This window comes from Scomber scombrus, chromosome 17, assembly GCF_963691925.1.
Source record: "Scomber scombrus chromosome 17, fScoSco1.1, whole genome shotgun sequence".
NCBI lineage: Eukaryota > Metazoa > Chordata > Actinopteri > Scombriformes > Scombridae > Scomber > Scomber scombrus.
The window spans coordinates 3,829,657-3,973,835 of record NC_084986.1 but is presented as its reverse complement, the minus strand read 5'-3'; the positions used below and the strand labels follow the sequence as shown (position 1 = coordinate 3,973,835).

Sequence of the window (144,179 nt, the reverse complement as noted above, 5' to 3'; positions counted from 1 at the left end):
CGCCAGCAGGAAAATGAGCCCTGAGTTAAGTGCTGTTTTGGATGAAGCAGTTAAGATGATTAATTTCATTCAGTCTTGGCCAATGAATCACAGGCTGCTTCAAAATCTCCGTCATGACAGCGGGTCAGAGCTCGAGCAGCTACAGCTTCGTACTGATGTCGGCCGGCTGTCTGGTGGACAAAACGTTGCTGAGACTGTTTGAACTTCACACTGAGGTGTTTGTGTTCCTGAAAAGGAAGAGCACTTGCACCCTCTTGCAGCAGTGTGTGAGGACGCAGAGTGGGTCGCATGTCTGGCATTTCGTGTTGATGTGTTCACCAAACTGAATGACCTAAACCTCAATCACTTCAAGGCAAAGACTCACAGATCCTGAACATGTGTGACGAAGTGAATGGATTCATAAAGAGGGTCAAACTGTGGGAGAGGAGATGTGAAGATGGAGCTGTTTCCTGCTGCTTGATGCCCATCTAACCACCACTGATGTTGACAGAAGCCTTGTGGTGAAAATGGTGGACGCTGATTTCAACCAGTACTTCCATGATATTGAAGCAAAGTCAGAAAACACTGAACTGGGTGAGGAAAACATTCAGAGATGAAAGCAGCAGCAGCCTTTCTGCAAGACTGCAGGAAAATGTGACGGATTTGTCCTCTGACCGTGAGCTAAAGATGACACACGCTGAAAAGTCATTGACAGAGATACGGTGTGATGTTGAAAAGGAATATCTTGAGCCGGGAAAACGTGCGCCGAATTGAACTTTTACCTTTTGGATCTACTTATATGTGTGAGGTGACCTTCTCAGCTTTGACTCTCATCACCATCAAAACCAAGCAGAGGCTGAATGTGGAGAACAGCGGCCGTCACCACGACTATCAAAGCTTATGAAAGACAAACAAGCTCAAAGGTCTCATTAAAGCTCAGGTGAAACTGCTACTGGGTGAGTCTGAGCGTTATCATTTCACTCACAGTAAGTGTAAATGTCTTTGTAGAAGAGGAGTCATTCAAATGATTTACATTTAATAATCAACTGTGTTAGATACTAAAGTTGGGAACTACTGCATTAAACAGATAGATTACATTTTTTGAGGTGGAGTTATATGAGGTAGCTACTTATTTATAGTCAGTGTATTAACCGCAGTAGATTGGAGAAGCATGGAGGAGTATCGACAACAGTGGAACATCATACCTGCAAAGCATCATGTTAGCATGTTGAAGGTAGCACAAGAGGCCTGTAACCTACTTTTTGAAAAATATGGATATTTGGACAGACTGAGCTTAAAATACACACACACTTATACTGATAGGAAATAACAGAGTTGAGGGATCCCGGACGAGCCCCCATGAACTGGCTCAGAGGAGCTGTACTGAGGAGAGCACACATGTTTGTAATTTAGTAATTTATTAAAGTAACTCATTTACATAACTAAACCAAAACACGGCACATGTTGAATCAGTAGAATCAGCAGTGTATGGAAATGCACGGATGAGGGAAGTGGAGATGTGGAGTGGTTAAAATGAACCCCCCCAAAAAATGAAACAAACAAAGAAAGGATGTCACTGAAGAAGGAGAAAGAGAGACAGACTGAGCAGCCCACAGCTCAAGTGAACTGCTTCTGGCTGAAAGGAAGACGGTAACTGACTTTTTGGAAAAATGTATGTCATTTTATAACAACAGTTTTCAGAATTGGAAATAATCAAAAAGACGATTGGGCATAAAGACTGAGCTTAAAATACACACATGCTACAAATCAACTGGTATTTAAGAGAGTACTACTATTATTACTATTACTATTGTTTTAAACTAAGAATAATGTGCCAGTGGAGGGAATCAGTTTGGGACTTTTAAAGACTTTTCTAAATTTGGGAAATTCCACAGAGAGCAAAATGTTTTTCCAAAGATTTAAATCTTCCTAAAATTTTCCTCAAGTTTCCTCATAATTGTCCACTTTAACACTTTACTCAAAATCACTTTACAATACCATATAATCTCTGCTTTTGGGGTCTACAGGCCCCCAAACAACCAACCACTACAAGTGAGTGCGAAAACCCAGCCAAGTCATTGTTATTTATCAGTTAGCATCATTTCACTTATCAAATTTGCTGGGAAATCCACCATCCCTACTTTATTGGGCGATCGCAGCACACTTGACAGAGGTTTTTAATTTTGTATTCTTTTGTATATTTATGTATGTAATTTTTACATTATTCAGCTTATTTCTGTTATGTGTTGCAGGGCTAGCATTTGTGTACTGCTTTCAGCCACAGTGTCCTTTATGATTCTACCACCAGGAGTCGCCATACTCTGAATTTTCAAATCCTAAACATAGGAGCTTTAAAACTGTGAGAAACTGGAAATGTCACATTTCTGCAGAAAAATAAAAAAAAGTAACATACATCAAAGTTTAAAAAAATATGTTTCGGTTTATATCTAAAACGTCTTGTTTTAATATTTAATTATATATTATCATCTTCAACCTTCGCTGATTGCTCCTGGACATATCTGACAGAGCTGAAATCGATTCCAGACTCAAATCCTGAGGAAAAAAAAACTACCGAAAGAAGCCGAGATAGAGAGACAGAGACAGACGGAAAGAGAGAGACCTGTGTGTTTCTTCTCTCCGTCTCTATGTTTTATTGAAGGGAGAGTCTAACTAGGTCAGTCTGTTCATACCAAGCTCACTCTGCCGCTCTCTCTCTCTTTCTCTTTCTGTCTCTGTGTCCTTAGTTCACTCTGGTCTGCTGTCAGAGCTGAGAGATGACGGAGGGAGGAAGAGATTGAAGAGCAGTGGAGGAGGGCAGGGAATGGAGGGGTGGGGAGAAAGAGGAAGAAAGATGAATGGATGGAGGAGTGGAAAGTGGGAAGGATGGGGAGGGGGTTCAAGAAGGATGAGGGGAGGAGGAAGCAGTCAATGGAAGAGGGGATGGTAAGGGTGAAGGGAAGGATGGGAGAGTGAAAGAAGGGGAAAAGGATGGAAAATTGAGAAATGGAGGGAAATAAAGAGGAGAAAGATTAAGGGAAGGAGGAATGAAAGGAGTTAAATGAGGGAAAGATGGATGGAGGTTGGAAAGGAATGAAAGATTATGTTGAAAAGGATCTCTAAAGAAAACAAGACAATTAAATACGTCTTCCTCCCACCAGGTGTGAGAGTATTCAAATAATCCAAAACGCTTCTTTCTGAAGAGAAAACTCAACAACACTGAAAATAAAGAAAACAACCCAAAAAACACAAATAGTCTTTGCAGCACTCTTTTCTAAATTATGTTGTCAAATTGATGAAAAGGTGTTTTTCTTCATTTTGTTTGTGTTTTGCTTTTTCTTTGCATTTATTTTCTCAAACAATTACAAAAAGCTGCCTTCAGGATGCTGAAACACTCTGCTCTGTCTAATCGGGGGCCTAAAGTGGACCCCAGGAAGAGTAGCTGTTGCCTGGGTAACAGCTAATGGGGGTCCAAATAAACTAAACTAAAGTAAACTAAAGTGCCGTCTACAGCCACTATAGCTGCTGGCTCCAACTGAATAAAAAAAAGCCTCAACTTCTCTTTAGAAATACAAAGTCAATCCTGTTTTTCATTGAGTTATTAGGGTCCCAATCCCTAAAATTCAGGCCCTGTAATAAGTGAGCTGGTGGTCATTTTGGAAATTATCGCTCTGTTAATAAGATTTGGAGACTTATAGAAAAAAAGCGTCAAGTTTTTTAATTAAGGAGCCTGGTGGCCAGTTTATGCAAGATTGAAGGAGAAGCTTTAGGCTACAATATAAAGTCATGTTGTTGAGGATGTTGGGGCGATATCAGACTTAGCAGATAAGGCTGGAGATTTTCTAAATTCTTCTTATTGTCAAGAAATCTCACATTTGTGTCCAAACCAACAATGAACTGATCTACTAATAAGTATTGTGAGTGTATCCAAAGTCTGTTAAAACCTCTGTTATTGTCGGAAAAACTATTAAAAACACATCAGTGAGTCACACCGCTGCACTGGGTGACATGTTCCTTCATCATGAATAGTTTGGCCACATTAGTTTGTCTAGAAACGGCTCCAAAGACTAATAGTTCAGTGTCAGGAAGAGGCCACTGAGCATGTGCAGGAATGTTGACTCAGCTCTGCTTTTTATGCTCATAAAGTTTTGACTTTGTATTAAACAACTTTAACAAACTTACAATGTGTTTCTGAGAGTCCGATCAAAAAGATGAGATTATTTACTGTAAAGATATCTGTGTCCTCATGCATGACGTTGCTGTTATTAGTCTTTTGAGCCATTTCTAAACAAACTAACAGCAACATCATGCATGAGGACACAGATATCTTTACAGTAAATTATCGCCAATTTTTTCATACTTGTCTTTGAAGACTTATAGCATAATATTGTAAGGTCATTTTAGGTAGAGTATTAAAAACTGTGAGGTGCTAGGAGGCCTCGGTAGGCTGGATATCGGCCTCTGTGGAGCCAGAAGAGAAAGATTGACCTTTGCATGCAAAAGCCTGACAATGTCAACAATTACGACAATAGTAGCTTTGATGTCTGCTGTGTGGGTGTTGATTGACAGCTGTGATTGACAGTTGGCTCACCTGCTGCTTTCTCACTGAGTCGAACTATTGTCGCAATATTTCGCTTAGTTTAATTTTAGTTGTTTGCAATACCTGGCCTGCTAAAGTCGGTAATGTTAGTCCAAGTCTGCAGTGCTCAGTGTTCCAAGGAAACTAGCATTAGGAGGTCTTGGCTCCAAATGGAAAAGATGGCATCGACTATAAGCTGCAACTCTGAGCTACAAACTGGCTCCAATGCAAACCAACAGTTCACGTCACATCTCGCTACGTCCATCTTTATTTACAGTCTACAGTTAAACCATTCATAAAAACTTGCCAGCTTGCAAATTGCTTGCTTTTACTTTTTCTTTATTGCTGCTTTTTGTTCTCCACCTGTAACCACCCAACAAGTCCTCCATAATAAAGGAAAAATATGTTTGTTCATGAACTCCACAACAACATCATCACATGCAAGTGTTTTATAATCTGGCGCCTCTATCAGCAGCAATCAGCATCCTTAACATAATTGCTCTGTGCTTTCCAAAACCGTTACACATCACTGTTCAAAAATAAATAGCCTACATTATAATACAACACTAAGGTTAAGGTCTGGTTAGTTTTAGGCACATAAAACGATTTGTTATGTTGAAGGGGAACATTGTGGTTTAGGTTCAAATTATCATTTTGTTGTAGAGGATGATTGCAGCAGTGGTTTTTAAAACACATTTTTGGCTCACAGTGCAATGTGATCTCCTGTGACAAAGCCGAGTGTTTTCTAGACGCATTCATCCATCCCAATGTCATCTGATTTCCTCCCTCGCTCCCATAATAATTAGGCTGCTAACTTACAGCTGCTGGAGATCGTCTGTCACGTGAAGGAATGTAAATATGAACATTTGCATAAATTGCATAAACAACTGCCGTTTCCTGTCAGACAGTCTGTAACCAACTGGAACAGTACACCTTTATTTAAACCTCAAGTTATTCTAATTAATGTCTTATTACTGATCTATAAAGCAAATGAAACGTGTGTAATACAAGGCTGCAATTACTGATAAAGATAATAAAGTTGTTGAGTCAAACTTCTTTGTTCACACAGAGCTCAACAAAGGGAATTACACATTGATGCATTTCAGTGCCTATAGAGACTCCTGTGTGTGTGCGTGTGCATGTTTGTGTGTGTGTGTCTTAGTGCGTGTGTTTGTGTGTGTGTGTGATTTGGTCTGCGGGGTGGAAAATCAAAACAACACCCAGAGACTGACTGCAGGGCCGCCACACACACACACACACACACACACACACACACACACACACACACACACACACACACACACACACACACACACACACACACACGCACACACACACACACACACACACACACACGCAGGCACATACGCACGCACGCACCACAGCACGCACACAGTCTACACGCTTGGAATTAATTCAGAGGAATGAGGGGATGCATTGCCATCCTTGGAGCCTGCATGCGCGCCCCCGCTGCCTCTCCATCGGGCGCGTCGCAGGATTTGCGTAAGGAATAAAGAGGAAGAGGAGGAAGAAAAGAGAGAGAGAGAGAACAGAGAGAGAGAGAGAGAGAGAGAGAGAGATAGATAAACCCGCCGAATTCTTCTTCTGCTACTGCTGCTGCAGTGTCTGATTCTCCCTCTACCACCTTCATCATCATCATCATCATCATCATCATCCTCTGCTCCCTCCTGTCTGTCTGTCTGGGCCCCCACCAACCCCTCCTCCTCCTCTTCTTCCCTCCTCCCTCATCCCTCCTCCCTCCTCCCTCCATCTCTCGCTCCGCCAGTGAAGGCATGGCCAGCGACAAAAGAGAGCGAGAAGGGTAGAGAGACCTTGATAGAGCTCGGCAGAGAGTGAAGAGTGAAGGAGGCTGCAGACTTTTCCAACCAGAGAGGAGGAAGAGGAGAGGAGGAGGAGGAAGAAGAAGAGACACACAGAGATAGAGGAGTCTTCCATCTTCGCCATTTCAGTATGTTTCTCTTTCTGTTTTTTCCTTATAATATTTCTATAATATCCGGAGGGCCTCTTTATGCGCCTCCGCAGCTCCGACACATCCATTATATCCCTTTTAATATTCATCCAGTGTGTCAGTCATGCTTGTGTTGTTTCAGGGCTTAGTTTCGCTGACAGTCTTCTATTATATTCCTTTAATAATAATAATAATAATAATCTGCAGCTCTGACAGTGTTTCAGCGCTGCTCTGTATGCGCTTTTAATGGGGGACAATGTACGCTGTGGTGCTTCTGTATGTTCATGTATATATATATCTCCTATAGTGTTTGTCATGCTTCTGTTGTTTCAAGGAGGAGTTTTTTGGTGACAATTTACCATCATATTTTTTTATGCAATATGTGTCATCATGCAGCGTTTAACATGCAGTTGTTGTATTTTCATAATTTCCGTCAACAACCTTTTTTTTTTTGCAGCCTGCGACTCATATAGTTTAAATACCTCTGCAGGTTCGCTTGTGTATTCCTGTAATATTCCCCTGGTAGTCCTTTACCAAGCTGTGGTGTGTTCGTGCTGCTCCGTAGCGAGCCTCTTGTGACCTTATGCAACCTTTTGATTATGTTTATTCTCGTGTTTCATTATGCTAGTTATATATAATGTCAGTATTATTACTCTGATACCCAGCGCTCTATAATATCCCATTTCCATAATGTTGCTACAGGGTGCTATGTGGCTCTTATTGTTCTCCAGCCTATAATGAGTGCGTGTGTATAGGATCTGTTAATCCAGCTGGGATCTCTGTGTGTGATGTTTGACATTCCTACAGGAGTGTGGCAGTGCTCCTATAATATTCACGTGAGACCTTGTGGCACCTTTTTATTAAGTGTATCCCCTCTGATTTCACCAGAACATGAATTACATACATACACAGCATCTCTATGAGTATCTTAGTGTCATGATATCCTTGTACTATTTCCATAATGGTAAATATTTGTCATTCCTCCTGTTCATAAGGAGCATTAGAAGATCCCTTCATAATGCACTTGCAATGAAAGTGATGGAGGACTAAATCCACAGTCCTGCTTCTGTTTAAAAATTGATTTAAAAGTTGATCTGAAGCTAATATGAAGCTTCAGTCGTCCAAATGAGTGAAATCTTCATCTTCTATGTTTCAATGTTACTGTGTTTTTAGTGCCAAAGTCTTTTTGTTACTATACTTCCACCACAGCTCAACAGGGAAACACTAAGAGGGAATCTGATGTTAAAAATGACTATAAATGTGACAGATATCCACTTTATATGACTAACTCAGACTGCTGAAGCCTCATAAAAGCTTCACATCTACTTTTAAATGACTGTTGTTTTAAGACACATTTGGAAAATTGTGAACCTGCCCTTTAAGCACGATGTTAGGAGAGTAAAATCATCAGTAAAGTATCAGTAAGTTAAACTAGAATAACAACAAAGTATGTTTTCTATTACTTTCCTTTCATTTCATATTTCGTACGAATCCCTTATTATCTGCATGTTTAGAGAGTGTTTGTCTACTTTTGCATGTTTCATATATATATTTCTATCCTCTCACTCATCAGGTGTCAGTTTCTGCTCTTCATACTGCTGCTGATTTTTATCCTACAGTATGTAAAGCCTGTTTATTGGTGTGTGGGTTTCTCTGTGGGACGACTTTACCGAGACTATATTATTAACTAGATGTAGGATTGAAGGAGAAGCTTTAGGCTACAATATAAAGTCATGTTGTTGAGGATGTTGGGGCGATATCAGACTTAGCAGATAAGGCTGGAGATTTTCTAAATTCTTCTTATTGTCAACAAATCGCACATTTGTGTCCAAACCAACAATGAACTGATCTACTAATAAGTATTGTGAATGTATCCAAAGTCTGATATATCTTATTCCTCTGTGCCGTAAACCTCTGTTGTTGTCGGAAAAACTATTAAAAACACATCAGTGAGTCACATCGCTGCACTGGGTGACATGTTCCTTCATTATGAAGAGTTTGGCCACATTAGTTAGTTTAGAAACGGCTCCAAAGACTAATAGTTATTATGTTTTCAGTCTCCAGAGAGTAGTTCAGTGTCAGGAAGAGGCCACTGAGCATGTGCAGGAATGTTGACTCAGCTCTGCTTTTTATGGTCAGAAAGTTTTGACTTTGTAACGATCACCTAAGCAATACATCACTACTTTCACTACTGTCATCTCTACAGTTTCATCAGTTTGGTTAAAGGATATTTTAGTCTATATTTTTAATAATGTTCCCTTTAATTACGTACGTTTAGCATCCGTTTTTTTCTCTTTATATAGACTAAAAAAGACGCAAAGTTTCCCACAGTCCACACCCTCAATCAACCAATCCACCAATCAGACATAACCGCCAAGCCTGAAACCAAAGACCCGGAAGTTTATATAGGGAGAAAGTGACACAAGTTATATTGTATTAAACTTCTTTGACAAATTAACAATGTTTTTCTCAGAGTCTGATCAATAAGATGAGTGTGAAAAGAATGTTGATTATTTACTATAAAGATATCTGCGTCCTCATGCATGATGTTTATTAGTCTTTTGAGCCATTTCGAAACAAACTAACGTATATAACAGAAACATGATGCATGAGGATGCAAACCTCTATCCAGTAAATTATCACAATTTTTTCATACTTATCTTATTGATCCGACTCTGACAAAAACATTGTTAGTTTCTGAAAGAAGTTTAATATGAAGTCAAAACTTTGTGAGCATAAAAATCTGAGCTGAGTCAACATTCCTGCACATGCTCAGTGGCCTCTTCCTGACACTGAACTACTCTCTGGAGACTGAAAACATAATAACTATTAGTCTTTGGAGCCATTTCTAAACAAAAGTATCATAACCAAACTCTTCATAATGGAGGAACCTGTCACCCAGTGCAGCGATGTGACTCATAATAGTTAGCAGAGGTCTATGACACAGAGGAATAAGATATATCAGGCTCGAGACACACACACAATACTTGTTAGTAGAGCAGTTCTGCAGATTTGTCAACAGCCTTATCCACTCAGTTCTTGACTTGTATTCAAATATTCAGTAATACACCTTCAATTAACTCTCAACCTAAGAGGGGCGGAGATCCAATCTGGTTTTGATGGTTTATTAACATCCACATCCCATCAAGTATTCAATTTACATCAATTTACAAGAATCTCACTGAGCTTCTCTCAAAAGGGACCATTAAAAAAAACAAAAAACATCCAGCCTCGTTCTCTTTATGATCTGCGTTACACGTCGTTATATATATATTCTTAATACTCGAGTTTTAACTAGTGTCATTCTGCCAGTGCTTTGGGTTATTCACACTAAACTGCACACGCTCAGTAACTCAATATACACATATTTTAAAGCAATAACCCATTATCTGTGCATCAGATAAGCCATCACAGGAACAATAAACAGAAGTATCGTCATAATTCAATTCTCTGGCATATGTAATAAAACACACATAATAAAAAGCTCATCTCTGATATTTACAGTCAAATTAGCCTCAGTCATCTTTAAGCTCTGAAGAAGTCAAACTGCTCCTCCTTTTTCTTGTAAGTTTTGGTACTTATTTGCTTCCTTTAGCGATAGAAAAAAGCTCATGTATCAGTTTCCTAAAGAGTCCTGTGGATTTTTACAGTATGCTTTTTCTTGTGTGAGTTATAGATTGTATGATTATTATTCAGGCTGGGATCAGTATGTGTTTAATAATGAGGTGAGACATTTTCAGCGTCACAGTGGATTATTATTATTCTAAGAAAATATATTTTTTAAACAGCATTTGACTTGTAAAATCCTCCCTGATGATGATATTTTGTGTCGACTTTTCAAAACATCACAACGGCGAGTTACTGGAGGGTAATTACATAGTTTGGGTTTAACTTTAACACCAATGACCGGAGGCTTCCTCTTGAATTTGAGCCCCTCAGATTTAAGACTTGATCCCCAAAAAACCCCAAAGAGGAAGACGGCTGCATACTCAGAGTCAGAGTTCACACTGTCCCGCTTGTGCTGACGAGTTTTACAGCAGGATTTGTTTTAAACTGTCTGAAGTCCATCTGCAGATAGACAGCGATGGAGGGAAAAAAGAGGGAGGCTTACTGTAGATTAGAGCTTGTTTTGATACCTTTTGTAGAATATTTTGTCTTCTTTCATGGGGAACAAACTCCTGCTTCCTGTCTTTTTATTGATCAGTGGTACTTTGTTTTATTTTGAGGCCAGACGTGACTTCCTGTGAACAAGAGGTTTTGCTTTTTGACCAAAAACCTTTGATGAACCTATAGAGTGACTCTGCAGCTTCTCTTGGCTTTACGGAGCTTTATAGTGAGTTTCAGCTCATTGTTTAGCTGTTCTTTAATGTTCTGGTTCACTCTCAGCGCTCTCATAGCGTCGTTTTCAGGAGAAAAAGCTGTAAAAAGCCACTGTACACTAACTGCTCAGCACCAAACACCAAACAGACACAGTTATCTGTAAACTAGCTGGTGAACATAGTGGAGCATTTAGCAGCTTAAAGAGCCAGATATTTCCCTTTAGGGTTTGGTAGAGAGTAAAAACAGAGCTAAAAGAGTAAATATTGGACTTACATTCAGCAGGTGGACAGAAACACGACTCCTAATGAATGATAATGTTGATCAATAACTGCTGGATGTGGAAATAAACAACTGTTTGCTAACAAGTTCAACATATCAACTTTAAATCTCATATGTCAGTGTTGTGTTCGCCGCTTGTTTAATCTGCCCCCTAGTGGCCAAAAGCAGTTACTGTAGGTTTAAATTGTGAAGAAGGCCAAATTTCTTGTGACGTGAGAGTGAAAATAGATTTTAAAAAGGTTAAAATTTTCCTCAATATATATTTAAAAGCAAAAATAAGCTAAATATTTTTATAGATATCAAATAGCTGTTTTTATGATTCTGTGTGTTTTTCATCATTCAACACTAACAGGAATATTGAGTAATGTCTGAACCTACTGACCTGCTCGCTGTTGGTTTATCGTACAGATACTAATGGAGGAAGTGGATCAAACTCTTAGTGGTTCCCAACCGCTGGACTCTACATCCAACTCTGCCTTTTTAGAAATGATGTTCATATACTAAATGGTTTTCCCCAATTACAATGTGCTGGCAGTTGTTCACAGACAGTGTTTTCCTTTTTCCGAATGAATGAAGCGCTATATTTATACACAGCTCCAAGGTTGCACAGAGGAGGTCGGGGTGGATGTTGGGAGACCGAGGTTTGCATCATAAGTCTGCTGTGTGTGTGTGTGTGTGTGTGTGTGTGTGTGTGTGTGTGTCTGTGTGTGTGTGTGTGTGTGTGTGTGTGTGTGTGTGTGTGTGTGTGTGTGTGTGTGTGTGTGTGTGTGTGTGTGTAGAGGTTTAGGCAACAAAAGCACTTTGGTTAAGGTCAGGGAAAGAAGGTGGTTGCTGTTAAATTTTAATAAACAAGTCTCATGCTTGAAGTCACTGCAGACTTGTTTCTATATCAAACTAAGACCGTCATCTTTCTCTAACCTTTTTGTGGGTTTCTTTTATTTATACAGTGTTATGATGTTGGATGTTAAACATGGTTCAAAACTTAGGGGGTTAATCAACGTAGAAATGTCCTGTTTTTAAAGAGACAGGAGCTAAGCCTGTTTCATCCAGAGGTTGAACTGAGAGGCTCCATAAAGGGCCGGTATAAGATAAATAAAGAGTTTTTAACCCAAAATCATGCAAAGATACTCCAGTAGAGCCCCAGAATATAAATAAAGAGACCTGGAAATGTGCAGAATACATCATCTTTAACCAGGAGCTGCCACTGTTTAAACATAACCATTAAAAAAAAGTTAAATAATGGCATCGTTACTGCCTACAAAATATGTTGTCACTGAACATTTCCCCCATACATTCACTCATTCATTACCTCGCCTGCTGCTTTTTTGCTGTTGTAATTTAGTCGTATATTAATGTAGTTTCTGGGAAACGGGGTCGGTGGAGCGGAAACATAATATTTGAGCCTAATAATGTCAGGAAACACTGTTCTAGTTTATTCTCAGTCTGGTCTGTCTGGTTTGGAGGAGAGCTTCAATGATTAGTTGATTAATTGATTAGTTTATAATTTAATTGATGAACAATTAATTGGTTTTAGTCTGTGTTCCAGATTCTCTAATGTGAATATTTTCTGGTTTTATTTAGTTTTCTTTGTTAGTAAACTGAATATATTTGGGTTGTTGGTTGTTTGAAGAGGAGTTGGGGAAATGGAGATCAACATTTTTCCACTATTTTTGAGATTTTATGGACCAAATAGCTGAAAGATTAATCAAGAAAATCATCAGTTGTGGGAAAAAAACACAGTTATCTGAAGGCTTAGCTTGGAGCAAACAATCCCCGATGTGTTGAGATGGAGTCAGAATAAAACATGAGTATTTCTGTTAGAGCAGGATCTGGTTTTTGTGCTTGAACCTCTGCAGATTCTCTCCTGGCTGTTTTTTAATGTGTAAACCTTGAGACCAGGTGAACTCAGCTTTAAGAGTAATGCTCCCTCCCTCCCTCTCTCTGTGCTCTCTGCAGAGACAGATGCAGAGCTGCTGATCGTTCACGGCTGCAGAAGAAAATAAACCTTCACCTTGGCTCTGTCGTCCGACGCTGCCTGTGCGTGACAGAGGATGTTAAACACAGGTTTAACTCACAGTCGACCATTTACAACCGACTGATGGTTAGAAATAAGTTCTGGGGCGTCTCTGTTTGCACCTGCAGGTCTGCCGCAGAGTTATACCAGACTGAGCTGTTTCAGTAGTCAGTGAAGAACATTAAGTTTTTAGGTCTCAACACAAGTCCTCTAAATTAAATGACCAAATACACAGTTGGATCATTTTACCCCAAAACGATACATAGGAGCATTTTATAATTTGGAGCCCCTATTGTGAGAAATCAGCATGATTATCATTGATGATCATTTATCTTTTCTTCCCAAAAAATATAATTAAAGCTTATTTAGCAAAGTTTTAAAAGCTTGAATCTTCCTAAATATCAAGAAGACAACATATTTAGTTGTTTGCTTAGCTTGGACCTAAATTTATTCTCTGAATAGCTGCTGGACATTTAAGTAATGCTTATGCAAACATGAGCATATGTGTAGATTTGAGTCCAAACCAATGTTAAGATGTTTTCTGAACTAGTCCTTTAAATCTTAAATGATCTTGCCATTTTAACTACATATAATGCTGCCGGTTATATCTCTGCAGAGATGTCAGACTTGTGTGTTTTGTGCAACAACTGGGTTATTATGATGAAGAGCAACAGAGTGGGATATGGGGGATATTCAGCTTGATCTGGCGACCCCCAACTTCAAGGTGTACTGGTGTTGTTGTTTAGCTGCACAGCACAGAGTCATAGATGAACAGCGGTGGATCTGAAGCATTTAGTATTTATATGTAATATCATTACTGGACAAAACTAACATCAGGCAGCTGAAAAGTTGTTTTAGCTACTTCGTGATCTTTGCTCCGACATGGACTCATTTTATCAAACAACTTCATTACTGTAGCTGGAAATTCCTCCCAAAAGTAGAGTTTTGTCCTGTAAGTGCTGATCTAATGAGGATCTTCTGTAATAATTAAAATATTTGCTTAGTTGCAAGAAACATTTTGGTTGCAGGTAAAAAAAAAACTGAGAGAAACAAACAGAGCTGCAGAATCTCAGGTGAGTTACAGCAGAGTGATAAACAGAAAAAGCACAATAACTACAATACAGGTCGTTATACAATAATAACCACGACTTTTACTGTAATACTGCATACTACATCACTCATAATACCGCAGTACTTTTACTGTAATACTGCATACTACATCGCTCATAATACTGCAGTACTTTTACTGTAATACTGCATACTACATCGCTCATAATACTGCAGTACTTTTACTGTAATACTGCATACTACATCACTCATAATACTGCAGTACTTTTATTGTATTACTGCATACTACATCACTCATAATACTGCAGTACTTTTACTGTAATACTGCATACTACATCGCTCATAATACTGCAGTACTTTTACTGTAATACTGCATACTACATCACTCATAATACTGTAGTACTTTTACTGTAATACTGCATACTACACCACTCATAATACTGCAGTACTTTTACTGTAATACTGCATACTACATCACTCATAATACTGCAGTACTTTTACTGTATTACTGCATACTACATCACTCATAATACTGCAGTACTTTTACTGTAATACTGCATACTACATCGCTCATAATACTGCAGTACTTTTACTGTAATACTGCATACTACATCGCTCATAATACTGCAGTACTTTTACTGTAGTAGGGTTAGGGTTAGGATGCATTACTTATACTTGTAATGGAGTATTTTACATCGCTGTAATTGTACTTTTTCTTAAGTAAAGGATCTTAACGTCACAGTTACACAATTAGGTGCTTGTCTGAAAGATGTTTAACAGACAGTGTTCCTCGACTGAGACCTCGTCTGAAGGGCCGGTCTGTCTCTGTCTCGTTAAATCTGAGCTGCTGCCAAGACAGCCATCAATCTGATTATCTAATTCTGATCAATGGAAGTCGGCACACACACACACACACACACACACACACACATACACACACACACACACACACACACACACACACACACACACACACACACACACACACACACACACACACACACGCTTCTCCTCTCAGACAGATTCATGTCATTCATTAGCTGTGCATGAAAAAACTTTTGCTCCATCTGCTGAAACCTCTGACCTTTGACCTCCTGATAGTCTTCCATCTCCGAACTGAAGGTTTTTTGTTTTTTTTCTACTGTCGATGTGACTGAGTGAAAAGAAGAAGGAAGGCGTACAGTACATGTGATTTCAGGTTTCTGTTCATAAAATGGGCGAAATTATCCGCCTGATCACCTCTGATTCAGTTGGAGGTTTTTTGTTCACATGTTGGCTGCACACACACACACACACACACACACACACACACACACACACACACACACACACACACACACACACACACACACACACACACACACACACACACACACACACACACACACACACACACACACACACACACACACAGTCTCCACACACTCCTGCTGTTAATTCGAGCAGGAATAACGATTTGTGGATCTCTGTTGCCACTGACGACCTGCCTCGGCTGCTTGTTTCAGATCATTAAAGCTTCACTCTGACCGCATCCACCCCTCAACCTGTCCGTCACAGAGACCCCCGCTTCTCCCTGACAGAGGTGAATCATGGGAAGAGGCCGGTCCTCAATGAGCAACAATGTCAACTTGTTTGAAACGACGCTCGTAAAACCTGCAGGTTAAATAAACCAGTTATTTGCATCATTAACACTAATTAACCGACTTATTCTACTTTCTACTGTTTCTGTTTCTCTGGAAAGTTGACGTCAGAGATGCGCTACAGTCTTATTCAACTCACATCAGCACAATTAGATCAGAGTGGAGAGATAATTGATCACATTCTCACTCATCTAAGAGAAGAGTTACCTAATATAAACAACAGGATTGATGCAGTTTTAAAGGTTGTTTTTAGGAGCAGGTGAAAGGAAACAACCGCTAATGAATCACAGATGTGCATCAATTAAGCTGATTATGTCACAGATTGAACATCAGCTTATATCAACACCCAATGACCTCAACATTACAGGACATTTACTTAATTACTGCACCAAAGTAAACATTTCCATGTGATGCTACTTTCTACATCTCAGAGGGAAATATTGTTCTTTCTACTTCTTCTCTGTTATTTACAGCTTTAGTTACTTTTCAGATGAAGATTTGACACAATGGATAAAATATAACAAGCTTTTAAAATACAACACATTGTTAAAGATGAACCCAAAAAGCAGTGTGTAGTCAGGCTCACATTTCTGATGTCTATGATTTGTTAACAGCTCCACCAAATAGTGATTTTTCCCTCTAAACTTCTCACATGGTTTCATTTCAATAAATGTTCAAATGATCCAATATTTCAGCAACAATCAAAGATTAGAGAAAAAGTCAAAAAACTGAAAACACATTTGTGTATCAGAGCTTAGTTTTTTCTTCTTTCCTCTCCCATTAATCATCTCACCACCCCTCACATTTATCTGCTGACCCTTTGGAGGGGCCCCACCCCTAGGTTGGGAACCACTGGACTAAACTATCTAACTGTATATAAAGTAGTGTAAACTAGCTCCACCTCCAGCAGCTACAACAGTAACATGCTGCTCTAACACTGATGCTTCACTATTAATAATCTAATGATGTCATAATAATAATATATCAGTCAGAGGGACCAAACCACTACTTTTACTGTAATACTGCATACTACATCACTCATTATACTGCAGTACTTTTACTGTAATACTGCATACTACATCACTCATAATACTGCAGTACTTTTACTGTAATACTGCATACTACATCACTCATAATACTGCAGTACTTTTACTGTAATACTGCATACTACATCACTCATAGTACTGCATACTACATCACTCATAATACTGCAGTACTTTTACTGTAATACTGCATACTACATCACTCATAATACTGCAGTACTTTTACTGTAATACTGCATACTACATCACTCATAATACTGCACTACTTTTACTGTAATACTGCATACTACATCGCTCATAATACTGCAGTACTTTTACTGTAATACTGCATAATACATCGCTCATAATACTGCAGTACTTTTACTGTAATACTGCATAATACATCGCTCATAATACTGCAGTACTTTTACTGTAATACTGCATACTACATCGCTCATAATACTGCAGTACTTTTACTGTAATACTGCATACTACATCGCTCATAATACTGCAGTACTTTAACTGTAATACTGCATACTACATCGCTCATAATACTGCATACTACATCGCTCATAATACTGCAGTACTTTTACTGTAATACTGCATACTACATCGCTCATAATACTGCAGTACTTTAACTGTAATACTGCATACTACATCACTCATAATACTGCAGTACTTTTACTGTAATACTGCATACTACATCGCTCATAATACTGCAGTACTTTAACTGTAATACTGCATACTACATCGCTCATAATACTGCAGTACTTTTACTGTAATACTGCATACTACATCACTCATAATACTGCAGTACTTTTACTATAGTAGGATTTTTAATGCAGGACTTTTACTTACATGGAATATTTTTATGTTGCTTTATTTGTACTTTTACTTTCTTCCAGCACTGAATTCAGAAAAAAAAACAAAAATAGTCTCAGTCTGTAAACTGCGACTGTGTGCAGATACTCTCTGTAGATGACTTCCTGTTATTGAGGGTGAATATCTTCTGACAGAAGTTAGTCCGAGGGCTGAAGAGGACTTTATCTGTTCTGAAGTGCTGACACGACACGGCTGACCTGGTCATTGAGCCGGGGGTAGAGGCTGGCCGGCGGTGCGTTTGTGTCCCGGCGTGGAAATCTGCTGCGTGGCCCCTTCACATTCTCACATTTACAGAGTTTAGAGGGCGAACATGAAGTGTGCCAGAGTTCATTATCAGCAGTTAACCCTGCATGCAGGACAGTTTTAGGCTTTTTTATACTAATAAAAAATAAAAAATATAGGAATACAGAAATGTCAAACACACTAAGGATAATACCGACTTATTCTGTTAAATAAGGAAGTTATTTATTGCTTTTTGTTTTCTTATTTATAAGGATGCTGATTCCAAGATGATAAACGGAAAACACAACACAAAAAATATGTTTTTACTTTTTAATTTCGGCCTCAAAACTTCTTCAAACATGAAATCTTATATGTTTTCCATTATATAGAGTATATATAGAGTCAATGGGCAGTGAATACATGATGATGATAGTGCTTTAAAAACAAAGTATAAAGGAAAATACTTCATGGAGTATTTGTAATTAAGACAAAAGAAGTGCAGGAATGTAATCACTCACTTTAAAGTAGAAGTCCTACATGCCTCCATCATTAATTAGCATGTCGGTGTGTTAACGACCTCCTCCGTGACGTCAGCGACTCTTCTTCACTGTCGGTGTTTCATTGATTTTTTTTTTTTGTTGCATCTCGGCGTTTCAGACGTCTGAATTCAGCTGTGAAGATCACAGTCAGCTGCTGCCGCTCAGGCTCCCTCTGTGATTGGTCAGGGGTTAATTGACGTGGCTAATCACCCGATCGGTCCAGTCTCCATGGAAACCAGGAGTCGGGGCTGATGTACTGTACAGGAGGGAGTTCACGGCAGACTCGGCGAACGTTACTGCAGTACAGTTTGTACATTAGTGTGACAGTGACTCACCTTTAAAATTCATTCTGTGGTGTTTTCCAGCAGCTGATAAAGAAAACATGAGGTGTGATGATCAGTATTTGTGTGCATTTAAAGTAGTTTTCAGTAATATAGTGTAAAAATACTTCCTTATAAGGCAAAGTCATGTGTTAATCCATCATGTGTTCATGTTATTTTTCACAGTTTGAGGTTTGACTGCTGCTCTTTTAATGACTTCTTCTCCGCGTGCCGCATTTCTTCTAAAAATGGTGCAATGGATCCAACTGTTTATCTTAAACAAACCAACTCTAAATATTCACATATAACGACAGTAGTTGGAAACCTGCATTAATTTAAAACATCTTTAGCTGATAATCTGGAAATTTGGTTAAAAATTTCAGTCTAATTTTGCTAATGACAATCTAAAAATGCTAATATCTGTCATATAATGTTCGCCATGTTTCACCAGCTTAGCAGGTTTTAGCAGGTTAGCATTGTAGTATTTGCAAATTAGGTAATGTTGTTAATATTTTTGGGCATTTGGTCAAAAAACCTGCTTAGTCTGGGAGGCACCATCAAGAAAAAAAAGATTGTGCTCTCAATTTAACGTAATTCGGGATTCAGAATGTAATGCAGCTTTATTTTGATGTTGGACTTATGGAGATATGTTGAAATACTTTAATCACAATAGTTTGATATCACTGAGATCTTTTATAATTTAAATATCTGCTATCTGATAAAAGTTTTTTTTAGGTTTTTTTTGCCGTACACACTTTCATGCTCCTGTAGATCTTGTCCAGTTTATCAAACCTCTTCAGGCTTCAGGGTTGTGGACATGGATGTATTATATTATTTACTGTACAGCAGGAATGACCAAACTATTCCATAAAGGGCCATGTGCCTGCAGGTTTTTATTCCAATCAGTTGATTAAATGAGTCAAGCTTGCCTCTCATTGTTGCTTTTGTGCATTGACATGTTAGATGCATGATAATAGTCTCTTATATATTTCTTCATGTAAAAATGAACTGACTTCTGGTTCATCTGGAGCCAGTTGCAGCAGCTTTTTGTGACTTTAAACCTCGCCAAGTTTTAACAGAAGAGTTTACTAAGTGTAAATTAGCTCATCAGTAAATTAAAACCACATTATGGTCCTTTATGGAATAGTTTAGACATGCCTGACATAAAGAACATACAGTATATTATGTCTTTTATTCTCTTTATACATCCATGGTTGTGGATTGAGTTGGGATCAGTAACTGATTAGAGGGGAATCATCTTAGTCCTAGTCAAAAAATGACTAAATCGAGAGCCTGAATTACTAAAGTAGTTATTTTTCTTCCTCTGTGGCTCGTTCCTGGACTCTTGTCTAAACCTGATGATTATGCAGTTTATGTCCAAAACAACAAAGATCCTCCTTCAATGTGCAGACAGATAGACAGACGGATCTGAAGCAGCGCTGCACCTCTCTCTTTCTCTCTCTCTCTCCGTCTCTCTCTGTTTCGGTCGTGTTGTTTGGTTTGTGCGCTGCAGCGTCACATCACACACCAGGTGTTTCTGTTTGTTGGGTTTGATAAAAGTTCTCTGCTGTAATAAAACACCGAGCTGCTGTCTGGCTCCGCCGCAAACACACAAACACCCACAGACACACACACACACCACACCTGGCTGCTGTGTGTGTGTGTGTGTGTGTGTGTGAGTGTGTGTGTGTGTTTGGGCTCACAAACATTTGTCTGGGACTGTTTGTATTTGTGTGTGTGTGTGTGTGTGTGTGTGTGTGTGTGTGTGTGTGTGTGTGTGTGTGTGTGTGTGTGTGTGTGTGTGTGTGTGTGTGTGTGTGTGTGTGTGTGTGTGTGTGTGTGTGTGCCTCTCCAGCTCTGAAATTGGAGCCTTTTTTAAGAACACATGATTCATTTTCAGAGGAGAGTGAACGGTGACCAAACACTGCTGTAGATGATGTGAAGTGAAAATCCTACATTCATTCTCTCTTAATTGATCTGGAGCTGCTTCACACTGAGCTTTAAAGAAAGAAAGAAATAATACTCTGTCTCTGATTGTTCAAACGTTAGTCAACTCAAAACAGTTTAATTGCTATTCTAAATCGATACTCACCTACAGGTAACCACGGCAACAGTACTGATGCTTTAAGCTCCACTAGCAGTTAACTGAGCGGCGGAACTCACCTGAACATGAGTTTAACTGACTATAAACCACCTTTTAAACATAAAGGAGTCTCTCTTTGTTGCTGTTGTGTGTGGAAATGTTAGATGCATGGTAACACTATCTTTTATATGTCTTTGTGTAAAAATGAACTGACTTCTGGTTCATCTGGAGACGGTTGCAGCAGACTTTTCGGGAATTTAAATCTAGCCGAGTTATAATATAAGTATTTACTAAGTGCAAAATAGTTCCTTGTTAACCTTTGTGTCGTCCTCCCGGGTCAAATTGACCCCGTCTGTTTTGACTGTTCCTTATTTCCTCCTTTCCTTCCGTCTGTCCTTCTTCCCTCCCTCCTTCTCTTTCTTTCCTTCCTCTCTCTTTCCTCCCTTCCTTCTGTCCTTCCTTCCTCCCTCCCTCCTTCTTTCCTTCTTTCCTTCCTTCCTTTCCTTCCTCTCTTCCTTCTTTCCTCCCCCAGCTTCCTTCCTTCCTTCCTCTTTTCCTTTCTCCCTCCCTCCTTCTCTCTTTCTTTCCTCCCTCCTTTCTTCCTTCCTTCCTTCCTCTCTCCTTTCCTTCCTTCTTCCTTCCTCCTTTCCTTCCTTCCTCCCTCCCTCCTTTCCTCCCTTTCCTCATTTCTTCCTCGCTCTTTTCCTTCCTTCTTCATCTCTTCCTTCCTTCCTCCGTCCTTTCCTTCCTTCCTTCCTCCCTCTTTCCCTTCCTTCCTTGACTCTAGGACAACAGGATATGCAGATAGAAATAAAACAAAACATTGGCAGCTTAAACTGTTTTATCTGGAAGCTATAATGATCACGGATGAATTTTTTTGCTATTTAAAAAAAAGAATTGTGGCATTTTTACCTTTATTTGAGAGTCATTGTAGAGAGAAAGGAAACAAGGGAAGAGAGAAGGGTGTGACATGCAGCAAAGGTCCTTTGGCTGGGAATCAAACCATCAACTTTGCATCTGTACAATTATAATAATAATGGTAATAAACTTTAATTATAGAGCAATTTTAAAAATCAAAGTTACAAAGTGCTTCATGAGGCACAAAAAAACCCACTAATTATAAAATAATTGCAGCATAAAAGAGAAGAAATAAAAACAATTTGGTGAATAAAAACAATTTCAATGTAGAAAAAAGCAAGAATAGACAAACCTTATACCATATATGCATCTATATGGTATATGTTATCGGCTTTAACCACTGGACCATTACGGCGCCCTTTTTGTTGCATTTTTTTCTTTTATTGGACAGCTGACAGTGAGCTGGCAGACAGGAAACAGTGGGAGAGGGAGAGAGATGGGTATGTGGTTCAATGGTTCCTGACTGGAATCGAACCAGAGGTGCTGTGGTTACGTGGCGTGCACAGCGACCCTTCAGCTGCCAAGACTCTCCACAGCTAATGGATAATTTATAGAAACTGGATACTGGACTCTGAGATGCAGAGGTACCATAGACAAAAGTGACACAGGTGCATTGTGTACATTGCTATACTTATACTAATTCAAAGTAGGAAAACATGTACTTCCCTGTTAGTGTACAGGCCTGTGTGTGTGTGTGTGTGTGTGTGTGTGTGTGTGTGTGTGTGTGTGTGTGTGTGTGTGTGTGTGTGTGTGTGTGTGTGTGTGTGTGTGTGTGTGTGTGTGTGTGTGTGTGTGTATGTGTGTGTGTGATTCAGTATAGGAGCTCTGCATCATATCGTACCAGACAGGCAGAGTGTTGGGCTGAATACTAAACAGCAGGAAGCTCCTCTTCACACAGCGCAAGTTCAGCCATATAGGACACTGTCACACACACACACACACACACACACACACACACACACACACACACACACACACCAAAATGAACACTCAAGCTTTTACATTTATTTTTTTCTCGCTTCATTAATTCATGTTAGTTTTTCACAACAACAAAATAAAAAAGAATATTTCTGAAAATTAACATGCAGCTCATAACATCAATACATTATTCTAATTAATATTATTGTATGTAATATTATTAGACCTTTAAAACCTTTACACCCACACACATATGTTTGTACCGGTACCATTGTTAATTTAATACAACACTGAGCTCCTAATAATTACCTGAATCTTATTATAATCGTAAATATATATAACCGAGTCTGAACCCTAAAACAGGATGGGACACACTTCCCAAAACACTTCCTGAACATTTTTGCAGGTGCTGGTTAACAAGAATGTGCCAAAGGACAAAGGAGTACCTGCACATTGCTCAATTGTTCCCAAATCTTCTTAAATTCCACATTTATATGACAACATTTCAATTTTATTCCTTTCAAAGATGATTATTGAAAAATGTCCTCACTTTCCAAAAGTTTCCTGACTTTTCTAAACTGTCAGTCATCCAGGTCCAAATAGTTCCTTACATTGCAAAACTGTTCCTAATATCCAAAAATGTTCCCTTATTCCCTTATTAAAAATCTCCTCACTTCGGGGAATTTCTTTCATTAAAAATGGTCTTCTCCCAAATGTCCTGACTTTCCTAAACTGTCCATACTTTCTATAAATGTCATCCATGTCCAAAAAGGCCTCATTTTAAGGGTTTAAAACACAGGTTGGTCCTCACAGAGGTAGAAGCACACACACACACACACACACACACACACACACACACACACACACACACACACACACACACACACAGACACACACACACACAGACACACACACACACACACACACATACACAAACACGCATGGACACACACACACACACACACACACACACACACACACACACACACACACACACACACACACACACACACACCATGCAGAGACAGAACGGGGACACAGCCTGTGTTCACACACATTGATGCATACACACACACTTACATACATGCACACACACACACACATGAAGGCAGACACACACATACACATACTGACATAGATGCACACACACACACATTTATGCACACACACACACACACAAACACACACACACACACACACACACACACCCACACACACACACACACACATTCATGCAGACACACATACCCTGGTGAGGTTAGTACATGGGAACACACACACACACACACACACACACACACACACACACACACACACACACACACACACACACACACACACACACACACACACACACACACACACAGCACACTCAGCTGTAAAGTTTCCAGAGCCACTGAGGGTTTTTTTCTTTTTCGGCGGAGCTCTTGACAGCCGAGCGCGCTCAGTAGAGTGGCGGCCTCACATGCACCCGGCCTCGGTGTGCTGTGGAAACATAATGGGACTCGGCTGAGAGTTCAGGCGAGGCTGTCCAGAATTTACATTTATATTAACGCTGCATCAACAGCCCCCCCCCCCTAGCCCCCCCTCCCCAGTCCGCCACCTCTCCCCCGCTGAGCAGAGAGAAGCTCACAAAGCTGCTGCCTTCATGTGATCATCATCATCATCAAACTGTTGTCTCAGTGTTGTCTCTCGAGCTCCTGGTGCTGCTTCACTGTTATGTTGCTGTTTGCATTGAAATCCTCCCAGCAGGGTCCCTCTGAGTTTCACTGAGATTACTTCAGAATAAAGTGAGTTCTTGTTATGTGGAAGTTTTCTGGTGCAAAAGTAAACACTCATTTTTTGGCACATTTGCCTTTAGTTAACAGATGATGATATACAGTATATATATATTTAGGTATAGTGAGAGACAACAAAGATCCCTGTTGTTGTATGAAGTCATTCACAAAAATGTTTGCATTTATTTAACCAGGTGAAACCATACCGAGGTTAGCAACATCATTTTAAAGGGAGATGTTGCCATGGCAGCATTACAGGTTTCAGACAAGACAATATTAGTCATAAAAATAATATAATACTCATATTTTTGTATTACTTCATTTTATTTATAGTGTTGTATGATCTCTGTGTTTGTTTTTGTATTTCATCATGTGTTAATTCTTTCTTTTTTTCCCTGTTAAGCACTTTGTAACTTTGTCAAGAAAAGTGCTTTATAAATAAAGTTTACTATTATATAATATCATATATTAAAACAATTATTAAAGCAGTATGATGTGGCATGATGTATGAAGGCTAAAAGAACCAATAAAGTTATAAAACAATTGTCAGTATTAAGAAAGCCAAAAACAGAGACAGTGAAGGAACCATTTACCGTAGAGTTTACAGTAGTTTTGTTTGGATGTTATCTTTTATTAGCATTGCAGCATGGTTGGATCTACCATACATGCAATCTGGGTCTTAACCCACCCTCTTGATGTTGATAATTATGATCACTGTCAGAAACCTAATATGTCCAAAACAAACTATGGAGTTACAAGGTTTCCACCTGACAGGAGAACTTATGCAGCTTTGCATTGCAGTGACATTAGGGCTGAATTAGTGTTTTTTTAGTGTTGCATCACATTTGACAGAAGCACCTATTATTTTTTCCTCTGTAAATATAGATTTGAAAGTACTAATAATGCAACGGGTAAAGTTTCATGTCCATCCAAGACTTGAGAAGCTTCATCTGGCACATTAACGTTCTCTATGCATAAAATGAGTCCTGGAAGGTCTAATAACTCGGTGTTTCTTTGTGTCCATGTTACGTCTTGTTGTTCATATTGGAAATGACATCAGCTGCTGGCGTATTCACTGCTTTAAAAACCATAAAATGAAATTCTGAGGGGAAAACGTTGAGATGAAAAAGCATATTAACAGTAATAATGTGCTGTGCTCACTGTGTCTGAACAGTTGGTTTCTGCTTAATCAGAAAGAGAAAAACCCCCACAGTTCTGCTAATTGATGATTGTAGTTCACTCTGCTCTCAAGTTCATATCTAGTGCAGTATGAAAATGTCTTTTAAGAAACTATATCCTTCTAGTGTTAGAATAAATATAATAAATTCTGCAAAAGGCTTCTTTCATCTACGGCGTGTGTATCGGTGTAATTATGGGTCATTTGCAGGCTTTACTGTGGGGTGACTGAAAGGTGAAGCTGTCAAATCTCTCTCTCTGGAGAACCACCGAACTGACTGACTGAAATGTCACATTTGTAAATATCATTAGAAATGTGTAGCTGGTATTTGGCAAGTGTCAGAATGTCATTAGAAAAAATTATACATTTAAATGGAGACAAAAAAAAAAATGAAGTCGTAACAGCTGTGCAGGTTCCGAGGCCAGAAAAAAGTCTGCACACTGTAGCTTTCTATGCAGGTATAATGTAAAAGGAGATTATAAGTGATGTTTCGAGCCTTCTGCTTTTCTTCAGACTAAAGACAGCATGTGTAATCACCATCTTAAATATAATACTTTTTTAGAATATAGATATTTTTAGAATATAGAAACACCTCTTTTTTTAACCTCCCCAAGCTTTTGTTTGGTGTGCATTATTAATGTCTCCTAGATGTTTGGGACCTGATAAGTACAAAAACTAAGGGTAGTTTTTAAATAAACAATGTCCTTATTTGGGGCACAATGAGTTTATTTTACTGTGTAACACAATTAATTCACCAGTGTATATAACTATTTATTTCCTTACATTTACACCAATGATAATAAAGTCTCAATGTCCTCAAATGTCTTGATTAGTAGTGTCGTAGCTTGTTGTTTTTGGCTGCCATCTAATTTTTACACAGATTTTTACACTGTATTGTACTTTACTGACCACTAGGTGGCACAAAAACGTGTGTACAAATGAGGACAACAGGTCAAACTTAAGCAGAATGAAGTATAAGGTCCAGCAAACCCAAAATGTAATGTCCCCATATGAGGACGCAGGGTTGCAGGAGGTTAAAATGTGGCCCGATGTTTTGCTATCGTGCTCTCGTGGTCCCATCTATATGTCTATGGATCTTTGGACACGTATATACATTTAATTACACTTATCTGTACACCTGTAAATATAGAGTGGGATTCATACATCATGTGACTGTCAAGTGACCTGGGTCTTTGTGTATTTAAGATATGATATCCTATTTAAATTAAATTATACCTGCATTGGGAGCTACAGTGTGTGGCTGCTGTTACAGATTTAATTATTTGGTCCAACACCTGCTTTTTTAGTCCAGATGTGCACAACTACTATAAAACTCTTTCAGTGCCCTGTTAAAGGAAACTTCAGCTGCTTTTAAGTCTCAGAGCAACCCGGTTAACTGCATATCTGTTTTATTATAAGCAGAGAGATTTTATGGGATTTGCTGTCTTTGCCTTGTGACATTGAAACTGTCTGTGAATCTGAAGTCAGTCGTGTTTTTCTGCAGGTTTGATATATAAAAACAGAAAGCTTGCTTTAATATCCAGCAGAACTGAAACTTTTTCTGTGTTTGTTTTTTTGCAGATCATGAGTCTGGAAGAAAACTTCTGAAAGTGTTCTCGCAATAAAGACTCTTCAGCTACGAGGCCTGCAGCAGCTCGAGGTGGTGCCACACCGAGCTCCGACCAGGTACAACGTCACCATCAACTACTGGAGCTTTTTTAATATAATTTGCATCACTTCCAAAAACTGTTGTGCCAGAAGAAAACTAACACCAATGATCAAAAAGTAGAAACCTAGGAGAAGTTTGAAAAGGAACATACATATTAGCTGCCACTTAGCCTGTTTACATGGTTGCTATGAGGGCTTCGGTAGGTGGTTGCTAAGCAGCAGATAGTTCCTAAGGTGTTACTCTGTGGTTTTTATGGGGTTCAGGGTGGTTGCTAGGCGGTTGATAAGGGTTTCGGGACATTTGCAAGGTTTATAAAATTATGAACAAAGATTATAATTTCAGCTGTTTATAGTTTCATTGTGTTGATTTGTGTTGTATTTCCTCTCCAGATGGAGGTGAATGCGGTTGAAAAACGCCATCGAACACGATCCAAAGGAGTCCGAGGTATGACGGCAGCCGCTCTTACAACTGCTCAGAGTTGTAACAGCAATGGGAAATGTTAAAGTATTATACCACAGGCTTAAAACTATCATATTTTAAAGTAAATTATTGTATACAAGTGATAACCAAGAGAATAAAGTGGCGAATTGTGTCATTTAAAAAACCAACAAGTATTTATTGAGACAAACTTTTTGACACAGCCTACAAATCTAGCCACATTGTTTAAAAAAGATAAGTGGGTGGTAAGAGGTAAAATTTTGGGTTTCAGTCGAATAAAAATATCCCAACATTGAAAACAAAAGAACAGCTGTTCAATAAATGAAGGAAGAAAAACTTTGTTGGTGATTTTTGGCTGTTTCTTCTTAATCTTCTATAATATTATTTTCTTAATCAGCAAACTGTCTTTGGGCAAACGACGTACATCTGTATCTATTATTAATGCTGATTCCTTCACTTGTGCTTTAATAGCTTAGTGTTGATAATAAAACCAGAGCAATCCGATACTAGTCTTCCCCCATTGGATATTAACACTATATAATAAAATATTTGATAGATATATCACAGTATGAGAATTGTAATCTAAATCACATATAAAATATTTAAACTCATGCATACTGCAAAGCATCTTAAACACTTTAGTAAATCATTTAACTGTTTTTTATTTTTTGACTTTGACAATGAATTAATCTTAATTTAAAGCCCACATACAATAGATTTGTTAATTATTGTTGATAAACTGCAGACTGTTTAAGTTATAACATTATTTCTTTTTGTTCTGTCTTTTTCTGAAGCCGCCGCGGAAGCTGTAACACAGGAGTTATTCAGGTAGGTAAACCTCTGCCCATCGTTATATTGCACTATTATTATTTATTATGGCTACACCTTCAATTCATTAAAGAAATTAATATTGGGAGACATTTTATTAACCCCCCTGTTGTCCTCGAGTCAAGGAAGGAAGGGAGGAAGAAGGGAGAATGGAAGGGAGGAAGAAGAAAGGAAAGGAGGTAGGAAGGAAGGGAGGAAGAAGGGAGAATGGAAGGGAGGAAGAAGAAAGGAAAGGAGGGAGGAAGGAAGGAAGGGAGGAAGGGAGGAAGGAAGGAAAGGAGGGAGGGAGGGAGGAAGGAAGGGAGGAAAGGAAAGAAGGGAGGAATGAAAGAAGGGCGGAGGAAAGAAGGAAGGACCTTCCTTCCTTCTTTTCTCCCGAGGGAGAAAGGAAAAGAGGAAGGGAGGAAGGAAGGAAAGAAGAATAGAGGAAGGGAGGAAGGAAGGACAGAGGAAAGAAGGAAGGGAGGAAGGTAGGGGAGAGGAAAGAAAGAGAGAAGGATGAAGGGAAGAAAGAAAGGAAGGAAGGAAGCAAGGAAAAAAGGGGGATGGAGGAAGGAAAGAAGGAAGGGAGGAAAGACAGAAGAAGTAAAGAAAGAGAAAAAGAGGGAGGGAGGAAGGACAGACGGAAGGAGGGAAGGGAGGAAAGAAGGAACAGTCAAAACAGACGCGGTCAAGTTGACCCGGGAGGACGACACGATTGCATGTTGTACCACTGTGTTGTAACATTACCATTCAGAGTAAATTAATGTGGATTTGATTTCTAATCCCTTAATCTACATGTTACTAAAACAATACATTACTGTAACTTTATGGGTTATTGCCCAACTGTGCTTGAGTGTCGGGCTTTACCTCATTTAATCCCTGTTGCTTTGTTTGTCTTTTATGTCTTGGACAGCTGACGATTGTCCCGTTTAAAAGTTGAAGTGTTTTGCAGATGAAGTAGTTCTGTTTGACAAAGTCCTCCAGTGCACATTTGGGTGTTTTTAAAGTTTGAGGCAATAATATTCTTCTCTAAACCGTGCATTGCCTTGTGAGTGAGTGTAAAATGGAGGGAGAGATTAATAAATGGATTTACATAACAGATTTTTTGAAATGAAGAGAGAGCTGAGTTTAAAGAAAAAGCACAAAAACAGATGTAATTATGAGAAATCTGTGACGTTATTACATCAATATCATGCTAATATAAGATAAGATAAAGATTGTGTCATTGCACAATCATACCAAGTACAATAGTACAACGAAATTGGACTACTGTCCCCTCCGGTGCAAACAAGCAAGTTCAATGAATCACATATAAATTAAAATAAATATAAAAGTACAATAGAGATGAGTCATGTCAGATGATTACATTTAGTATTGTTATTGCCCCGTTAAAAAAACTGTCTCTCAGTCTGTTTGTGTGTGATTTTAAAGCCCTGAATCTCCTGCTAGAGGGCAGCAGCTCAAACACATGGTGTCCTGGGTGTCTGCTATATTTCAAGATGCTGCGTGCCAGGGGAAGGAGAGGGTGGCCGATGATTTTTTTGGGCAGTTTTGATGACCCTTTTAAGTGTTGAGTATCACATGAACATTTAACAGTTTGACTCATAAATTATTACATTTTGATGCCTTTCTATAAAAAATGTTTTAGATTACTGGAGACAGAAAGCAGTAAACGTTGAATATCACCGCTACCTGTGTGTGTGAGAGAAAAGGTGATATTTCTGCTTCACTTAATCTCATTTAGTAAAACTGACAAATATTGGTGTGTGCAGCAGATTATGGTTGAACCCGGTTTGATCCAGGTCAGCGCTTTACTGTAAACAACATGTCCTGTTGGAGCTGTGTGAGCTCCGGAGCAGAGCAGCAGAAAAAAAATCCTGAATGATTCACCCTGAATTTGAATCTGATGGATCTGCTGGTGAAACAGGGCCAGACACGGATGGAGACGCTTTGAAGTAGAAATGACTGCAAATACTTATAAATACTGTAAGCGTGTCTCGAGCAATTTCATATTTTCATCACAGTTGTGGACTAATCTGACTAATCTGCAGGGATAAACACATAAATTAATTTCTCATTGTGTTGTGATGTGGTGGGAAAAAGGGAGAAAAAAAAAAAGCATGTGGCGTGATATTAAAACTCATCATCTGTTCCGGCTCAGCGGGAATCAGAGCTGCATTTTCTGCTGCACCACAGCTTTGAATTTTAACTTTTAACTTCAGGGATTGGGGCTAGTCCTGGTCCAAAATCCCAGAGGTGGTGCTGGTTGGTTGGTGTGTCTGGTTGCAGCCTGAAGCTGACAGAGCTGAGGCACCTTGATAATGTAGCAGCCAAGTCGACAGAAGGGGAGAAAAGGAGTCGCTCCTTCTCCTCCTTCCCTCTCAAAGTGGTGCAGTCCCACCTGGTTTAAACCTTTTAGAAAACAGGTCACAAATATGTAGAGTTAGTCAAAAAAAAAAAGCTGAGTAATTATCCTTAACAGCTGCACAAACAGGAGGAAATGGTGCATTTATTAGGGACTATTTTAAGCAGCGGATGAATATACAATGGGTGTCTAAACTAAAGTGTGTGTTCATGGAAATAAAGGAACATGTCACCCAGTACAGAGGTTTGACTGGTTTGGTGTTTTTAATAGTTTTTGGACAACAAAGGAGGTTTACGGCACAGAAGAATAAGATAGATCAGACTTTAGATAGATATATATAATATATAATAGATTAATTCATTGGTAGTTTTGGTCTTTCAATGGTTTTTGTTGACAATAAGAAAAATATAACGAGTATCACAAGACTTAGAAAAAGTAGTGTAAAGTTTCTAATAAGCAAATAAACTGTCATGATGAGTTTTTTTCATTAGTTGACTTTCAGTTGCACATCATTGTTATTTTGGAGCTGCATCAAATACAGACTTCTGTTGTTTAGCGGTTTGTTATTTGTTTGCAATAAACAGAGCCAGACAGAAGACAAACAGAACTAATGAATATTATAATCCATTTCTGCAAGGTTTCTGTCTGGTCACTAAATTCTGCACACTGCACCTTTAAACTTTCAGCGTTGTACTCGTTCCCATCACAAACAAACTGATCCAGAATTTGATTATTACTGGACAGAGACGACTTCCTGTAAAGCCAAACATACAAACCACTGAATAACAAAGTATGATTTTTTCTGAAATTCTCTGAAGAAACCCCAATGACAACATATTGTGGTTATATTTAAAACATTCATATATTAAACATCAATCGGCAGCTTCTGTGCAAAATAATCTGAATAAGACTGAGACATAATATTATTGAGATTTCATTCGTTTTTCTTCAGACATCTCAGGCTGTTCAACTGTTTTGTAAATAGATGGTTTATTATTGTAAAGTATATTAAATATTATAAATATTTTTGGTATTATTTATAGGTTGTTATGAAATGGTTTTACTTTTGTTGCCCACTTGAAATCAAATTGGGCTGTATGCGGCCCTTGAACTAAAATTAGTTTGACACCCCTGCTCTTAAGGGTCTGTGTGCAGTTCTTTTGGTCCAAGTACGAATCAGGGTTATTATAGTTTTGAAATGTTCATAATTTTTTATTTTCATTTAGTTTTTCAGTTTGCTTTTTTATTTCGGTTTAGTTTTAGTGAGTTTAACAAGTGATTGTGTTCCCATCACTCTTCATCAAGTCTAAATATTCCCATTTTTGGCTTTGATGATTTCTGTGTGGAACGTCATGCAGGATAAATTGCACGTTAAGCTTCTTCTTCTTATTGTGCGTTACGCGGCAGCCGACGTCCGCTCTGCTGCCACCTACTGGAAGCAGCCTGTTATCTCAAGAAGTCAAACTGAACAAAATACAGTGAAAAATGAAGCTGATTTTATCTGCGGTCGAGTTTAGTGTTAGTTAGTTTTGTTTTATTTTTATTTCAGTTAACTTATTCATTTTTTCACTGCTAGTTCTAGTTTTAGTTTTAGTCTTATTTGACGTTTTAACTATAATAACTCTGGTACGATGTGTTCAGATCTTCCCGATTAAATTGCACCAAGACAGAAAACCAACCTATTTAACCAGACCCAACAACAAAGGTTTAAAAAAAATCCTCTTTTTGTGTTGATGTGTTGAGATAACTGAGCTCCTCTCTGCTTTTCTTTCTCTTGTGTGAGTCAGGATGTTGACATCAGTAAGTGATACGGATCCCTGCGCTGAAATTAAGAAAATAAAACCCCCCCGAAACATCATGAAAGAAACACAATGATTCGGTTGCTTTGGAAACAAATGAAAGTGTCTCACCACGGAGGAAAAAGTAGATTAAAGTTTTAGGAAAAGTCAAATAATTGTGTAAAAGTACACACACACACACACACACACACACACAAACACACACACACACACACACACACACACACACACACACACACACACACACACACACACACACACACACACACACACAGACCTGAGATCAGTAAGGCAACACTATCAGTCTCTGCTGAGCCGCCTCACCTTGAACAAACCTCCTCTTCATCCTGTCGCCTCCTCCTCTTTTTCTTCCCCCACTTCAATCCTGATTCCTCCTCCTCTCTAATTTCTCTTTCTTTACATTTCTTAGTCTTTCACCACCTTTTCCACCGCTTCCTTCTCCTTCCCTTCCACCTCTTTTACAGCTCCTTCTTCTTCCATGTCCTCTTCTTCTTCTTACCTCTTTTTCTTCCCCCACTTCATCCCTGATTCCTCCTCCTTTCCCCGCATCTCTTACTACTTTTCTTGTAGTCTTCCACCACCTTTTCCCCACCTGTTCCTCCTCTTCTTCTTTCTCCTCCACTTCTACTTTCCCTCTCGCTCCCACATCCTCCTCTTCTTCCTCCATCCCTTCATATTCCTACTCTTTTTCTTCCCCCACTTCCATCCCTGCTTCTTCCTCCTCATCCCTTTCTTACCCATCGTCCTCCACCTCCTCCTCTCCCTCTTTCTATTTTTCTTACAGCCTTTCACCACCTTTTCCCTTCCTATTCCTTCTTTTCTTCCTTCTCCTTCTTCCACTTTTCCTGTACTTCTTTTCCCTCTCCCTCTTCTTCCACATCACCCTCTTCTTCCTCCACCCCTTCATACTCCTCTTCTTCCACCACTTCATGCCTGCATCTTCCTCCTTAGCCTGCTCTTACCCACCTTCCTCCATTTCCTCCTCCTCTCCCTCTTTCTACTTTTCTTACATTGTTCAAACCACCTTTCCCCCTCTTATTCTCCTCTTCTTCCTTCTCCTCTCTCTCTTTCCCTCTACTTCTTTACAGTTCCCTTTTCACCCACATGATCTTTTTCTTCCTCCTCTCTTTCTACTTTTCTTCCAGTGTTCCACCACCCTTTCCCTTCCTATTCCTCCTCTCTTTTTCCTTCTCCTCTCTTCCCTCCCCTCTCCTTCGACATCATCCTCTTCTTCCTCCACCACTTCATACTTTTCTTCCACCACTTCATCCCTCCTTAGCCTGCTCTTACCCACCTTCCTCCATTTCCTCCTCCTTTCTACTTATTTTCCGTGTTTCATACCACCTTTCCCCTCTTATTCTCCTCTTCTTCTTTCCCCTCTTCTTCCTTCTCCTCTCTCTTTCCCTCTACTTCTTTACAGCTCCCTTTACATCCACATGCTTTTTCTTCCTCCTCTCTCCTCTCTCTTTCTACTTTTCTTCCAGTCTCCCACCACCTTTTCCCTTTCTATTCCTCCTCTTTGCTTCCTTCTCCTCTCTCTTTCCCTCTCCCTCTTCTTCCTCATCCTCCTCTTCTCCCTCCACCCCTTCAGCTCTCCTCCTCTTGCTGCCTGCACTCGTGATGTTACAGCCTCTCTGTCTTTTGTGTTTCGGCCTGCAGTGAAGGAGTATATAGATCAGGTGGATGAGGTGATGATGGGTGGAGGGTGGGTGGAGCTCTGCGCTGTGGGGGTCAGAGGTCGCGGGCGTGGATTCCCTGGAGCCAGGCGGTGTGCGTTGGCCGGCGGTCTGTGCGTCTTCAGGGCAGAGCAGCTTGAAAGCTGCAGCAGAATGACTCAGAGCTCGGGAGAGTTGAGCTGCCGACTGCAGCCACGAAAAACACATCAAGACAAAAATACTTCAAGCTGCTGCTGCGTGAGACGTGTTTATCTTCTCTAAATTAAGGCCAAACACATTTAGAAGTAATGTTGAAAGTTCATCCTCTATCCTCAGCATTTTCAGGTCGTTTTATTATAAGTTTGCCACTACACCAACAACAATAGAACAAGACTGAAGGCGATGTTTACTGAGCAACTGTCAGGGGCACGAACTTCTCACTAAATCAGTATCCAGCTAATAAGTCTTTAACATTAAATAACAAAACACCTCGTTGGCAGGAAGACATCATTTGTCTGTGAAATCTCTTCAAATCACTTTTGAAATCTTACGTTTTATGATGTGACAACACTATGGTTAAGGTTGTTTTGGTTAGGTTTAAGGAAATATTGTGGTTACTACTCTGTTAATTGATAATGTTGGTGATTTTCTATATTTTTCTTTTTGTCAACAAATCTGAAAATGTGCAACAATCAACTGATCTACTAACAAGTATTTGTGTGTATCTGATGATGATTGATGTGCAACTGGAAGTCAACTAATGAAAAAAACTAATCATGACAGTTTCATTAGCTTATTAGAAATTTCACACTACTTTTTCTAAGTCTGGTTATACTTTTTATTTTTCTTATTGTCAACAAATACCATTGAAAGACCAAAACTACCAATGAATTAATCTATTATAAGTATATAAGTATTGTGTGTGTTTTCAAAGTCTGACATATCTTATTCCTCTGTGCTGTAGAGCTCCGTTAGTGTCCAAAAACTATTAAAAACATGTCAATAAGCCACATTGTTACACTCTTGTACAGAGCAGAAATATACAATGTAGTATAATTCAAGATGTTGTATTATGTAGCACAATAAGCTAACGAAACTCTGCTAACAGAGCAGTTTTCCTGCACATGTTCAGTAGCTTTTGCCTTACACAGAACTACTCTCTGGAGAATGAAAACACCCCATGTTATTAGTCTTTTGAGCCGTTCCTAAACAATATAACGTGATTAAACTCTTCATAATGAAGCAACGTGTCACCCAGTGCAGCAGTTTCTAATCGTTTTTGGATAGTCTTGTGATATCAGACAATCAGAAATCTCCACTTACTGAAGTCTGGGGATTTCTTAATGCATGGTAGTAGTTGCTTGAACTGTGGCGATAATAGCTGCTAAAAAACCTACAACCCTCACTTGAGCTCTCCCCTGATTCTTCACCATTCCCACCAGTACAAAGGGCCGCCCTAAAGACTTTGGATTAGTGCTGAGCTGAGTACAGTCTAGAAATGTACAATGTATTGCAAAGTCAAGAAGTTGTGATATATAGCTCATTAAACAGGGAAGTGTTTCTGCACATGCTCAGTAGCTTCTGCCTCACACAGAACTACTCTCCAGAGACTCAAAACATGATCGCTGTTATTAGTCTTTTGAGCTGTTTTCTAAATAATCTAACATGACTAAACTCTTCACAATGAAGCAAGATGTCACCCAGTGCAGCGATGTGACTCATTGATGCGTTTCTATTAGTTTTTGGATCTTGTGATACCAGACAATCAGAAATCTCCACCTACTGAAGTCTGGGGATTAATGCATGGTAGTTGCCTGAATGGTGGCGATAATAGCTGCTAGAAAAGAAACCTACATCCCTCACTTGAGCTCTACCCTGATTCTTCACCCTAAAGACTTTGGATTAGTTTTGAAATGCAGGGTCATTGTTTTTTGTTTTTTTCATTGTCTAGTTGTTTCTACTCAGTTTTAACAATGAAACTTGGGAGATTGTCCTCAGCTTCAATGAGCAAAGTGTTTAGAGACCGATGTTTGAGTCTAGTTTCAGGACAATAACGGAGGTCTACAGCATATCAGGCTTCGATACACACACATTACTTGTAGGTAAAGGAACTGTGATCTCTTGTGATGATCCATCCATCCACCTCGGTCTCCTTCCTACACATAATTTGTCACTCAATTATAACGTCACCTAATTTCTTCCTTCACTCCTGTCATAGTTACTACAGTCAGTAACAAACAGTATGGTCATTTATCTTGAGAGAACAGTCTTTGAAGTCGTGTTTTAAAGAAACAATGAGTGAAAAACACACATCCAGACTTTAACGATGGGTTCAGGTTCATCTGTTGCATCGTGCACTACTGTTAATGTTACTGTTAGTTAAGCTCTGCTCTGTGTGTTTCATCCTCAGCTGTCCAACCCCAGGCTGTGATGGCAGCGGTCACGTCAGCGGGAAGTACGCCAGACACCGCAGGTATGAACCAACCGCTCCACATGTTTTATACATTATTAACTAAAGTAATGTCCAAGTGTCTCTGTAGGTATTTCTCTAAGTGGGTGATTATTTTTTTTTGGATTTTAGTAAATAAGTGGAGGTGCAGCTGTGTCATTTCATACAGAAGATGTTAATTCTGGTGCTGTTTGGTTTCTTTTCCTCTAATGATGCTTTGTCTCTTTTTGATGCTGCTTTACTTGTGTGCAAAGTCTTTAACCCTCCTGTTGTCCTCGAGTCAAGGAAGGAAGGGAGGAAGAAGGAAGGAAAGGAGGGAGAAAGGAAGGAAGGGAGGAAGAAGGAAAGAAAGGAGGGAGGAAGAAGGAAGGAAGGAAAGAAAGGAAGGGAGGAAGAAGGAAGGAAGAAGGAAGGAAAATAGGGAGGAAGAAGGAAAGAAAGCGAAGGAAGGAAAGGGGAGAAGAAGGAAGGAAGGGAGGGAGAAAGGAAGGATGGAACGGAGGAAGAAGGAAAGAAAGGAGGGAGGGAGGAGGGGAGAAGGAAGGAAGGAAAAGAGGGAGGGAGGGAGGGAGGGAGAAGGGAAGGACAGAAGGAAGGAAGGAAGGAAGGAAAGAGAGAAAGGAAAGAACGATAGTAGGAGGGAGGGAGGAAGGAAGGGAGGAAAGAAGGAACAGTCAAAACAGACGGGGTCAATTTGACCCGGGAGGACGACAGGATGGTTAAGTCTTATAATTATGTGATTCTTGTAAGTCTTAGAGGAGCATTGCTGAAGTCTGCTGATATATTGTTTAGTCAAGTTTGCATCACCTACTCAGTCCTGCTGACATTTACAGTCGGGGGGTGAGTCAGAGTCTCTGTAGGTCGCTCATGTTGGCACAGAAAAAAATGGATGTTTGTGAAGCTAAAAGCAGCATCAGGAGAAAGACTATCTAAGGCTTTAGAATTCTTTGGTGTTCATTGTCACAAGTTTAACCTTCGTGTCGTCCTCCCGGGTCAAATTGACCCCGTCTGTTTTGACTGTTCCTTCCTCCCTCCCTTCTTCTCTCTTTCTTTCTTTCCTCTCTCTTTCCTCCCTTCCTTCTTCCATCCCTCTTTCTTCCTTGCTTCTGTCCTTCCTTTTTCCTTCCTCCCTCCCTCCTTTCTTTCCTTCCCTCCTTTCCTTCCTTCCCTCCTTCCTTCCTCCCTTCCTTCTTCCTCTATTCCTTCCTCCTTCCTCCCTCCGTCCTTTCCTTCCTTCCTCCCTTCCACCCTACTTCCTTTCATTCCTTCTTCCTCCCTTCCTTCCTTCTTCCTCCTTTCCTTCCTCCCTTCCTTCCTTGACTCGAGGATAACAGGAGGGTTAAAGTGTGTGTTTTTCTAATTGTTGAACAGTCCGCTACCTTTCCAGCCAAGAACATCAGATTTTGAGATTTCTGGTTTCTTAAAAAAGGATTCTTGGGAATATTTTCCATTAAAATCTACTTAAATTAATTCAATTTCAAAGTTGCGTCTCGCTGCATTTTAATCAGCTTGTTAAGTTTCCCGGTTGCAGTTTCTCTGGCATTTCAAATAACTCCGCTCCATTCAGTGGGATTTAATAAGAGACGATAAATTCAATACAGAGCTCAGAAATGTCTCACTGACATTTGATCTTCCAAAGCCCGGATTTATCTTTCTTACAGAGTTTTATGTGACAGGGACAGCTGACCTTGCAGGCGGAGTTGTATCTGAAACTGAGGACGAAAAGATCATGTCTTATTTCATTTGATTTCGTACTTTTTCTTTGATTTCGGAAGTTTGAACAACCTGACAAAGAGTTTAGATATGACAGTGACACACAGATTATTTTAAGGCTTATTCTGATATTTTTTGACACAATAAATGTGATATTTTTAGATGCAAAGGTAATACATATATGACTTACAATCACTTCTTTTTCTGAAGCAGTATTTACAGTAGATAATCATGTAGTGAGACATTTAACCCTCCTGTTGTTTTCTAGTCGATGGTGCAACTCTGGTTTTATTACTATGATTATTATGATGCTGATTATTATTATTAACCTTTATTTTATCTACAAAGACAATTACCATGAATACAGGTATACAGATAAGATTACAATGAAGTTTAAAACATTTGCAACCGGTTAAAACAAGGTCTGAAATAAGGCTTTTGAACAGCTGTAGTGTTGGTAAAGAATCTAATTTTAAGGCGGGTTTGACTGTTTTTAAGCATAAAGTATAAATTATCACCAATTCTTTGTTAGACCTTTTTTTAGCTAACCTCATCCCAACTTATTACAGCTGGTTTTACACATATTCTTGTAAATTATGGTCAATGGCCTCATTTAAATTGAATTGAATGAGAGGACAAACAGAGGGATAACTAAACATTTAGATTAACTAATTGAAATATAAAACGTCTAATAAACTTCTCAGTCTTTTTATTTCTGAAATCAAAGCATATGGTCCTTCAAACGTCTCACTCAGCGGCTCAGAAACCGAATTGTACCAACAATAAATAAGTAAAACGTCACGGTTTCAGAGCTCCTTCGATCGGTAGGTCACAGCCTCCAGCTCAGTAGCTCCACCGCTCTGTCACAGGGCCGCAGATAGAAAACCAATCAGGCTGAAGTCCCCGAGTCACACCGACCGATGGCTCTCTGTCTGTCCGTCCTGCAGTCCAACCCCCCCCGCCGACGGACTGATGGGTTCTGCTTCAGATCTCGGTCACTTTCCCAAATGGTGAATTACCAACAAACGTAGGGGGTCGCTGCAGGGAAAACTGTCTCTCTCCAGAAGTCATTTCAGCTCCTGTCCAATGGTGAAATCTTAGTTTTTCTGGGGTAAAACTGCAAGAAGAGTGAGATTATTCTGTTTCAGCTACATGCCAATCAAGGGAATTTATTCTCTTTTGAAGATGTGATGTTTTCATTCGCTTCTGAATCTTTTTTTTTATTTCTTGCTGAACATTCGGCACAAATTGAAAACTCTCTCTTAAACTCTAAATTTTGCAAAAAACTGTTGGACTATGCATCAAAGCGAGTGCTGCATGGAGGTATAAAAGTGGACCACAAAGGTTTTCACTCGGAGAAAGAAAAAAATATATCATTTGAAGCCTGTGAATATGAGGCAATGGAGGATAGAAATCAAAGCATTCTCCATTATTTAGCTAAAACAGAAAAATCTGATTTAGACACCCATTATGAAATCAAAGCACTGGTTGAGATGTTTCGAGGTTATTTTGGAGCAGCATCTCCACGGTATTGCTTTCAGTGTGTGTGTGTGTGTGTGTGTGTGTGTGTGTGTGTGTGTGTGTGTGTGTGTGTGTGTGTGTGTGTGTGTGTGGGAGGGTTGGCGTATACTGTAGAGGTTGCACAGCTCAGGACAGCGGTGGTTTGACGCCTGAGGTAACAGAAGAGATAATGAGAAGGGCAGGATGGCAAATCGCTGGCAGAGCAGACTGATGGTGCCGCAAAGGGCAAAGAAACCCTCTGCAGAAGTAAACCTAGTCCAACTCTAAAATAAAAAGCTCAAATATTCACTACAAAAATGATAAAAATAAAGAAATCACACCGTTATAGAGATGATAATAGAGAGCTAATGTCCATTTTTTAAAGGATTATATACAAAGTTAATGGGATGACAAGAAAAGAAAACAATCTTTTACTTCCCTCCTCTATAATGATGATATATTTTTTATTATATATTATCTTGTTGTAGTGACCTGTGACCCCCACTGTTGGTATTAAAGATGTTTTTTTGGTTTTGATCATATGTGAGATTGTTTTGGAAGAGTCTGCAGAGTCTGACAGTGAACCGCTGCTTCACGTCGACTCTACTTGGGAGAACCAAAAAACCCCCCCCCGAAAAAACAAAGATCTGAAAAGCTAAATCCCCAAAAGCCAAACAAACAGAAAGAAAACACAAAAACACAGACCTTCAAAATCTACAGTACAACCCCCTCCCCCCCAAAACCAAACATAAAAACATTTGTTATCCCAAAATCCAAAAGCTAAAATTCACCCACACAAAGCAGAAAACCCCCCAAATATAAATAAATATAAACTAAAGAAAAACAAAGTCCAAAGTCTAAATCCACAAAACAAAAAATCTAAAACCTGAACAACAAAACATGCAAATCCTTCCAAAACCCGAAAATCTAGCAACCTCAGAAATTACATTTACTGTAAAAACCGGTGTATAAGATGCACCTTTAACACAATATTTTTTCATTTAAAACTGAGGTGCTTCTTATACACCGGTGTGTCCTAATCAAAATATGTGAGAGGTTGGATCTGGATATGATTATAAGATGTAAAAGGCCGTCCGCACTAAGAACAATAACTACAACTGTAAAGATAACGATATGAGCGTCCACACTTATGAACGATAACGTCCTATAAACAGCGATGTCAAGCACACGCTGCATGAAAATAGACCCTTTATTGCTCTATGTTGTATGGAGGAATGATTGTGTGTTGATCAGAAGTATTTCAGACACTAGTTGCTGTGATGTTTCAGTACTAAACCGATGTTGAAGCACGACTCGGGTGCAGTAGTCTATTTGCTATTAAGGGAGTTTTTTCTTGCCATTGTCGCTAAGTGCTTGCTGATGTGGGAATGTTGGGTCTCTTTAAAATTAAAACCTGAAGAGTACGGTTTAGAACCTGCTCTATGTGTAAAGTGCCTTGAGATGACTTTGTTGTGATTTGGCGCTATACAAATAAAGATTGATTGATTGATTGATTGAGCACAGCGACAGCTCTGATGAAGAGTTATCGGGACTCGAGTAAGCACACAGTTAAACACTGTATTAAATATGAGTTACTGTGTTCTTTTAAAAGGTTTAATTGAAACTCAGCCTAACCTGAACCTGGTCTGAGTTAATATACCGGTCCAGTTCAGTTTAATCATTACCGGACCATTAACCATTAACCTGACTCACTGTTTAAGGTGTAATATGTGTGTTTTGATTGTGTTTCAAATAAAAGTAAATTGAGTAAGTTTAAGAATATGAACATATGTGTTTATAAATGAATAACTACTGGTGCATTCAAATAAACCAGCCTTTAATAGATATACACTGTTTTTTATGGTATATTCTGCCTTTCACTGCTTTTTATTGATATTTATGAGTCGTTATCATATAATTTATGTTTTCACAACAAGTTTTTCATGTTGTCGGGCTTTAAATGCAGTTTGAGCCTCGTTAGTTTCCCAAAAATGTAACTTATCAACAGTTTTTCCTTTGAAAAAACAATCTTATCACATTTACACATTAAGTAGCTGCTGTTGAGCTTTTGATCACGTCACATGATCTTCATCAGCTGCCCAATTATCACGAAATCAACAATCGTCAAATTCCCTCTGAGCACTTTAAGGACTTCTCTTTGTTAGTTTTGTTCTTGAATCTTTTGGAAACAGCAGCTGAGAAAAACAATCTCACCACAGGATTTTTCTTTTTTCTTTTTTTTAATCGTCTCTGATAATAAACACTGACGAATTACTGAAGTGAGAAATGTGACGGAGACGATAAAGACGGAGGTAGAGACTCACAGAGAGAGAGAGAGAAGTTGGCTGTGTGATGGTTCCTCTCTGGGGAACCGACGGCTGAATCATTTAATCAGTTAATCATCAGCTGATCACAGGAGTGTACAGTACACAAACGTCTGATTTAACAACAAAACCAGAGAGAGACAACAGAGACGGAGAATCTGCAAAATATCATTCAGCTGCTAATAACACTTTACAAGTTGGGAGGATTCATTCTTCAGACTCTAAAACATTCATTAACCGTGTGTGAGAAGCTTTCCTGAGAACTTTTTTTTGACATGTTTTTGCATCTTTCTCAGAGCTGATCAATCGGTTTCATCTCTCATGTCGTGCAGCTCGTGCAGCTTTAGCACGAAGGCTGGAAGCTGTTAGCGTAGCTCCATCAAAAGAGAACAAATACTTCTTCCAAACGACTCCAAAGATGTTTGATTTGCGTCATTTGTTTGTGGGGAAACGGTGAATTTTAACCCTCATATTCTGATTCATAATGAGTCTCTTCACCAAGTCACATTCATAAATTCCCCGTCAGTCATTAATAAATGTTTGATTCATCCTTATTGAAACTGTCAGAGAGCAAACAGGTTGAACTAGACATTTATAATCACTATTTTATGGTCCAGGAGAACATTTTAATAGAATATGAAAGATACAACAACATGTTTGAATGGTCATTTTTGAATTTTGTATTAAACACAGGTCAAATTTGGACATTTGCATCCAATGAAAAAGGGTATCAGCTGCATATAAATTTAAAAAAAGATCAATTTTATTTCCATTTTTGTATATTCTGGGTCACATTAGGAAAAGTCCACCTAGAAGAAATATGTATAGGGTGATTTTATAGCTCTCAAATATGTTTTAATGAACAGTATGTATGGGTTAAAGGCAGCTGACAACAGCAATAATCAATGTAACACACGTTTTAAACGTATAATCTTTTAAGTCCGTCTGACTTTAAATCAGTAAAACTTTGCAGAAACAGAAGTGAAGGGATATTTTAATGGAGGAAGGATTACAGCAAGAAAAACAGGTTTCAGTGGTAATTTGGGCTCTTGACTGTTTTAAGACATGAAACATTGTGAACTCGTCCTTTAAAGTATCGTCAGCTTCTTTCTTTAACCTCAACATGACGATTTGTCTCATTTGTGAAACTCAACCTTCTGCTTTGAGCGTCCAATCACAACATTTCTGCACATCAACCTCATGGGATTCATAACTTCTTGAGGCAGTGACACAGTTAGTGCTGCCTGTGGTACTGAGTGAGTTGGGGGGGGGGGGGGGGGGGCCTTCAAAGTCTCTCTCCCCCCCCTTCCTGTTTCCTTCTCCTTCCCCTACCTTTCTTTGTCTCTCTCTTTCACTTTCCCTCTCTCTCTCTCTCTCTCTCTCTCTCTCTCTCCCTCTCCCTCTCCCTCTCTCTCTCTCTGGAGGATGTCACCATGGCGACAGCACCGTGCGGATGCTGCAGTATGAAGACCAGGAGGGATGCAGCCTGTCTCCCATGGCAACCGCTAGTATAGGATGTGAACATTGTGTCGCCCACATTAAGCCCCCCCTTCCCCTCCCCCCACCCTTGCCTCAATGCCACCACCCAGTCTCTTATACATTCCCCCTCCCCACACACCACCACCAATGTTGGCGCTAAAGCGTTGCCACGGTGATGAGTGTCTGTGCGTGGCGTTGCCGGGGGCAATGATCCCACCTAACCACACATACCTAGATGTAATTATCATACTGCAGCTGGTATTCCTGTCGCCTGTATCACTCTCTTCTTTGACACACAATATTCACTGTTTCTTTTTTTTAATGTGATTTTATTTAAGTACGTTTTTAATGTAAATAATTCTTCACAAATTAAATCCAGCAGTAATTCAGCCTGTATCCATTAATAATAATAAAAAAACTCTTTAATAGAAATTGAGAAACAAAACTTTTAGATTTATGACTCATTTAGTGGTCGACTGTGCACCGCAGTCACTGAATAGACCTTTTTCTCTGATAACAGCTGACAGGTGTTGGTGTCAAACTAAGTTTGGGGTCTAGATAAATTAAACTGCGGGTAACCATAGCAACAGTGCTGATGCGTCGCGGGCTTTGACAGCAGTTAAGTGAGTGGTGAAACTGACCTAATCATGGGTCAAACTGACAACAGACACACTTTAAAAACACAAAGGAGGATTTAAACACTGCCTCTCTTTGTTCATTCAGTATATGATCACGGTATAAGAGACAATAACGGACTCCAGGTGTCCATACAGAGGAAGTAAGGCACTCCCACAGGTCTATGAACATAATGGACTGCAGGTTCCAGATGTATAAATTAAGCCTACGCACACAAAAAAACTTCATTTGTATTCAGATTTTGAAAATCACATTTAAAAACATGTTTTCTTTCATCTCATCTATAATTGTGATGCACTTTTTGCACGTCTGTCAGTAAATGAACTAAAAACTAAATCACTGATTATGTTTCAGACGTTTAATAACAGTGATGATTGACATATCACTGCAGATGATGGTTTACAGGTTTCAGTATATGCTGAATATGTGCTCAGTTTCACAATGATTGACAGATTTAAAGAGAAATGCGACAGTTTTCACACATCAGAGTTTATTTCCAGGTGTTATGGAGATCTACTGCATATGTGAGATGAGCTAAATAAAGCTTATTGAGGCTCTGAAGGAAACTGTGTTAAATCTGATAACTGATAATTGACTCAAGTGATGTCACTTGACTCAGCGTCATTTGGGGCTTAAACTACAAGTTTGAAAATGGAAACAAATGAGGTTAGCCGACCTCTGCAGCTCGCTCCTCATCTCTGCTGGAGGCTAGCAGCTCCAGGCTACATCAGCCACTACCAGCATGACACACTTGTCTCTGTATAATTGAGTGAATCAAGTTGAGCTGCAGCATGGGTAATGTAGGCACCAGGTTTTTGCAATAACGAAGAATGTATGGAACAGACATTATCTCTGGTTCATGCTGCACCGGTTTTGATGCTTCTAAGAAAAAAACGATCTATTTATCTGACAGTATTATAGGTATTAAATACTGAATTAATCACTTATTAAATCATTAGTTTCCTGCATCTGGCCCCAGGCGTCCCCATCATGGAGCTTTTAAGATGGATTCGGCTCTGCCACACAGTCGTACTGCTAATTTTTCCTGGTGGCCACATGTGGTACTGCAACTAGCATAACACACTTGTATCTGTATAGTTGAGTGAATCAAGTTGAGTTGCATTATGGGTAATGTAGGCACTAGGTTTTTGGTATAAAGAAGAATGAATGGAAAACACAACAAAAAAACACAATATCTTTGGTTCCTCTTCACTGATTTTGATGCTTTAAAAATTAAAACTGTCTATTGCGAGTCTGACCGTTTTATAGGAATGAAATGCTGAATTAATGGATCACTTTTTAAATGCATCTGGCCCGAAGTATCCACATTTAGTTTAGTTTAATTTAGTTTATCTTGCACAAGTTAAAATTTAAAAAAATAATATGATCATCATGGATGTATTAAGGTAGCTGGATTTGGCGCCACCACACAGCCGTGCTGCTAATTTGTCCCAGTGGCCAACTGCGGTACTGCAACACAAATATACAAAATAAATATACAAATAAACAAGTACTAAAAGTTTAAATATATTAAAAAAAGATGCTTGTAAAATGCTTAGCAAGCAAGTTTAATTCATATAAATGGTTTAAATCTTTCTTTAAAACAACAACCATAGAGACATTAAAGGACTCAGAGGAGGAAAAGTTACAATGTGAAGCAGACCTTGTATATCAGCACGCTTCAGAGTGTATTATTGCTTACATAATGAATAATTATGTTTAATCTGAACCTCATTAGAATAAGTTAAGGTCAAAGTCTACACACAGACCACCGATAGACGATCAATCATAAATTCAACCGGTAATCGATCACGCTACATCAGACTGCAGCAGATCAGCTCAGTAAGAGGATAAAATGTGATGAGAGATCAACCCATTCAGAAACGCTTCACCCACCCCCATCAACACACACACACACACACAAACACACACACACACACACACACCCGCCCCCACCTCCCTCGTCTCTCTCTCTCTCTCTTCCTCCAACATAATTACCATGCCTAGTCTCTCGCCCTTGTCTGCAGCATTCCCTCGTTTCTGATATGCTTTAATTACCACCAGAATTTTAATTGACGGGAGACATCAAGGTGTCCGAGGTCACACACATGCACGCACACACACACACACACACACACACACACACACACACACACACACACACACACACACACACACACAATTACACATACACACAATTACACACACACACCCACACATATATACAGGCAAGCTGGCAGCCTGACAGCCAATAAGGTAAAAGATGGAAGGATCATTTAAGGGGACATATGTGTGTGTGTAGGTGTGTGTGTGATTGCATGTGTGTGCGTGTGTGTGTGTGTGTTTGTGTGTGTTATCTGGGAGGAATACACACTGCAGTGTTAAGTGGTGAATGAAAAGGACTGAACAGTTTATTTTCTCTCTCTCTCTCCCCCCCCCCCTCTCTCTCTCTCTCTCTCTCTCTCTCTCTCTCTCTCTCTCTCTCTCTCTCTCTCTCCTCTCTCTCTCTCTCTCTCTCTCTCCCCCTCTCTCTCTCTCTCTCTCTCTCTCTCTCTCTCTCTCTCTCTCTCTCTCTCTCTCTCTCTCTCCCCCTCTCTCTCTCTCTCTCTCTCTCTCCCCCCTCTCTCTCTCTCTCTCTCCCCCCCTCTCTCTCTCTCTCTCTCTCTCTCTCTCTCTCTCTCTCTCTCTCTCACTCTCTCTCTCTCTGTGTTTCTTTGTTCAAATTCTGATTTATAAATAGCTTCTCTGGCGTTTCCTACACGCGTTGCCAAACCGTGAACATGTAATTATATTTTAATTAGATTACAGGAATTTTTTTTTTTTTTTTTACCAAGAAGCAGAAACAGTAGTATTTACATGCGTACAAATAAATACAGTGAGTTAATAAGAATAGACGTATTTATGATTATATTTGTTTCCTGAACCATTTGAACTGAATTTTTAAATAATGTAATAAAAATACAAATTTAGAGGAACATTATTTACTGGGTGTTACATGTTTTTAATGTTGGATGGTGGATCCATTACGACTCTATTTCAATCAGGAGAGACAAGTGAATGAAGCAAAAAGAGTTGATTATATTAATTATTAGATATTGTTAAAAGTCTTTGGTGCTTGGACTTGTGTTGGATGAGTTTGATGAAGTGATGCACTGGTGATCAGTGAAGAAAGTGCTCAAGAGTCCAGGAAGTCTTATGATGAAAGTGATTATTGAAGCTCGGCCGAGGAGAATCAAAGTATTATAATAGATAGACCGTTTTGATTCTGAGGAAACTGTCCTCCGTAGATCGTCTTTAAGCCTTCACTGAAAGTACCACGAATACTCTACACCCATGAATGGTCATATTCAATGCATCTACAGCAGGGGTGTCAAACATGTGGCACGTGGGCCAGAACCGGACCATCAAGGGGTCCGAACCGGCCCACTGGATAAGTTTGAAAAGTACTGAAAATTACAGAAAAGTAATTCCAATATACTTGCTGCTTCAGACGTTTTGTTTTCCACCCTGACCAGAATACAATCCTCTGAGAAAACAATAAATACATATTTATTATTATTAATATATATGTTAATACATATTGTGGTTCTATTTCAACCATTCATATATTGGACATTGTGCAAAATGTTGTCAATCAGCAGCTTCTGTGCAAAATTATCTGAAAAACTGAGACATAATGTTGTTGAAACTGCTCTAAACATCTCAGGCTGCTCATCTGTTTTGTAAATAGATGGTTTATTATAGTAAAGTTATAATATACATATTATATATTTTTTGTAGGTTTTACTGGTCTGGCCCACTTGGACTGTATGTGGTCCATAGAACTAAAATGAGTTTGATACCCCCTGATCGACAGTAAAGGAATTTTCCTATTGGTTCGTTATTCTACAAACAAGGAAACACATTTACCCATCTGTAGGTTTAAGGAGTCAGACATTCATATTCTCTGATTTAGTGTGCCACAGCAATGCTGCTTCACTACTATCAAAGTGACTCCCAGCTTCCCAAAAACACCAGAGGACAGTTGCCTTCACTGTCTCAAGGAGAGAGAAACAGTATGTCTCTCTGCTAAGATGATTGTTCTGCCTTTACTGTGACCTCAAGGATCATGCTTGACCGTAACCTTTGTGTCGTCCTTCCGTGTCAATTGACCCCGTCTGTTTGACTGTTCCTTCTTTCCTCCCTCCTTTTTTTCCTTCCTTCCTTCCTTCCTTCCTTCCTTCCTTCCTTCCTTCTTTCCTTCTTCCTTCCTTCCTTCCTTCCTTCCTTCCTTCCTTCTTCCTCCTTCCTCCCTCCTTTCCTTCCTTCTTCCTCCCTTCCATCCTTCCTTCTTCCTCCCTTCCCCTCCTTCCTCCTCCCTCCCATCCTTCCTTCTTCCTCCCTTCCTTCCTTCCTTCCTTCTTCCTTCCTTCCTCCCTTCCATCCTTCCTTCTTTCCTTCCCTCCTTCCTTCCTCCCTCCCTCCCTTCTTTCCTTCTTCCTCTCTTCCTTCCTTGACTCGAGAACAACAGGAGGGTTAAATATGGAAACACCAATAAAGCACTAAAGCAGAAAGGGAGAGCTGCAATATGATAGGCTGACAATGAAGGTGTGTCACCGTGCTATTGGTTAGATGTGATCAGGTGGTTTATACATGCAGAAAAGATAGTTTTCCTGACTGAACTTTCACTAAAACTTTAAATTTAATTGCAGATTAACTGAATCTACTTAATCTTTTTGTATTGTGGTGTGGAACAGGAGCCTCAGCAGATTAAACAGCCTTCAGTTAGTTGAATGTGGCCGGTTCATCGCTCTGATATCTATAATAAGAAGGTTCAAGAGTTTAATGTACTTCCATCTGCTTGTCGTTGTATCTCAGTGGTTTTAGACCAGTTTAAAATCTTGCTGTATTTTCTCTTAACTGGACTCTTGTAATGTTTTAGATGTGGTTGTTATATAATCCGGCTGATTTGAGAGGAGATTTTTTCCCTCCTGAAGGAAGAAATAAATTATTTATCAGATGTGTGTTTTCCTGTTTTGTGTGTTTGACTATTTTATTAACCTTCGAGTCAAATTGACCCCGTCTGTTTTGACTGTTCTTTCTTTCCTCCCTTCCTTCCTTTCCGTCTGTCCTTCCTCCCTCCCTCCCTCTCTCTTACTTTCCTTCCTCCCTCTTTCCTCCCTTCCTTCTTTCCTCCCTCCCTCCCTCCTTATTTCCTTCCTTCCTCCCTCCCTCCTTCTCTCTTTCTTTCCTCCCCCCTACCTTCCCCCTTCATTCTTTACTCTGTCTTTCTTTCATTCCTTCCTCTTTTCCTTTCTCCTTCCCTCCCTCCTTCTTTCCTCCCTCCTTCCTACCTTCCTTCTTTCCTCTTTCCTTCCTTCCTTTCCTTTCTTCCTTCCTTCATTCCCTCCTTCCTCCCTCCCTCCTTTCCATCCTTCTTCCTCCCTTCCTTCCTCCTTTCCTTCCTTCCTTCCTCCCTTCCTTCTTTCCTTTCCTCCCTTCCTCACTCCTTTCCTCCCTCCCTCCTTTCCTTCCTTCCTTCCTTCTTTCCTCATTTCCTTCCTTCTTCCTTCCTCCCTTCCTCTTTCCTTCCTTCTTCCTCCCTTACTCCCTCCCTCCCTCCTTTCCATCCTTCTTCCTCCCTTCTTCCCTCCTTTCCTTCCTTCTTCCTCCCTTACTCCCTCCCTCCCTCCTTTCCATCCTTCTTCCTCCCTTCCTCCCTCCTTTCCTTCCTTCTTCCTCCCTTCCTTCCTTGACTCGAGGACAACAGGAGGGTTAAAAGGGTTTTATTTTCAGGTTCAGACAAACACAATCTGGATTCACTCATAAAAAAACAAAAACACAACGTCACCTCCTCTCATTTGCCCTCCAAACACAAAATACACTCTTTCATATGGAAATGGACTAATTGATTTCCTAAAATCCACATTAAAGCCGTGAATAATTGTGCTCGCTGTTTTGGAGCAATTAAAGCAGAATTTTCCCAACAGTTAATGACTATTATGGGATTTGCGTAATTGAGGCCCTGGTTGAATAAGCTTTGGAGGTTTTTTTTTTTAGAGGCTGATTCTCCTCTTCAGCGAGAGAGAAAAGAGGGAATCCACCGCAGTGTCTGAACACATGAACCACAGCAGTTTGACCTTTAACCTTTCCACACAGAAGCTTTTATTCTCATGATGCTCGTGGTGCTAACAGGCTCCGGTTTTTATAACAGTTCTGTGAATAGAGGCTTATATCTGAGAGCTAGAAAACATCTCGACATCAGAATTATAAAACATTCACTTGTTTTAGTGTGAGATTTGTTAATATAGAACATTTAAAACAGCCAGAGTTGATTAATGTGCTGAACAGACTTAAAAACACCAAAGAACAAAAGACAATAATGATAAAATAATTATTACATTAACCTTTGTGTTGTCCTAATTGACCCCGTCTGTTTTGACTGTTCCTTCTTTCCTCCCTTCCTTCCTTCCATCTGTCCTTCCTCCCTCCCTCCTTCTCTATTTCTTTCCTTCTTCCTTCCTTCTGTCCTTCCTTCCTCCCTCCCTCCTTCTGTCCTTCCCTCCTTCCTTCCTTTCCTTCCTTCCTTCCTCCCTCCTTCTCTCTTTCTTTCCTCCCCCCTACCTTCCTCCCTTCCTTCTTTCCTCTGTCCTTCTTTCCTTACTTCCTCCACCCCCCTTTCTTCCATCTTTCTGTCCTTCCTTCCTCCCTCCCTCCTTCTCTCTTTCTTTCTTCCCCCCTACCTTCCTTCTTTCCTCTGTCCTTCTTTTCTTCCTTCCTCTCTTCCTCTTTTCCTTTCTCCCTCCCTCCTTCCTTATTTCCTCCCTCCCTCCTTCTCTCTTTCTTTCCTCCCCCCCTACCTTCCTCCCTTTCTTCTTTCCTCTGTCCTTCTTTCCTCCCTCCCTCCTTCCTTCTTTCCTCCCTCCCTCGTACCTCCATTCCTTACTTCTTTCCTCCCTTCTTTCCTTCCTTCCTCCCTCCTTTCCTTCCTTCTCCCTCCTCCCTTCCTTCCTCCTTCCTTTCCTTCCTTCTTCCTCCCTTCCTTCCTCCCTTTCTCCTTTCCTTCCTTCTTCCTCCCTCCCATCCTTCCTTCCTTGACTCAAGGACAACAGGAGGGTTAAACATGTGCATACATTTATTTATACATGCTCCTCCGTGCTGTTTTTTTTTACCGTTAGAAAGTTTGCAGACACATCAAAGACGACCAATATGCATTGCTATCATTATCTTATTTTGAATCATTATTTCAATCTTAACTTAGCTTTCTTTTTGAAAACCAAACAATGACCTCAACAGAACAAGCTTCGTATTCTGGTGAAATAAGTATGTGTCATATTTATATTTGAATCACAAATAATTCACAGAATAAGTATGTTTATATAATAAAATGGTACCAATTTTAATAATTCTGAAGGTATTTTTTACACTGAACACTGTTTTTTATTTAATTTGCTTAATGGTCAATTTACCCTTGCTTTCACTTTGCAACAAACAAGCGACATCACACACGATGGAAGATAGAAACATTTTTTAATGCATCCATTTTGTAGCAGCAGAGGGTTTCTGGCTCAACTTCTACTTCTTCTTCCAAGATGCACGGAGAAAGCAAAAAGTTCAGCAACACTTTTTGTATATAGAACAACAACAAGCTGAAAGGTGTTGGGTCTAATAATAAAGTTGTTCTATAGACTTAAAGTGTTGCTGGAGAGTTTTGACCTTTAATGCATCATTTTGGCAGCAGATTCTCTTCATGGTAACACTCACAGCATCCTCTCTGCCAAAGACTGGCTTAGCTAATATTTAACATTAAATAGAGTTAAATAGTTTACTGTAGCTGCAGCTGAACATGAGGCGCCTGCATGATCCTGAAGTTGTTCATGATCCTGTGAATTGTTGCGGCCTAGATCCCGTCCACACCCGACAGCTTCAGCACTTTCATCAGGCCCAAATACTGCATGAAATGATGGGAGCTCCTGTTTCCTAAATCTGGGCCGCAAGCAAGCAAAACCAATACTGTATGTCAACCAAGAAAAAACAGTATTGTTCCACATCCAGAATACACCTGACAGCACCTCATCTTTCCCAAAAAATGAATATTTGAGCCATTTCAGACTCATATCCATTTTGTCTGGGCTAAAAGAAGGCCACATCATTGCCATAAAAGTGGTCTACTTCTTCTTCTTTATGCCACCTGGGTTGTGCATAAACTGCCAAAATAGTGCATTAGCATCATCAGTTTGGTGCATAATGTATGCAGATCAGAATAGATCAATAATTACAACATCGAGCATAGTCAATGCCATATGCCACATACCTGAGAGCACCGTATCTTTACCTAAAAAAGGATATTTGGGCCATTTTTACTAATTTACACTTGGGACATTTTAAGGATCACATTCATTTTGGGTCATTGTGGGCCAGAAGAAAGTTGCATCACTACCTAAAGAGATCTACTTCCACTTCTTTATGTTGCGCAGAAACTCCCAAAAAAGTTCAATTTCAACTTTAGAAGAATAGATCAGAATCAATAATAACAACATCAGTCCCATTTGGCTGACATGTTCCTTGTTAGGGTAAAAAATGAAACATAAAATTTGACTTCAACCGAGCCGAGGTGGAGCTCATGTTTATCCATACGCTGTGATCTTTCGTCAATATCGACCACTCTCTAGCTCCGAGAGGCCAGCCAAGTTGAGCTGATTACGGCTGCGTGTTGGCACGCTGAGCCGCGTTCTGGCTCGCTGGGATCAAATGTGAGCAATTTGGCTCCGTTTTCAGGGTGTGAACTGGGTTTTGGGAGGAGTCAGCTCCAGTTAGGGGGCACAAGGGTGCGGGTTAGGGCCAAAATCTGCACCTGGAATCTGGAGAATATTTATAAAGTTTAAGATAAAAATGCACAAATGATCAAAGTAACAAAATAAAGATGGCCGCTGATCTTTATGTTGTGCTTTCTGTCTCACCTCAGTGTCTACGGCTGCCCGCTGGCCAAGAAGAGGAAGGCTCTGGAAAAACAGCCGCTGGAGCCGGCTCCCAAGAGGAGGCCCTTCCTAACCTCCTGCCCGGGTGAGGATGAGGAGGAGGATGAGGAAGAGGGCGCAGACTCCTACAACAACTACGATAACGAAGCCATGGAGGCGGGGGTAGAGGGGAAGGAGCAAGGGGAGGTAATAGAGGAAGACGAGGAGGAAGAGGAAGGGGAGAGAGGAGACGAGGAAGAGGACGGAGATGTCGACGACGAGTTCTCGGAAGACAACGAGGAGCAGGGAGAGGAGGAGGAAGAGGAGGAGGAGGAAGAGGAAGAAGAGGAGGAGGTAGAGGTGGGAAGAGCGGGTGCGGTGATGGGAGGAGAGCGGGCCGAGATGGAGGTCGGGATGGATGAGGAGGAGGAGGAAGTGGAAGATGGCGATGGCGACGGCGACGATGAGGATGATGAGGCAGACGAAGACGAGCAAGAGGAGGACGACGAGGAAGAGGAGGAGCAGCATCGTCAGCAGAGTGAGTTTGCTGTTTCTTGCTGGTTGTTCTGTTGTTTTCTGTCACTTCAGATGTTTTTATGTTTCATTTAGCAGATAATAAAATGATTCAGTCGCCTCCATAAAGCCTTTAACCTTCGTATCGTCCTCCCGGGTCAAATTTACCCCGTCTGTTGCGACTGTTCCTTCTTTCCTCCCTTCCTTCCGTCTGTCCTTCCTCCTTCCTTCCTTTCTTCCTTCTTTCCTTCCTTCCTTCTTTCCTTCCCTCCTTCCTTCCTTTCCTTCTTCCCTTCCTACCTTCCTCCCTCACTCCTTTTCTTCCTTCCTTCCTTCCTTCCTTTCATCCTTCCATCTTTCCTTCCTTCTTTCCTTTCCTCCCTCCTTTTCTTCCTTCCTTCCTTCCCTCCTTCCTTCCATCTTTCCTTCCTTCCATCTTTCCTTCCTTCCTTTCCTTCCTTCCATCTTTCCTTCCTTCCTTCTTTCCTTCCTTCCATCCTTCCATCTTTCCTTCCTTCCTTTCCTTCCTTCCTTCCTTCCTTCCTTCCTTCCTTTCATCATTCCTTCCATCTTTCCTTCCTTCCTTGACTCGAGGACAACAGGAGGGTTAAGAGACCTAAAACCACTGTGGTCAATATTAAAGCAGTAGAAGCTCAGATATCCTGACCTCTAGTCCCCCAAAACACTGAATCCTACATTTCCCACAATGCAACTCAACAGCATCATTCATCAGACCCTTTCTGCCTAGTAAGCACTGACGTCATTAGTTTTTTTTCATGCAGCTTTTCTATAAAAAATTAAGCCTCAAGCCCATCTGAGCCTGATGACAGAGTTGAGAAAGCTCCTCCAGAGCCACAGAGGACATTATGCAGCTGTTCTCACAGACTCAGCTTGACTCTTCATGACGAGTCACTTACTATTTATATAAATTGGTGGAATTTCCCTTTTAAAGACCATTAAAAACAAGTTATTTTGTGCCTAAAGCGAGCATTTTCTGGTCTATCTCTGTGGTTGATGTCTGGTTGAATTGAGGCAAACTAAACTCTTGCCGACAGAAACAGATTGTTGTCATACTTCCTCCTCTGCGTTTCCTCTGCAGGTGCCAAAAACAAAATAATCAGACAAAGATTGATTATATTTTGGCATCCAGAACTGAGTTTGAGTAGATTTAATGAATTAATGCCAAAAGTCTACATCTTAAGGGTCATAAACCGAGGTTGACTTTTAACCATCAGAGTCTGAAGATACAAAATTACAACACTGTCTTTCTACTTTTCGTAGTGTCAAACCGCTCAAACTGTGTAAAGCTACACCCTCTAACACCCCGACCAGGTGACGCCCATGTTCACTTAGCTGATTACAAAAAGTCCCAACGGGCCAACGTGCTGATTACATTACACACATACATGAAAGCAATTAGGTCACAGACACATTCATGATAGAAAAGGTTGAATTTCCAAACACTGCCAGCACTGATTTAGTAGAGTTTCAATATTACTGGAGTTTAATATGCTCGATGTGTCAAAGACATGTGTGCAGAAAATCTACATTAACCTTCATGTCGTCCTCCCGGGTCAAACGGTTCCTTCCTTCTGTCCTTCCTCCTTTCCTCCTTCTCTCTTTCTTTCTTTCCTCTCTCTTTCCTCCCTTCTTTCTTTCCTTCCTCCCTTCCTTCTTCCCTTCCTCTATCCCTTTCTTTCATTCCCTCTTTCCTTCCTTTCCTCCCTCCCTCCCTCCTTCCTTCCTTCTTTCCTTCCTTCCTCCCTCCTACCTTCCTTCCTTCCTTCTGTCCTCCCTTCCATCCTTCCTCCCTCCGTTCCTTCCTCCCTCCTTCCTTCCTTCCTTCCTTCCTTCCTCCCTCCCTCCTACCTTCCTTCTTTCCTTCCTTCCTTCTTTCCTCCCTTCCATCCTCATCCCCCTTTCTTCCTTCCTTCCTTCTTTCCTTCCTCCCTCCCTCCTTCCTACCTTCCTTCTTTCCTCCCTTCCACCCTTCCTCCCTCCTTTCCTTCCTTCCTTTCCCCTTCCTTTCCTTCCTTCCTCCTCCCTTCCTTCCTTGACTCGAGGACAACAGGAGGGTTAAACAACACTTACTTTGTACCATAAACAATACCAAACAAAACATTTTGAGGCATGAGCAATACACATCGAAATTAAGATGTTATATAAGATATTTTGAGTGTTGACATGTTCGCAGAGATGTGATGTATAATTTATAGCAGATGCAGGATCAGGATTATTCACATAGTTATCAAACAGTTAATAATCAGGATGGTTCAAAATCAGCAGAAGAGAATATTACAGGACTTTGGATTTATATTAACAATGGCTAAAACTGACCTCATGTGGCCGCGTGAACAATGACTATAATTAGTGCTGCAGCTAATGATGGTTTTCATTATTGATCTGCTCATTATTTTCTGTATTAATCGATGAATCACTTGGTCTGCAACATATCAGAAAACTGTGGAAAAGTGCTCAGAGTTTCCTACAGTCTATAGTGATCTTATCAAGTGTCTAATTTGATCTGATAAAACTTTATTACGATGTTGAAACAAGAAAAATGTTTGGCATTTATGCTTGAACACTGACTGATTATCATAATTGCTTCTATTTATTTTTCTCTCCATGGACTAATTGATTAATTGTTTAACCTTTGCAGCTATTTCACACAACCATGAGTGGCCACTCTTTAAAGAAGTTATATTATGCTTCTTCTCCAGTTTAATATTTTAATTTTTCTGGTCTATTTACAAACATTTGCATTATGGTAAAAAAGCACTTTGTTACAGCTGTACAAGATTCAGCCCATCTGTTTCACTCATAGACTGTATATAAGGAATGGACGTAACATCTGTGACGTCACCCATTGGTTTGTGGACTGCTGCTCGGAAGCCAATAGTATCGGATCTGAGCAGCGCCATCTTGAAAATTTCAGGTGCATGCTGGGAAAAATAAAAACACGGATTCTACTTATATGGGCATCAGGAGGAGCATGAGGCGCCCTCCTGAACCTGTAAACCAATCAACCTGTCAATCACGACGTAGCCACGCCCTAATGCATACCCTGCTTTATCGTCACATATAAAATCAGGGAGGCCAAAATGTCCCAAATGAACATCATACTGCATTGAAGAAGGCTTTAAACTAGCGATTGAGACCATAAACACATTTTGAAAACGTTTACTGAGATTATAAATCAAGTGAGAAGTTGGTGAATTCTCCATTGACTTGTATAGAGACGGAAGTCCTTTTGACACCAAAACGGTCGCCCCCTGGTGGCCTTTTGATAGAATGCAGTTTTAAGTTACTTCCGCGTTGGCATCATTTCAGAGGACCGGAGCTCCCCACCTGGTTTCACTCATCCTAAAACAGGCTGTTTTTGTGTCCCTCTCTTCTGATTGGCTGACTATTTTCTGAGTGACACATGCCTCGGCCAATCACAGGTCACAGACTGTAGCACACAGAGCACAGAGGAGAGGAGAGAAACTAGCGTGACCATAAATGACGGCAGTCACTAGTATCACGGCTAAAATGATACTAGTGCCTTAAATTAGGTAAATAACATAAATAAACATATTTAGTATTTTTTTAAAGCGGGATGAGGGGGGTCCAAGTGGAAACACTGAGAGTTTAGTTCTGACATCACAACCTTACAGACGTCCAAGCACCAAGTTTACAGTCATAGTTTCTTAATACAAGCTGTGTACATTTCTACCTTAACATTATTTACACAGCACCTATATCTGCTTTTTAATGAAAAAAGAAACAATAAGAACAATATGTCCTCTTAAAATGTAAACATGGTCATTTTAGGTGTTTGAGCAAACTCCTGATGATGTTTTTTATGAGGACGATCTGCAGTTTGATCTGTAAGTCCCATCATGTTTGAACAGAGTCGACATGAATCTTTTTCTATAAAAGGAAACAGAACAGATGAATCCAGCATTGTTACTGATTGCATTTCTGAACGGGGCTCGTATTCAGGTCCTGTTCTGGGTCAATCTGGTGTCTAGTCTCAGTCTGCATGCTGTTTCAGGTCTGCAGTGGGAGAGAGAGAGGAAGTGATGAGAGCTGCTGAGGCGAATCTCTGATAGACCAGACGCTCTGCGCTCTCTCTCCCCCTCCCCTCCCCTCCCCTCACACCCCTCACACCCCTCGTGTCCTCAATCGCTTCTGACAGCGCTTCACGAATAATCGGGAGAGGAGCTCTGCTGAGTTATTAACTACCACCCCCCTCCTCCTCTTCCTCCTCCTCCTCCCCTCCTCCCCGTTCGCCTCCTCGTCTCGGCGGACGTGTCACATGCGCCGTGCCTCGGCTTCTCCTCCTGAGGATATTTATGGCTCCCGAATCGGAGCACCTCACACGCCTCCCTTTTTCAATTTCTCTGCTCTCATTCGCCGTCTCTGTCCCCAAAATCAACAGCGAAGGCTTAGCGGGGAGAGCGGGCGCTTCGCTTGCACAGCTCTGGGTTGTATGTTTTTTGTGAGTAAACAGTGGATCATAATTGGGAGGGCTGCCGCTAATGTATTCAGGAATATATGAGAAGAAACTGGGTTCATCAATATTGCTGAGGTTATTAGAGACTTCATTTCCTTTTCATCTACTGGATTTTGACTCTATAAAGGAGCAGATAGTTATATTATCTACTAAATGAATCCCTTTCCTCTTTTGTTTTTGACCAATTACCTCCTGTTTATGTTGTTTATAGTGCAAAATACTGAAGCCCTCCTGATTGGTGAAAAGATTGCCTGTGATGTGTTTCGATGCCCAAACACTGTGAAGTTTGAGAGTTTTTGTTTTTGTGTTTCCTGCCAGTAGAGAACCACTACAAACCGAGTGGACAATCAAAGCTCATTCCAATACAAAAGGACGACAACAACAACAGCTGCGCCATCACCGCTGGCAACGTCAACGCAGAGGATTACGAGAACTACGACGAGCTGGTCGCCAAGTCGCTGCTCAACCTGGGCAAGATCGCCGAAGACGCCGCATACCAGGCCATGACCGAGTCCGAGATGAACAGCAACTCCTCCAACAGTGCCGGGGAAGACGACGACGACGAGGATGAAGATGGTAGTGAGCAAGGGGACAGAAAAGGCGAGCTGAGCGTCGACCTGGACAGCGACGTCGTCCGGGAGACGGTGGACTCCCTGAAGCTTCTCGCACAGGGCCACGGCGTCATGCTACCTGAGGATGGTTACCCAGAAGGCGTCATGATGGAAGACGGTTGCCACGCCAACGGCAGACACGTTGGGATCAGAGTTCAAGGCGACGAGAGCGAGGAGGAGGTGTGTCTCAGCAGTCTGGAGTGTCTAAGGAATCAGTGCTTCGATTTGGCTCGGAAACTGAGCGAGACGCAGCCCTGTGATCGCCCCGCCCTTCACGCCCTCCATCACCAACTCCAAAGCCAAGCGGACCCGCAGATGATGCATCAGCTGACCAGGTACAAGAGCTCAGTCCTCACACTCTAGGGCTGTCACTTAATCAAGTTTGACCAAAATCGATATGACCCCGCAATTTGTTCGAATTAATTCAAACGAGGTCGTACAGTTGGCGCTGCTCCAGTTGTCTGTGTTGCCCCGGACCTCCAATGGCTCAGTGTGGAGGTCAGATAGCAGGCGAAGCAGTAGATTTGTTTTCTTTGAAGACAGTTGCCTTTTACAAAGTCAATAAACAACCTAATCTTTAATCGTTACTTTGCCGTAACTCAAAATACTTCCACATGCGGCTTCTCAGATGTTTTGGTATCTTGATTGTTCACTCTGGATGACTCCGCTTTCTATTGTCCTTTAACAAACCAATATTAAACTACATTAACATTAGCTTAGTTTACGGACAGGTCAACAGGTCAAGCTAGTGAAGTTTTAAAGCGCCCTCTGCTGGTTCACAATGGAAACTACTTAAAATGATCTGATGCAGACTGCAGCATACATTTCAAACAGCTCATTACGGCTCAAATATGAACTTATTACCCCACGTTTGAACAAAAATGCTCAAATTTCAACTAAGAAGTGACAGCCATCACACACACTCACATTTCTATCCACATTTTTGTCACATTAAAGGTTTAAGTAACATGATATGCATTTGAAGGGAGATGTGCAGGTTGAGTTATGTCATGAAGCAGTTAGAGAGCAACGTTGCTCCAAGTTAAAGCTCGATTTATTTATCAGTACTGGTTCTTTGGTTCTCTGGTTCATTTTTTCCAAATGGCCACAATCATCTTCACTCAGAGTGAAAGGCCGACTATCATAGAGAGGGGACAGGGGGCAGATGAGATGTGATATCGTTTAAATAACGCTGCATACTTTCAGACAGTCTCTCCTGGAAGATATCGTGGTGTTGCACTCAGTTGCTCACATTAAAAGTGACAGAAATAATGAATGAAGAAAAAAAAGGAGAGCCGAAGTGAGAAGTTCAAATGCCGTCTCATCGCTCACCTCTGCACAGCTGGCCAAACACAACGTGAGCTGAGTTTGAATGTCGGCTTGAAAGTTGCAGGACTGAACCTGCACAGTCCTCACTAATTAGCCGTCAGGAAGGTGTATGGGAAGCTTCTGAAGGTATTTTACCACCTGACAGACATGTCTGAAAGCCACTTAGAGATTATCAGCTTCAGTGTAGCGTAAATTGTCATTGACAGTGTTTTCAGACAGCACACGAAATGGTGGAACAGCTGCTATTACAACCTGCAAAACTGCACCCAACTTCACTCTGTTAGTGTCGAGTAGAAAAAATCCTCAAAATGATCTTCTAACTCAGAGTTTTCAAGTGTTTTGTCAGTTATGGGTGGTCAATTCTTATCCTACTTACCTCTCAGTTACACCAGCTGCCTGCAGGGAATGTCGGATGATCCCAGATGCCTGGAGCGCAGCTACTCCGACATGGCGAACTTGATGAAGCTAGAGGAGCAGCTGAGTCCGGCGTCCAGAGGTTACCCGACCAGCTGCAGCCAAGAAGGCGACGAAGACACGACATCGGTGGCCTCCGACCGCTCCGACGAGACCTTCGACATGGCCAAAGGAAACCTGTCACTGCTGGAGAAGGCCATCGCCCTGGAATCAGAGAGGGCCAAAGTCATGAGGGACCGGATGGCCTCAGAGCACGCGATGCCCCGGCGGGATCACAATCATCATCGTGGCCACGGCGAACATAACCCGAGGCTGAGCACCACCGCCGAGGAGCGCAAGTCCAGAATGCATCACGACGGGATGAAGAGGGCGTACTACCCTAAAGGTAGGCAACATAAATCCACTATTCAAACTGTCAAATGAACCCTCCTGTTGTCCTCGAGTCAAGGAATGAAGGGAGGAAGAAGGAAAGAAGGAAGGAAGGAAAGGAGGGAGGGAGGAAGGAAAGGAAGGAGGGAAGGAAGGAGAAAGGAAAAGAAGAAGTAAGGAAAGAAGGACAAAGGAAAGAAGGAAGGGAGGAAGGTAGGGGGAGGAAAGAAAGAGAGAAGGAGGGAGGAAAGAAGGAAGGAAAGGAGGGAGGGAGGGAGGAAGAAAGGAAGGAAAGAAGGAAGGACGGAGGAAAGAAGGAAGGAAGGAAGGTAGGAGGGAGGGAGGAAAGAAGGAACGAGGGAGGGAGGAAGGAAAGGAAGGAGGGAGGGAGGAAGGAAAGGAAGGAGGGAGGGAGGAAGGAAGGAAAGGAAGGAGGGAAGGAAAGAAGGAGGGAGGGAGGGAGGAAGTACAGACGAAAGGAAGTAAGGGAGGAAAGAAGGAACAGTCAAAACAGAATGGACTCTGGAGAATCCTGTCTAACATCAACTTTAAGTCTTTCCTGCGTCATCTCTGATAAAAGTTTACATTTCTCAGCTTCCTGTCGCTGCTGTTTTTAAGATGCACACGTGTCAAGTTATGAAATAATCTCATCTGTAATCTGTTTATTCACCCACGTGGGCCGTTGCTCAGATATTTTTTCACATCTATAAAAGAAGAAGAAGAACTGTTGTCTGAACTGCTGTTTTCATGCCAGGACTATTTTTAACACGACGGCTGGTCTTCCAGAGGCAAATTTACTTCAGTCAGTCAGTCAGTCAGTCAGTCAGTCAGTCAGTCAGTCCCTCTGTAGTTCTACACATCAAACTACAGTAATGTTCACAACACCTGAATAATAATAATAATAATAATAATAATAATAATAATACATTTTATTTAAAGTGCCTTTCAGGGCACTCAAGGTCGCCTTACACAACATATCAACAACGATTTAAAAGAGCAAAAGGACACATGTAAGTGCAATAAAAAACAAATAAAATCAGAAAACTGCAGGGTGGATGACGAATTAAAGTGAGTATGAAAGTTTGAAGAGGAGGGTTTTTAGCATAGACTGTATATAAAATGGACGTAACATCCGTGACGTCACCCATTGGTTTGTGGACTGCTTCTCGGAAGCCAATAGTATCGGATCTGAGCAGCCACATCTTGAAAATTTCCGTTGCATGCTGGGTAAAAAAACACGGATTCTACTTATATGGGCATCAGGAGGAGCAAGAGGCGCCCTCCTGAACCTGTGAACCAATCAACCTGTCAATCACGACGTAGCCACGCCCCTAATGCATACCCTGCTTTATCGTCAAATGAACATCATACTGCATTGAAGAAGGCTTTAAACTAGCGATTGAGACCATAAACACATTTTGAAAACGTTTACTGAGGTTATAAATCAAGTGAGAAGTTGGTGAATTCTCCATTGACTTGTATAGAGACGGAAGTCCTTTTGAAACCAAAACGGTCGCCCCCTGGTGGCCTTTTGATAGAATGCAGTTTTAAGTTACTTCCGCGTTTGCATCATTTCACCAGACCAGGACCAGAACTCCCCGCCTGGTTTTTAGACGAGATTTGAAGATGGATAGAGAGTTAATGTTCCTGATGTCGGGGGGGGGGGGGGCAGAGCGGCTGAAGGCTCTGGACCCCATGGTGGACAGACGGGCAGAGGGAACAGTGAGGCATAGTGAATGAAACATATACATCTTGGTAATATGACTAAGCTATAAAACTGTTCTGAATCTTCACAGGACAGCTCACAGAGTAGACGATAAAAACATGTTAAACAAATATTCCCTGAAAACTGTTTGAACTCTACTAAAAAAAACGATGTTTCCTCTCCAAATTAAACCAAACTCACATCACCTCTCCGCATCATATTTGACCTGAATCAGCTTTTACTTCAATAATCTGACACCTGGTCAGCAGGGGGGAAGTTTATCTTGTCTGCCTGACTTATTATAACCCTCAATACTGAAGAGAACGCCGGAGGCTATCAGTGCTTGTATAGCAGGGTTAAAAAAAGAAACCCCAACACATTACTGTAACTTAAATGTCTGTTTTTGTCTTCCTTTGCTTTCACATCTCAGTGCACAGTGCTGGGTTGAATGAGAGGCTTTTAAAACCTGTTAAAACCCCCTCTGTGTTATTTCAGAGATGCTGTACATGGCTACTGATGAGATAATGGGCTCTTATTTTCTGTGTTCACGACCAACAGAGGGTTTTTTTTTTGTTTTTTTGTGCAGATGCATGGTTTTCCACTGACAGCAGCTTATGTTGTTAAAATAGGCCGGTGTGGGAACATCAGACGGCTCGCTTGTCAGGCATGAGTAATGGCAATCTGCACGGCCCGTTAGGAGAGCAAATCTCATCTGTGGGACGCTATCTGCGGCCTATTTCTCTAAATCCCAGTCAAATACAACCTCGCCACTGCTGGGAGGGAGGGGGGGAGGGAGGGAGGGAGAGTCGGCTCTGTGCAGTTATCAGCCTCCCAAACACAATCGGATGAGCTTCAGACTGCTACATTAGCGCAGAGGACGCCTTTGATAGCCCACAGGAAGTTTTTTTATTAGTCTACTGGAAAGCTTTCGTAATGTTGTGTCTGAATCTGAGCAAGGACAATATACTCGGGCCAATTTAAGGTGTCAGCTGACTCTTTTATTATTATTTTTTTTGCCAAAAAACCTCTCCACCTTTCGTCAAATCATAGCATAGCAACCGTAACTAGGCACGGCTGTCAGGTTCTTTGGGTTTATCAACATGCTGAAGTGATGTGAATGAGGCTGTAGGAAGAGTAAGAGGCAACTTTATTAACACCTAAAGCTGCAATCAGTAGTGGATTCATCTATAAGTTGCAGGATATTAAATTAATCGCCAACTATTTTGAAAATGTCCAAATTCTCTAATTCTTCATGTTGTGAATCTGCCACTATTATAAGAATTAAAAGCTTCACAGACATAGACAGTTGCTGCTAATTGGAGCTGATTCACAACCCAAATTGACCCAAGTCCACACCCCAAAAATCAGGCTGAATCTGGCAGCCGTGGAGCCGGAGCTGGCCCATATTTCATCCTCTGGTGCCAAAAAAAACATCCGATTGTGTCGACACTCTGCTGCTGTTATAACCTGTTGATTCACCATCATCATCATCACCATCATCATCATCATCACCTCTCCTCTCACTTCCTCCTCTGCTGTCCTCTCCAGACTCCTCCAGGGGCGAGAAGAAGGAGAGCAAGTGTCCGACGCCAGGCTGCGACGGCACCGGTCACGTGACGGGTCTGTACCCGCATCACCGCAGCCTGTCCGGGTGTCCTCACAAAGACCGAGTCCCGCCTGAGAGTAGGTTGCTCTGCCTGGATGTTTTGCTGCACTGTAAAAAACAAAAAAAAAGAAAAGCTTTTAAAAAACTCAAAAATTAACAATCTGACAAGTCATTGTGACAGTCTGATGTTTGTAGAGTTTATTATTGGAACATTTCTAAAGAGCGGAGGCAGAAATAATCTTATTGTTTGAGTTTAATCTCAGAGTTAAGTTTCTTTCCTCCCTTCCTTCTTTCCTTCCTCCATCCCCCTTTCTTCCTTCTCTCTGTCCTTCCTTCCTCCCTCCCTCCCTCCCTCCCTACTTCTTTCCCTCCTTCCTTTCCTTCCTTCCTCCCTTCCCTCTTTCCTTCCTCCATCCCCCTTTCTTCCTTCTCTCTGTCCTTCCTTCCTCCCTCCCTCCCTCCTTCTTTCCCTCCTTCATTTCCTTCCTTCCTCCGCCTTCTCTCTTTCTTTCCTCCCCACTACCTTCCTCCCTTCCTTCTTTCCTCTGTCCTTTTTTCCTTCCTTCCTCCCTTCTTTCCTCTGTCCTTCCTTCCTCCCTTCCTTCTTTCCTTTCCTTTCCTCCCTTCCTCCCTCCTTCTCTCTTTCTTTCCTCCCCACTGCCTTCCTCCCTTCCTTCTTTCCTCTGTCCTTCTTTCCTTCCTTCCTTCCTTCTTCTTTTCCTTCCTCCCTCCCTCCCTCCCTCCTTCCTTCTTTCCTCCCTCCCTCCCTCCCTCCCTCCAACCTTCCTTCCTTCTTTCTTTCGCCCGTCCTTCCTTCCTTCCTCCCTTCCTTCTTTCCTCTGTCCTTTTTTCCTTCCTTCCTCCCTTCTTTCCTCTGTCCTTCCTTCCTCCCTTCCTTCTTTCCTTTCCTTTCCTCCCTTCCTCCCTCCTTCTCTCTTTCTTTCCTCCCCACTGCCTTCCTCCCTTCCTTCTTTCCTCTGTCCTTCTTTCCTTCCTTCCTTCCTTCTTCTTTTCCTTCCTCCCTCCCTCCCTCCCTCCTTCCTTCTTTCCTCCCTCCCTCCCTCCCTCCCTCCAACCTTCCTTCCTTCTTTCTTTCGCCCGTCCTTCCTTCCTTCCTCCCTTCCTTCTTTCCTTTCCTCCCTTAAGATAATTAGCAATGTTAGCTTAATGTCAAAATTAAATGGCAAAGAGGAAACTCTGGCTTATGATTTAGAATAAGTAATGACGTTTCATTTTATTTCATTTGGTTTAGTTTAAATTTAAAGTTGTTAAAATAATAGATAATGAATAAATAGAATACAATTGTTCTAAATATTCTTTCTATAATCTTTCTTTCTTTCTTTCTTTCTTTCTTTCTTTCTTTCTTTCTTTCTTTCTCCTCCTACTTCTTCTTTCTCTTCTTCCTCCGCTTTCTTTCTTTCTTTCTCTCTTCTCCAACTTCTTGTTCTTTCTTTCTTTCTTTCTTTCTCTTTTTTCTTTCTTTCTTTCTGTCTTTCTTTCTTTCTTTCTTTCTTTCTTTCTTTCTTTCTTTCTCTTTTTTCTTTCTTTCTTTCTGTCTTTCTTTCTTTCTCCTCCTACTTCTTCTTTCTCTTATTCCTCCTCTTCCTTCCTTTCTGTCTTTTCTCCTACTTCTTGTTTTTTCTATCTCTTCCCTTCTTTTTCTTTCTTTCTTTCTTTCTTTCTTTCTTTCTTTCTTTCTTTCTTTCTTTCTTTCTTTCTGTCTGTCTTTCTTTCTTTCTTTCTTTCTTTCTTTCTTTCTTTCTTTCTTTCTTTCCTTCTTTCTTTCTTTCTTTCTGTCTTTCTTTTCTTTCATTTCAAGTAATTATTAGCATAAGTCCACTTAAATACACTGTAGGTGATGAAATATGTACTATGTATCATTATTTTGTGGTTACACCTTTTGACATTTTCAGGAGCATGAATGGTGCAAATATAATTTTAAATGATATAAAACCAACTAAAATACTAAATGTACCTTTTAACAAACCTGATGCTGCTTTTAAAACAATTTTTCTAAACATATTTTTGAATTGATGATCTTACCAACCCTTATGTATGTAATTCAGCAGCTAACATTTATGCCAAGTTTGCATTGTTTTATTATGGCCGTATAATCTCATTTTTATTCTGTAATGATAAAAACTTTTCATCTTTCACATCAGTTTGCTAAATGTAGTTCCTAGTTGGAGATTAAATGTAATATTTTAAACTATTATATTTCTCATTTGGTGAAAAGAGGCACAGAAATCTGCATAAACCTCCACTGCTGGGAAAATGAAAATGAAATAATAACTCCAAATCAGTCAATTCAGCTAATTAAAAGGAGCCGAACTGTGTTTATTTGCTATTTAATGGGTGTAAAAACACTCCCCAAGACATTCTTCCTTTTATGGTAATAAGATTATTTCTGCCTCTGTGAAATTTTTGCAGCTCTGAAGACGTAATAATGAATCTTTTATTACCTGATCTGGCAGTATTTGGAAAGAACTGTTGTCCTTTATTATCACATATCATGTCTGCCATTAAATTTAAGATATATAACTTTATTTATAACCACAAATTCTTACTTTAACTTGTGTTTTTTTATTGGTTAGATCACGATAATGTCACAGAAAACTCTACAAATCCAGATAATTCTCTCTTTAAATCGAGAAGAATAAATATTAAAAAAATAATTTAACACTGACTTCAAATGACTTGTCGGATGGATTGTGTGGCAGTGAAAGTTGGACAATGTTGGGCATGTTAGCCGTCCACCATCGTGCATCTGTCCTGCATGACTCTACATTTGTGTTTTGGCGTGTTGGAAGTGTTTTATAAAGAAAAAAAGAAAAAAAGTGGGTTTGACTTGGTTAGAAGAGGCGGAGCTAAAGCCTTAAACCTGCTGAGTTATGATATAAATTGACTTGAAATGTGATAAATTATAATTTAGAAGAACATATTTAGTTGTGACATCTTATCTGAACCATCGGAGGAGCAAAATTAAAGACGAGAAATCAGATTTTTAACGACAGTTTCACTTCTATAAGTTAATCTTGACCCTTTTTTTAAGTATCTGAAGTGTTGAAGTGAACATTTTGCTGTTTCTGCTAAGCTGTTAAAAGTTGGTCTTATGTTTACTGTGGCACCAGAGAGAGAGGGTTGGTGGTTTTTTTTATTTATTTGCTTTACTTTCCGTGTCTTCCTTTATTTTCTTTTTTCTTCCTCATCATCATCATCACGCTTGCTTGACGTCTGTTTTTTTTGTTTTTTTTGTATCTGTGTTGCTAATGTTGACGTTAACGCTGAACAGCATGACGAATCAGTTTAATTCACCTGCTGGCTGTAAAAACTCACCTCAACCTGCATGAGAACACCTCCGAATATCCGAACATGCTTTAAACACAACGTTCATTAAACTCTTAAATTAAATTAACTGGATTCACCTTGGTGTGGCAGTCTGAGCTTTAATAATACTAAGTGGTAAGAGATTATTATTATTATTATTAAACATCCTGTTGTCCTCAGGTCAAGGAAGGACAGGAGGAAGGGAGGGAGGAAGGAAGGAAGGAAGGAAGGAAGGAAATGAGTAAGGAGGGAGGGAGGGAGAGAGGGAGGAAAGGAGGAAGGAAGGAAAGGAGTAAGGAGGGAGGGAGGGAGGGAGGGAAGGAAGGAAGGAAGGAAAGGAGTAAGGAGGGAGGGAGGGAGGGAGGAAAGGAGGAAGGAAGGAAAGGAGTAAGGAGGAAGGGAGGGAGGAAAGGAGTAAGGAAGGAAGGAAAGGAGGGAGGGAGGAAAGAAGGAAGGAAGGAAAGGAGGAAGGACAGGATGAAGGGAGGAAGGAAGGAAGGGAGGAAGGAAGGAAGGAAAGAAGGAACAGTCAAAACAGAAGGGGTAAATTTGACCCGGGAGGACGACACAAAGGTTAAACAGCTGTTGCGGCCGTAAATAATCTAATTCGACGTAAAACAGAATACAAATAAAATATATTACAAATATAACAAAAAATATCCAAGTTATGTGTTTTTTTTTTGATTTTAGCCAAACTAACAAATGAGAGTCTCATATAATTGAGTTTATGGTAATAAAGCAAAAGTTTACCTAAAGTTTCACAATTTTGCAAAACATACCCAAAGTCCTAATTAATCCAGGTTTTTTAAATTGAAGTTTGAATGATTTTAAACAATAGAAAATATTTTGACAAAATTAAGCATTTTGGCATGTTTGGAGTGCATGTGACATGAAAACATAAACACTATAATATGCAATATTAAACAGTTACAGTGCAACAACAGGAAAATATGGAAAATACAAATATACATGTGCATAATATAAAGGAAGTTCCAGTGTATACAGACATGCATGTAAAGGAAGGAATGAAGAAAGGAAGAAAGGAAAGGAGTAAGGAGGGAAGGAGGAAGGAAAGGAGTAAGGAGGGAAGGAGGAAGGAAAGGAGGGAAGGAAGGAAGGAAAGGAGTAAGGAGCGAGGGAGGGAGGGAGGAAAGGAGGAAGGAAGGAAGGAAGGAAGGAAGGAAGGAAGGAAGGAAGGAAGAAAGGAAAGGAGTAAGGAGGGAAGGAGGAAGGAAAGGTGGAAGGAGGGAAGGAAGGAAGGAAAGGGGTAAGGAGGGAGGGAGGAAAGGAGTAAGGAGGGAAGGAGGAAGGAAAGGAGGGAAGGAAGGAAGGAAGGAAGGAAAGGAGTAAGGAGCGAGGGAGGGAGGGAGGGAGGAAAGGAGAAAGGAAGGAAGGATGGAAGGAAAGAAGGAAAGGGGTAAGGAAGGAAGGAAGGAAAGGAGTAAGGAGCGAGGGAGGGAGGGAGGAAAGGAGGAAGGAAGGAAGGAAAGGGGTAAGGAGGGAAGGAAGGAAGGAAGGAAGGAAGGAAAGGGGTAAGGAGGGAGGGAGGAAAGGCGTAAGGAGGGAAGGAGGAAGGAAAGGAGGGAAGGAAGGAAGGAAAGGAGTAAGGAGCGAGGGAGGGAGGGAGGGAGGGAGGGAGGAAAGGAGGAAGGAAGGAAGGAAGGAAGGAAGGAAGGAAAGAAGGAAAGGGGTAAGGAGGGATGGAGGAAAGGAGGAAGGAAGGAAAGGAGTAAGGAAGGAAGGAAAGGGGTAAGGAGGGAGGGAGGAAAGGAGTAAGGAGGGAAGGAGGAAGGAAAGGAGGGAAGGAAGGAAGGAAAGGAGTAAGGAGCGAGGGAGGGAGGGAGGGAGGGAGGAAAGGAGGAAAGAGGGAAAGGAGGAAAGGGGTAAGGAGGGAGGGAGGAAAGGAGGAAGGAAGGAAAGAAGTAAGGAAGGAAGGAAAGGAGTAAGGAGAGAAGGAGGAAAGAAAGGAGGAAGGAGGAAGGAAAGGAGGAAGGAGGGAAAGAAGTAAGGAAGGAAGGAAAGGAGTAAGGAGGGAGGGAGAGAGGGAGGGAGGGAGGAAAGGAGGAAGGAAGGAAGGAAGGAATGAAAGGAGTAAGGAGGGAGGGAGGGAAAAAAGAAGTAAGGAAGGAAGGAAGGAAGGTAAACTTTTAAACTTTTAAATATATTCACATTATACTATAAATTAACATAACATATAAACAGATAAACTAAACTCAAACACAATATTCAGTCATCATAAATCCACCATATGTTCATCTTCCCACATGTTCCTTTTCTCTTCCATCTGTGAAGTAGATTCTTTTAACTGTGCATGACAAACTTTAGCTTCCAGTACGCCCTCGTCTCATGAAATTTCATGAAATGAGCACAGTGATCAAAATGCAAATAAAGAATTGTGATTCCCCGGCAGGAAGGAAGGGGATTACACGGCAGAGAGCAGAGGCAGATATAGTTGTGATTAAACACATCGAGATGCGGAGATTCGAGGAAAAAAAGTTTTAACGTATTATTTGCAACTTCTGATGAAAACTTTGATATTTTCTTTCATCTAAAATCAAAACATGCAACTGTTAAAGAGCATAAAGTGAAAATTTGAGCCTTTTTTTGCAGGTAAAATGAGTTTACTTCCTGCTGTTGATGTTGATGCACAATCCTCTCGCTGAGGTTTCCGTAACAACACTTGAATATCTCTCTGTGCTCATTTTGTGACATCATCACGCCGCTGTCTGTACTCTGTGCATGCCCTAACCGTCGTAGCTGAAACGCCCGGTAACTCCTGTCTCCTCCTAACCCTCCGCTGTCTTTCTCACCTTTCCTGTCTGTCAAAGTCCTTGCCATGTATGAAAATGTTTTAAAGTGCCCTACTCCTGGCTGTTCTGGACGGGGTCATGTCAATAGCAACAGGAACTCTCATCGCAGGTGAGTGAGCGGCCTCGAGCTGGGCCGCTAACAGCTGCATATATAACACCGCCGACATGTGAGAGAGAGGATGATTTACAGATTACTAGTTACTCTATTTAAAATGTGATAAGTAATGTAACTATTTCAATTACTTAGTGATCCCATTAAGCACTAAAGTCTAAGTCCAGCTGTTTTTCATGGATGCTGACATGATTAATAAGGGAGATCATTTCTTATAAAGCAACATTTATCTCTATATTCATTAGTTCATGTAGATTTTGGAATGATATTTGATGAATAATAAATAGGGTTTAGTTGTTACTGTGACTCAATTTAAGCCCACGTCATGATTTATTTACTAAATATAAACAAATATTGATTTTAAAGAGTTAAAAACATCAATATATGTATTCAGTAACATGTTAAATATTAAATAATGAGGAAAAAACCTTCCTGAGTAAAATCTTAACCCTCCTGTTGTCCTTGAGTCAAGGAAGGAAGGGAATAAGGAAGAAAGGAAGGAAGGAAGGAAGAAGGAAGGAAAGGAGGGAGGAAGGAAGGGAGGAAAGGAAAGAAGGAAGGAAGGAAGGAAAGGAGGGAGAAAGAAAGGGAGGAAAGGAAAGAAGTAAGGGAGGAAGGAAAGGAAAGAAGAAAGGACGGAGGAAAGAAGGAAGGAAGAAAGGTAGGAGGAAGGTAGGAAGGAAGGTAGGACGGAAAGGAAGGAAGGAGGGAGGGAGGGAGAAAGGAAAAGAGGAAGGGAAGAGGGAAGGAAAGAAGGAAAGATGAAAGAAGGAAGGGAGGAAGGAAGGATGGAGGGAAGGAAAGAAGGACGGTAGGAAGGAAAGGAAGGAAGGAGGGAGGGAGGGAGAAATGAAAAGAGGAAGGGAGGAGGGAAGGAAAGAAGGACGGTAGGAAGGAAAGGAAGGAAGGAGGGAGGGAGAAATGAAAAGAGGAAGGGAGGAGGGAAGGAAAGAAGGACAGAGGAAAGAAGGAAGGGAACGAAGGAAGGATGGAGGAAGGAAAGAAGGAAGGGAGGAAAGAAGGAAATGTTAAAACAGACGGGGTCAATTTGACCCGGGAGGACGACACAAAGGTTAAAGGTCTGACTTCAGATGTAACCTCCTTTGTAATCATCAACATTTTCATCAGTAACTATAAATAACTAACAGATTACATTTATATTTATTTTGTAATTAAAACACGTAACGCCGCTGATCTACAGCACGAACACTGTGAGCTTTATGGAAGAAGCTTTGAGATGAAGCTGATTACTGAAGTAAAGATTCACTTCCTCAGTTATTTAGTGTTGTGTGTTGGCTGGTAGCCACATCTCCAGAGGCTCAGCATCATGTCAGCTTATGTACATCTGTTTTTTAAAATACTGAAAGTTGACTCAAGTTAACTTCGTGGGATGATTTGACACGACTCGCCTCTCAACTTCTAAAACATTAGTGAAGAAAAGAAAATGCGGCGCTTTCCGTTTAAAATGAAACATCACTGAGATGTTTTTAAGTCTTTTCGGGTAAATCCGAGTCGAGTCATTAAAGGCGAGTCTGATTCATGCAGGTTCTCCAGGTTTAAACTCTCCACGTTTGAACATTTCTCTCTCGTAGATGTTTATTGTGTTTTTGAGGCAATTGAGACGCATTTCAAAAGAAGTCTTTCAAGACGGCAGACGAGCAATTTATCATTTTTCATTGTTTTTGTTTTGATTTTTCACCAGAAAATTAAGATTTATCTGTTTTGTCTTCACTGCTGTGTGCATTTAAATCTGTCTCATGTCCAAAACGATGCATCAAATCTTTGTATAGTGCAAAAAAAAATTAAATCATATATAAGATCCTTGTTTCTTCAGCAAAAGATTTACTGCGATTTTCTTTAGGAGATCTTGAAAAACAAACATCTTCTTTCTTAGAAACTTCTGGTTGTTTTTTTTTTACCTCCATAATGCAAAAAATGCTGGAACAGCTTCAGGATTTAGATGCATGTGGGGGAAAGGATTTAAATTAACATTTTGGCATGTTTGAGCTGAAAATGTGTCTGCGTCACATCAGCAGTTCAGCTCTTTAACAGACAGAGAAATACACACACACAAACACACACACCGACACACACACACACACACACATGCACGCACACACACACAAACAGGAACATGCATATTTTTGAATTATGTAAAGTGATTAGGATTCACACTCATTCTCTCACACAGCCTGAGATAACAGGCGCACACACTCTTGCATGCACACAGTTTTGCAGGAACACATTCGCGCACACACGCACACACACACACACACACACACACACACACACAAACACGCACACACACTCACAGACAGACACTTACAAATTAGCTCACAGACAGCAGCACACGTGCGCTGGCAGACAGAGAAGCACACACATACACACACACACACACACACACACTCAGACGTGGCTGCAGGGTGTGTTATGTAGCACAGCTCCGCTGGGAGAGGAAACAAAGCAATTGCTAGCTAGCTACAGCTACTGTTAGCTTCCAGCTCACATAGCTTTCATGTCTGGCAGTCGCCATGGAAACGCCTTCATAGCTGAAGCAGCAGCAGCAGCCACTGTGCTGATCTGTCACACATTTTTTAGACAGTCCAATCATCCTTTAAATGTGTGCGTGCTGCATGTGTGTTGATAACAGGATTTCGTTCCTGCATGTTTGAAGTAATTAGAAATATCTCAGAGTTACAGACAGAAGAACAAGAAGCTCGTTTTAGTCCAGAATACAAACTACTCTTTCCTTCTACTTCTACTATTAACACCAGAAACAAGATGTCAACAACTCATACTCACAAATAACCATCCGTCCAATCTACACTGACTTTTCTTAGTAATTTAGATGCAGATTAAATCCCTGCAGCTGCTATTTTCCCTCTTTTCTATCCACTTTTTCAGCTTTTTATATATATTTTATATTGTAGACTCAAACCCCGTCGTTCCCGACATTGATGCACAAAGCTGAGCACAACAGGGATTGATCATAAGCAGTGGAGGAAGCAACAGCAGGAAGTAAAAGCCAAACTAAACAACACAAATTAATTTTATAAACATTTAGAGATTGTGTGAAGTGACGCTTTTGATAAATGGAAGTGTTTTATGGAGTGCAAGATTATAAAAACACTACAGAGTCACTTGAGAAAAGAGTGTTGATGTTGGAGAGCTTTCATAGCATCTAACCAGTAAACCAGTGCTGGATATGTAAGTCAAACAGTAGAGTCAGAAAACCTGCAAACCAAACAGTAATTAGTCATTAATTAGTCTGTAATTGAGCGATTGTTAAAGGGTCAGTACCCAGTCAGTGGTTTATAGGTCAGTAATCATGTTCATTTATAAAATAATCAGTCAGTCAATCAAACAACAACACCATTTAAATCAACGAACCAGTCAAACCACCAGTCTATAAACCAGTCATAAAGGCAGTATATCAATTAGTAACCAGTGATTCTGGAAACCTGCAAACCAGACCGTAAGCAGTCATTACAAAGTCACTGAACTGGTATTAGAATTAGAAAGCTTTATTATAATTATATTTAACATATAATGAGATTACATGTGTAATGTCGCTCCGTTTGTGATTTAAAGACAATAAATACACGACACACACGCAGCTGGAAAAGATGATATAGTACTGTAGGAAGGTAATGCACTTAATAAAATGAATTAAATAGAATAAATAAAAGAATCAATAGAAGCAGCGGTCAAGAGTATTGTAACCAGTGAGTAACCAGTCAGTCAGAGAACTATTGTAGTAAACCAGTCAGTTAGTAAATGAGTCCGTTATAAAGCAGTCAGACTCACAACCCAGTTAGTCAGCCAGTAAACCAGTCAGACCATCAACATGTGAGTAAACCAGTAAACAAGATACACCAGCAGTCTTTAAAAGTGGATCAGTTGGTAAACCAGTCACCCACTCAGTCAGTAAATCAGTCAAACGTCCAATCTCTTAACCAGTTAGTCAAACCCTTAGCATGTAAACCAGTCAATTAGTCATTTAACCAGTAACACTATCGGTTTTTAAAAGTCTGTCAGTTAGTAAACCAGTCAAACCCTCAGCATATAAACCAGTCAGGTAGCCAACCAGTAAATCAGTCAAACCCTCATCTTACTGTATGAGTTAACCAGTAAACCAGTTTAACGATCTGTCTTTAAAAGTCAAATAGTTGGTAAACCAGTTGCCCAGTCATGCAGTAAACCAGTTAGACCCTCAGTGCGTAAACCAGTTAAACCATCGGTCAGTAAACCAGTTAAACAATCAGCCTGTAAGTTAATCAGTAAACCAGTTAAACCATCAGCCTGTAAGTTAATCAGTAAACCAGTTAAAGCATCTGTCTTTAAAAGGCAGTCAGTTAGTAAACCAGTCAAACCCCCAGCGTGTGAACCAGTCAGGTAGTCAGTAAACCAGTTAAACCATCAGTCAGTAAACCAGTTAAAGCATCAGTCAGTAAACCAGTTAAACCATCAGTCAGTAAACCAGTTAAACCATCAGTCAGTAAACCAGTTAAAGCATCAGTCAGTAAACCAGTTAAACCATCATTCAGTAAACCAGTCATGCAGTCATCATAAAATAGGCCACTGTAAATCCATAATTCATTCTGTGAGGTAACCGTGGTTACTGACAGCTGATCCACTCTTCATTCAGGGCCAGATGCTGTGTGTGTGTGTGTGTGTGTGTGTGTGTGTGTGTGTGTGTGTGTGTGTGTGTGTGTGTGTGTGTGTGTGTGTCCAGTGTGTAACCTGGCTGTGTACTTTCTCCCCTCCTTCCCCTCCCCCCACCTTCTTCCAGTCTGTCCGGCTGCCCCATCGCCGCTGCAGAGAAGATGGCGAAGGTCCACGAGAAGAGCCACATCATTGAAACCCCCGGCAGTAAGACCAATCAGACGTCAGATCGGGTTCTCAGGTAACGCCCCCTCTGAGTGACCGCCGATAAAATAACATCTATACATCTACAGCGTCGATTAATACATCATAATGATAAGAAAAAACCCAGAAGTTAACTTAACCTCCGGGTCAAATTTACCCCGTCTGTTTTGACTGTTCCTTCTTTCCTCCCTTCCTCCTTCTCTCTTTCTTTCCTCCCCCTACCTTCCTTCCTTCCTTCTTTCCTCTTTTCTTCTTTCCTTCCTTCCTCCCTTCTTCCTTCTTTCCGCCCTTCCTTCCTTCCTTCCTCCTTCCTTCCTTCCTCCGTTTTTAAAAGAGGGATGCTAAATGGCATAGTTGAAATTTAAGCATTACTTTAAACACAGCACCCGCCTCATCTAGTTTATTGTGTTTTTTGGAAACAGCTGTAGATTATATTTACCCATGTTTCTTAAATCAGGGATGCTAAATGGTGCAGTAGTGCTGCCACGGATAATATGAACTATAATGAGCTGGGGATTCTGAATAGTGCAGTAAGAGTAACAACCAGGCTTTGTGTCTCAGATTGTTCCACAACATAGAAAGGCTTTGGAAATAGATTGTTCTTTGTGCCTCTTAAGCCAAGGATGCCAAATAGTGCAGTAACATGAACACAGGCTTCTCTTTTTGTATTGTATGGGAAGCCAAATTGCGCTGTAGAAATATTCTAATCACATGTGAGGCAGGGATAGGTATGTTCAACTCGAGTATGAATGCCAGCTGGTGCATGTTTGATTTGGAGCCCAGTTTTGATTACTTTTACATATTATCACATAACACAGGGATGCCAAATGGTGCAGTCATATGAGCAGTGTGTGGACATTTCACTCCTCCGATACTTTGTGGTCTTCTGAGTCAGTTAGTGTTTTTTTTTGTCATGCAGGTAAACCTCTGATTGTTGGATCTTGACTGTGGGAAACATCTCAATTGTATTAACCTTTGTTACTTATATCAGGGATGCTGAATGGTGCAGTAAAATCTCCCAGATACACAAACCCAGTCAAACTTTTCCCTCTGGTTACTTTTCAGGCCGATGTGTTTCGTCAAGCAGCTTGAGATCCCACAGTGCGGCTACAAAAACAACGTTCCCACCAGCACGCCGCGGTCCAACCTGGCCAAGGAGCTGGAGAAATACTCCAAGACCAGCTACGACTACAGCGGCTACGACGGCCAGCACGGCGGTTACGCAAAGAGAGGCCTGACGAACAGGACCCACCACGGACGGGACACCTCCCCGAAGGGATACGACGGTAAGAAAAACAAACATACTCATCACTCATCGTTCTTGAGCTGATTGTATAGTGTTCATGAGGAAAATCCTGCACTGCATCACTACTTTAGGAAAGGTGAATTTATTCGTATAACACATTTAAAAAACAAGGCAACACATGACAGATAAAAACAGGAGGATAAAAATGTTGCATTCATGTCACGTTGGAGAAAGCTGCTCTTATCTAATCAAGAGCTGTAATGATTAGTCAGAAACAGAAAATTAATCTGCATATATTTTTATAATCGATTCATCATTACAGTCATTTACTAAAAAAGAAAAAATGCAAAAATCGTTTGATTCCAGCTTTTAAAATGTGAATATTTTCTCGTTTATATGATAACAAACTGAATATCTTTAGGTTTTCAAGTCAAAACAAGAGATTTGATGTTGCATCTTAAGCTTTTTCGCCATTTTCTGACATTTTAAAGACAAAAAAACACTCAAATAATTGAGAAATGAACCAACAGATTAAACAATAGTGAAAATAATCATTAGTAGAAGCCTTGCTGTAATCAATACTTTTATAATAACAATGAATCAAATGACTGTTGTTCTCAATACGGACAAATTATCAGCAACTCTGCAGCTTTACAGAGTTTATTAAGCTTCTTTTAGCCCATAGTTTTGGTTTTATGGCACATTTAATGTCTCAGTGTTCTCATCAACCTCGTTTTCAGCTGTTTTCTACAAATATGCTCCAACAAACCAAACAGCAGGCAGACAAAGTTAGAGACTAGCTGGTGAAGAAAGTGGAACATCGAGCAGCTAAAGAGGCAGATATTTAAGATAAGATAAGATATTCCTTTATTAGTCCCACAATGGGGAAATTTACATTATTGCAGCAGTGAGTGGATAGTAAAATAAAAAGAGCATCAATAGAAAGAATAAAGAACAATAAATATTAATAAGTACACAAGCTTGTCTCAGGAGTTGTTGGAGACCAAACTAGAGCTAAAAGAGAGTTAATATTGGACCCAAATTCATCAACTGGACACTAATATGATCCAATTATTATACAGTTACTCAATAAATGCAGCTTTAAACTTTATGAATGAATGGCTCCTCGTTGCTGCTTCATACCTACATGAACAGATTGTTTATGTCATTATTATTTTTCATTTTATTATTTTCCCTTTTTTTCCCCCTTTTCTTTCTTTCTTTCTTTTTGGCCTCCTGGGGGAAAGAAATATGTCACAGCAGGTGGCAGAAACACACAGATGCTGCTTCTCTGGTACAATAGCGGAATTTTAACAAGTGAGAAAAAGTGTAACAAAAAAAAGAAAAGAAGAAGCAGACATGTCATCATTTAACGGGAGGGGGAAAAAGTGTTGCGCTCAGTCTTTAACCCATTTCTTTTTTTTAAAATCTCCACCTGTGGCAAACATGGAGAAAAAAATTAAATATTTGATTGAATTCATGATTTTTCTTGTACGTGAATTCACTGCCAGTTCTTTGTTTTGGTGAAAAGGAATAAAAACCTGCACAATGATCCCAGTTTGAGGGAATTTCTAGTCAGGTTTTTCTTATTCTTAATCTGGGGAGAACATTTTGTACTTGCAGGGATAAAAGCAATGATAACCCACATGCACACACACACACACATACACACACACATGCACACACTTAGACACACACACATGCTCAGTGCTCAGTGTATTCTCTTTGTCACAGCGCTGAAAAAACGCCGGTGTTGTCTGCCTCTCCTCCACATGGCTGGAGTGGAAGCAGAGCAGAGTTATGGAAATGCCAAGCTAAGAGCCTTGCCTGCTCTGAGCACGGAGGATGGAGAGAGGGAGGGAGGGAGGGAGGGAGGGAGGGATTGGGGGAAGGAGGGAGGAGGTGCAGATGGAGGAATGGTGAAACAGGGAGAGAGATAATGGAGGCGAGCCCTGTTTCTTTGGCTGGGAGCCATTAGTGAGGCGCAGGCAGGAGAGAGGTTTTTTAGACGAGGTGTCTGCGCTCGCTCCCCTCCGTCACGACTCACTCTCTCTCTCTCTCTCTCTCTCTCTCTCTCTCTCTCTCTCTCTCTCTCTCTCTCTCTCTCCCTCTCTCTCTCACTCTTTACCATTCTCCCCTCCATCTGCATCACTCCAGCCTGCAGACCTCCCGCGCTCTGCTTCACCGTCACACCGCCATACATTCAATCTCCACGCCTTTTCTCCCCTTCTTTTTTTTCTTTCTTTGTCCCTACAGCTGCTTCTCTTTTTCCACCTCTTTCTGTTTTTAAAGAATAAATCTGCTGTTTTTCTGTATTTTCAAGACTTCTCTCACTTCACTACCTTGTCTGTGCCACTCAGCTTCAAGCCTTTTAGCTCCTAAATATTCATAAATGTATTTGTAATATACAGTATAGTTGTTTTTAAAGGGTCTGGCAGGGCAGCAGGACAATGTAGTTTTTAGCAGCTGTTAATCAAACTGAAGTCAATTGTGCAGTTTGTCGCTGGGGACTATTTTCAGCTGCGGATCAATACACAATTTGGTGCACCAGTGGACATTAGCATTACTGAATAATATCATCATTAGCCTGGTAATCTCTCTTTTCAACTTATTATTATTGATATTTGTTTCTGATGTATCTCTCCAGTCTCCATTAGAATTTGCTAGAAGCTTTTAAAGGAAACTAAATACCACGTCTTCCTGTTTAACACTAAATATTAATGACTACGTAAGCATCAATTAAAGTTAAAGATATTATTTATTAAGAGTTTAAGATTCACAAACTCAGCTTATTTGCTTTATCATGACTGTGAGGGTCAGATTCGACTGTCAGTCATACTGTTGCTTTAAATGCTGCTAAATCCTGATTGGTGCACAGAATATGTGACATCATCTTTTTGAGAAAAGCAGGAAGAAAAAAAAAAAACTACAAATACAGAATTCTGTCATTAAAATGATCCAAAACTATAATTTAGGACGACACGGCTCATGTGAGGTACGTATTCCTGTGCTGCTCCGTCGACTTTGGTTGTTTTTTCCATTTTGGGAGAAACTGGTGTGAACGGGCACAAAATCAGACATGTGAGAAGAGCTGAGATGTGGGAAGAAATTCAGATGTCTGGAGTCAGATTGGGAGGATGGTGAATGTGGGATTGAGTCCAAATTACCAACAGTGTGTGTGTTTAATGGGTGTGTAATGAACAAACACTGTGCAATTGGCTGCATTGATGTGATTTTTGAATATATCTTCTTTTTTTAGTAAGAGCATTGTTGGTTTGGTCTTTCATTGGATTTGTTGGCAGTAAAGAAAAAATCACCAGCCTTATTGTTTTGTGTTATTTCCCTCCACCTCTCTCTCTCTCCCCTCTCTCTCTCTCTCTCTCTCTCTCTCTCTCTCTCTCTCTCTCGCTCTCTCTCTCTCTCTCTCCACATCATTGTCAATTTTTTTTGCATATATAAAAAAAAATGCAAAACAGAACTTCTCTTTGAAATCCGAGCTCCTCTGTAACGATCCATCTGCTGCACAGTGTGGCTGCACGCCAGCATCAATCTAGCATCACTTGTGTTTGCATCCCCGCAGCTAAGCGCTACTGTAAGAGTCCGGCCAGCAGCACGACCAGCAGCTACGCTCCCAGCAGCAGCAGCAGCCTGAGCTGTGGAGGGGGAGGAGGCGGAGGAGGAGGAGGGGAAGGTGGAGGGGGCGGTGGAGGAAGCAGCGCCAGCAGCACCTGCAGTAAGAGCAGCTTCGACTACACCCACGACATGGAGGCGGCTCACATGGCGGCCACGGCCATCCTCAACCTGTCGACGAGGTGCAGGGAGCTCCCGCACGCTCTGGGAGGGAAACCCCAGGACCTGCTGACACAGGTAGCATGTAGACCAGGTTCACACACAATATAGGAAGGGGTAAAATAAAAAATTAATATCAGAAGGGTATTTTGATATATGTATAAAGATAAAGATAAAAATGAAAAGTTTTAAAGGACAGATATAGAGATTTCCAAACTGTCCAGTCACAGTTTACATATCTTTGCTTTAACTTTAATTTATCATATTTGTGCATGCATAAAGGTTTTTAGCACATTGTTAGATTATTATTGACATTTAAGGAGCAATTACTTTCAGTTTTACCTTTTAAATAAAATGTTTCGTAGAGAATCTGGACAAACTTTAACTGTAAAAATTAAGCAAATAAAACCTAATTTGTAATAAAAATTAAAGTTGACTTTAAAAGGTGCTTTAATGCAGGTAGTTCATCTGAATCTGGAAGCAGTTTAACTAAAATTATACGCCTGTAAGGTTCAAATCAGACTTTTAAATTAAAGCCTGACTGATTTTTGAGGCAGATGCTGATTTGAATATTTAAGCATTTTTAGAAAATCTGGGGATGATTTATCAGCAGATATTTGTTTTACATTAAAAATACCATTCACAAATAAAATAAACAATAATTTTTAATGGTTTTATAGTTGTATGATTTTTAGTTATTATTTAAGTATAAGAAAATGATCCTAATGATGTAATGAAGGTTGTGTTGGATGAGTTTGGACTGAACTCATTTATCAGGCTGAGAGGGTCTAATGAACAATGCTAAAGAGTTGCATTATGGGAATTGTAGGACTCAGTGGTTTTGGAGCTTGAACATGGATGTATTATAGGATCTGCTCAGCCCATCAGCTGATTTCCCCCAGTGGTCATATGCGGTATTGCAGCTCAAACAGCATTTCCCCATAGACCACTATTATAAAAGAGACATCCCTAAAACTGCTGACAGGACACTTCAAACTGCAGACAAGCTCAATTATGACTCTTTATGTTATGAATTTTGGATCCATGGATGTTTTATATTTTTAAATCGTTTTGAAAAGTTATTTTAAATTTGTGACATCATCACAGTGTAAAGTCTGTGGGCCGATCGGGAAACACTACTGAGCATTTATGCACCAGCCGAGTAATTCTTATTGTATTCTTTACTGTAAAGTGGAGTGTGAAGCACTTTGAACTACATTAACTTGCATGAAAGCTGCTATATTAATAATAAGGACCATTCGATTCCTTTGATGCATCAGAGTCCGGTAGGCGAGATGGACGACAGAGGTGCGGTGGAGGTGTCCGGTCAGCCCGGCGGTCCGGAGGGCAGCGGGACGGTGTTGACCCCCCTGCAGCCGATGTCGCCCCAGCGGCAGGCTCTGCTCAGCAGCCGCTGCTACCAGCTGAGCGAAGCCGACTGCTGGGATCTGCCCGTCGACTACACCAAGATCAAACGGCTGGGGGACGAGCAGGACCACAAAGAGGTAACTGGAAGGTCTACGTCACTTTAAAACCACAAAACAAACCGGATTTAACAATGTAGAGAGTTTAGAAGGAACACAAACAGCTCAAAGGTTCAGATTTAAAAAAAAAAAATAATATATTTATTTTTCACTCACACAAAAAGGTTGAATAGAAATGGTGTGTTGATGCCATTTTCTTACTAAGGCAACAACAACATGATGTCATCAGCGTCACAGAGGACATTATGCAGCTGTTCTCACAGACTCAGCTGCTTCATGACGAGTAACTTACTGTTTATATAAACTGGTGAAATTTCCTTTTAAAGACAAAATAACAAGGTTTTTCTTTGTGCCTAAAATGAGCGATTTCTGGTTAATCTCTGAGGTTGAAGTCTGATTAAATTGAGGCAACTAAACTCTGGAGTTGCAGCGAGCTGTTTAAACACTGATTGGTGATAAATGTACATATAATAAACCTACTAGAGCAGGAAGGTCAGAGTCACTTTCATTTAAGGGCCACATACGATTTGATCTGATGTGGGCCGGATCATTAAAAAGAGGGAAGGAAGGAAGGAAGGATGGAAGGATGGAGGGAAAGATGGTATGAAGGAAGGAAGGAAAGATGGAGGGAAGGAACGAAGGAAGGAAGGACAGATGGAGGGAAGAAAGGAAGGAAGCAAAGATGGTAGGAAGGAAAGAAGGAAGGAAGGAAGGAAGGAAGGAAAGATGAAATGAAGGAAGGAAGGAAGGACAGATGGAAGGAAGGAAGGAAGGAAAGATGGTATGAAGGAAGGAAGGAAGGAAGGAAGGAAGGAAGGAAGGAAGGAAGGAAAGATGGTAGGAAGGAAGGACAGATGGAGGGAGGGAAGGAAGGAAAGATTGTAGGAATGAAGGAAGAAAGGGAGGAAGGACAAATCGAGGGAAGGAAGGAAAGAAGGAAGGAAGGAAGGGCAGATGGAGGGAAGGAAGGAAAAGAACACAAGAAGGAAAGCAGGCCGGATTGAACCCCTCAGCGGGCCGGTTCTGGCCCACAGGCCTCATGTTTGACCCCCCTGTACTAGAAATTAAAGTTTAATGTGTGAATTTCTCTACTGTTATAATTCCACAACTTTTGCCCATTTGAACAGAACAGATTTATATTTCACACGTGGAAATAGTTGACAGTTGAACAGTTGAAATGGTTTGTTGACGCCATTTTCAACAACAGCAGCACTTTCAGTCAACCTTGTGTGGATGCATGATGTGATTAAAACAAGTTGGACGTGCTCTTAGACAAACATTGCGATCAACCAATCAACCAATCACAACCTTCTGACATCATCACTGTGCTGCTGTTGTGCTTCTTTAGAGTTAAGCTAAGTTTCCCAGATTGAGGTTAGCAGGTCTCATGTAGCCTTATTGTTTTGTGCTTTAGTCAGCAAGATTCATCAATAAAACAAACAGGAGCATTTTGTAGTTTAACTCTTGATGTGAACTCATTTTTTGTGGCTTTTTGAACCAAACCAAACTAACATTTGCTCCTTTAATAGTCCATGCTGACAATAACAAAACAAATATGCAAACATTATAAAAATACACCAGATTTGATCCTTTAATACTGACTTATTCACCGTCGTGACTCACACAAAGATCTGCTATGAACATGTTTCCTTTTATTCAGCACAACGTGATTTAACAAGCACAGGAGCAGCACACGATGATGTCATAGCGCTGTGATTGGTCGATCGTAACGTTGATCCAGGAACAAAACAAAACGTGGGTCTTATGTGTCTAAATGACGTCATGCGTGTGGGGACAACACAATGCGTGTCTTGGCTCAATGTGCAACACGGGACATTTATTTGTGTGTGTGAATCATTTTTTTAAGTCAAATGAGAATAATAAAATAAGTAAGTCATCATTTATTAATGGAAGAATGACATAAATAGACTTATAAATAAACAAGATATATAAGCATTTGTTTCTACTGTGATGTTTAATGGTCCTTGCTTTATGGTTTACAAACTATATGTTACATCATTTACATTTATATTAACATGTAGTGAAAGTATCAGCAAGTAGTTTATACAATTATGTGAGTTTACAGTAAATATTAGGTTCATATTTAATAATCAACCAGATTATGCATATTTTAGTTAGAGTTAGATTTAGAAATAGTACTTTGGATGTTACAATAAACAGATTAATTGCAGAATTATAAAGTTATAATTTCCTTTTTTACACAGTTTACAGCGACACACACAGATGTTTAAGGAGTAGTGCATATGAACTTTAAAGTTTAAACTGAAATACTACCAAATATTAGTAGTATAATTTTTTACGTTCACATAATTACGTCTTAAGTTAAAGTTTACAGTTTTATAATTTAACCTTCCTGTTGTCCTCGAGTCAAGGGAGGAAGGAAGGAAGGAAGGAAGGAAGGAGGAAAGATGGAAGGATGGAAGGAAGGAAGGAAGGAAGGAAGGAAGGAAGGAAGGAAGGAAGGAAGGAAGGAAGGAAGGAATGATGGACGGGAGGAAGAAGGAAGGAAGGAATGATGGAAGGAAGGAAGGAAAGATGGAAGGATAGAAGGAAGGAAGGAAGGAAAGATGGAAGGATGGAAGGAAGGAAGGAAGGAAGGAAGGAAGGAAGGAAGGAAGGAAGGAAGGAAGGAAGGAAGGAATGAATGAATGAATGATGGACGGGAGGAAGAAGGAAGGAAGGAATGATGGAAGGGAGGAAGAAGGAAGGAAGGAAATATGGAAGGAAGGAAGGAAAGATGGAAGGATAGAAGGAAGGAAGGAAGGAAAGATGGAAGGAAGGAAGGAATGAAGGAAGGAAGGAAGGAAGGAACAAACAGTCAAAACAGACGGGGTCAATTTCATCTGAGGATTAATATAACATGAGCATGAAAGCTTTTAAACGTTAAGCGTTGAAATAACTGAATGAATTTACACCAAATCTGAGGCTGTAAACAGTCTCCTGCTCCTCACTCTGCCCTTACTGTTACCTTTAAGTAACTTCAACCTTTTAATTTAAGGTACATTTAGGTAGCCTGTCCCCTTCATCATGCACAGTAACAATAATTTGAAGCATGAAATTGAGAGATTTGAAAAAAAACAACTCAGAGTTGATATTACAGGCGTGTGCACAGATGATGTTTTAAGCACTTTAAAGGCAGCTCGTCCCCTGGCGCGCTGCACAAAAGTTGTGTGGACTTTTATTGCGAGGGCGTTCTGTTGCTCGCTGCTGTGCATAATTTTTGCATCACTTAACACACATGAAAGGGAATTTAAAGTGTAGAGTGTGTGTGTGTGTGTGTGTGTGTGCGTGTGTGTGTGTGTGTGTGTGTGTGTGTGTGTGTGTGTTTGTACACCTTCACCAAACAAAGGCATGAAAACTGTGTAGAGTGACGACGCTCGCCAAAGTTGCACATTAACACACAGTTTTTTGGTTTTATTCCTAAAGTGACTCAATAGAAAAAATTACGAAAAAAAACAAACAGAATAAGTGCTGAAGAGAAAAGGTCAGTTTGTTTTCGAGGCAATGATTGATGAAATTAAAAAAAACTTTGATATAATCAGCTAATTATGACGTTAATCCCAATAAGATCAGGGTCCATTTATTCATTTATTATTAAAGTTGCAGGAATTTAAAGTAGAGAAGAAGAAAAAGTTTAAAATCATACTTAAGAGGAGACAATTTAGGAGTAAAAAGTCTGACTTACAGCGACCAATCAGGTGCAAGTTATATATAAACAAATATGAAAAAGTTCATTTTATTTGGCTGAAATCTGTAAAACCTCCAGTAGCAATTAATATATGAAATTAACAATGATATATTAATGATTTACACATTTAGATATGTTAAGTTTATCACTTATAATCAGTATATAAGAGTGTTTATCAACCATTATAACTGCTATGAAGTTATTATAACTGTGATTTACTGTATTCATTATAGTAACACACATTTATAAGCAGTTTATACACCAGCCTCCACTTTAGATGCCCTGAGGAGGAGTTATAGTTCTTCATGAATATGAATAAACACTTATATCCTCCAACAACTACATTATAGTTTATTATAGAGCTTTTATTAAATGGTAAATGGACTCCACTCATGTAGAGCCTTTCTAGTCTTCTGACCACTCAAAGTGCTTTTAAACTACTGTACACGCCAACACACACACACACACACACACACACACACACACACACACACACACACACACACACACACACACACACACACACACACACACACACACTCACACACACACACACACACACACACACACACACACACACACACACACACACACACACACACACACAAAGAAACTAACTTAAGAGAGGTGAGGAAACCAAACAAGAGCTAAGGAGAGAAACAATAAAAATGTTTAGAAACATAAGAGAAATAAAATAAATGAGCTTTATTCTTCCTGTTTAAGAGAATTTGTGCAACATCTTATCCAATATTATTAAGTGTATATATTTATCATTTCAGCTATTCATCACGACCACACATGCAGATTTTACTCTTAAGCAACTTAAAGACCCCGAAATCCTGCAGGAACCTAAAATAATCCGCCTAAAAGTTGGAATAATTTCACATGAGAGCTGCTGCTAGTGGAGCTACATCACATACATAATATAATAAGGTGAATTTAGCTTCTATAAGAAATCTGATGCAACATCCCATCAAATATTGTGTTGTATACGCATCATTTCAGCTGCTCATCATGACCAAATTATGTCTTGAAGACCCTAAAAAAACTATTGAGAGATATATGTATTTATCTCTTTATTTGAAGTGGATGGGGTTCAAATAGAAAAATAAGCAGATTTTTTTTTTTATCAGCGCTGTCAATCAAATCTGATCTCCAACGACTTCCCATTCAGTCCTGATGATGCAGATTTGAACGAAACTAATTAATACCTGAGGATGTTGTTTTTCTGAACATTAACTTTCATTATTGCCCATTAAGTCATGAATATTTAATTTTATAGACAACGGCGTAAAAGTTGAGAGCCAGTTTGTTTTAAGAGACCGCTGGAGCCTTCGTAACACATTTAAGAGCAAAAGAAACTCAATGAAAAAAGCTTTAATTCACAAGTTTTTTGGCTCCATCTTTCACTTAAAAATCCTCAATTCCACCTTAAGAAATAACTATTTTTAGATGATGGATTCAAACCAGCTGCAGCAGTTTCTCCAGCAGGCTGATTGCGCCCCCGTGTGGACACAAGCAGCACTGCATCCTCTCAGACTCTCTCTCTCTCTCTCTCTCTCTCTCTCTCTCTCTCTCTCTCTCTCTCTCTCTCTCTCTCTCTCTCTGTGTGTGTGAATGCTTCAGGAGCTCCAGCAGCACGACGCATTAAAACGTTGAATTACATCCTTAATACATAAGTAAAACATGATAGATGATCTCGCACACTTTTAAATCCTCATAGATCTGATATCACACAGAGCAATCCATGCAGCAAATTACTACATTCGCCCCGCGTTGGATTTAGAGCGCTGGAGTGAAAGGTTTTAATCAGGGGAGGAATTGCGTTTGTTAATGAAGCACGACATTGCAGAGGAAGGCCTCAACTCGGAGCTCGGAGCTCGCTCTGGAGCTGATGGGATTTTTTTTTTTTTGTACTCCAGACAGTCCTGAACGATTTCTGCTCCCGTCTGAGGAGGTGTGATGTGTGGACTGCAGAGCAGACTGCAGCGCCTCTCAGCCACAAAGGCTTTTTGTTCACACAGTCCAACTGGTGCAGAAAAAGAGTTTGAACTGGAGCCCTGAAGCTTTATTCTGTGGGACGATAATCCAACAATATATAGCAGAGAGCCACTGGAAGCAGGAGGAAACAGAGTCACCTCACCTTCACCTGATTTATTGATGCTATAAGAAGAAATTTCATATTGGAAATCATGAATTTAGCTGCAGATTGGAGAAGTGAAGGTTGGGAATGTTGTTAATCTTTCAACGTTAAGACTTTTATTATAAATGTTTTACCATTAAGCAAAACAGAAAGCTTCATTCAGCATTTATTTCACTTCTTCTGAATAAATGAAGCGTCTTCTTGGAGTTTACTTTCCATTTTCTACGACTGCTCTGCGTCCGCTACAGCAGCTGCTTTCACAGACTCACATACTGCTCATATTCCTTTTTAATTACTGTAGTATCTGTACCACATTTTGAACCACAGATGTATTTAGCATTCATCTTTTCTTTATATTTGACACTAATATAACCTCCTGAGACCCTTTTGTTTGGTATGCATTTTTAATTTATCCTAGATATTTGGGATTAGTAGGAACTGATGATTACAAAAAGTGTATAAAACCATTTATTTCCTTACATTTATACAAACAATTATAACGTCCCAATGTCAATCAAACTACAAATGTTATTAAGCATAAATATACAGGTTTCAGGTTTCAACCATAACATTTGATACGGCTTTGTACCTGGTCCACTTTTGTCCGAGGATCGGCTGTTGATTCACTCGGCCAAGATGCCCGCCTTCTCGTTTTTGCCCTGATTTTTACACTGTAATGTGCTTTTGTTACCACTAGGTGGCACAAAAAAGTTGTGTACGAACGAGGACAACAGGTCTAAATCATAGACTGTATATAAAATGGACGTAACATCCTTGACGTCACCCATTGGTTTGTGGACTGCTGCTCGGAAGCGAATAGTTTCGGATCTGAGCAGCGCCATCTTGAAAATTTCCGGTGCATGCCGGGTAAAAAAAAAACACGGATTGTACTTATATGGGCATCAGGAGGAGCAAGAAGCGCCCTCCTGAACCTGTGAACCAATCAACCTGTCAATCACGACGTAGCCACGCCCTAATGCATACCCTGCTTTATCGTCACATATAAAATCAGGGAGGCCAACATTTCACAAATGAACATCATACTGCATTGAAGAAGGCTTTAAACTAGCGATTGAGACCATAAACACATTTTGAAAACGTTTACTGAGGTTAGAAATCAAGTGAGAAGTTGGTGAATTCTCCATTGACTTGTATAGAGACGGAAGTCCTTTTGACACCAAAACGGTCGCCCCCTGGTGGCCTTTTGATAGAATGCAGTTTTAAGTTATTTCCGCGTTGGCCTCATTTCAGAGGACCGGAACACCCCGCCTGCTCTAAATTCAGCAGAATTAAGTATAAGGTCCAGTAAACCCAAAATGTAATGTCCCCATATGAGGATGCAGGAGGATAAGATAAGATATTCCTTTATTAGTCCCACGATGGGGAAATTTAGGAAAAAAGTGGATAGAAAAAATAGAAAAAGCATCAATAAAAACAATAAAAAAAACAATAAATAAGTAAATACACAAGCAAAACAAACAATAGTAGTAAAAAATATAGTAAAAAATGTATAATAAAGAGTAATATTGGTGTTGTCTGAATGATAATATACTTGAGTCACAGAGTAAATGCTGCATACTCGAGTCTATTAACATGAGTCTGACAATGGTTTTAATGTTTCTTCGTCTTCTTCATCTAATATTAATAATATGAATACTACTACTACTACTCCTAAGAATAATCATAATAAAAATAATAATCATTATTATTATTATAATTATTATTAGTAGTAGTTTTAGTTGTTTTAATAGTAGTTCTGTTCTGTTTTGTTCTGTTTGGGTATGTATTCATTTTCCTTTGTTTTCCACATGAGACTTAAGTTAAGGACTGTTTCTGTTCTCTTCAATATATGTTAATGTTAAAAATAAGAATAAATAAACAGTGAGAAGAGCTGCAGAAGTCTCATCAGCACTATTTCAATGAGCCGTGGACTCTCCACATAGTACTGCTGTATAGTTTTAATCATGTCGATCATCAGAAAAGCTGCTAAAATACATTTTTTTGCAGTGTTTAAACTTCAGCTGAAGTCTGAACAGTAAAGAGAGAGAGATACTTCCTGTGTGTTTTTTGTTTTGTTAATATATTCTATTGTTTCTCGACGAGTTCACACTTGTTTTTAAATGTCACATGGCTTTAATTATCACAATACAGCATGTTCATCAGTCGACCTAATGAGGATACCATTACAAACTACTTTAGCTTTTATATTCAACTGTGTAAATTTAGGCTCATATTCAATCTTGCATCTCAAAAAAAGGTGTTAATAACTCGTCAAGATGGATATTTTCTGCACACGTGGATGAATCTGAGTTACCGGCTGTGTATCTCAAATGGGAATCTGGTGTTGAACTTGTAGTGACAGGTTGTAGTCTGCTTATTTCTCGTCCCTGCACCAGAGCGACGAGATGGACCCGTTCCAGGAGCTGCTGGACGAGCAGCGCTACCCGGCCGAGGTGACCATGCCCAGCCCCAAACACCACAAATACCCGCCCTGCAAGGAGAGCAAGAAGGAGCTCATCACGTAAGAACGGCTGATTAACACGACTCTGTGACAGAACAGTCTGCTGTGCATCCAGGTCGTTAAAGTGCTTCATAAAAGCCAGCTGGAGTTTAATTCACTTCCATATAAACTTACCCTTCTGTGGTCATTAAGACAGAAGACCATGCCATACATAAATACATAAAATACATTAAATACAATGCTGTTTTTTAGTGTGTAAATGGTGAATATGAGACTCAGCATTGTGTCTGTTTTACCTGCTGCAGGTTGTCGAGCTGCCAGCTGGCTGACAAGAACATGCGTGGGATGATGGCGGCCAACTCGCAAGAACTCAAGTGAGTCTACAAACATTTGTGAAATAACACAACATGATTTATTTGGCAAACAACAACAACAACAAAAATAGAATCAAAAATTTTAGATTTCCTCGAAGTAGCTACTGTTTACCTCGATACAACACAACTGGTCTCCAATGAATTATAAGGCGAGAAATACCATCAATTAACATTCAGCACACCTGTTAATTGACTCATGCATTTTTTAATAAATAGCCAATAGTGTGCGTACTTTGAGGACTGTAAAGTATGATTTTGGTTAACTATATTATTCATAGTTAGATTATATTAATTTCACAGTTATGATGCCTCAGTTTTGTTCTTCAATGTAGAAAATAACAAAAGAAAGAAAATAAAAAATCTTTAAATGAGGTCCAAGTAAAGACTGGGACAAACAAAAAGAGTCGTATTCTTTATACTGTTGTTTTCCTCTTGTTTATAATGAAACTCAATTTAAATTAAATTCAGAAAAGTTGACAAATTATTGCACTACTTGCTAAAATTGTATCTCCAACCAGGAACAAGGAACAGGAAGGAAGGAAGGAAGGAAAGGAGGAAGGAAGGAAGGAAGGAAGGAAGAAGGAAGGAAAGGAGTAAGGAGGGAGGGAGGAAGGAAGGAAGGAAGGAAGGAAGAAAGGAAAGGAGTAAGGAGGGAGGGAGGAAGGAAAGGAGGGAGGGAGTAAAGAAAGGAGGAAGGAAGGAAGGAAAGCAAGGAGGGAGGGAGGGAGCAAAAGAGGAAGGAAGGAAGGAGTAAGGAGGGAGGGAGGGAGGGAGGAAAAGAGGAAGGAAGGAAGGAAGGAAGGGGAGAAGGAAGGGAAGGAGGAAGGAAGGAAGGAAGGAAGTGAGGAAAGAAGTATGGAAGGAGGGGAAGATCGAAGGAAAAATTAAAGAAAGAGGGAGGAAAGAAGGAAAGAAAGAACAGTCAAAAGAGATGGGGTCAATTTGACCCGGAGGGACAACAGGAGGGTTAATGCAGGGACCGCCGTACAAAACGTCCCAATTCAAGATCTTACAGACTTAAAAGTTGCTGCAGAGAGGTAATCCATCATGATGTTTCGTCTCTGTAACTTAATGATGTGACACAGTTACGAGGTTTTGAACTCCACTGTTTAAAATGAATAATTGACTGTTTGTTCCTCAGGTGTCCGACTCCCGGCTGTGACGGATCAGGACACATCACAGGAAACTACGCCTCCCACAGGAGGTAAACACTAACTGCACCTCAGACTTTACAGCTGCCAGCAAACACTCACAGGATTTAACACATATTCTTTATAACATGTTGTATTTTTTTTTGTACTGTAGTCTGTCTGGTTGTCCACGAGCCAAGAAGAGCGGCATCAAAATCCTCCACAGCAAAGAAGAAAAAGACGACCAGGAGCCAATCAAGTACGTTTATGTAGATAATTTATAACTTTGATTCAGAGCTTGGGGCAAAAATGGGATAAATATTAACCTCAGATTCGTAATTTGTGCATAAAATCTGACATTATTAGCACGGGACATCTTTAGGGCTGCAACTAACAATTACTTTCATTATCGAGTAATCTGCTGATTGTTTTCTCAGGTAATCATTTTGTCTAACACATGTAAGAAATTAGTGAAATATAAGCCAAAGGTGGCAACTTAAAATGCCTTCTTTTGTCCAGCCAACAGTCCAAAACACAATAATATTCAGTTTACTGTCATGTACAACAAAAAAAGTACAATTTAAGAAGCTGAAACCAGCAAATGTTTGGTATTTTTCCTTTAAAAAAAATACTAAAATTATTATTTGATAATAAAAAATAATGCTGATTAATTTCCTATCACTTGACTAATTGATTAATTGCCAGTTAAGATCAAAAGTTAAACCGCTCTGAGGTGAGTGTGTAAAGAAAACAAGGGAAAACTTTAAGAAGAAGAAATTTAAGAAGACGAAGAAGAAACTTTAGTATTATGAGGAAAAGTTCACAGTTTATAAAGAAATACAAAGTTTTTTATTATTCAAAACAGGTATTTTTTATATCTGTTTAGTGTGTATAAGGACTCATATCTGCCACATTACAGTGTCCGTCTGACACATTCATCCATCTCCTCTCTCTTAAAATGCTGCCCGTGTTCGCTGACCTTTCTAACTTTAGGGAGGAATATTTTAGAGGATGAATGTGTGGTCATTCCCCTCCTTCACCTCCCGCTCCCAGCAGGCCTGGTGCAGTAAAGGTTAGCTCTAGTGAGCGTTCGACATTTTCTCTAAAGCAGAGCCGCAATGTTAAGCTGATACGGCCTTGTGAATAATCTAAAGTTCGGGCTGCAGCCAGCTGTTTCTGTCACCTCTGGTTCATCCAACATAATCATTAACAGAAGAGTCATAATTAAGTTTAACCCAAGCTCGGCTGGGAACGCTAGACTCATTTTAATCAGCGCAAATGCACCTGATTTGACTGATATTAGCCGATTGATTAGGTATTATCATCACACATCTGTCACATTAAACCTACTAATAGGTTCAGGAGGCTGTTATCAGGCATCTACTGTCATGTTTCTGTCTCTGAAAACCAAAATAAATAGTTGACATTCTTTTAATCTCAGTTGAAAATGCAATATTATATAGTTTTGGTATTAAAAGTAATTTTTACAACATTTTCTAGTGAGAAATGTGCAAATTATTTCCATAATCTTTGCTAAGGGAATATGTGATATCTAGTTTTTCAGTTATTATTCGGGTCTTTCTATTGTTGCTAAGGTGGTTTCTATGGAAGCTGCTATCGTTGAAACCTCGTAGCTTATATGTTTTAATCAGGCTTTGTGTTGTTTAGTTATCTGAGCTGTTATGTTATTTGTCTTAATTTATGTAACTGTGGGATGAGGTTCTTTTAATTAAAAAAACAGATTATAGAGCTCTGCAGGGATGAATTTAATTTAAAATCCAGAATTTGAAGCTTTGTGATTTTACTGATTTCTTGCGGGAATGCATTTTGGGACTCATTGTTGAGTTAGAGGGTTTCATATTCACAGTCCTCTTGACTTTTTCAATGAACCAACATTATTTCAGCACAGTTTAATACATTCTTGAGGGAGCTAAACAAACAGGTGGAGGACATGAAAAAGCTAAAAAAGACAGTAAATTGATATGACACTTGATATGACTAACTCAGACTGCTAAAGCTCAATAGAAGCTGATCATCTACTTTAAATGACTGTGTGGAAACACTGTGGATTTTGTCCTGCATCACTTTACATTGAAAGTACATTTGAAGGTTTTAATAGTCAGTCTTGACCAGGCGGGGAGTTCCGGTCCTCTGAAATGAGGCCAACGCGGAAGTAACTTAAAACTGCATTCTATCAAAAGGCCACCAGGGGGCGACCGTTTTGGTGTCAAAAGGACTTCCGTCTCTATACAAGTCAATGGAGAATTCACCAACTTCTCACTTGATTTCTAACCTCAGTAAACGTTTTCAAAATATGTTTATGGTCTCAATCGCTAGTTTAAAGCCTTCTTCAATGCAGTATGATGTTCATTTGTGAAATTTTGGCCTCCCTGATTTTATATTTGACGATAAAGCAGGGTATGCATTAGGGCGTGGCTACGTCGTGATTGACAGGTTGATTGGTTCACAGGTTCAGGATGGCGCTGCTCAGATCCGATACTATTGGCTTCCGAGCAGCAGTCCACAAACCAATGGGTGACGTCACAGATGTTACGTCCATTTCTTATATACAGTCTATGGTATGAACAGGAGGAATGATTACAGAGCGGAAAACATCTTTCACTGTTCATATGGACACCTGACTGCTGTTTTAACACAAGCCTGAAAAATTGTGAACTTGTCCTTTACCAGTAAAAGCAGACTAAGTGAAATCTGTTCGTCCTCTCAGGTGTCCGGTCCCCGGCTGTGACGGACAGGGTCATGTGACGGGGAAGTACGCCTCCCATCGCAGCGCGTCAGGCTGCCCCCTGGCGGCCAAGAGGCAGAAGGACAGCTACGTCAACGGTTCACAGTTTGTCTGGAAATCGGGCAAGACGGACGGCATGACCTGCCCGACCCCCGGCTGCGACGGCTCGGGACACGTGAGCGGGAGCTTCCTGACCCACCGGAGGTACGCTCTTCTTTTCAGCACAGAAATGTTTACAGGGCTTCTTTTTTTAGCTCCACACAGTTTGTTTCAAAGAATAAAAGACAGAAACAGTAGTTGTGAAAGGGCCATTTATGATAATCCATCACAGTCAGCCTTCGTGTGTGTTTTATTTCAGTCTCTCCGGTTGTCCTCGAGCCACCTCGGCCATGAAGAAGGCCCGGATGAGCGGTGTGGAGATGCTGACAATCAAGCAAAGAGCGAGCAAAGGTTAGAGAAAAATAAACTTTACTTTAACGCCTTGTGTTTTCCAAAAATAATCAGCTTTACATATTTAAAGTTACGATTAAATTAAATGTTGAACTGAACTTATTTGTGCAAGAAAACAAAAAGTTTTGTGAAACATTTTTTTTTGGTTTCAGGCATCGAAAACGATGAAGAAATCAAACAGCTGGATGAAGAAATCAAAGATCTGAACGAGTCCAACACCCAAGTGGAGTCAGACATGATTAAACTGAGGACACAAGTGAGACGGCTTCTGAGTGTTTACTGTGTGATGCATAAGACAAACAAAAGATATCATTAATTAACAGATTATTCCCAGTACTAAGTGTTTATGTACAGGAGATTAACAAAATTGTTCAAAAAGTGAGTTCACAGTAAACATTAAAACACTTCTTTAGAATGACAGACCTGTGAGAAATTTGCCATTTTCCTGTCAGATGTAAGATTTGCAGAAGATCAGCTCGATTTAATTTAGTATATTTATAACAGTGATTATACTAATAACTTTAATTATGTAGCACTTTTCAAAACAACATTACAAAGTGCTTTCTCTAAAATAAAATACGACACAAAAAGAGCAAAATGTATAGTTCTGACATTGAAAAAAAGCAGCAAACTACAACATTACCAGGCGGGGAGTTCCGGTCCTCTGAAATGAGGCCAAGGCGGAAGTAATTTAAAACTGCATTCTATCAAAAGGCCACCAGGGGGCGACCGTCTCTATACAAGTCAATGGAGAATTCACCAACTTCTCACTTGATTTCTAACCTCAGTAAACGTTTTCAAAATGTGTTTATGGTCTCAATTGCTAGTTTAAAGCCTTCTTCAATGCAGTATGATGTTCATTTGGGACATTTCGGCTTCCCTGATTTTATATTTGACGATAAAGCAGGGTATGCATTAGGGCGTGGCTACGTCGTGATTGACAGGTTGATTGGTTCACAGGTTCAGGAGGGCGCCTCATGCTCCTCCTGATGCCCATATAAGTAGAATCCGTGTTTTTATTTTTCCCGGCATGCACCTCAAATTTTCAAAATGCTGCTCAGATCCGAAACTATTGGCTTCCGAGCAGCAGTCCACAAACCAATGGGTGACGTCACGGATGTTATGTCCATTTCTTATATACAGTCTATGAACATTACACAGTATTTAATATATTCTATCATATTTAGTAAGTTTCTGCTCCTATTGAATTTGTTGCTTTTGTTGTTTGTTTGCTGTAAATCCAAATATTGGTGCAACTCATGAATATTTTCATTACTGATGTATCTGTCATTTATTTTCATTTTAAATTAATAACTTGTTTGGTCTATAAAATGTCAGAAAATAGTGAAAATGTTAATTAAAATCTCCCAGAGTCAAAGGTCTCCAGCTGTGTTAAGTTGTCCGACAGTCCAAAACAAATCAATATTGTGGGTTTTTGTCCCTCATTACTTACAGTGAAAGCACATTTGAAGGATCTTTTAATCTTTTAATAGGCAGAATGAAAAGGAGGAACGATTACAGCGAGAAAAACCTCAATCTAACATGCTGACGATGTATTTTCTGTTAGATCACCACCATGGAGACCAACCTGAAGTCCATCGAGGAGGAGAACAAGGTGATCGAGCAGCAGAACGACTCCCTGCTGCACGAGCTGGCCAACCTCAGCCAGTCGCTCATCAACAGCTTAGCCAACATCCAGCTTCCTCACATGGTAAGAACCAATCACAGAACTAAACCCGAGGTCGATGGTTTGTTAAGTATTCTAAATTATACAGCATGAATATGACTTGTAAAGTAATAATTTCTCTATCAGGTATCTTTATGTTGCATTTATAAGAGCTCTGTTGTGTTTTATATCAATATGAGTACTGAAAAAAAGCAGACACATTTTAAGTGATTTAAATGTAAAAACAAACCTTATGACAGTTATTAAGCTTTAGTTTGATATTGGTAGAAAAGATCAGTCCTTTAATAGCTGATCGCTGGCAGCTTTCTTCCCCTCAGGTTTTAAAGTATTTGAAGGAAACTGGCTTGTTTTGTTTAATCTGAGCTAAACAGGATTCTTTAATTAGATTATTTAATAAGAACAAATGCAGTGAAATCATCATTTTCTCCCAGTTTGACCATTTTGGTAGAAATATTGCAACAAAACTTAAAATTACTGTGAATAATGAGACTTAAATGAAGTTAATTTCCATGATGGTAAAACTGAAAATCTAAAATCTTTAATTTTAATTCAACTTTTACATTTTATATTTTATTAATATTATAGATGTGTCTACAGAAATGTCTCCAGATGTTTATCATATCTTAAAACATGAGAGTATTATCAGATTTTTTTTGCATTTAAATAAAAGAAAACATGATTTTTACAGCTAAATAATGGATGAAAAATGATTTGGTCTGCTTTATTTTCATTTAATCTTACTAACCTATTTATTTTAGGGGGTTTGATTTTTGTCTGTTTCATATTTAACGTGCTAAATTTGTTTCCTGCTTTATTTAAAATCTCTTTGAACTGATCTGAGACCAGCTATCATGAGGAGGTGTTAAAGTCGTCTTCAGCCTTTTCTCTGTAGCGACACTCTCAGATTTTTCCTCATCTGCTTCTTTCTGTTCGCCACCTTTTTATTTCCCAGCAGTCCATGCTGTGCTTCTTCTTCTTCCTTCTTCTTCTTCCTCTTCTTCTTCCTTCTCTTCCTGTGCTTTACAAACACCTCACATTTAAAGAGTTTCACATTTAAATAAAAACGGCCTGGTTGTTTTTTTGTTGTTTTTTTTGTTGTTTTCAGTTTGAGTGAAGTGCTTGTGGCCGTTTTGACGTCATTGTCTCGGTGTAGAAAGAAGACTGGGGCTAATTGGATAATGTCTTTCTGAGCTGTATGAACCCGAGTTGCTTGATAACTGGGCTCCTGTCCTGTTTTCCATTGGGGACAAACTGCAAGAGAAATGTCCCTATTAATGACAGATTAGATATTCCCTCATGAGTCAAGCTTAAAAATCCTTTTGATATTTTTCTAGTTTGTTTTCAGATTATCACTCACTCACTCACAGTTTTCCCAGAGTGAATGATAATTGAGAAATTCCCACTGGATCTAAAGCTCTGTTCACACTGCAGGACTTACTTTTCACACCAAAATAATATCAGATTTTAGTGTGTAATTGTGCATATTTATTGATTTATTGTAGGATTTAAGCTACATTGATACAGTTTGAGGCGTCACATTGTCTGTTTATTCTTTCAATTGTCTCTTTATGTCAAGTTGATAGTGATTAACACCGAGGAATCTAAGTTTGGGTTTTGTGGTTAAAATAAAAAGGAAAGACTGTGACCTGCAGTGTGAACTGAGCCGGAGGGGAAATGGCTTTCTTAAGGCGGACGTTGTGTGTTTTTGTTCTCGGTGGATCTTAGCCTTGTGACCGCCGCCGTGTGTCTAGCGGGCTAATAGACTTCTCTGTACACCCTCTCCTGTAGAGACCGCTGCCACAGAAAGAGGCCCCAGTAAAGCATAACTGCTGTTTACAGATGCCTCCCAGAGTAAGAGATCCATTTATCCTTTATCCAATTATCCTTCTCTTCTGCACTGTCATCCTCCCCTCCTTTAACTCCTTTAGTCCACTGTAGCATCTGCACATCACAACTCTTCATTTATACAGCAGCGAACAAGATAAGCTATAACTCATTTTAATAGCGACATTAACTGTAAAACTAACCTACCAGTGGACACTTCCAGATATAAACTATCTGATGTGTTTTTGCAAGTCCTGTTTGAGAAGCTGAACTGTCTTGTTGCAGAGCGTCAGGAATTGACCTCTGGTTTGTTATTTCTACCGGTAATGAAATGGTGAAACCATAATTAGTTGGAAACACATATGCATTATACATTAACTACAATACCTTTGATACAAATGAGATTCATATGATGAATTTTAGATCTATAAACCTGGAGGCGGAGCTGCTCTGGAATCAGAAATAATCTGATTGGTTAAATGAATCTGTAGTTGGCGACACTGACCAAAGTGCAGTTGGGAGAAAGTTAAGAAACATGCCAACTTTAGTGGCAAAGAAAGTTATATTTCAAAAAGATTAAAATACTCATGATGAAATTATCAGAATGTAATTAAACAAACAAACAAACAAAACCTGCCAAAATCTATTTACGCCGCATATTTTGTGCAATTAACTATAATGTAATATGATGGACAGAAAAGTAAAATAATCCAAATTCTGATAAAACATTTAAAATACAGGCAAAATATTATTTCATTACATAGAGGAAAGCAGATATTATGCAAAACAATATAAAAACTCAACATTTTAAAGATCAGAAATGTCCTGTCCAAAGATGTGCTTACTGGATTGTTTACATTTACTTCCTCACCATATTTTCTCCTAAAGGGGAATCACATTTATTTTACCCAAAATAAAACTGATTGTTATGATTGAGACAAATGATTGGAGATAATATCTGTGTCTTTATGTCTTCATATACTCAGCGAGAGAGATAGGAACCTAAACGTTTAATCAAAGACTCTCCTAAAAATTAAAGACAACATAAACAGGTTTGGTTAAGTTTAGGCAAAGATCATAAGTACAGTCAGTAACCATTGCCACTGAATGGCTGCCATTGGATATAAATGCATTCATGCAGTATGAGTATAAATCCTAGGAATACTGGGCTGAAAAAGCAAATGTAAGGGGCCTAAAATGGAGCCGTGAGGTACACCACATGTAAAATAATCAACCTGAACAACTTTAAACCTGTAAAACACTCAGTCTGGTGTCCATCGTCCACTGAGGATTATTTCTGAAGCCGAAGCTGCTCTGTCTCTGATATATATTACATCAACAACCAAACCTCCCAGTCGACTTTGCCAAGTTGTGCTACCAGTTGCGTTTCTTTCATCCACCCATTAACCTCCCATTAGTTTTTAACATCCTGAGTTTGTCTCCATATGCTAAACATTAACCTTCCATCTACCCATCAGCTAACCATCCCTCTCCTGATTTTTGCATGGTTTGGAGTTGCATTGCGTAGAAGTTCACAGGCTGAGGTATAAGATATTGAACATGATATTAAAATATATTTAAAAAAGGAGTATTTTTGTGTACCGAGCCATGTTTTCCCGATGGTGTATATACCCTTCCTCCCCTGTTTCCAAAATGTTCCCACAATGTCTCACAGATCATATACCGACTGTCCATACAAACACTTAACGTACCTGATTGTTTGTTTTCTTCATGGGTTTCTTTCCCCCTCACAGGAGCCAATGAATGAACAGAACTTTGACACATATGTGAGTACGTTGACAGACATGTACACCCACCAGGACCAGTACCAGAGCCCGGAGAACAAGGCGCTGCTGGAGAACATCAAACAGGCTGTTCAGGGCATCCAGGTCTAGCACTGACCGAGGCCTAAACAACAAATGCAAAGCAAAAACAACAACAACAGAGGAAAAAAAAGTCAAAAAAGAAGGGAATGGGTTGTTTTTTGCTGCTGTAATCTACCATACTTCTTTTATTTCTTCTGCTGTTATGCTCTCAAATCCATGGGTATCTTTTTTTTAAATTATTTTAATTGTCGTTGCCTTGCTTTGAAAAACAAATTACCAACGTTTTAAACGAACATTCACGTTTTGTACATTTTCATATGACCTAATATAATGTGATGTACTGTTTATAGCTGCTAATGTATGCACATTCTAGTGTATATGTATGTATTTATTTATTTATTTATTTATTGTAAGCTTGAATCATTTCTTTATTTTAATGCGATTTACATACATCGAATATAACTGGGCGTCACGGGTTTAACAGGGAGCAGAGCGGCGGCGTTGGGGGAACGTGAAGAGCAATCATTTTGGCAAGGCTTTTCTGGAGGTTGTTAAATGGATGTGAATTCATTGATTTTTGTAAGTGGACTATGTGGACACTAATGTTATTGTAAATCTTTAGCTTAAAATTATGAGAAGAACCAATGCTACAAACAAGAAGATCTCAAACATCATGACACGGAAACTTACTGGTGCAAATCCCACATCATCCCCTATACGGAGTTGTTTCGTTTTAAAAACTGTCCTGTTCTGTCGCTTTTCTTTGTTCTTGTGAAGAACAAAGCGGGAAAAGACCAATGGCTACAGAAAAATGTAGGAGACAATCTGCCATTTGAATTAATTTTAATCATCAATCTTGAGTAGCTATTAGGACAATGTGTCAGCAATATTGGTATGATATAATATTAAACCGTTTGTTTGGATATGGGATGCAATCTATATTAAAAAAAAAGTTTGGGTATATGCAATTTCTTATGAATAAAACTAGCAAAGAGCTGATAGATCTTTTTACTAAATGTATTGCGTTTTGTATAAACCTTTTACTACAATCATGTTTTAAGGAATCTGACGCGGGTGAAAGGACTTTGGTTCTGTCATGTTCGACTTTGCACAGGGACACCTTTGTTTCCATGTTTTGATGTTTTTATTATCGACTAAGAGGCGCTTGGCAGGCGAAAAGATTTGTAGATATGATTTTTCTTTCTAAAGGCTGACGGCTCCGCTGGACTTACAGGGTCAAACGTCCCCATCTGTCATTGTATATTGCACTCGTTCTGTAGAAAAAAAAACGTCTTTCCAATCATGCATTTTAATTGTCTGAGCCACAATGGGACATGATGCCAGATGACATGATGACCAAGCAGCTTTTATTTTTTAATTATTATCTTTGATTGTTATTGAAAAGATGAATGAAAACTAGAGCCAGCAGTCGTAAAGCGATGTCTGTGCACTGAATTTTACCGACTGAGTATTTGATCTGAATCAGCCTTACGATGAAAATCACAGTACTGGTGGAGTATGTTTTTTCTGAACACCGTCGATCATGCATGCACTTTATTGGAGTATGTCAAAGTATTATCACGTGGTAAATGAAGCAAAAACTGTACAGCGAGTTTGTGGAAACTGTGACTTGGAAAAGACTTTGTGCTGGTGATTCCTGTTTGAAAGCAACCTGGAGCAAAACTCACTGAGTTGATGTGTTATTTAAAGGAAAACTCCCCCGATGGTCCCATCACATCGTCAACCTCTTCCACTCCACCTAAAACATAACAATGCCAAATGAAAAATGTTGAACCAGAATGCATTGTTGTATTGGTTAATATGAAACAAAATTGTGTTGAAAAGTGGAATGTTTAATTGGATCAAGGCTTTTACCAAAAATGAGTAAACCAGTAATAATTATTAACATTATCGATTCATCTAACAGTCATTTTTCTCAATTAATCGTTTATAAAAATGTTAGAGAATATTAAAGTATGACAGTTTTCATGTACCAATCAAAAGTGATGCCTTCAGATGTTTTGCTATATATTCCGTTTTCTATCATGTATGACAAAGAAAAACATTAATCTCCATGGCAACAAACGCCTAGGATCATGGTTATTGTATGATTTAGAGCCAAACTTATAGAAAAAACCTGATAAACATGCACTTAGAGTATCGTTAAACTGTCCGAGAGCCTCTACGGTTCAAAGTTGAGGAACATTGAGGATATGACTAGGAGAACAAATTGGGGACTGGGTCTTCTCTTGACCTGGTAGTGAAAGTTCAAGAGCTAAAAATCATCTGTCTGGTCAAGGGTCAGACCTCAACCTGCTGCTTCTATTTCTAAATCAGGTTTTGATTTCCTACATTTCTCACAAAGCATTTCAGCAACCTACAAAATAAAGTGACCAGAATACTGTTACCCTCTGTGAAATAAAACATGTGATGGGTTTACAAATCCTGCTTATTGGCCGAATAGTTTGTGAACAAAGTTGTGCTTCTGTTTTGGCTTAGTCTTTACTTAAAACTCAAACTTCTGCCCGTGTTCAAGAAGAGTATCTCCGTTTCTTTGGATAATTCACAAATATACTGTGAACAAGTGGAAGTTACTTACCAGCGAAAACTGTCCAGACTATCCAAAGAAAATGAGACTTTCTAGAAAAAAGGTGTTGCTGTTCATTTTTAGTGTAGTTTTTCAGAGCTGTGAGCACCACAAACTAAATTACATTTTTCTACATTGGAGTGGAGTGGAGTTCTCCAAACTTGGGCATATTAAACCAAAACTACTCGCATGATTAGATACCACTATGTACGAGTGGAAAATATCAACATACCCTTTAAAAAGATAACCAGTATGTCAAGTAGGTATATTTTTGGGTTATATGGATAAAATTGTGTATAATACATCTATAACATTTGCTAAGAAATTATGAAGGATCAGTGTATTCATCTTATAGCTCCAATAAAACAAGAATATCACATAAATATATGGATAATTCGAGACATTGAATAACTATCTATAATCTAAACCAAATCATTACCATTTGATTGATGATTGTGAAGGACTGACACCAAAAACCTGCAGATGATCTTTTTAGACTAACTAAACATTTCTCTGCTATGAGTCCAGTTCTTTCCTTGCAGGAGGAAACAACTAACTGGGGGAGTTTTCCTTTGAACATGTTTCTTCTTTGGACTTTTTACTGCAAAGCCTCATTCTCCAACATCTCTTCCCAAAGCTTTGTGTCTGCAGCTTCCTGCCAATAAACTACTGCATTAGATAGACTGACAGCTTGTACTTTTTTTATTTAGTCAGTTATTCTTACTGATACAAAGGGAATGGGAGTTAAAGCACAATTCTGCCACTTAAAGACAGTCAATAGACTAGATATTGTAATATCAGATGTAAAAGCTAAACTGTAACTATTTACATAGAGAATCTCAACACTAACATGTGACATGCTAGAATGCAAAATAAATCCATATGAATATTTGTGAAATCATTGATTAATGAAAATGTTAGTTTCTTTTGAGCAGTGCATTGATAAGGGTTTTTATACATTGTTCATTTTCTCTCCTTTAACCCTTTTTCTATGTTACTCGCAAACTTTCAACAACAGTTTTCTTACCACATGGCATGGGTTTTTGTTGATATTTTTGCTGTATGTTTAAGGTCACGAGTTGCTACGTGATATTTTAATTTGACTTGTGAAGTTTGTACAATTTTTATCATGCTGGTGTTGGCATCTCTTGCTCTGAATAAATCTTGTGTTGCAACACTGATTACGACCCTTTCTTGTTTTAAACTGAAAGCTAATCATCAGGAAGGTTAATAATGTACAGTAAATGGAGAATTTACACCTTTTCAGTGTGTAGTTTTGTGTGTAAACCTACATATAAGCATATTAGGTTGTTTCTTAAAAACTCTAATACAATAATTTAGTATGAAATGTTGCAAAAGAACAGCTACTATGTATGAATCAAAATGATCTATAATGAGTGGGTAGCTACTTACCAACTCAACAATCTTACTTTCTTCTTCTTTTTTTTCTCATAATTTGTACCAAATTGCACCACAGTTTCTGTAAAATGTTCTAAAAATGAATTGCTAAATATCTTCCTATTACTCAAAACATTTCCAAGAAGTCAGGAGACCTGTAAAATACTTGTGAAACTTAAAACCTGACACAGATCAACATCCATCCAGTGAAAAGGACAATATCACCATACTTTTGACCAAATAATTATTAATTATATTTAACTGACAGGGCTCAGAAAACATTTAAACATAAGACTTCATGTTGGCTGCATTTTATAGGTAACTTGTCTAGGAAAGTTTGTGCATGAAATCTGACCAGTCATAAAATAGTTATTCTTTTGCCATAATGTCATTTTGATAAAGGTAATGGCAGGTATGCTGTTCATTGTGATGTCTGCAGCAGTTTTACTTTTTTGTTTCATATATGTTAAGCAAGAACAATTTAATCTCATAATTTTGTTATGCAGGTCAAAATATACATTAAAAATTGGATTTTATGTTGTTTTTATGTTTAACTAGTTGAAGTTAATCAGTACAGTAGTTACATTTACATTATGAAATATGTACATTTATACATTTGGTTTTAATTATTTAAAAAACAGAATAAATTGGGTTTTTGGCGGGTTTTTTGGTTGTCTATACAACTTACTGTGAACTGTAGATGGCGCGATATTGGCGCCAAAGAACCTTGTTTTGTTTTTTTTCCACACCCGCATTCCACAAAGACCCGCCCTCCTCTGCTTCTGATTGGCTAGTACGCGTTCCCTTCGTTAGTTTGATTGGTTAGATGATTAATATAGCGATCAGAGCGCCAATCAGAGGCATAGTGAAGGGGGGCGGGTCTTGGCAGAACAGTTTCCCTCCATTGTTGTAATTCCGGATCAGTAACACTCCTTTTCCGGTGTGAAAACAACGTGAAACGCGACATAAACAAACCGGAGAGTCGTGTCGTGTGTCGGTAATCGTTATCGCTGTCTCTTAACGGGTTTGTAGCTGTTGATAGTGACTATAAGCGGGAATCTCGGATGCACCCATAGCAACGTTCGGTTCCTAGTGACAGTTACCATGGTGAAGTGTGTCGTCTCCGGGTGTCCCAGCAGGTTACAGTCTGCTGCTAACCGAGGGATCCTCAGCAGACCAGCCAAGAGGTTCTTCAACTTCCCCAAAGATCCTGCCAGGGTCAAGGTACTGAAACATATCAAGATAACATAAACTAATATACTGTTTTTATATCTGTGTTTGTAAAATCAGAGACTCCATCTTTACGCTGTTTCATTTACTGTAGTGATGTGTGTGTGTGTGTGTGTGTGTGTGTGTGTGTGTGAGAGAGAGAGAGAGAGAGGGTGTGTTTGTCTGTCTGTGTGTTAGCTCATTAAGTTATTAAAAAACATTGGTTTGTGTATTTATACCAGGGTTATATTATAGTTTTTTACTGTGTATGTTATGTTAATTAAATGGTGTTCTTATTATCATTTCAAAGAACACAAAACACAAGTCTTTCTCAAAACAGCAGTCTGGAGCCCAAATTGAACATTAAACTTGTTTTTCTTGCTGTAATCATTCCTCCTGTTCATACTGACCATTAGAAGATCCCTTCATAATACAATGTTAGTGATGGAGGACTAAACACACAGTCCTCCTTCTGTGGGAAAATGTATTTAAAAGTTGATCTGAAGCTAATATGAAGCTTCAGTCGTCCAAATGAGTCAAATCTTCATCTTCTATGTTTCAACATTAGTGTTTTTAGTGCCAAAGTCTTTTTGTTACTATACTTCCACCACAGCTCAACAGGGAAACACTAAGAGGGAATTTGATGCTAAAAAGACAGTAAATGTGTCAGATATCCACTTGATATGACTAATTTGCCTTTTTACTGTTAATGGAACCTAAGAACCAGTCAGTCAGATCAATAACGCAGTGTGAAAGATGGACAGCAGACTTCCAGTAACTCTGACGTCTGTGTTCAGGTATGGCTCGCAGCTCTGAGGGAAACAGACAAGCAAGACTCGACCGACCAGCACCTCATCTGCGAGGACCACTTCCTGCCGGAGGACGTCTCTCAAAACGGGGTCAACAGCGACGCCATCCCCATCATGCCCCCCTACCTGGACGGACCCATGGGCATGGGTGGCTCCTGGGGAGGCGATTCGTCTGAGGGAGAAGACCAGTGGGCCACCGGCGGCTGCGACGATGAGGAGGATGAAGGTGGAGATGACGCTCCTGTTTATGTGGAGCCTCCTGCACCAGAACCAGAACCAGAACCTCCAGCACCAAAACCATCAAAGCAGGTCAGTAAAGAGTCTGCCGTTATGTTTTTAATATACTTCAGGTGTCTGTAATGTTGCTGCTGTAAGAATTAATTTAATAAAACCATGTTCAAATGCTATGAAAGCCAACAAACTACTTTCCATAATATTGTACTGAGTGCCTAAAATATTTTATTTTAATTCAGAATTTCATCTCTTAAATTTTGTCAAATAATCAGACTGTTAACGAACCCAGAGCAGTTTTAACTCTGTTTTTACTTTCTGATTTTTTTAGCGTCCAGTTGGAGGTTTGCAGAATCCTTCAGGGTCAAAGACGAAGACTAGAAGGTAAGAACTCTCTCTGCCTCATCTTATCATGTGACTAGCTTCATAGTCATGTTTAACTCCTGCAGTCACTTTTTTTATTGGGCAAAGTTTGTTTTATTTATATATTTTCCTTCAGTAACTTTAGTATTTGGGAGCAGGCGTTATGTTGGGACACTGAAGCGATTTCTTTTATTAAACATTTTGGTTTAAAAGGTTTAACAAGATATTTTTTTGTCTCTTTCTTTTCAGTGTCAGCAGGCATCCGAACCAGGCTAAGAGATTTTCCAGACAGGGTGCGTTTTGCTGCCACTTAACTGAATAATTTTTTAACTGGATAAAATGGTTTGAATTAAACATAGATCTGGTTTTAGAGCCGTAATAACTTTAAATAGAATTTTGTATTGAAGTTCTGAGATTGTTAGATCTTCGTCATGGCAGATTAAAACAATTACTCCCTGCAATATTTACAATGCATGTTTTGTTTTAACATTGTACTCCTTAAAAAGAAAAAAATGGATGCAGTCAAACCATTTTAAAGGCTTAGACAGATGGAGTTGTTATTTTATTTCAGCCACATTCTCCAGCTCTTACCCTGCGTGTGTTGTGTCATATTCAGACGTGTCTCTCGGGTTGCTGGCGCGGCGTTTCCTGGAGCTGTTGCTGGCGGCTCCAGACGGCACGGTGGACCTCAGGCAGGTGGTCTCGAGCCTGCAGACCCGCGAGCGGCGAGTCTATGACATCACCAACGTCCTCACGGGCATCAGTCTCATCGAGAAACAGTCGCCCTGCATGTTCAAGTGGATGTGAGTCAACGGATATTATTATTATTCACTGTGCATACAGATACAGAGGAGATAAATGATCCTGACTTAGACAAAACTCCTGTACAGTTTATACTGTAAACATGAAGTAGATGGAGTTAGCTCAGTTGTCATCAGGTGGCCTATGGTTGGAAGCCAAGACGAAATCCAGTAAAAGGACTTTGAGTTAAGATAATTTTTTAAAAACTATTTCCAATGTCAAGACTGAACTTTAACGCTCCAGTAAAAAGTGTCTGTTGCATTAAAGCTGTTGTGTGACTGTCGTCTGTCCAGAGGAAGAAGTCCCATCTCCAGCTTTCTGTGGAATAACCCGCAGAGGTTACAGAAAGAAATGGACAACCTGAAGCTGGTGGAGGACACGCTGGACGGCCTCATCAAAAGCTGCGCCCAGCAGCTGTTTGACATGACCGACAACACAGCAAACTCACCATATCCTTTCACATCATAAGTCACCAGCTGTAATACTACCTGTGATTTTAGGTCTTCCTGCATGTTTTATAATGAGATTCGTCAGACTGCAAGGCAAACCAAACATGGCTGGTTGATGTATAATCATCACTACTGGTGCACCAGTGCAGGAATGTGCAGTGAAATACAGAGGGATAAATCTGGCAGTGATAGGCTTCATCAGCATTGTGTGTTTGATAAGAGCTTGAATGTAACAGATGTTCATTTATATGTCAAAGTTCAACACTGCAGCTTTTAAATATGAAAAAAAACGAATCTTCCAACAATGGTTTCAATCCATTCATCACTGATTCTCTTGTGTGTTTTATGACGCGGAGAACAGTGTGGCAGTAATAGTTAATCAACCACCTGCCAAGAGGCTTAAAGTACATATTTAACATAATGAAACAATAGTGTTAAAATGTGGAGAAAAGAAGTGAGCAGGTTTTCTTTAACCTTTCCTGCACGTCGGCCTACGTGACCTACGAGGACGTAAGACGGCTCAGTGCCTTCAAGGATCAGACGCTGTTTGTCGTCAAAGCGCCAGAGGAAACTAAACTGGAGGTTCCTCCACCCACAGAGGTAAACAGAGATAGAGAGAGAGAGAGAGGATACACAAATACAGGCTTAAATACTGTTAAAACTTTAATAAACGAACCGGTAATGTAAAATTACCTCAGGTCATGTAGCTTTTATTGACTGAATTAAAGCAGACTGACTGTGTGTGTGTGTGTGTGTGTGTGTGTGTGTTGATGCAGGACTGTATCCAGGTGCGTCTGAAGGGGGGGAGGGGTCCCATCAAGGTGCTGACGTGTGATATGGGGTCAGGAAACATCGGGGCTGCAGAGAGGAGAGGCTGCTTCTTGAGGCTGGAGCAAAGCCGGATAAAGACGTCGGTGCTGCACACAGGTAACGAATGATGATGACTGTGAAAGGCTGAATATTTAGAGACTGAAGTGGATTATTCAGACTGTCAGACCAGATATTACTCAAGAAAAAAAGCTCTTAAAATCATCTTATGTAACTTCATATATTATCTATATACATCTCAGCTCATTATTTATGTTTTATCCATAAAGTTTCTTCTTTTATTCAGGTAGTGCAAGTTGATTTTGTGTAACAATGAGGATGTTTTACGATATAAGAAGATGCCATTTTTGTAAAAGTGGAAGAATTTTATTAAGTTTTTACCAAATATAAGATAACCTTCACTTTTATAAAACCTGTTTTTGGAAAAAATATTTTTTTAAGATGCACGCTTTCACATTTTTCACTTTTTCAAATCATCAAAATTACTTGAGTAAAATATCTTAATACTAAAAATATCATATATCATCTTGTATAAAATCATATTGTATAAAATGTGAATATAACCTGAAAACTCTCCTTATAACATAAAAAGGATCCAATTAAAATGAGAGAATATTCCTGTTAAAACTAGAACTGAAAATTAAAAAATGTGGCACAGTGGCAAAAAAAAAGAAGAATTTACAGGCATAAAATAAACATTTTGGATATGTACTGAGTGGGACATATTTACAGTGTTTAATTAAACGTTATTAGTCAATCTGCTTGACCAGATACAAAGAAACCAGTATATACTGTATATGTCTATGATAAGCTAAATCTGGATGATAACATTGTCCCTGTTTTTAATTGTGTTATTTCATTGTTATTTTGTCGTTGCAGAGTCATCGAATCCACAGAGCACTATGCAGAGTTCATAACCGCCGGCTGTCCACCAGGAGGCGCCAGCTGACCTCAGGATTCAGACACAAACCTGGAAACTTACTGAGGCTCAAACTGATTGTTTCCACGTATCCAGAGGGCCAAAAGTTGCACAAAGCATCTGTAAAAAATACAGTTCAGACTGAAACGTTACAGATTTCAACAGACTGCGAGCTCACACCTGCTACTTGTTTAACATTTCAATAAACCTCAGCTGATGTCTGTTTAAATCAGCTGAAACGCACATCACCAAACCCCAAACTGACCATGGGCAATATTACAGAGTTTTAATTTGATGTGGAAATCATGGATCAGTTTTCATATGCACCATTGAAAGTTTTTTTAATCATCATTATTATTATTAAACTCCTCGTGGTGTCAGAGGAGTCGCATGTCTTCTGCTTAGCTCTCAGGAGAAAAAAATCCTGTAAATGACGAAGGTGTGAAAGACGTTTGTCGCTTTATTTTTGTACGAGAGATGACGGGAGAGGAGTGACTGAGCTCGTTTGTAGATGCAATACACAGCTGCACCTCTGCACTGTAGAGGGGTGCATTGTTTCTACGTTATATCATGTACCAACTTACATATGCATTACTTTTTTTTTTTACTTTGTGTTTTTTTTGTATTATATATGAATGTTTTCATCTTGGTTTGAAATTACTAATGAAAAAACCAAAACCTCGAAGCTGTAATCAATAAAAAAAGCTCATATGAAACAGGGGAATTATTCTTTTTTTTTCTTTTGTCAGCAGCAGAAGCAGCCGAGTCGGTGGAAAGTATTATTGGTGCAGTGTTGTAGTAAGACTGTCTCAGATCCAGATGTCCTCGTTTTGAACTGCTTTGAAACCTCTGAGCCGGACACTGAATCTGTGCTGTGTAACTTTTCTGGCCTTTGACCTTTTGAAAACGGACATCTTACAAAAAAGTTGAAGTGGAAATGTGTCCGAGAAAAACACAAATGCAGGAATAATCTACAGAAAAATAAGTCAGGTACCAGTTTACAGTCATTTACAGATAGAAACTGAATTGACTCAAACTACAAATTTACATACAAGCTACATTTTAAACAACATCCTTGCTCAGTTAAAGTAAATCATGTTTTTATATATATACTTTAGACCCATTAACATGTTTTATCCCACCTCCGAAGTCATTAAAACTGCTGCTGTGACTTTTATTCAGACATAAGAGCAACATTTAAAGCTGTCATCAGATTAATGAAACGGGTTTAATGTCTGAAAGGGGCTTCAATTAGAAATAAAGAAATTACTGCTGGAACACTGAATCAGAACATTTCTAGACCGCTTTGTCTAAATTTTGACTTTAAAATGAAAATCAAGTTAATTATATAACTATTAGACTACTTTAGGCTTTATTTTCCTTTTTCCAGATTGAATGGAATAATTGAGCAGATGAAACCCATCCAACAAAACATTAATCCAACTCATGATTTATTAAAAACAAACCACATGTTTGGCTTGATTAAATATTTTCCTCCATAAGCTACAGTGTTAGTGATCCTTAAATCCTTAAATCTGCCAATTAGTGCCAGAAACAGAAATGATGATACCAAATAAAGGGACAGTTGTCTGATCTGCTCCTTGCAGAACACCACCACCTAGTGGACAGACTACATTACTGCATCATCACTGAAACTCCTTTTTGCAACGCATTTAAAATGGTCCAGTGCAGCTGCCCAGTGATCAGTAATCTGTGGTTGTCTTTCATGTTGAGTCAGAATAGAAATAAGGGTTGGTTTTCACGGTTTTGTGTCATAAAACTTTGGGCTATGATCAGGTTTAGTTATGTTTAAATGCAAACATCTATCTTTTCTCTTTGACGGACAATGATCTTCTTCCAGGTCATGTGCTGCAAATAAATGTGCGATACCAAATATGAAGAGTGAAAAAGGCAGAGTGTGTCAATGCACTGGCCAGGAAAGCTAACAGTCATTAATTAATTAAATGAAGTTGCATGAAGTTTAAAGGTTGGATTTGATTCTCTAATTTGGCAGCACCAGATGGGATCAGGGTCCAAACGACGTGGGCTGGGTTCAGGTCTCAGTTGCAGCATGTCATTTTTAATGCATGCTTAAGAAGTATTCTGCATTTTTCTGCTTTCTTTTTATTCCTTTTTTCTCCTTTTACTTCTCCCCACAGAAACCAAGTGATGTTGAGTCTGGCTTTGGAAGCTTTTCTGACAGAAGGTTAGTTCCTCTTTCTTTCACTTTATTCACTCCTTCATATTCTCAGTTACTAATCTTTGCAATTCTTCAATACCTTAGGGTTTCAAATATATCCTCGTCTTGAGAACAATTTTGTTTAAAGCCACCAAAATGTGCTGATCTTGTTCTAGCAAATAAGAGTTAACTTAAAAGCAGTTTAAGAGACAATGATGTGAATATTTTTCTTTGACATTCACAGTCATCAAATCTTAACCAAACTGGACAACTAAATGTGATTTTAAACACTCACCACCAAAATCATTAACACACCTCAGTGGAACAACAGCTTACTTTTTGGGCTTTTCCATTATACAGTTCTAGCACTACTCAGCTCGACTCTACTATGGTGGAAAAGCCCCATAAGACACATTGTTGATTTGTAGCCACACTAGGCAACTCAGCTCTATCAAGATGGCCTGTTGGTTGACCATATAAGTCCAAACTGAGATATCTCAACATTTATTAGATGGATCGTCATGAAATTTTGTAGAGACATTAATGGTCACCAGTCTATGAATCATACTGTCTGTTGGTAATCCTGACTTTCCATCTAGCACCATTTTGAGGTTAACATTTGTGGTTTGTTTGAATTTCTTAACAAATATTAGAAGGGTTGCCATGAAATTTAGTACAGATATTCATGTCCCCTTCAGGATGAACTGTATTACCTTTTGGTGAGTAATTCAATTTTCCTCTAGTGCCATCGTTAGGTCTAACGCCAAGTTAAGTTGGTGAAAGTGGTACACATTACACCTGATTAGCATTTTTAGTGTTGTCACTGTGAGCATGTTAGCATGTATCTAAATATAGCCTCATAGAGCTGCTGATGTAGACTCTTAGTTTGGTTCTTTTATTCTGTCACCCATCTGTACATACAACCGTGCATACTCTGCAAATCTGTCTGACTGTCCATCTCACAAGCAGAAATGAAGAAGAGATTATTATTTTCCTACTCTGCCACAGGCATAATGAATATGGAAGAGTGGGTAATAGAGGAAATGATACTTGATTGTCTCTCATTTTGCCTGTGGACACGAATATAACGGCTGTGAGTGCACACGCATGTCAGTGCTCGGATACTGTTTCCTATGAGTGTCACCACAACGTCCAAACCTCAAGCTGAACCCTGCTGCCAAACTGTGGTCAAATCCTCCCAGAGTCTCTCATCTATCTATCAAACTGTCAGAACGACCCACAGAGCACGTTGATCTAGCTGACATTTTAGGTTTTGGAGATGATACTCTCATCCAGAGTGACTCATACTGACAGTGGCAGGAGCACAAGAACAAGCCTCAGTTGTCAGAACGCCAATGTTACAAGAAACTAACAGCAAAGAGGCTCGGAGGGACTATTAACTATGCAGGTGACAAAACATGACTCAAACTACATAATGAATGAAATAGATTTTGTTGTGTTGTCTATGGTTTTAACATTTCATAACAACTGATAAAAGAAACCCTCTGAGAAAACAGATGTTACTGCAACATAAGTGTATTTAGAGCCATTTGTTAGCATTCATTAGCATTGAGCTAAATGTCGTCAAAGTAACAAACATGCCCACAAAATGTGAACATGGGACCAAATAGTCTGTTTCCTAGGCTGTGTTTTTGTTTCTATCTTAACAAGTTTGTAAGTTTGTATAGTCTATCCTTTTGTAGGTGTTTCACTTCTTTTCTGTTCATTGTATTTGGCTTGTTCAGCTTTTTCATGTTTTATTGATCAATGGGATTTCTGTTTATGTTGTTGTTGCTCATGTTGTGTGGACACAGAAAGACTAGTGACCATGTACTCCCTATATAATAGACACTCAGTAGTTTGCTCTGTAGCAGGGGTCGGCAATTAACTTGGTCCAGATTTTTCCAGCACTGTTTATATAAGGGCTGATGTTGTAGGGGCACGGTGAAAACATGTTTTTTGTTTTTATGAAACAGTTTAAGGGGTGTATGCGAGGGCAGATGTTGTAGCTTCCATTAATAAACCACATACAGATGAAGTGCTGTTATTGACACAAATCTGTTCTGGTAAGAAAGAACAAATTATGTTGTTATACCTATAAAAGTGTGTAAGAGATTATAAGCTCATATTTATAGGGATTTAGATGAGCCTTCTATTTATATTGTTATCTCCTCTAGATTTATTAAGAGTCATGTAAAAGATTCAATGCAACATATAAAAGGGAACATTTTAGGAGGCCGAATGTTTTTGTTGGAGGGCCAGATTTGGCCCACAAGCCACTATTTGCCTACCACTGCTCTATAGGGAGCATCTATGGTAAGATTTTGGGCACTTATAAATCATTGTCATTTTGCGTCATCCATGACAGCGGTAGAGTCAAACGGTAATTTTCTCATCTATAAAATGTGGGACATTGCCTTGTGGCGTTGTTGGCAGAAAGGAGGGTATATGCCTGCTATTGTGGCATTTTTGAGGGCACTATATAATGGATAAAGTTACACACTCAAGAGTTTGGGCAGTCAAATAAAATGGAGGGTAAATATAGTGCACTATATAAAAAGCAGGAATTATTTTGAGATACGCTCCTATTTTAATTCTAGCAGACTAACATATTTTAATTAGCAAAATCCAAACACATATCACCACATTTATAACAAAGTTGTTTCTCTTGGTGTCTAAAAAGTTGACGTCAATGCTTTCTTTCCTTTTTTCCTCCACCATCCTTTCCAGTGATTCACTTTTAGCAACGTGCCAGCAAAGGCAGGGAAGGACATTGCTGCACGCTAGCAAACATGGATGTAAACAGTGAAAAATGTTATGTTTTTTAGGGCTCAATGTTTGTTTATATCATGTTGTTGTACGTCATGCTGAGAGTAGTCATTAGTCATGTAAAACAGACCACACCAAGCTGTGATATTGGGGTGTGGTTCTTTGGCTCTGGCCAGAATCCACTCTGTGTAATATGTTAGACCTGCATGGTTAATGGAGCACTCATCAAGGTTAGTTTACTCATTATTCAGTTGTATACTGTCTTCTGTGGAAAATAACAGTGATGATATTGATGTCCCAAGCATTATCTCAGCATGAGTTTGAAGACCACAAATTAAAAGTGTACATGGTACCAAAGAGGGACAAGAAGTTGGAAGGACATGGGTATTATCAGGCGAAAAAGGTCTTAAAAAAGACACTAGTGTGACCGACTGCTGATAGATATTAGCTCCAACTGACTCCCATTCAAAAAGCCTCAACTTTTCTCTGAGTCAATCCATTTTTTCTATCTGTCAAACAGATAATAGCCAATATCATGAGACAGCTGCGACTCAACTTTTTGAATGCCAGCTGATTCAGCAGCTACAAGACTTCATCCTTAAAAGTCAGTGAGAAGTTTGCCCAGAGGAAGAACTGCTGTGCCTTTCCTCTTCAAGTGAGCCGTTAGCTTTGTGAGTGAAATCATATTTTATCATCCTGCCTTTGTGGTGCTGGTCCATGCGTTGGCCATATAGTTGTGATGGATCGGTGTCTATGAAAGTTGTTTTCACAGCTTTGATGGGTGTCCCTAAAAAGTCTGTGTGCTTCTTTGTGGCCTTCAGTGGTGTTGAGCCCTTTTAAGTATATACAAGACCTGCTAGAAGAAAGCCACTCTGTCAGTAAAAGTGTTTTTTTGAGCCGTGCATGGATCCATGACGTGTTAAAAGAAAACACATCAGTAGCAAGAGCGAGTGCTGTAGCTTTTGTGGTATGTAACCCATCTAGAAGTGGTTGGTGCCCCCCTAATTTTTTACATATATAAAAACGCCACTGCACCCGTTCACACACTGATGGCAGAGGCCGCCATGAAGGGTGCCAAACTGCTCAATAGGAGCAATACAGCATTTAAAGTGCCCACAATGTTTCTACTCACCCATTCACACACACACAGTCGAACACTGATGGGGCAATTTGGGGTTCAGTACTTTGCCCAAGGACGTGTTGGTTGGTGGATGTGCCATGGCAAACCACAGGCTTTGACCCATACTAAGGACTTAAAGCCCTCCAACTTTATAGAAGCGCCATGTCTAACTTCTGGAGTACACAGTTAGATGAAAATTGGACAGAACTCCCGAAAAAGCCAACACAAAGTCCTCTCTGGACTTGTGAACACTGAGTTACTCTGTTCTGCCAAAATGTTTCCAGTAAGGCTCATCTACTAACCACACATAAAGTGGTTTATATATGAGTTAAAATAACACTACCAAGCATAGGTTTAAGATCTGCTAAATCCATGTATTTTTTTTAAAAGTTGTGTAATTACACCAAAACCAGAAAAACACCAGTTTCTGAATTGCTACTCAAAGCAATTTTTAGTGTTTTTATTCAATGTTTGTGGGGTTTGATGACTCTGGAGTTCCTGCAGAGACTCTTTGAAGCTCAGAAAACACACTGAAAACATGGTGAGACACTTTTGGCATCAACGTTTCTTACAACAGTTAAAGAAAGAGAAACGATCTGCATGTAACATGGAGACGGATGGCTTCCTATTGGTTTGGCTCAATTGGAACAACGTTTTATTTTCTGTACCCAGCATCCTCTTGGAATAGGAGGAGATTATATAACTTTTTATTTTTTTTAAATAACCATACTTTTTCTATTGAACATGCCAAGTAATTTTATTAAGAGATCCAAATTGTTAAGTTTTTTTATGACACTTTTTTTCTGTGCCACTTTTGATGCCATTTCATATTTCTCTGAATTTGAATCTAAACCTGGAAAATAAAACTGGAAGAGTAGAAAGACACAGCAAGACTGAAAATACTAGTTGGGTAAAGATAAATATGGCAATATAATAATTTCAATTATCATAAAATAAAGTACTTTAAAAAAAAAAAGAAAGAAGTGATTTTAATGCTTAAATGCTGTCACTGTTCAGCACTTTACCCTGGATTTACACTCAGTGAAAGAGCTTCTGCTGCCTGCCTTATTTATACCTAACGTCCATAGCTTCTTTTGTACTAAATGACCTATTATATATCTTTTAATACATCAAGCTTCGACTGCTGAATCATCAACATAAAAAACATACAGGGGGGTCATAGCATCCTGAGATTAGATGGACAAAAATGAATTGTTGAATGACCACCACAGTCTACTGCACCTTACATGTCGCTATAAACTGGTTGTGTGACAATAATCAAGACTTGAAGAAGTTTAAGTTATTGCAGAACCTCCACAGATGTTTACCATTTAATAGGCTTAATGATACTGATAATGTTAATATTATTATTATTATTATTATTATTATTATTATTATTATTTTTTTAAACTTTATTGATCCCTTTGGGGAAATTTAGGGTCCAGCAGCTTAATACACAAGACATCTAAATACAATATACTAAATTCTAAATAAGAAAAACAGAGAGGTCTGAGGCTGAGGCTGTGTGATAAAGTGCAAAATAAAAAAAATAAAAAAAAATAAAAAAAATAAAATTAAAAATAAATTAAAATTAAAATTAAAATTAAAATTAAAATTAAAATTAAAATTAAAATTAAAATTAAAATTAAAATAAAGTGCAATAATTAATTACAATAATAATATTAGGCAAGGCAGTTTTATTTATATAGCAACTCAATGTGCTTTACATAAAACAAACATTTAACAGAAAAAATTGGAAATAAAAAAAACATAAAAACATGGAATTTGAGAAATAAAAATAAACCCAATAATAGTTAACACATACATACATAGAGATTTCATTAGATTTCTATTTATAATGGTATTATTCCCTCAGCTCCTGCATGCGTGTTCGTTACTGTCTAATTGTAACTGTAACACAGTGCAGTTGATTCTACTTGTTTGTTCATTATGTGAAAATGAAATGAAACCAACAGCTTGATTGATCTGTGATTAATCTCCACACGTTTGCTGTCTTAAGGAGCACTTAGGCACTGCTGGCACTGTCGAACAGTTACTGGAAATACATCATACAAGTAGGCACTTAACCACTCACGAATACCATCAGTGTGGGTGTTGAGAGAGACCAAGAGAGATGCTAAGAAAGGGGAATAAAAGACAGCAAAATTAATCAAATCTTCATTTAAAATTCAGAAATGATTGTTAAGTATGTATGTCTTGTTTTTTAAATTATTGCTAAGGTTTCTAGTTTTGGAAATGGATTTGTATCATTGGAAATCTTGCGTTTGAAGCATAGCTGATAGAAGACGACATTTATTTATAATGTGAATAAGCTGCCTCCTGTACACACACACACACACACACACACACACACACACACACACACATATACACACACTCGGCGTGGCGGCTCGCTGTGTGGCTGGGTGTGGGCCATGACGCGTGCTGATGATTAACATGTTGCATCGCAGCTTGACTTTATGAAACAGCAGTGGTTGCTCAGAGCTGATGACGCCAATCAGGACTATGAATATAACACAGGCACAGAGCGGAGTCCACTCTGTGCGTCACACAGATTATAAATGCCACCAGCATCTCTCTCTTCCCCCACACATTCAAGTCTTCCCTTTCTCTCCCTTTTCTCACTTATGTCAGGGATGCGGAGTCGTCATCTGCTCTCCGATCTCAAATCATTAATATAATACCAATTTATTTCTTTTCTCCTCCCCCCCCCCCCATTAACTACCATCCAAAGCCTTTTAAACCACAATGAGTCTTCTTAGTTTTATTTCATTAACAGTCTTTAAGTCTCATTTACTTAAAAGTTGAAGATAAAAACTCAAATCTTAGTAACCTGTAGTCTTTCTAATGTTTTTCATTCATCAGTGATTGGAGGGAAATACAGTGCTAATGTGCTCTGGTGAGTCCAATGCAAGTGATGGCTCCATTATTACGATCTGAGAGATTAGAGGTAAGAAGTTTAATAATTTTGAAGCAGTTTGTGTAATATAGGAGAACTTCTTGACAGCTTGGTGAGTAAACAGGTGGAGCAGCAGAGTAGTATGGATTGAATTATGAATGACAGAGAGTCTTTAGTGGCAGCGTCTGTGGATGACAGCGGTGTGCAGGTCGAAACTGAGTTTATGTGTCCAGTTTGATTCCAACGTATTTGTAACTGTCAACTTGCCCGACTGTCTCATCACTGATGGAGGTGAGGCACAGAGGCCAGTACCTTAATGGTTTTTATTGTCAGTGTTTAATCATGAGCTATTTTCACATGAAAGGGCATAAAGGCCGGAAAAGTCAGCAATATGCATCATAAAATAATACACGAAATATGTTACTGTACTGTTCTTTGCTAGTACTCTGTAAATAAATAACAATAATTATTCTTATCACTGGCACAATGATGGAGATGTATACACACATTATTGCTGACATGCAGAGTGTGTTAACCTGTAGTTTATAACCCTAAAAACTTTATTCCACGTAGGGATGTCCTAAAATGTCCTCGAGGCCAGTGTACTAAAGAGGGTTGATCCCCATAAGAATAGTTAAACCTGACCACACACAAACACACACACACACACACACACACACACACACACACACACACACACACACACACACACACACACACACAGAGAGAGAGACTGAGTCAGGTCTTGGCAGAGTTATCGCTCCCGTCACAGTCTCTCCATGAGCTTTGGCTCTCGGTGTAACACCGGACAGTTTCAAGGTACAAACACGTGTGTGTGCATGTGTGTGTATGTGTGAAGGTACAGTGTTTTCCTGTACTGTATGTGTGTGTGTGTGTGTGTGTGTGTGTGTGTGTGTGTGTGTGTGTGTGTGTGTTTGTCCTGCAGAAGCTGTATCGTATCATAACACAGAACATTAGTAAACACACAAACACACACACACATACACACTAACAGCACACTAGCACACAAATGCATGTACATGTGTGAGTAGTGTGCACGCATACACACACACACACACACACACACACACACACACACACACACACACACACAAACACACAGGAAGACCATCAATTCAGCTGATGTCTGCGAGAAAGGGCAAGGATGTGTTGGATCATAAACAGGTTACTTTTATAGTCTCTGTGTGTGTGTGTGTGTGTGTGTGTGTGTGTGTGTGTGTGTGTGTGTGTGTGTGTGTGTGTGTGTGTGTGAATGTCCAGAAGTAAATCTTTCAACTCTACCTCCACCCACACACATACACACACACACACACACAGTTGTCCTGAATGACAGCAGTTGTTGCTCCGGCCACAACTCACCCGGCGTTGACACCGCCTGCAAGGCATTGTGGGTAATGTCACTCCTATAAAGACACAGTCTGCACACGCTCTGTCTGGCACTGAGGGGATGAGAGCAGTGCGTTTAGTGTCGGGATAATAAATCACAAACTAAGAGGCGACATCCTCTGCTGAAGGTGAACATAAACTGGATCTTAGCTGCAGTTTAACCTCAGAATTTAAGATTTAGGTGATTTTCTGTTACTCTTAGACTGTTATGATGTCGGATGTTAAACAGAGTAAAAGTTCACAAACTTTTCTTGTTGTCCACTTGTATATATTTCGGATTCAGGCTTGAACATGTGGATGTATTTGAGAAGTTTCCATTTTAAGTACGGAATAAGAAAAATAAGTGAAATCCTGCTACTATTATTGGTTTACGTGGCCTCAGGATCTAACCAATCAAAACAAAGTGGGCTCCTCAGAAAACAGGGCTGGAAATGAATAAATATGCTGTAAAACCAAAACTATGAACTATGTATGGCTGCAGATTATTAGTGATATAAAGTATTATGAAGCATTGATTAGTTTCTAAACTGCCCAAAAGACGAGCACAGACCATTCATCACACTCTTGCATTAATGAATGTGTGTGTGTGTTATTTACAGCTTTAAATAGCGCAGAACATTTTGATATTTTTTGAGTAGAGTAGAGAGAGTGTGTGTTTTTTGGCCATCGCGTTGGACTGGCACTGTGCGGCTCGGCTGTGATGAACAGTCTGGACGATGGGAAGCTGCCAACATGGCCACCTGGAGGACGTCCAGATGGAGAGGATCCCCAGAGACTCTGCAGATCACAAGTTGGTGGTTGGACGTCGTCATTAACCGGCTTCAGATGATTCCTGTAAACAAAATCTTTACATATGGGTAATGTGTGTTTAAAGCTGATTAATTAAAAAAACCTGTTTATTGGACTTTAAGCATTTCAAATGACCAGAAAGCACTCAGACTTTACGCAGAGTTATATTTGCTTAATGCTGTGCTGAAGATTTAACCAGATGGTCGTGAGATAGTTTTATAGTTACTGAGATTTTAGAGAAAACTAAAGTCACATTTGGAAATCTGCAAAACATTATTATGTCTGTAACTATGTCTGTATTTCAGGCAAAGGAAATCTTACAAAAAAATGGAAAGCTGGTACAGGGTTGCATCAGTTTTTCTCACCACAGGTTGCATAACATTGCATAACATTTTAAAGTCTGGCTCACAAATTTATACTCTACTAATGAAGTACTCTTCTTCTTCTACTTTTTTTTTTCAATGGAGCATTTTAAAGGGGACACAATATGCTTTATGTTGTTAATATTCAGTTATTGATGTCGGATCTTAAACATGGTAAAAGCTCCAAGACTGGAGATGAACATGAGTAAAAATGTACTACAATATTGTTACGATAACTTTATTGATGTATTTGGTCAAAAATATTTGCGATATTTGATTTGATCCATATCGCCCAGCCCGATCTTCATCCGGACTGTTTTCGCCTGCAATCATCGGTCCTCTCCTCATCCTTCCGCCATGTGTCAACTCAGGGATTGGTGAGTAACTATTAACCAATACACCTCCTATTTAATTTTCTAGCTTGCATTAGTAAAAGAGTTCACCCTGCTTCCAAGAAAAGACTCAGACCTGCACTGTGTTGTTTTATTGGTTTAACTCCCCTGGGCCCTGTTCCATAAAGCAGGATTACCAAATAAACCAGGCTTATTTCGTTAGTCTGGCTCATTTGCCAGCGGCTCCGGATCTGCTGGAAACAAAATAAGCCTGGTTTAATTGTTAATCCTGCTTTATGGAACAGGGCCCTGCTGTCCTCCTGGGTCAAAAAATCAAATGGTTTCAAAACAGTATCCTGACTACACCTTGACATATACTAGTCTGTGATAAAACCATCAACATATTTTCCTCTGATGTAGGGTTGGTGCGATATAGATAAAATCAAACATTACGATATTTTTGACCGAATACCTCGATATCGATATCACAACAATATTGTAGGGATGACTATCGGTGCTTTCACAAAATATTTACACAATGATATTTTTGATTAATAATCATCAGTGATGTGGATATAACGACTAAAGGCCCATTTATGCTCAATGTTAAATACGGACGGAGCCTTCTGTCCGTGCTCCGCGTTCATTTCGTTCGTATTTCTGCACGTTTCCATAAAGCTTACGGTTACGGACCAAACGGAGCAGTACCACCGTAAACCGTAGGGGGGGGCAGTGTTGCTGTCACTACCCGATACGTAGCTCTAATGAGACACGAAAAAGAAGATAACAATGGCGGAACTTTTTGAGGAAAGGTTGTGCGAGTTTGTTAGAAACTTTAAACATATCATTTTTGTCTTTTATGCAAGAGGAACATTATCAATATCTCCTCCACAGTCGCCATGTTTGTTTTTGAGTTTGTTGTTGTCATAAACTTTTGACTCTGTGCTGCCCCCTGGTGGATGTATTGGTTAACATCCATGCCAACGTAAAGGATGCATGGAAGTATGTGAGCAGTGACGGTAACATCGTTTGAAAAGGACGTACAGTATACATTTTTCGTACGTACGTTGAGCATAAATGGGCCTTAAGTGGGTTAAAGGCAAATAATAGAACAGCTTGAAGAGTCTGGTAAGTTCAGAAAATTACATCATTTTACCGTAACGCCGCCCTTAAAAACCGGGAAAAGACAACACTTCTGCTGTATCACGATATTAGGATATCCAAATACTAAGACGATAACAAGTCTTATATCACGATATTGATATAATATAAATACATTGCCCAGCCCCTATTGTAGATAATATTCCAAAAATAAGGGTAAAACTTGTGGTAATAAGTCGGAATGAAGTCGGTTAAAATTGGGTGATAATTTATATCTTCTGCTTTATAAACAGTCAAACCAGAGATGGTACATTTTGACCCAGGATGACAAAGCTTACACAGTTGATGGGAAGACAGCAGGAGGGTTAAAGGACAATATTTTTATTTTGGTTGCAGTGTGAGAGTGAGTGTAAGTGTATAAGTGTTTCCCATCAATTAAAAAGAATGTGGCGGCCCACCATAGTCTAATTTGTGCCGCCACAGTTTCATAGTGAGCCAAACATGTCTGTACGCTCTCCAACACGTTCAGCCAAGCATCTCTGCCCCAGTGAACTAGTTGAACTTGGATAATCACTTCTGCTCTCTTTGTTTCAGAGCTGAAATACAGACATTAGTGTTTTCTTGATGGTTTGTTTGGAACATTTATTAACTGGTAAAATGCTGTGCTTTGTGGGTGTGATCTTTTTGTTGTGTCATTGTTAAGAGCACAATCTTCTTTTCTTTTATAGATATTACTTCTTAATTTTGCTCTCTGAGTGCAACAGAATGATGCATTTGACTTTAAAATTGTGTCCCTGGACCCCCGTAGAGGGTCCGGCTGAGGTCCAACCACTGTAGTCTCTCAATATTTTGTGGCAAACACTGAAGTGTGAGTGTGGGACCCTAAGGTAGGATGTTTAAAATTAGTAAATAAGATAGAAAAAGGTCATAACTTTAGAGAAAGTCAGTGTTTTCATTAACTACAGTTATTATTTGCATTTAAAGTACTGTGTGTGTATGTGTGTGTGTGTGTGTGTGTAATATTGACATTTCATAAAGATGTGATTTGTGTTTATAAAGAGAATAGTAATTAAAAACATAATTCTTAGTGACATTTACAGTAAATTAATGATTCATCTGCACAGTCCTGCTAAGTGAAGGCACCACCGTCATATATTTGCAATTCATAATTAGATTAGTTCACAGGACCCTGCCCCATGGTACTACAACAAATGTTAGACAGTTAATAACTTAATAGCCATATGGGTTCAGTGCTACACGAGTAAAAGAATTAATATAGACCTAGAAATGTGCATTATATGTCTCCTTTAAGCTTCCCGTTCACACCGACTTTTGAAAAGTAATAAAAACAAAATTCCATAAAAGCAGTTTTAACCTGAGCAGTTCTACATATATATATATATATATATATATATATATATATATATATATATAAATATATATAATTGGTCTACAGATGGCTAATGTAGCTGACATGCAGTGCTTCAGATGCAGGTGGTGACTTTTGGGACTTGAACATACACGAGAGGCACAAAATGAGGGGGGGGGGGGGGGGGGGGCTGACGCTGCAACTCTCTCCAAAAACAAGACGGGAGGTTCCGGTAAAAAACAGCAAAAGTACAGCAGTAAACAATTTACCTGCTTCCACATCTGGTACTGATTGACTCACTCACTCTCACACACACATGGGACAGATACACGAATTACAGATACACCAATGAGTCACAAATTACACCTGTTTTTCATGTAATTCAACCCAGAGCTGCTGCTTAATAATAAAAAAAAAGAAAAGAAAAGAGAGACAATCAGCATTTTTTTAGACCGCCTGTTGCCAGCTGCTACCTGGAAGTCCTTGGCTGGATTAAAAGTGAATCATGTTTTCAATTTAAAGGTGTGGTTTCGTCCTTTTTTTGATGAAATAATGTTAGCGTTTTTTTTTTTGTTCTTAAATCCCAGTATCACTATGACTCAGGGTGTTTTATGGGGCTCTTAGTGTCTTGATGCCCTTCCAGGAAACAGAAGGAAAACAACATTCCTCATTTCTTCCAAATGACCACATCTCCAGCTCCACCAGCCTGGCTGCAGTACCGACGCCGGCCAACAGAGGTCAATGTGGAGCTGTGGCAGCGTTAATTCCAGCTCCTCCTCTCCTGTCCGGTCCCCCCTTTTTTCTTCTTTCCTGTCCTGTTTTTAAAATTTTAAACACAAGCAAGAACGACTTCTTTGTGTCTCCTCTCACCTTTACTCTTACTTGGTCTTCACAGTTATTTTCCTCTCCTGTTTCTTCTCTCACATCATCTTTACTCATCCTCTCCTCGCCACATGTTTTCTTCACCTCTTTGATATTTTCTCTTTTTTGGCAACCCAGTCTCTCATCAAAATGTGTAATAGCAGCGTTGGTCCACAATGTAAAACGTGTTCGTCTCACAATAACAGCTCTAAAATTGTGAGGTTGCTACGTTATATTAGGCTATTCTTTCTCTTCTGTCTGCGGAAAAACAAAAAAATTGCCGACATTTCTTTTATTTTCAGGGGAAAATACTATATTTTTAGATAGTTTCAGTTAGGGCTGGGCGGTATATTGAGTTTTTAAGATATACTGATATATTTCAAACAAGATACAGGACGAGACGTTATCATTTATATCGATATTGTTAATTTTGCATTAAAATAACTGCTTTTTTGTCATTTGGAGTCTTTTTTCATGCACATTACATTGTTATATTACTGAATTAAGTTGTTGACAACTCTGGGTTGGGTCATGGGTGGAAGCGTGCTCAGATATGAAATAACCTATATCAAAATATGAGATTTTGCTCATGTCGCTTCAGTATTTAAATGCATTTCTAATGAGAAATATGCATTTTATCTGCATAATCTTCACTCTTTTCAGTGAATTTATATAATGTTTAGTTTGCCAGTTATGATGAAGCTTTTTTTTTTCAGGCTTTCTGTTGTTGCTATGGTTGTTGCTATGGTGGTTGCTATGGACGCTGCTATTGTTTGAATCATTGAGACGCCCGCTCTGCCTTACTGCTGCCTGACGGAGGTGTGAGAGTGGCTGTCACACCTGTCAATCATGACATCACGCCTCCTTTGTTAAAAATTAATTAATAATAATCAAGTACCTAAACTGTCTTTTATATATTTATGTATATATGAATAAAATATAGCGTTTTTTCCAGGGTGGATAAAGTAATGTCAGCCATTTTTGTTTGTTTTTTCAGACAGAAATTTGACAATTGAAAACTAACAAAAAACTAAATGTAGGTATCTCTCAGTTTTTGAGTCATTATTGTTAAACTAACACGTTTTGCGCTGTGCTGTTAAACATTTTGATGTGAGACTTTTGAGTTTTTGCAGCTCTTCTTCAGGAGTTTCCTTTCATCCATCCTTCTCTTTCTCTTCCCATAATTTTATTTTTCACCTTTTTCTTGTTTCTCCTCTGCTGTCTTTTATCCTCTCCTCCTGTTCTGTGTTTTTCCTCCATCTCCTTCCTTTCAACTTTCTTTATCCTATTTTCCCATCTGTTTGTTTTCTTTCACTTTGTCTCTGTTTCTTCTCTTTTCCTGTCTTGTATCCCCTCCTCTTGTTTTGGAAATTATGGGTAGAGGAAAGTTTTCTGGGTTTGTCTTCTCATCCGTCCTGAACTCATCGTCTGGCCTCCTCTTTTTTGTTCTCCTTTGTCCTGTTTTTTGTTACTTACCTCCTCCTTTTTTAAATGTCCTTTTTCTTTTCTTTTTTTCTGTTGTTTTTCCAAATATTAACTTTCCTTTTTTTTTTCTTGTCTCACCCACAGCTCATCTCTCATCTCTCTCCTCTAGTTTTGGTAGTTATAGAGGCAGGTTTTCTGTTTTTGCCACCCTCCATTTCTCTCCTTTCTTGTCTTTTCTCATTTCTACATCTCACCAAGTCTTTTCATTGTTTTTATTGCCTTTTTATTGTTTTTGAAATTAAATTGCCCTTTTTTGTCTGCTACAACATACATATTTACTCTGTAAATTACAGTCACACTAAGCCTGATTGCATCCTGATACACAACAAAAAAACCACAGACTCTAAACAACAACCCACAGTAGCTTTCCTAACGTCACCTTCTTATTTAACTTTAACAAACAAGAACAAACGTGCAAATTAAACAGCATGTTAGGAGGCTTACTGGAATATCTTTGCGTGATTCCCAGCTAAAATCTCCTTATTTATCTTATACTGGCACTTCGTGCAGCCCGTCAGTTCAGCCTCTGTCTCTAACAAGCCGTTATAGCTCCTGTCTCTTTAAGAGCCCCCCTCCCCCTCCCAATGAACCCACTCTTTTCTTTTTCGGGAAGCTACCTCTTTGCAAACATCTGCTCCGGATGCTACATAAACAAACAGCAGTAGCAGAATACTTGTTTTTTTGGGGGGTTTTTTTTCTTCTTCTTCTTTACTTAAAACTAAAGCGTCTCAAATACATCCGTACACGCTCAAACCGAAATATGCGAGTGGGCGACGTGATCAAGACATGAAATATCCTTAACCTTAAGCAACGGAGGCTACAGAACGGATGGTGGTGAAGAGTCTGATGTCATTCTGAAGAGGAAGCAGAGGTAAGATTGAAAAACTTTTGACTAGCAGGGAGCATTTTTATGTATGTTTACCTCCATTTTTGGAACTTTGACCATGTTTACCACAAACATCCGACAGCATAACACTATATTTATACCAGAAACTCTCAAAAAGCATGATACGTCTTGCTTAATATAAATGAAAATGTCACTTTAGACCAGTTAGATGCCGGTTTGGTCGCCGGACTTTAAAACTCCTGCTAGTGAGATGACAAAAAGGAGCATTTCTGATATTTTCCCCAAATAATTAAGTTTAGTTTTTAGTTAAGTTTAGTTTATTTTGGTCACTGAACTCAAACACAAACGTACAAACAAAGCAAACAATCATCTGTCCTCGTTCCTTGTCCTTCATCTCCACCAGAACTACTCACAAGCCAATGCTGACTCTTTTTATCTATGAATGAGATCAGTATTTTTGACTGCTAAGAGAGATGATTAAATGTGATTTCCATTGGACATTAAATAATTGGGGAATTCTCCTCTCTTGTACTCGTCTCGTGACCTCCCCCCTTTTTTCCCTTTCCTTGTCTTTGTTCTCTGTTCTTTTAGTTCATTTCACCTTCGCTCCTCTCTTCCATTAAAGGACAAAATAATTCATTTTAGAATAAAGGAAAAAACACAAATTAAGCTATCTCCTTAGTTTCCTTTTGGACACACACCCTTTTCTTTTTGTATTTGTTTTTTTGCTTATTCCACCTTTTTTTTTTCTTGGCAGCTAAATATGGAAAGTTGTTTATTCCAATGACCAGATGTCTCCGTGACACACAAACACACACACACACATGCAGACCACCCATGGCTTCTTCTACTGGTAAAACACATAAACCTCTTTTTTTCCCTTTTTTTTTAATGTCACATCAAACACACAAACATGATCAAGCACACACACACACACACACACACAAATGGAGGTATGTATGTTTTCCAGTAAGTGAGGCATTGATCCGCTGCTTCATCACGTCCCCCCCCCCCCCCTTCTTATTGAAAATCCTCTCAAGTCTTTTTCTTCTTCTTCTGTGCCGAAGAAAACGGATCCGTGCAGGTTTTTAAAGCGTTGGCGGAGACGCTGGATCGCTCAGTCGGAGAACAGACTAAACCACTTTCAGGCCAAATTGACCCTTTGTCAAGTCTCGCCTCTCCTCCGCACTCCTTGGTTACGGTTGCCGCGCAAGACAAACAATAGCCTCGGAGAGTCTGTTTCCATTGAAAACACCTGTTGATTTAATTGACTCGTATTTCTATTTAGCCTCATGCAGCCAGTGTGTTTTTAGAAAAATGTGGTTTTAGGATTGAGCTCCAGTAACCGAGCGTTATTATGATTTTCTGAGAACTGGTGAAAAACCAGAGATAACTTTTCTACCATAGTATGTCTTCTGCAATCAAGTTTGGCTTTCTCCAATCAGAGGAGAGACCTCAAAAATCTCACTGTGACCATTTGTTTAAAACTGTTACTTCTAAATGCAGTGGTACAAAGTGATTACTGCACTTTACTTGTTCTTTACTTGAGTTATTTTGTTTTCTGCTCCTTAAATGATCCTTGCAGGGAACTCAGAAGCTACCCGTTCCTTAATAAAATACCTTCAATTTGCCCCATGTTCACCAACTGTAACATTAAAGTAATGCATACATTAATGCATTTATAATTATAATGAAATCAGCCATTTTTTTGGTACTTGAAGTATACTTAGATGTTAATACTGTCGAGCTTTTATTTAACATTTTGAATGCAGGATATTTACTTGTAACAGACTATTTCTACACTGTGTCCTTCTTTTACTTAAAGGAAATATATGTAGATTTTCTCTGTTTTTCTTCCTGTCAACAAATCTCATGTTTGGATGCAAATCAACAATGAGCTTCTCTACTAACATTTATTGTGTATTGTGTATCCAAAGCTTGATATATCTTATTTCTCTGTGCCGTAGACTTCCGTCGTTCTCCAGAAACTATTAAAAACACACTAATGAGCCACATGGGTCTGCAGGGTGACATGTTTATCGGCCCAGAAGATTAGGGTCATGTTCGTTTGTTTAGAAACGGCTCCAAAGACTAATAACAGTGATCATGTTTTCAGTCTCTGGAGAGTAGTTCAGTGTAAGGCAGACGCCACTGAGCATGTGCAGGAATGTGGTTCATTTACGGTGCTTTGCTAGCTTGTTGTGCTACATATCACAACCTTTTGACTTTATATGATAGATCTATACAGTGTATTATAAAGTCAAGAGGTTGTGGTATGTTGCACTTAGACTTTTGCGTTTGCAGCTGGGAATGACTTGAATTTGCACTTGATTGCACTCTTTTTTTTTTTTAAACTGCGGCTGTTTCTTAGCTATGTTTAGTTATTTATTCTACTTCTTTTGCACTTAAGACCTGAGAAACACAATATCGTTCCACTGTATGGTTGGAATGACAAATAAATAAACTTGAACTTGAGATGTTATAGCCAAGTCTCAAGACTGACTTATGACTTACAGAACAGAGACTTTGTATTTGCCAAACACTAAATGTTCTTTGTTTTTAAAGGTGAATAAATGTTTATTTTATTGTCAAAGTTTGCAGAATCCAAAGTTGAACATAAACTGTATATTTATCCAATATTATGAGGAACCATGAAAATGACAACAACTTGGTTTATAGATTTTCATTTTGTTTTGGTTGTTTACTTTAATTTTGATGTAATTTGGAGAGTGATTTGGCTAAATAGTGTTTTGAATTGTATTACTTTGCTTGGTAATTATAATGCTATTTCTGGAACTAGAGTTAGTACTTCATTATAATAATCACTGCCAGAAAATGTGAGTTTACTGTAAAATGCTATAAAGGAATAAAGCCAGGCTTAAAATTAAAATTCAATGTAAAAACTTATATATTCAATTTTAATACATGTTTGCTTCATGCTGTATCATCTGAAAGTGGAATATTCCCAAACAACTTGGAGAGATTTCTAAGACCTGGCAGGAGGAGAAAACCCTGCTTTATCTTTAGAGTTAATTACAGCTGAGAAACGGCTCTGCAGCTAAACGTGGTATTCCCTTTTACACACACACACGGGGCGTCCCACCACAGGCTGTTTGCTACTAACCGTTAAGGCATGTCAACAAGCCGATTTGGGTGACACACAACCAGAAATGAGTGCTTTCCCAGGGTGCACTCACAGATCCGTCCCTCGTCCGTCGGGCTGCGGCTCTGACAGTGTGGCGGCGATAGCGTGAGTTTGCAAAATAACTCCCAGTTGTGGAATACAGCTGAGCATCAGGCTCTGTGTAATTATTGCTTGTATAAATGCTTCATAATAAATCATAATAGTCAATTTGTGGGATGGGGAATGTGAATACAGTATCAACGGAGGAGATATTTTTAAAACTAAGTCATCCCCGCAGCTGAAAACTGATTTTTTCATGCTCATTTTTATTTTCTTGTCAGTCCTCTGCCAGAACGTGCTGGAAAAAAAGAAAGCATGAACAATACAACTTTGTTATCACAGTGTATATAATCTGAATCCAGACTGTAATTATCTTTTATAAGTAACATCATATATAAACCCTTCGAAAGTTAGTGTTAGTTTTTGACAAGTAGTTATTTTTAGTAATTTCTGTTTAAGTTTTAGTCATTAAAAACTGGATATTTATTTAAGTTTTTGACAAAAACTACTTTAGATGAAGATGTACATGATTCACAGCCTTCATGAATCCTGATCTTATTCCTACATGTAGCCTTTAAACACAAAAGAAAGTCATGTCTTCACATAAATCAAAAAGTATGGCCTAGACCTGCTTTATGTGAAAGATGCCTTAAGATAACCGTTGTTGCAATTTGGCAGAAATGAATGAAAATGGACTGATTGATTGATTGATTGAAAACCAACTAAGAGTAATGTTAATGTTACTTAAACCACAGTCTCTCATCATGTTACATTAACGTTACCTTAAAACCCCCGATACAGCACATACAATGGGACCCAAAAACTACTCAAATTACTCCCCTTGATATGTGATACATTTGCTCACTCATGGAAACATGTTTTTATCTTTCGTCACTGTGTCCGAAGCCTTCCACAATTCCTCCTGATTTCTTACACGGTAATGAGTCTTCGTCATTCAGACGTAATCTTTGTTTCAGCAAACTGTAGGTATACACTGTTCATCGGCAAATCTGTGAATTTTTGTGTCCTCCCTTATACAAGCAACATACAAACAGTTATTATAAATTTCATCATAGTTTTTGTTTTCCAATGTTACTGTTTTACCTCGTAGTTCTAAAGGATTTGGTGTTGATGTTCCTACTGTATTGGCGCTTTTCCACTATACAGTTCTAGCATTACTCGGCTCGACTGGACTCGACTTGGTTTTTTTTTGCGTTTCCACTAGGGATAGTACCTGGTACCTGGTACTTATTTAGTACCTGCTCTGGTGAGGTTCCAAGCGAGCCAAGCCGATACTAAATGTGACGTAAACAGACTGCCGGCCACTGATTGGTCAAAGTTTCGTCACTGGAAGAGTCATGAGCCGTCCCACACAAGAATCAAACCCGGCATTTTTAAATACCGGCAACAGCGTTACAGCGATTCGGCTCTCTTCTCTTGCTTTGTGTGAAAAAAAGCCACATACAGCAGCAAGTAAACCATCGCCTCAATGTCCTCCATTGTTTATGTGTTTGTGTTGCGTATAAAACAAAGTCACGCCAGTTTGGTGCAACCGTGCTATGACGACCCTGCCCACGTTGAGTAGGTACTAAAGTAATGGAAAAGGTCTGTCCTGGTACCGAGCCGAGTCGTGCTAAATCTGTATAGTGGAAAAGCGCCATATGTGCATTGGTGTCTGCCAAACAAGGAACTTCACTGCTGAAGGTTTCGGTCTTAACGCTGTTGTTACACTATGAAGCCATTTCTAAATAAGCTACAGTGACCGCTCTCTTCAGGGACGAAGGAACATATCACACAGTGTAACAGTGTGGTTCACTGATGAGACTTTAATACTTTTTTGGAAACAAAGAGGGTCTACGGCACAGAGGAATAAGATATATCAGGTTTTGGATAAACACACACACACAACACTTGTTAGTAGATCAATTCATGGTGGTTTGGCTCTAAATGTGAGACTGCCAGCCATATACTACAATGGACTCCCGGTATGTAAGACAATGGACTGGTGACAACAACCCTTTAAACACAGTAAATGGCAGGAACAAATTTAAAGGTCTGCGGTTTCCTGGTGTAAAAATGCCTGTTTTTTACGAAGTGGAATCTACCATGGCTTATACCTTAAAGTGCCACCGACAACCCACTAGCTGCTCCCACTCACTCTCATTCAAAACAGCCTCAGCCTCTCTCTAGAAATACTGAGTCAATCATTGCTTTCAATGAATCATCATGGTCTCCATCTCTAAATGTAGGCCCTCTAATAAGAGTGTTGGTGACCATGTTGGAAATGATCACTCCAGTATTAAGATTTGAAGACTAATAAAAGGCCAAATGATATTTTGGTAAGTTTAACTTCACTTGATTACGATACGTGCCCTGATAGCGCAGTGTAGCTACATTAGCTAATGTTAGCCCAAGTGTGCATCACTCAGTGTAAGCTAGCGTTCGTTTGGGTTTTAGGTAGCGGGCCATGTGTTAACAGAGGCGACCTCATGTTGGAGCCAATCATAAGCAGCAACTCTGGGCTTCAAACTGGCTCCAATTCAAACCAATGATGATGTCACACCTCGCTACGATCCTCTTTATATACTATAGTAAATGGACTGTTACCAGGGAGCTAGTGTTAGCTTGGGTCCGAGGTATAAAGGCGTGCTTCCAGGTCATGAAAGGAAACGCCCTGCACCCCTCATCTGGAAGGTCCTGGCTCAAAACGGAAAAGATGGCGCCGATCATAAGCAGCAGTTCTGGGCTTCAAACCGGCTCCAATAAAACGGGTAACGTCACACCTCGATATATCCATCTTTATATACAATCTATAGTTTTTAATGCCGTTTTCATTGTTATGAATATATTTTCTTATTTTAACAGCATCAAGATGTTTAGAAAACCTTTCTTACAACCTTAAAAACTGTTAATCTGCTGCTTCAACATAGACTACTGATTGATAAGAACCTTGTGCAAAATGTTCAGGTACAATTTGCCTGCCTGCTTAAAATAATTTAAGCACATGCATGCAAACAACATGCAGACCAGAAGGAAGTAACACACACACACACACACACACTCAAGTCTCAGGGGAGATTTCCATACACTCTCAGCGCTGAACCATGAAGACTACGCTCACACTCACACCTTACAAACAACTGATGAAAGTGATTCCTCCAAACGCTAATCAGGCCCAAAATAACTCGCTTGATCATCGTCTATCAAAGGCCACGGGACTCACCGGCACGAGGACAGACTGACAGAATAAATGTAAGTTGACACCAACCCAGTTGTGTCAACAAAGGAGAAGGGAAAAAAAACACACCAAGAAAGTAGACAGGTAGACATATGTGGGACATGGCTAATGACAGGGACTACATTAAAATTAGAAATAAGAATAAGACAGAAGGAGGGTGATGGCAGAATAAAGAATTTAATACTGTTGGAGTCATATGTGGTGAAGACTTATTAGCTGACCTTGTTCAAAGACTGTTTTCAGATATTTTTTACCTGCTTGATGCGGTTTGAATTAATGCTGCTGCTACTACTGACACCACTGTTACTGATGCTATCATTATCTCTTCTGCATTGTTAAACCTAGTCTCTCTCTCTCTCCCTCTAAAATTAAATTAAACTCATATTTCTTCATTATGATGCATTGGTACATTGGTAATAGCTGCACTGAAGTTGTAGGTTTATATCCTGATGCATGTGTTTAGATTTAGTCAACAAAAGCACTTTAGTTTAGTTTAGGGAAAAATCGTGATTGTTTTTAGGTCATAATAAACACATCCTGTCCATAGTCTGACTATAAAGACGGACGAATGGAGATGTGATGTCACCCATTGGTTTCATTGGAGCCAGTTTGAAGCCAGAGTTGCTGCTTATGGTCGGCACCATCTTTTTAATGTTTGGAGGCAGGACCCTTCAAAAAAGGAGTGCTACTTTAGCTAAATTGTGTTATTCATAGTTCTATATATTGTGCTGCTAAACGTAATTCCTAGGAGACAGGGCTGTATTATTAATGCTGTTATATATCCAAATCCAAATGCATACCAATTCTAAGCAGGTGTTGAGTGTAATGTGTTCATACTGGAAAAGTGACTAAATACAGTCGATTTCTGAGTGTGATGTGGGAGGATACTGTTGTCCCACGATGCAAAGCTCAGCAGAAACATAAGATGGAAAAACTACTCATGTAGCAGAAAGCATTACCCAGGCTCAAAATGTCCCGTCAACATGGTTTTTACTAGAGCCTGAACGATATATTGGTCAACTGATATTATCGACCGATATTAAGCCTGCCCACTGATATATCGGTATCTGTGTTTATGCCGTCTGATATGTGCTGATATACTTTTTGTGAGATATATAGGCAGCATTTTATGTATATTTGATATTTTTTGTTAAATTCAAGTTTAATATATACATACATACTCTGGTACTGTTTGGTGACCACTTTTGAGGGAGCATTGCAGAAAATGTGTGTTTATATATATATATATAAGATTATCAGCAAATACATAGATATGATATTTTTACTCCCTAATATCGGTAATGGCTTCGGCCCCAAGACTCCAGTATTGGTCGGACCCTAGTTGATTTACACCTGGAACCCTGACAAGCTCCTCTATGCATTCATACATGAATATGTGTGCTGTATTGAAACCCAACAATAAGCAATAAATAAGAAAATAATGAAATCAGTGCTTCTCACATGCAAAGCGATGCCATTTCTAATAGTCTAAAAACAGTACATGGCGTGCCTGAGTTACATGTGACGGTGCCGTGAGCCTGTGAATTAAAGGAAATTACACTATAAAAAAGATATAAATATTCTGTCATCACTGAGTACAGGCAGTAAAAAAGGAGCAGCGACAGACAAGTTATTCTATTCATATTTATTTGAAAACAACAATCCATTTTTTCCACTTCTACTGCGATTCCTTGTTGCAACTGGGGTCATACATGATATTTGTATTAATTCCACAGAACACCATCACAAAAGTTACCCTTTTATATGCACGTTTACCTTTTTTTTGTCCTTTTTTTGTTGTATTGTTGTCATTTCTATACAATGACTTGTGCTTTGATATCTTTGAAACAGAGAAAAGAGATTTTTTTTTTAAAGACATCATTGTCGTCATGATAAGTGTACAACATAACAGAGGGAGGATCAAAATAGAAAAAAGTCGTAAGAAGAGGATATACTGGTCGAATACACACCGATACAGAATACAGAGATACACACTCACATTGCAGCCTGCCCGGCTCCGCCCAAAACTGTCAAAATAGAAAGTGAGACTGAAATCACAGCAACCCCCCCGACTGCTCCCTTCTTCTCCTGATTTTAGGATTTTTAAGTATTTTCTATTGTTGCCTTGCAACAAATACTCTCCCTGCTGGTGTGCAGAGTTTTGGCTAAATATTGCTTAGCTACAAAAAGGGATATCCAGGAGAGGAGGAGGAGGAGGAGGAGGAGGGGCGATCACAGAAGGGTCAAAAAAAGCAGTGCAGAAAAGCTTCAATGTCACAACTGTTTAAATGTTTTTATTATTATTGTCACTTTTTCAGACGGTTTTTGGGTTTCAGAGAGCAGAGCAGTTCCCCTCCTAAACAAGTTTAATCAATGTTTGCTGCAGAAAAACTGATCAGAGTGATGCGACTTTCATAGCAGAGATCCCAAGAAATATAAGGTGCATTTTTTTGTCAGAGAGTTTGGTGTATTTGTTAGTATGTATCCCCCCCCACCCAACACCCTTTCCCAAGAAAATAAAGCCATTAAATAAAAAAAAGAGCGTCAGTGGGTTGATTGCTGTGGCCGTAATGTGCATCAATGCCAAAAAAAAAAAGATAAGGAAAGGAAAAGAAAGGAAAAAGGGGGCCGGTTGAGTGAATATTTACATGGACTGGAATGTTTTCTCCGTTCAGATATCCCATGTATATTAAAAAAAACCTCTTTTTATTCATTCAAGCAAAAGGCGGTGTGACAAAATGCGCGGAGCTACCCTTTTAATAATAAAATCTGCATAACATCGACACCTTAACGGAGGCAGGTGTTAGAGAGAGGAGGAGGAGGAAGAGGAGGAGGAGGAAGAGGTGAAGGAGGGAGGGGGGGGGGGGGTGTTTAAAACCAACAACAGAGCAGAATGCCACGGTGCAAGAAGAAGAAGAAGAAGGCATGTTCATTCACTTAATGCTGAGAGTCTGTGCCTCGTTAAAAAGTAAAACAAAAAAAAAAGAATTATATTTATAATTTTAATAATAATAATAATACCACAAAATTAAGTGTAAAAAAAAAAGAAAACTAGAAAAATCACAACCAGGGACAGGCAAAGAGCAGCAGAGAGAATGTACAAGCAAAAAACTACCATAACCTTTTTTTTTTTAATGTGAATGTCATTCTAAATGTTAAGTGCAGATATAGATAAGATAGATAAAGATAGATAAAGATAGACAGGTTGATAGATTCTATATACTGTTTGTATTCATATGCTTGGGTAAATATTCTGGTAAATCTTAACTTCTATGTGTATATACCTCCAAGTAGAGAGAGAGAGAGAGAGAGAGAGAGAGAGAGAGGGGGAGAGGAGGGGTGGGAGGGCTCACTTAGACGTATATAAATAGGTCTAAACATATAAAGCCATATTACAGTGTACATATCCTCGCCCCCCTAAATTTGTAAGCGATTATAGCAAAAAACCCATCATGCTTTACATAGAAAAAGGCATCCACGACATTTAAGAAAAAAATTTACAATTTTTTTTATGAAACATGGTAACAATAATAATAAATAGTATTATATAGAATTGCTGCTGTACACAAAAAAAGCAATTTTTTTTAAATTTCACTCATATAAAAATATGTTTTAGTGCAACCGTACGTAATAATAATAATAATAATAGTAAATATCCATAACTTCACATCGCTTGTCGAGACTTTTTAAAAGGTGGGGAGAAACGGGGAAGTGGGCGGGGGGGGGGGGGGGCAAACACAGGACAGGAGGAAAGGAAAGGAAAGGAAAGGAAGGAAGGGAAGGAGGGAGGAGAAAAAGAGAGAAAAAGGAGGAGGATAGGAAAGGGGAAGGTAGGGGTTGCATTTATTACAAAGCTGATACGCAAAACTTGATAATATTGTATTTACATTAACCTTCCTGCTTTGTTTGCTTATAAGAATATAAGCAAAAAAAAAAAAAAAAAACCCCAAAAAACCAAAAAAAAGATTCAAGAAAAGGCACACACATAGCTGTCCGATTTTTGTTGTTGTTGTTGTTTTTTTGTTTATTTCTGACGTACCGCTGAAACCAGAGTCCTTTTTTTTTTTTCTTTTTGGTCGGGCTCATGTGTTGGTTGGTTGTTTTGTTTTTTTTGGGAGTTACCGTACATGTGTAACCGTATTCAGATCCTCTTTTTAAAAGTGTTTTTTTTTAAATAAGAAAGTATCTCTGAGAGCAGGACCGCCTCCTCCAGGTTCAGAGCCGGCATGCTGCTGCTGCTGCTGCTGCTGCACACATTTAAAAACTGCAAAAGTCCATTTGTGTGGGTTTTTAAAAGTCTGTTTTCTTTTTTGACAAGAGCTGTTTTTTCTTTGTATGTATATGAGAGAGAGAGACAGAAAGAGAGAGAGAGAGAGAGAGAGTGCATGTGTGTGTAATAGAAGAATATGTGAGTGTAAAGTGTGCAAAAAAGTTTTTTCTCTCTCTCTGTTGCACTTCATCCCTTCCTATTATCCAAAAAACGAACGAAATACAGAAGAAATCCATCCGTTCCTATTATTATTAATCGCCTCCTCTTCTTCTTCTTCGTCTTCTTCTTCTTCGTCTTCTTCTTCTTTGTCTTCCTCTTCTTCTTCTGCTGCAGGAACTACGACACGTCTTTGCTTCTTTTTGTGCTTTCTGCCGCCTCCCTGTCTCTCTCCAGCCTGAGAGGTTTGGACGCTGCAGATGGAGGCTGCTGCTGGATGGAGGTTTCAGATCCGGGGCTGGGAGAGTGAGGATGAGGGTGAGGGTGAGGGTGAGGATGAGGATGAGGGGAGGAAGAGGAGGAGGAGGAGGAAGGCGAGGATGAAGGGGAGGGGTGGGGAGGCCTGAGCTCGAGGCCGGTAAAGTGCTGAATCCCGGGACCTTGTGGAGGCGATGGCGAAGGGTGAGGAGAGGGAGCCGACATGGAGATGGATGGGGAGCGCTGCTGCTGAGGATGATGATGCTGCTGCTGATGATGATGTTGATGTTGGGAGTCAAGAGGAGAAGAAGGGGAGGGTGAAGGGCCTCCTCCTCCTCCTCCTCGTCTCTCAGCGTTCTCCTCTGAGTCGATGCAGAGCGAGGCGATGGCCTTGGTGCAGGTGTGGATGCTCTCCTCCTGCTCCGGCCTCACTCCTCCTCCTCCTCCTCCTTCCTTCTCCTGCAGGAAGGGGTGAGGTGACGGCAGCTCCCTCAGCCTCTCGCCTCCTCCTCCTCCTCCCCTCTCGGAGGTGACCGAGGTGAAATGCGGAGCCTCACTGGTGGTAGAGTCCTCCGACGTACTCTTCTGCAGCGGCAGGCGGGACGCGGCCTGCTGCGCCCCCTGCTGGGCCAGAGGAGTGGTGACGGACAATGGGACGGAGTGTACCATCTGGATCCCTCCGATGGGGATCATCGGGTAGGGCGAACGCACCTGAGAGGAGTCACATGGTAATTAGAACATTTAAAGGGCAAGTTCACCGTTTTTTTAAAGTCTGTCTTGAAGCAACAATCGAGCACTTAAACAGGTTTTTCTTGCTGTGATGTTCATATCAACTCTTCATGATGTGTATAAATGTATTTTAAAGTTTATTTGAAGCTCTCACAAGACTTCAGCAGTCTAAATAAGAAAAATAAAGATGATATCATGTGAAGTTAAAATTGTTTTAGTACAACGTTTTCTCCATTTGTGTTTCTCTGTTGAGCTGCAGTGGAAACATGGCATCAAAAAGAAGGAAATTGTACTACAAAGTTTTTAACTTTATAAAATATCCTCCTTATTTTACTAGTTTTTAGTGTCACATGTAGTAGTATTATAATAGAAAGTGTTTTAAGAAATGAGAGTAATATTTAAACATAAAAATAGATTTAAAAAGTACTTTAAAGATATGAATTTACAAAAGAAAATCAAATATATATATAATTATTTTGTATGTTAATCTTTCTACACAGAAAATTAATTGACTTATAATTAATATAAATAATAATAATTGATATACCTGGAGTTGAGAATGGAGGGGAAGGTGACTGAACAGGACTTGGTGAGGTGGGCTGGACTGGTTACCATGGCGATTGCCCTGGTCATGTTCCCCTGGCGACGGTGAACCCGGAAGATACTCCTGTAAAAACAGGAAGAGGGGAGATGAACACGGGAAGCAAAATACATGTGAATTATAACATTTGTGTTATTTGTTTATTAGTCTTGACATTTTAATTTAGTGTCACAGCGTTAAATCATAAACTTAAAGTAGACATGTGATTGATATCTAAATATTACTCAAGACAATAAATGATTATGTCTCGTTGAAATGTTAAAAAACAGAAATGTGTGTTTCCACTGTGCAGCAGGTGTTTGTAAAAAGAAAGAAAAAACCAGACTGTAAACTTCTGTCAGACGAGTAACAGTTGTTAAAACATTAATTTATCATATGAAAAAATTGTCGGTGATCAAAGCTCTGAGTCCGTCTCTCTCTCTTTCTCTCTTTCTCTCTCTCTTTCTTTCTCTCTCCGCTTCACGCTTTGTTTAAGTGGGACCAGCAGCAGAAGCCAGAGTTTCAAGTAGGGCTCTTAAGAAGAAAAACAGCCGCGTTATTAACCACACCACCGCCAGCCAAGATCCCATTACCACCAAAACCCAGCAGCCCTATCTTCAATCATCCCTCTCTCCAACACACTCGCTCTATTTGACTCACTCTTTATTCCCTCATCCTCTCTGAATGTTTCTGCTTTGTCTGCCAGACGGTTTTCTTCTCCCTGCTTTTGTCTGTCTGTGAGAGTCTTTTCTCTGCTGCTGCTGCTGCTGCTGCTCTCTCCTCTCTCTTGTTTCTCTCTCTTTTACAAAAAGCGACTAAATGTTAATGTAGTCTATTAATAGTATATGAGGTGCTGAACAAAAAAACCTTTTAATTACTATAATGTATTTATTCCATTCGTATCAAAAACTACACTTATTTATTTAATCCCAGCATGAATTATAAAAGCAAGGCTGTGAAAAAGTTTTAAAGAAAAAGAAATCCCTGCTCGTAAAGACACTGAACCGTCCAAATAAAATTGTGATAATGGCGACAAATTGAAATTTATGAAGCTTAAACGAGTGACCTACTTAAGCTGAACTTCATGAAACAAGGATCTGTGTCTGTGCAGAGTTGTGTCAAGTTGCCACATGAGTGTGCCAAAGTGCAGAGTTGACTAGTGGATCCTTAAATATTTTTTTAAATCTACAGTATGAACTAAAAAAAATAACATTACGACTCAACGTAGCCAAAGAAATTAGAACGTTAAGAGAAAAGTTTATTGAGACAAGAAGCGAGTAAAATAAAGAATATACAGCGAATGAGTGAAAGCAGCAGAGTGAACCTGAGCAGACTCGACACGGACTCTTTATTTGCTCTTACCGTCTCCATTTCTGTACTGGCTCTGTGTCGTCCCAAATTGCTGAGCTCTGCCTGACCCGGCAGACCGGCCTGGTGAACCGGCCTCAGGCCCCGCGCTCCGCTCTGCTGGCTGGAAAACAAACAAACACACAAACATCACATTAAATCTCCATCAAATTACAAAATAATCATCTGTTTCATTTGGACTAATGACAGTTTTTGGGATTAAAAAAAGGAATATAGGTCATAGAATAAAATGCAAGTGAATAAATGTGGCTGTTAACCCTTTAATAAGCAGCGAGGAGCTAAAAGGAACAAGGTCCACTTTAATATCTTTACATGTTTCCCAAAAACTCCTTATTTATCTTATAGTGGCTCTTTATGCAGCCGCTCAGTTCAGCCTCTGTCTCTTAATAGGCCGTTTTAGCTCCTGTCTCTTTAAGACCCCCCCCCCCCCTCCTGATGAGCCCACTCTGTTCTGATTGGTCAGCTTTTTGAAGCTATAGAAAGAAACAGATTTTACTTGTTTTTCTGATTCTTAACCCGAAGTTAAATACATTGGTACACGTTGGAGCTGAATCAGATCCGAAATATGATGAGAGTGGTCAACGTGATCGACCTCGATAACAGAAGATACAGAAAAGACGGACGTTTATTTGTAAAAAAGAAATGTCCTGGACAGACTGAAACCTGGGTTTTATCTTTCAGGGAGCATTTTTACTTCTAAGTTCACCTAAAGTGTTGGAACTTTAACCGTGTTGAAAATCTAAACATTTAAAAAAAAAAAAGAATAATACGTTCCTTTAAGGTAAATGAAGTAAATGCAATACGTTCTTTGGCCACTTGGGGGCATCAGGAAAGAGCTGTAAACGTGGCAGACTTATCATGCATTTTTAAGTGGATATGTTGAACTTGTTAGCAAACAGTTGCTTGTTTCCACTTCCATTAGCTATGGAGCAACATTTTCATTAATTTGGAGCCATATTCAATCTCTTTTACCAACTCTAAAATGGCTAAAATGACAGTATGAGAGCGCTGAGAGTGAACCATAGCAGTAAAGTTACAGCTGGACAGTTAAACAATGAGATGAAACTCACAATAAAGCTCTGTTAAAGCTGAGAGAAGCTGCAGAGTCACTGATAATTCTCTGTTGGTTCATGCTTCTGTTTGTGTTGGTGCAGTAGAGGTACAACACGAGGCTAATTCAAGTCTGCCTGGTGAAGGACAAACTAAAGCTTCTGATTGTGTGATACAGAATTCAACATCAGGTCGGATGTGATGAAACCCTAACCCTAACCCTTACAACAAATAAATAATTCTCAAGTGTTCCTCTTCCTTGTTCCAATATCAGTTATATAGCGCCAAATCACAAAAGGTATTTAAAGTGGTCTAAACACAGAGCAAGTTTAGACTGTCCACTTTAATTTTATTTACAGACACCAGACATTCCTCCATGAGTAAGCACTTAATGACAGCAGCGAGGAAAATCCCCTCGTTAACGGGAAGAAACCTCAAGCAGAACCGGATTCTAGGTGGGCGACCGTCTGCCTCCATCGGTATGTTAGGTAAGGATTGTTGGAATATGCTAAAATCAGCCACCACTAAAGTAATATAACCCGTCATAAGTAATGAAATTAGTCGTCCTCCCTCTGGCTCACCTTTGGTGGTGAAGCCCCCTGCGAGGAGAAACAGGCCGGATCATCTTGTGGCGGCCTCGCGGCGAGAGGTCACGCTTGTAGTCCCTCCCTGCTGGCGATGTGGGCCGAGAGAGAGGGGAGAGCAGCGAGAGATGTCCCCTCCTGGGGGAGAGGTCTCGTCTGTATCCTCCCGCCGCCCCGAGGTCCCTCTTAGGGGAGATGTGACGCAGAGGAGAGATATCCCTTCTGGGCGAGAGGTGTCCGGCCCGAGGCGAGAGGTCTCGACGTGGGGAGAGGTACCGTCGTGCTGAGGGAGAGGACGAAGGGGAGATGGGGGATGGGCAGCCGGAGTGGTCCAGCCCTGGTGAGGAGAGGCGGGAGGAGGGCGAGGAGAGGTCCGGAGAGGGGATGGAAAGGTCTTCATCCATTGAGGAGGGAGGCGCCAGCAGCCTGCCGCCCAGCGCCCCCTGCAGGCTTCGATGGTACTCCGCCTGGCTTCGCTCCCGGTCGCTGAGCGGAGCCTGCGGAGTGATCTGGATGCTCGGCACGGTGGTGAAGTAGCCGAACAGCGGCGGCTTGTTGGCGTGACCCAGCAGGTCGGACGCCGAGTGATGATGAGAGAGGTGAGGAGCCGGGTGGGAGGAAGCCACGGCTGTGATGGACATGGAGGGAAGGCTGTACGGTTGCGGACTGGTGGAGCGTGAGCGAGTCTTCGGGGTGGAGTCGCCGTCGTAGTCGTCTTCCTCGTCTTCGTCGTCGTCCACGTCATCGCCGTCATCATCGCCGCCATCGGAGTCGTCGGCGTCGGAGAACTGGTGATCTGCCATCGCACCTCTGGACATCTTCTCAGACCTCTGACCTTCCTCTCCAACGTCTGTAAGAGGAGAAGAAGAAAAAATTCAATATCAGGATTGGATGGAAGGAGAGGAATCAGATAAGGAAGGAAGGAAGAAGAAGAGGAGGTAAAGAGAAAGCAGAGGATGTTGGAGAAGAAAATTACATACAGGAAGTAGAAAAGAAGGGAAAGAAAAATTAAAGTTAGCAGGAGACAGAATAAGAGGAAAAAGAAGACTGAAGAAAGATGAGGAAAAAAGCAGAAGAAGAGAAAGTAAAGGCAGCAT

The 144,179-nt window shown here is 39.7% G+C and overlaps 3 protein-coding genes across 3 annotated transcripts in view; 2 read left to right on the top strand and 1 right to left on the bottom strand.

The window, feature by feature from the left end:
- The first annotated feature begins 27,762 nt into the window (after positions 1–27,762).
- Positions 27,763–100,599, top strand: myt1la (myelin transcription factor 1-like, a). Its single transcript, XM_062437764.1, has 24 exons — positions 27,763–27,817; positions 34,466–34,655; positions 36,872–36,934; positions 53,507–53,604; positions 53,701–53,858; positions 53,928–54,036; positions 58,828–59,455; positions 60,833–61,248; positions 64,486–64,620; positions 70,699–70,789; positions 75,585–75,698; positions 76,727–76,947; positions 80,488–80,774; positions 81,977–82,212; positions 90,431–90,553; positions 90,799–90,867; positions 92,009–92,071; positions 92,173–92,256; positions 94,726–94,947; positions 95,102–95,193; positions 95,346–95,449; positions 96,761–96,904; positions 98,669–98,731; positions 100,459–100,599. The coding sequence occupies exons 1-24, from the start codon at positions 27,763–27,765 to the stop codon at positions 100,597–100,599; spliced, it is 3,906 nt and encodes a 1,301-aa protein (XP_062293748.1).
- A 4,867-nt stretch (positions 100,600–105,466) lies between these two features.
- On the top strand, positions 105,467–110,791 carry e2f6 (E2F transcription factor 6). Its single transcript, XM_062437444.1, has 9 exons — positions 105,467–105,739; positions 106,522–106,842; positions 107,096–107,148; positions 107,377–107,420; positions 107,744–107,930; positions 108,222–108,377; positions 108,863–108,977; positions 109,154–109,304; positions 110,085–110,791. The coding sequence occupies exons 1-9, from the start codon at positions 105,620–105,622 to the stop codon at positions 110,120–110,122; spliced, it is 1,185 nt and encodes a 394-aa protein (XP_062293428.1). The 5' UTR covers positions 105,467–105,619; the 3' UTR covers positions 110,123–110,791.
- A 24,939-nt stretch (positions 110,792–135,730) lies between these two features.
- The window catches only part of hivep2a (HIVEP zinc finger 2a), a 29,268-nt gene continuing 20,819 nt past the window's right edge, over positions 135,731–144,179 (bottom strand). Inside the window, exons 10-13 of the mRNA XM_062436882.1 lie at positions 143,080–143,932; positions 141,443–141,551; positions 140,048–140,167; positions 135,731–139,482 (exon numbers count right to left, since the gene is read on the bottom strand). Of these exons, the coding sequence (XP_062292866.1) occupies positions 138,694–139,482; positions 140,048–140,167; positions 141,443–141,551; positions 143,080–143,932 (1,871 nt within the window). The 3' untranslated portion in view covers positions 135,731–138,693. The remainder of the gene's footprint in view (positions 139,483–140,047; positions 140,168–141,442; positions 141,552–143,079; positions 143,933–144,179) is intronic.

What these genes read in the sequence shown, in the direction of transcription:
- myt1la (XM_062437764.1), top strand. Translation starts at nt 27,763, where the DNA reads ATGGAGGTGAATGCGGTTGAAAAACGCCATCGAACACGATCCAAAGGA. An exon ending in ATGATGCATCAGCTGACCAG is followed by an intron (nt 59,456 to 60,832) that starts GTACAAGAGCTC and finishes CTTACCTCTCAG; the next exon opens with TTACACCAGCTGCCTGCAGG. An exon ending in ACGTCAGATCGGGTTCTCAG is followed by an intron (nt 75,699 to 76,726) that starts GTAACGCCCCCT and finishes GTTACTTTTCAG; the next exon opens with GCCGATGTGTTTCGTCAAGC.
- e2f6 (XM_062437444.1), top strand. Translation starts at nt 105,620, where the DNA reads ATGGTGAAGTGTGTCGTCTCCGGGTGTCCCAGCAGGTTACAGTCTGCT. An exon ending in CACCAAAACCATCAAAGCAG is followed by an intron (nt 106,843 to 107,095) that starts GTCAGTAAAGAG and finishes TGATTTTTTTAG; the next exon opens with CGTCCAGTTGGAGGTTTGCA. An exon ending in AGGTTCCTCCACCCACAGAG is followed by an intron (nt 108,978 to 109,153) that starts GTAAACAGAGAT and finishes GTGTTGATGCAG; the next exon opens with GACTGTATCCAGGTGCGTCT.